Source organism: Lissotriton vulgaris, chromosome 4_1 (assembly GCF_964263255.1).
Source record: "Lissotriton vulgaris chromosome 4_1, aLisVul1.2, whole genome shotgun sequence".
NCBI classification, from domain to species: domain Eukaryota; kingdom Metazoa; phylum Chordata; class Amphibia; order Caudata; family Salamandridae; genus Lissotriton; species Lissotriton vulgaris.
Window position 1 is genome coordinate 71,070,027 of NC_141691.1, and position 144,179 is coordinate 71,214,205.

The window sequence follows — 144,179 nt, forward strand, 5'->3', positions numbered from 1 at the left end:
ACCATCTGGACTAAGGGGGGCCTCTCTGCCGGGGTGACATTGGCTGCATATCGGCATTCTTATTTTCCCCTTCAGCAACATGCGGGACCCACTGGGGGCTGTACAAGATCGAGAGTCCTGGGGCATCTATTGGGGAGACTACTTGTACCAAGATGCCTAGCGCCTACATAGGCGGGACCTTCTGATTGAATAAATATGGCGATCTGTTAAACACAGCTGTTTCTGCTGAACTTTACTCTATGCCACTGAGGAAGAGCAACTAATACGCTCGAAACGCGTCTGGCAATTCTATATGCACTTGGGGAGTGGTGAGAGGCCGTGTGTGCAGCTACCGGCTGTGGTGTGCGTTTACCCCCTTTGGTGTGACGACTCCTCCGAGGCACCCTCGATTTTCTAATGTTAAGCGGCTAGCCTGGCCGCGGAGAAATCCCGCCGCTGGAATGGGCGGATCCTGTGTGCTCGCAACCGCGGGCACCATCTGGACTAAGGGGGGCCTCTCTGTCGGGGTGACATTGGCTGCATATCAATTAAACAACAAGAGGTGGTGATGGACAGAGTTTCTGAATTAAGCAGAATACTCTCACCCAGTCAAGAGATCAGGGCTAGATCCAACACCGTTTTTTAGCTCACAGCACCATCCCAGCTCAGAACCTGGCTATATGCAAATTAGTCTGTTCCTGTCCCAGTGCATGATGGGAACAGGGCAAACCAAACTACAAAGCCAATTCTTTCACTGGGAAGGAAACAAGCTTCCGGGGACCGGTTTCTGGCATTACAGCCTTCTTCGGCCCGGCTTGCTTGAATCCTGATGGTTCAATGAGCAAGGGACTCACATCTGAGTATACCCTTCCACGCTTATGGTGGACAAAATAATTAAACAACAAGGGGTGGTGATGGACAGAGTTTCTGAATTAAGCAGAATACTCTCACCCAGTCAAGAGATCAGGGCTAGATCCAACATTGTTTTTTAGCTCACTGCACCATCCCAGCTCAGAACCTGGCTATATGCAAATTAGTCTGTTCCTGTCCCAGTGCATGATGGGAACAGGGCAAACCAAACTACAAAGCCAATTCTTTCACTGGGAAGGAAACAAGCTTCCGGGGACCGGTTTCTGGCATTACAGCCTTCTTCGGCCCGGCTTGCTTGAATCCTGATGGTGCAATGAGCAAGGGACTCACATCTGAGTATACCCTTCCACGCTTATGGTGGACAAAATATTTAAACAACAAGGGGTGGTGATGGACAGAGTTTCTGAATTAAGCAGAATACTCTCACCCAGTCAAGAGATCAGGGCTAGATCCAACACCGTTTTTTAGCTCACTGCACCATCCCATCTCAGAACCTGGCTATATGCAAATTAGTCTGTTCCTGTCCCAGTGCATGATGGGAACAGGGCAAACCAAACTACAAAGCCAATTCTTTCACTGGGAAGGAAATAAGCTTCCGGGGACCGGTTTCATCACCACCCCCTTTTCTGAATCGTTTTTGCCCACTATAAGTGTGGCAGGGTATACTCAGACATGAGTCCCTTTCTCACTGCACCATCAGGATTCAAGCAAGCCGGGCCGAAGACGGCTGAAATGCCAGAAACTGGTCCCCGGTAGCTTGTCTCCTTTCTGGTGAAGAATTGGCTTGGTAGTTTAGTCTGCCCTGTTCCCATGATGCACTGGGCCAGGGACAGACTGATTTGCATATAGCCAGGTTCTGAGCTGGGATGGTGCAGTGAGATAAATAACGGTGATGGATCAAGCCTTGATCTTTGGACTGGGTAAGAGTGGTCTGCTTAATTCAGACACTCTGTTCATCACCACCCCCTTTTCTGAATCGTTTTTGGCCACTATAGGTGTGGCAGGGTATACTCAGACATGAGTCCCTTTCTCACTGCACCATCAGGATTCAAGCAAGCCGGGCCGAAGACGGCTGAAATGCCAGAAACCGCTCCCCGGTAGCTTGTCTCCTTTCTGGTGAAGAATTGGCTTGGTAGTTTAGTCTGCCCTGTTCCCATGATGCACTGGGCCAGGGACAGACTGATTTGCATATAGCCAGGTTCTGAGCTGGGATGGTGCAGTGAGATAAATAACGGTGAAGGATCAAGCCCTGATCTTTGGACTGGGTAAGAGTGGTCTGCTTAATTCAGACACTCTGTTCATCACCACCCCTGTTGGACAGGCCACATGAAGGGCTCGCTCCCTCCCCGCACGACCAGGCCCGAGCCCGGCTCCTCAAGTGTTACACACAACCACTACCCGTTTTCCGTCCCCTCGGGGACCCCTGCCTCTGAACATCTCGACCTCATGGGCCCGATCCCCTACCGGCCCTCTCGCCCGACCTGGGCACCATCTTGGACACAGCACCACGAGGCCGCGTGGCCTCCGATCGACCCTAACCCTGGGCCTGGCCAGGCCCCGACATCCCGGCACCACCATCCACCCAGGAGGTGAGCGGACTACTTGGCAGGTCAATGGGAGAAAGAGGTGTCGATGGCTCTCCCCCGCCAAGTGCCGATCACCCCCAGCTCCCCCAGGCGCTGGCTCCACCCCCCTGCTGGGTGTCTGGACTCCCTCATCCCGGACCTCCCGACCTCCAAGTGCGAGGGTCCGGACATCAAAGGGCGCCAGACCTATAACTGGGGCAGCTCCAGAGCAGGAGGGCAGTTGTATCCTGGAGTCGAGAGACGCAGCGAAGAACTCATCCTTGACGGACTACTGGCGCTGCCGTAGCCCTGCCTTGCGAACTATCGTCCTGCCTGCTGGCGCTGCCGCAACCTTCTGAAACCTTCATCATCGTCGGGACCTGCTGGCGTGGCCGCGGACCGTTTGTAACCACCTCCTTCATCGGGACCTGCTGGCTCCGCCGCGGCCCGCTCATCCAGAACGCCGAGCTCGAGGATTGAGAGCTATTTCATCTAACCAATCGGTAACAAGACTGTCCCGCTACCCCTTTCCCAATCCAGAGACCCGAACCGAGGGGACCCCTGAGTCCAGACCTCCTTGTACCATTTTACCGTACTTAAAGAATTGCTTATAAAGTATCGTTGAACCCTATCCTTGTGTGGTGTACGTCTGTGGGGGGGGGGAGTTACTTGTCTGTACGATCGCTAGAGACGGTTCTCCCCGGAGACCTCTCCCCCTATCCTCGGCCGACCCTCCCGGTCCGTCTAACATTGGTGGCCAGCGGCGCGATCCGAATCACCGCATAATCGTACAGAGAGAAGCTCACCCCACGACGAAATCACAATGACAACCAAAGAAAGCGGATCCACCGAGAAATTCCAGATGGAGAAATTGGAAGAATACAGCCATCGTGAGTTGAAACAATTCTGCATTGAACTAGGTATCGCTACCACCGGTCTAAGTACTAAAGACGATTTCAAGCACGCCCTTGAGTCCTGGGCAGAAACCGGGGCCGTCAGACCCCCGGACCAAAATGTCGCAGCAGCAGAAAAAGACACCACGGCTCCCGAGGAGCGAAGAACGGGTCTCTCACAAGACGAGATCCAAGAACGAGAAAGAACCCGACTACATGAACTAGAAATGGCCCGGCTCAAAATGGATGGTGAACTCAAGTTAGCCGAACAGAAACTGAGCCTAGAACACTTATGGCTCCGAGAAGAACGGGAAGAGAAACAGAGACAAAGAGAGCTCGAGGAAAAGAGACTGGCGTATGAACATGAGCGCAAATTAGCTGAGATAGACTTACGCAAGCAGAACAAAGAATTAGGGGTGCCCGAGCAACCTCGCACCCCAGGGGCAACAGAGAAAAAGGTACACATCCCCAAGGATGTCGTTCGAGAATATTTCCGAGAGGACGACATCCAGCAATGGTTCAAGGCCTACGAGATCGCTATGACCTCCCACCGGATCGATCGAAGCGACTGGGGAGCCGGTCTATGGGGGAGGTTCCTCAATGAGGGCCGCGATGCCCTGCTACAGCTCCCAGACCATCTGATGACCTCCTATGACCACATGAAAGCTGCCCTCCTCACCCGCTATGGGCTCACACCCGAAATGTACCGCCAGAGGTTCCGAGACTGCACCCGAATCCCGGGTACGACTTGAATGGAATACGTGAACTATTTCAGCCGGGCCTTCGAGGGTTGGATCAAAGGAAGCAACGTCACAACTTACGAACAACTCTTCAATCTCATGGTATGGGAGCATCTATCAAACAACTGCTTCATCGAGCTCAGGCAGCACCTCCTCGACAGCAAATTGACTGATCCACGGCAGCTCGCCGCCGAGGCTGACCGGTGGGAAATTACCCGAGTGGGCCGAAATGGGTCCTATGAACAGAACCGGAACCACCACGGTCAGCACCGTCCCCGCGGAGGAGGAGGGGGCCAAGGGCGAGGAAGAGACAACGCTCCGGCCGCCCCCGCTACCAGCACCCCACCCCCGGCCAACCGGGGCAACACCCCGGCGCGGCCGGGATACCGAGCCAATGTCACGTGTCACCGATGTCAGCGAGTCGGCCACTACGCAAACGACCCAAATTGTCCACAGAGCCAGACTCCGAGACCCCGCCAGATGGCTGCCGCCGCCCTGGGGGAAGAACAAATCTCCGAGGAACATGAAGAATATGAGCAAGAACACCAAGAATGGGAGCCAGCCGCCATGGCTCTAGCATGCTTAGGGGGAAGAGACATGGTCCCGCGGGTCCCCCTACCCGCCAACACCCGGAAGTACAGCCAATGGGTGAGCATTAATGGACGCCGGGCCGAAGCCCTACGTGACACCGGGGCCAGTGTAACAGCCGTCCGCTGTCACCTGGTGACCCCAGAACAGATCCTGCCGAACATTCTCTGCCCTGTCCGTTCAGCCGACAATTCGGAGAGTCTATGTCGGATGGCTTGCGTCCCCTTCGAGTGGGGAGGAGTCTCCGGCATGTTGAAAGTGACGGTCCGAGATGACGCCCCCGTAGACTGTCTCCTGGGGAATGACCTTGAAAGCTCCCCGTGGGCCGCCGTAGAAAGGAGAGAGCACCTGGGGATGTTGGGCATCCCGGACTGGGCGTGCGTCACCACCCGGTCCATGGCCGCCCGTGCCATCCCCCGACCCGAAGAACCTAAATGGCCGGCACCTCCTCCCCCGGTCGCTCCAGTAGAAGACGCCGACCGTGCCGTCCCCCCAGAACAAACTCCCGAGGGACCCGTTCCGCCTCAGGACCTTTCCGGCCTGGATCAGTGGCGTCAAGAGGGGGGGCCCACCCAGGAACAGTTTCGCCAAGAACAGAAGACCTGTCCCTCCCTCGAGGGACTCCGTCAACAAGCCCTCGCTCAGAGCGCAGGGGATACTTCCGGAACACATTGGGTCTATTGGGACAATGACCTGTTGTACAGCGAACAGAGAATCGCAGAGTTAGGGGCCAGTCGAGTACTAGTGGTGCCCCTCCGCTTTAGAGACTTCTTGCTAAACCTGGCCCACGATGTCCCCCTGGCTGGCCACCTGGGTCAGGATAAAACCTACAGTCGCCTGGTGACCCACTTTTTCTGGCCTAAGATGAGGAACGATGTACTCCAGCACTGCCGGTCTTGCCCCACGTGCCAAGCCAGTGGGAAGAGCGGCCGCAAGCTGAAAGCCCCCCTGCAACCATTTCCAGTGGTCACCACCCCGTTCGAGAGGGTGGGGATAGACATTGTGGGGCCCCTCGACCCCCGAACAGCACAAGGACATCGGTTCATCCTGGTACTGGTGGACCACGCCACCCGCTACCCTGAGGCTGTTCCCCTGCGAACTGTGACAGCCCCGGTAGTCGGCCGGGCCCTGATGGGGATCTTCTCCCGTGTGGGCTTCCCCCGAGAAGTCGTCAGTGACCGGGGCACAAACTTCATTTCAAAATACATGAAGTCCCTCTGGCAACAGTGTGGGGTCACCTACCGATTCACGACCCCCTATCACCCTCAAGGAAACGGACTCGTTGAGCGGTTCAACCGCACGCTCAAGGGGATGATTGGGGGGTTGGAAGAGCCCCTCCGTCGCCAGTGGGATGTGCTACTACCGTGCCTTCTCTTTGCCTACCGAGAAGTCCCCCAGAAGTCCCTCGGCTTCAGCCCGTTTTAACTCTTGTATGGACACCCGGTACGAGGGCCGCTCAGCCTAGTCAAAGAAGGCTGGGAAATGCCCCCTCTAAAGAACCCTCCAGACGTTTTCAAGTACCTCCTAACCCTCCGCAACCAGACCCGACGATTCAGAGAGATGGCAAAAGCAAACTTGGAGGCCAGTCAGGAGGACATGAAAAGGTGGTACGACCAAAATGCCTCCTCCATCGAATTTGAACCCGGCCAACAAGTATGGGTAATGTCCCCCACCGAACCATGCGCCCTGCAAGACAAATGGACGGGGCCCTTCAAAGTAATCGAGCGCAAGGGCCCTGTCACCTATCTCATCGATATGGAATCTTCCCGGAACCCTCTCCGGGTTCTCCACGCTAATAGACTGAAACCCCATTTTGTGCGCTCAGAACTCAGCCTCCTGATGGCAACAGACAATGGAGCCGAGGAGGACTCCGAACCCCTCCCTGACCTCCTACGGACTCGGGAGAAGGACGGCTCCGTGGACGGAGTCCGACTCTCGGAGGCCCTCACCCTGGAACAACGCCAAGGATGCCGAGACCTACTGCTGCAGTTCGCCAGTCTGTTCTCCCTCACCCCCGGGGTCACCCCCTGGTGCGTACACGACGTGGACACTGGGGACAGTCCCCCTATCCGCCACCGGGCCTACCGCGTACCAGACCGGGTACGGGCCTGCATCCAAGAGGAGGTGGCCAGGATGCTCACGCTCGGGGTCATCGAGCCCTCCGACAGCCCCTGGGCCAGCCCAGTAGTACTGGTCCCCAAAGCAGCCGCCCCCGGCGCCACACCGGAACTCCGGTTCTGCGTCGACTACCGGGGCTTGAATGCGGTCACCAGAACAGACGCACATCCCATTCCCAGGGCGGACGAACTAATCGACCGCATGGGAGCTGCCCGCTACCTCAGTATCTTCGACCTGACGGCGGGCTACTGGCAGATCAGCCTCACACCCCGGGCCCAAGAACTCCTGATGGACACTATCACTTCAAGGTCATGCCATTCGGCATGAAGAATTCCCCGGCAACGTTTCAGCGGCTAGTTAATCAGGTCCTGGCGGGGCTTGAAGAATTCAGCGCCGCCTACCTGGACGATATCGCCGTATACAGCCACCACTGGTCCGACCACCTCCACCACCTCCGAGAGGTGCTACAGGCCCTTCAACGAGCTGGCCTCACGATCAAGGCCAGCAAATGCCAAATTGGCCAGGGGTCCGTGACCTATCTCGGACACCAGGTGGGAAGCGGTCTGGTGGCCCCTCTGCAACTCAAGATCGCTGCCATCCAGTCCTGGCAGCCCCCCATCACCCAGACCGAGGTACGCGCCTTTTTGGGACTCACAGGCTACTACCGGCGGTTCGTGAGAGACTATGGCAGTATTGTGGGGCCCCTCACGGAACTCACATCCAAAAACCAACCAAAGAAGGTCAACTGGACCCCAGACTGTCAAGCGGCCTTCGAGAAGCTGAAGGCCGCCATGTGCTCCGCCCCGGTGCTCCGGGCCCCCGACTACAGTCGGGGATTTATTGTCCAGACGGATGCCTCCGACCATGGCATTGGGGCAGTCCTTTCCCAGCTGAACACCGAAGGACTTGACCAGCCAGTGGCTTTCATCAGCAGGCGACTCCTGGCCCGAGAACAACGCTGGAGCACCATCGAGAGGGAGGCCTTCGCCGTGGTATGGGCCCTCAAAAAGCTCCGGCCCTACCTCTTCGGCACCCACTTCCGAGTACAGACCGATCATCGGCCCCTGCAGTGGCTAATGCAGATGCGGGGGGAAAACCCGAAACTACTACGTTGGTCCATCTCCCTGCAGGGGATGGACTTCACTGTGGAACATCGGCCTGGGCAAGACCACGCCAACGCGGATGGCCTGTCGCGCTTTTTCCGCCTCGACGAGGAGAGTCCCCAAGAGGATGGGTGACTCTCCCCGCCTTCAGCTGGGGGGGACGCATGTTGGACAGGCCACATGAAGGGCTCGCTCCCTCCCCGCACGACCAGGCCCGAGCCCGGCTCCTCAAGTGTTACACACAACCACTACCCGTTTTCCGTCCCCTCGGGGACCCCTGCCTCTGAACATCTCGACCTCATGGGCCCGATCCCCTACCGGCCCTCTCGCCCGACCTGGGCACCATCTTGGACACAGCACCACGAGGCCGCGTGGCCTCCGATCGACCCTAACCCTGGGCCTGGCCAGGCCCCGACATCCCGGCACCACCATCCACCCAGGAGGTGAGCGGACTACTTGGCAGGTCAATGGGAGAAAGAGGTGTCGATGGCTCTCCCCCGCCAAGTGCCGATCACCCCCAGCTCCCCCAGGCGCTGGCTCCACCCCCCTGCTGGGTGTCTGGACTCCCTCATCCCGGACCTCCCGACCTCCAAGTGCGAGGGTCCGGACATCAAAGGGCGCCAGACCTATAACTGGGGCAGCTCCAGAGCAGGAGGGCAGTTGTATCCTGGAGTCGAGAGACGCAGCGAAGAACTCATCCTTGACGGACTACTGGAGCTGCCGTAGCCCTGCCTTGCGAACTATCGTCCTGCCTGCTGGCGCTGCCGCAACCTTCTGAAACCTTCATCATCGTCGGGACCTGCTGGCGTGGCCGCGGACCGTTTGTAACCACCTCCTTCATCGGGACCTGCTGGCTCCGCCGCGGCCCGCTCATCCAGAACGCCGAGCTCGAGGATTGAGAGCTATTTCATCTAACCAATCGGTAACAAGACTGTCCCGCTACCCCTTTCCCAATCCAGAGACCCGAACCGAGGGGACCCCTGAGTCCAGACCTCCTTGTACCATTTTACCGTACTTAAAGAATTGCTTATAAAGTATCGTTGAACCCTATCCTTGTGTGGTGTACGTCTGTGGGGGGGGGGAAGTTACTTGTCTGTACGATCGCTAGAGACGGTTCTCCCCGGAGACCTCTCCCCCTATCCTCGGCCGACCCTCCCGGTCCGTCTAACAACCCCCTTTTCTGAATCGTTTTTGGCCACTATAGGTGTGGCAGGGTATACTCAGACATGAGTCCCTTTCTCACTGCACCATCAGGATTCAAGCAAGCCGGGCCGAAGACGGCTGAAATGCCAGAAACCGGTCCCCGGTAGCTTGTCTCCTTTCTGGTGAAGAATTGGCTTGGTAGTTTAGTCTGCCCTGTTCCCATGATGCACTGGGCCAGGGACAGACTGATTTGCATATAGCCAGGTTCTGAGCTCGGATGGTGCAGTGAGATCAATAACGGTGATGGATCAAGCCCTGATCTTTGGACTGGGTAAGAGTGGTCTGCTTAATTCAGACACTCTGTTCATCACCACCTCCTTTTCTGAATCGTTATTGGCTGCATATCGGCATTCTTATTTTCCCCTTTAGCAACATGCGGGACCCACTGGGTGCTGTACAAGATCAAGAGTCCTGGGGCATCTATTGGGGGGACTACTTGTACCAAGATGCCTAGCGCCTACACAGGCGGGACCTTCTGATTGAATAAATATGGCGATCTGTTAAACACCGCTGTTTCTGCTGAACTTTACTCTATGCCACTGAGGAAGAGCAACTAATACGCTCGAAACGCGTCTGGCAATTCTATAAGCACTTGGGGAGTGGTGAGAGGCCGTGTGTGCAGCTACCGGCTGTGGTGTGCGTTTACCCCCTTTGGTGTGACGACTCCTCCGAGGCACCCTCGATTTTCTAATATATATATATATATATATATATATATACACACATTTTTTAAATTTAATTAAAACATTTATTCTTTTAAATTGCATAATTTATATCTATTTATCCCTAAACGCTAAAAATACCCCTGTACCCCAAAACCCAAACCTAGCCCTGAACCCTATAAATACCCCTTAACCTCAAAACCCAAACCTATCCCTGAACACTAAAAATACCCCTGTACCCCCAAACCCAAACCTAGCCCTGAACCCTAAAAAAAACCCTGTACCCCCAAACCCAAACCTACCCCTGAACCCTAAAATAACCCTGTACCCCAAAACCCAAACCTAGCCCTGAACCCTTAAAATACCCCTGTACCCCAAAACCCAAACCTACCCCTGAACCCTAAAAATAACCCTGTACCTTAAAACCCAAACCTAGCTCTGAACCCTAAAAATACCCCTGTACCCCAAAACCCAAACCTAGCCCTGAACTCTTAAAATACCCCTGTACCCCAAAACCCAAACCTACCTCTGAACCCTAAAAATACCCCTATACCCCAAAACCCAAACCTAGCCCTGAACCCTAAAAATACCCCTGTACCCCAAAACCCATACCTATCCCTAAACCCTAAAACTACCCCTGTACCCCATAACCCAAAACTATATCTGAAACCTTAAAATACCCAAACACCCCAAAACATATACCTCAGTACCCCAAAACATATACCCCTATACCCATACTTACCTTATCCAAACATTAAAAAAAAATGCTTTTACCATTCATGCATTTACAACGAATTTCGTTGTAAATGTATGCGTGGTAAAAGCATATAAAATGTAATGCCATGCGTTATAATGGCATTGCGGAGCCATGGTACTTTCCTAATGAAAGTATGCGGAGTAATGGTATGAGTAAAGAAAGAAGTGGAATAATGGGTGTTTACCCTCCCCCGGTAAGTACATCGGTGGCACGGCGGCCACATCTCCAGCAACATACTCATATTTTTTCGCCACCCATTTAAAAAATACACAGGTCTCTCTCATTTATGGCCAGCACCGACATACACTTTAGACACACCTTTCTGCCACAAGTTCTAGAATTGCGAACTTTAAAGCTGGGGAGCTACGTTCGAATCTCGGCATCAGCTCAACATCCTGTGATTCCAGGCAAATCGCTTTGTCTCCCTGTGCCTACCACAAATGAATGTGTTCTTCTGTAATGTAAATTGTGCTCATGCCATGTTGTCGAGTTCACGCTATGTAATATTGCAAGGAAAAATGAAGTAGGGAAACTCGAGTTCACACACTACTGAACGCGCACTCTTAAGTGCATCAGTAGTGCACTGTGAATCGGAGCATATTTCAGGCCTGTCACAGATAAGAAATGCTATCAAAACGAAATCCTACAAAACAATATACTACTGGCCGGCAGCAACTCATACCCGGACAACGTCGGGACGGGCTGCTAGTGTATTATATTATGCTACATTTGTAACCATGTCCATTTCTGGTGCTCGGGTGGTGTGCATCTGGAAGGAGAGGCCTGACACAGGCAGGATACACCCACGAAGCAGAGATGGAGAACAGGCATGTACAGATGAGAGAGAGCTACAGCAAGATGGAAATGGCAAGGATCTGCTTAACGATGAGCGCAGGGGGCAGAGCAACGAGGGTCTACATAGTGAGGAGCTCACAGGGCAGAGCCGGGAGGGTCTATATAGTGAGGAGCACATAAGGCAGAGCCAGAAGGATCTATATAATGAGGAGCTCATAGAGCAGAGCCTGAAGGATCTATATAGTGAGGAGTTCACAGGGCAGAGCCTGAATGATCTATATAGTAAGGAGCTCACAGAGCAGAGCCAGGAGGATCTATATAATGAGGAGCTCATAGAGCAGAGCCTGAAGGATCTATATAGTGAGGAGCTCACAGGGCAGAGCCTGAAGGATCTATATAGTAAGGAGCTCACAGAGCAGAGCCAGGAGGATCTATATAGTAAGGAGCTCACAGAGCAGAGCCTGAAGGATCTATATAGTGAGGAGCTCACAGGGTAGAGCCAGGAGGATCTATATAGTAAGGAGCTCACAGAGCAGAGCCAGGAGGATCTATATAGTGAGGAGCTCACAGGGTAGAGCCAGGAGGACCTATATAGTGAGGAGCTCACAGAGCAGAGCCAGGAGGATCTATATAGTGAGGAGCTCACAGGGTAGAGCCAGGAGGATCTATATAGTGAGGAGCTCACAAAGCAGAGCCTGAAGGATCTATATAGTAAGGAGCTCACAGAGCAGAGCCAGGAGGATCTATATAGTGAGGAGCTCACAAAGCAGAGCCTGAAGGATCTATATAGTGAGGAGCTCACAGAGCAGAGCCTGAATGATCTATATAGTAAGGAGCTCACAGAGCAGAGCCAGGAGGATCTATATAGTAAGGAGCTCACAGAGCAGAGCCAGGAGGATCTATATATTGAGGTCCTCACAGGGCAGAGCCTAAAGGATCTATATAGTGAGGAGCTCACAGGGCAGAGCCTGAATGATCTATATAGTAAGGAGCTCACAGAGCAGAGCCAGGAGGATCTATATAGTAAGGAGCTCACAGGGCAGAGCCAGGAGGATCTATATAGTGAGGAGCTCACAGAGCAGAGCCAGGAGGATCTATATAGTGAGGAGCTCACAGGGCAGAGCCAGGAGGATCTATATAGTGAGGAGCTCACAGAGCAGAGCCAGGAGGATCTATATAGTGAGGAGCTCACAAAGCAGAGCCTGAAGGATCTATATAGTAAGGAGCTCACAGAGCAGAGCCAGGAGGATCTATATAGTAGGGAGCTCACAGAGCAGAGCCAGGAGGATCTATATAGTAAGGAGCTCACAGAGCAGAGCCAGGAGGATCTATATAGTAAGGAGCTCACAGAGCAGAGCCAGGAGGAGCTATATAGTGAGGAGCTCACAGATCAGAGACAGAAGGATCTATATAGTGAGGAGCTCATAGGGTAGAGCTGGGAGGACCTATATAGTGAGGAGCTCACAGGGCAGAGCCTGAAGGATCTATATAGTGAGGAGCTCGCAGGGCAGAGCCTGAAGGATCTATATAGTGAGGAGCTCACAGGGCAGAGACTGAAGGATCTATATAGTGAGGAGCTCACAGGGCAGAGCCAGGAGGATCTATATAGTGAGGAGCTCACAGGGCAGAGCCAGGAGGATCTATATAGTGAGGAGCTCACAGAGCAGAGCCAGGAGGATCTATATAGTGAGGAGCTCACAGGGCAGAGCCAGGAGGATCTATATAGTGAGGAGATCACCGAGCAGAGCCAGGAGGATCTATATAGTGAGGAGCTCACAAAGCAGAGCCTGAAGGATCTATATAGTAAGGAGCTCACAGAGCAGAGCCAGGAGGATCTATATAGTAAGGAGCTCACAGAGCAGAGCCAGGAGGATCTATATAGTGAGGAGCTCACAGATCAGAGACAGAAGGATCTATATAGTGAGGAGCTCATAGGGTAGAGCTGGGAGGACCTATATAGTGAGGAGCTCACAGGGCAGAGCCTGAAGGATCTATATAGTGAGGAGCTCGCAGGGCAGAGCCTGAAGGATCTATATAGTGAGGAGCTCACAGGGCAGAGCCAGGAGGATCTATATAGTGAGGAGCTCACAGGGCAGATCCAGGAGGATCTATATAGTGAGGAGCTCACAGGGCAGAGCCAGGAGGATCTATATAGTGAGGAGCTCACAGGGCAGAGCCAGGAGGATCTATATAGTGAGGAGCTCACAGGGCAGAGCCAGGAGCATCTATATAGTGAGGAGCTCACAGGGCAGAGCCTGAAGGTTCTATATAGCGAGGAGCTCACAGGGCAGAGCCTGAAGAATCTATATAGTGAGGAGTTCACACAGTAGAGGCAGTGGACAAGTGAGTACAGAATAAAAGAGAGTACATCAAAGCAGATTACATGGGGGAATGGAGGGTCACAAGAAAGAAGAACGAAATAAGCTAGGACACATTTAGTTTGTGTTTTATGCCTCCAAGCACACCCTGACTCATAGATTGCAAATATAACTTCTTAAAGCGCAACATTCCTCGTTCAGTATTAGACCGTGCCATGGTGACCAGTCTCTTTTATGAGTCTGAGTCTCAAAAGTCTTTTTCATTGTTGAGGGTCTCTGCCGTGGATCTCATTCTTAAGCACTAGCATCAGTTTTAAGTATTGGATCACACATTCAGTACTGAGTTTGAGTTGAACGGCTTGTAGAACAGTCTCTTTTATTGTGTGTGAGTATCCTGTCTTGGTGTCAAGCCTTTTGGGAGACTCAGTAACTGGGTGTGATTTTCACTTCTTTGACTACAGCGATACCCATTACCTCCACGTTCCTTGTTCTCATACCAGTCATAAACAACCAACGTAAATCCCACCTCAGAGACAGGACAAAGACAGGAATGTTGAAGGAACCCAGTCCAGCGTCCGCAGAGTGCATTATAATGATTGCATTCCCCCAGCACTTCCTGTTTTTTTCCTGTCAGGGACAAGGACAGGAGATGCTGAAGTTCAGGCAAAGCCTGAGTGTCCTTCAACACTCTCACAGTGTTCCTCCCCTTTAAGGTTTTGGGAGGGAGGATCCCAGTGCATTGATAGATTGGCAGAAGACAGAGAACATGGTGTGTCCAAGCTCAGATGAGGTGCAGTGTTACCAGGTTTGGGCACTGGATTTCAAGTATGGTGCTCTTGATCATGTTTGGACAGCTGGCAAGGAGAGCCAATGTTTGCCGAAAGGAGAATGGGCATGCAAGGAGGAAGTCAGTCTGCTGATGCGCATGGAGTCTTCAGCGCATGTGCAACCGGTTCTTTGAGGTCCGAACATCGTAACTAGCACCATATCAAGTATTTAACTTGAGGTGAATCATTCAGGGGCAATATTGTTGTGATTTTGGCAAACCTAAGCACTTTGCTTGAATCGAGTTTCAGCTTGGTGACCTTGACGGGAAGGATACTAGCTATGGGAGAAATATGTCTCCATTGTCTCCATCTTTCCTCTCCCATTCCCATCGTTCTCCTCTCCTCCCCTCAAGGGATGCAGAGACGTGGGGCAGGATTTTAATGAGTAGAGAATCAGGAGGCTAGTCCTGGATACTATTGCTGCAGTGAAGAAGGAAAAGTATTCTGATTATAAAGACTGTGGGATGCAAGGAAACGTATACTCTGAAGACTGCCATTCTGAGTATAGCAATGACTTGGCTTTCCCTATTGATCAGAAGATGAAACTTAATTCTAAAGAGATGTTGCTGCAATTGCTGTCTCATTGTACACAGAATGTCAGGTTTGCCATATAGAATGTTGCTGGAAACTAGTTTTGAAGCGATTAAAGCCAGTGCCTAATTTAGGTTTATCCCAGTTTATTATGGATAACACTTTAAATGAACAGAAAGACCTAGAGAAGATCAATCTTCCAGAATATGTATCAAGTTCTATCCTTTGGAGGACATGTCATCATAAGGCAACTGAATCTGGCAAGCTGAACTCTGCGGTGGCAAGCTGGGCGGGAAAATGTTTGATGGCAAAAGAACATATTTTGAAGGGTCCTGCTGAAAAAGGTTGTACTCTGCAGCAAGAACAACTATAGTTTTGGCAGTTGTTTATGGAGCGTAGATTGAGCCGTCTTTTATATCTGGCTTTAAATCTCTGCTGAAAGCCATTCACGAGGGTCACATAAGTTCTGATTTGTTGGAGAGTATGGAGAAGCACGGAGAAATGTTATCTCATATCAGCCTTTGTATTAGCCTGTGGTGCTTCAACTGCAGCTCGTCAAAACCTAAACCTTAAAGGGTGGTACGTAGATTCTGGCCAGAGGTCCACAGCCCTGAATATCCCATTTGAGAAGATGTGTCCTTTTGGAGCAGAGTTGGAAGACAATCTTAGTAGAATTGTCAAGGGAAGAATGCATTCATTTAATCTAGAAAATGAAATAACGAGGATGCTAGTACATCGAGACAGAGAAAATCTTTCCTCCAACCATCCAGAAGGCAGCAGGCAAGTGAGAATCCATCCAGCTTCCATGAAAAGGCTTTCTCGAGGAAGTGTCAGAGGAAGCAGAAGCCAGATCTGGGTCTGAAGGAACAATGTTTCTCACTATGCCAAAAGCTTGGAGGAAAGTGGCACAGAATTACGGGTTAGAGGAAGGATCCAACTCTTCCTGGCAGAATGGACCAACTATATTTCAGACGGATGAGTATTCACCATCTCTCTCAACCCTTTTTCGGGTAATATACATACACCTCATCCAAAGGACCCAATAAAGACGAAATGCTAGAGATGGAGATTTTAAGCAGGTGAATGGATTTGTCAAGAGAATTCTATTCAAGATAGAGACTTTTCAGAGGGTGATACAATTGGTGCCAAAACAACACTTCTTAATAACACTGTCCTTAAAAATGTTTTTAAATGGAAACGGTCAAAGATGATGAACTTGGTAGAGTTATTGATGCTATAAAAAGTAAAATATGGGACTCTAGGAAAATTGTACTGCATGGTGAGTGATGAACTGGTGGTAGACAAACGAATAACTATATTTTAGATATATTTTAGGTGTGGGCTGTTGGTTTTGTAGGGATACAGGCAGGGTCACTGGAATTATGTGATTGTGCTTCTGCAGTGATTTTCACACAATTACAGTGCGGACTTCCGGAAACTCTCTGTGATTGTTAAGTTGCCACTCGCAAGCGAAACAAATTGAGCACTATACAAGTCCTGGCAGGATTTCTCATCGAGTGTGGTTGTGGCAGGTCGCTACCAATCGTTTTGAGAATGCTGCCGCTTAAGTAGAAAATCTATGAGTGTGGCATAAAGAAGCAGTGCTCCCTGGTGCTGCGCGTGGTGAGGTTTGCTCTGATTTTAAGGCACAGAACAAGCACCCTGTGCTAAAACTCATCAGGACCTCGCAGAACTCTGCAGAATCTCATTGAGTTTTTATGTAAGTCCGCAGAATTTTGCAGAGTAAAACTCCACCCACCCCTATTCTTAATTTATTTGCTACTAGTAATTTATAGTGGATGTAGTGGGTTGTGGGTTTGTAGGGGTATAGAGCAGGAAGTTAATTAGGAAATAATCAATTAACAATTATCAACTTATCATTTATAATATAATCGATTGTTAAATATGTAAATTGCATATTAATAATTATATTTTTTGCTATATTTAGGTGTGGGCTGATGAGTTAGTAGGGGTACAGGGTGGGAAGTTAATTAAGTAATAATATATTAACAATTAATTATTAACTTATTATAAATTATTACATGTATTATTCTTTCATTAAATTATGTAATGATTATATTTTTTGTTATATTTTAGGTGCAGCCTTTTGGGTTTGGAGGAGTAGAGGGCTGGAAGTTAATTAAGTTATAATTAATTTAAAACGAATTATTTAATTGATTATTATCAGGTAAAGTAAGTAATAACTATATTTTAGATATATTTTAGGTGTGGGCTGTTGGTTTTGTAGGGATACACGCAGGGTCACTGGAATTATGTGATTGTGCTTCTGCAGTGATTTTCACACAATTACAGATTTGCCACATTTGCCACATACCCCATTATCTGCCGCACAATCCGCAGATTTTAACAAAAAAATGTTTCTAGCTCAAATGGATCAAAAGTTACTAAAAATGTGACAACATGTATTGCCACAAAGTGGAAGGCCCTTTACAAAGCTGGACTGGTCACCTTTCGGTTGCTTATAGCTATATTTGGGTGTTATACTGGTACTAATGAGGTGCAACCAATGCCAAGAGAGTGTTACCATGTTTAAAAATGACAAAACAATTAAATAAATGCAGCATTATGCCACATAATTTGACTTTTCTTGTCACATAATTTACTCAACCCTGCCCCATAATTTGGCCCTCTTCTGCCACATAATTCCAGTGGCTTTAGATATAGGGTTGGACATTAAGTAATAATTAAGAATAATTATCTATTATTAATTAATTAAATGACAATTATGTACATCATGTAATTCTTATTTATTTTAGTTATATTTTAGTTGCATTTTGATAAGTTTGTAGGATTATTGGCTGGGACGTTAATTAAGTAATAATGAATTAACAATAATAATTATTTAGTTAATTTATTATCAATTATCTAAATTGAGTCATACTTATTTATTTTAGTTAAATTTCAAGTGTAGGCTGCTAGGGTTGTTATGTTATGTTATGTTATTTGGTATTTTTATAGCGCACAGCTGCCCCAGCAAAGGGGCGTCCTGGCGCTTTGACAGATGCTATAACATAACACACAGAAAAGAAAAAGAAATTAACTAGATACCGGGAACAGGAAGGTTTTAATCGCCTGCCTGAAGGTGAGCAAATCTTCAAGAGCTCGAATGTGAACAGGGAGCGAGTTCCATAAGCTGGCCGCTAGCACCCTAAAGGAGCGGCCTCCCATTCTGCTCAGCTTGAAGCGTGGACAGCTGGCTAGATGAAGCCCCGCAGATCTCAAGGATCTCGAAGGCATATAGGGCGTAAGAAGAGGGACAAGTGCCGGCGGCGACGACAGTTTCAAAATTTTAAAGGCCAGACACAGCGCCTTGAATTTAATGCGCTGTCTGACCGGGAGCCAGTGCAGGGCCGTGATGGTACCAGACACTGAGCAATGTCTGGGAAGGCCCACAATGGCTCGTGCCGCGGCATTTTGTACTCTTTGGAGCCTAGAGGCCTCCGCTTGATTCACCCCTAATAGCAATGAGCTGCCGTAGTCCAGCCGGGAAAGTATAGAGGCCTGGACTACAAGCTGTCTAGTAGGGGGATCAAAGTACTTTAGGACCGGCCTAGTACCACGCAAAATTCCGTAGCACGTGGCAGCCGCCTTCTTGGTATGATCTCTGAAGGTCAACGCAGAGTCAACCCATACTCCTAAGTTTCTCACTCCAGCAGCTGGAATAGGAGTGACACCCAGCTCCGAAGGCCACCACTGATTTCCCCATAACTCCGCGTGCTTCCCTAGAACCAATACCTCCGTTTTGGTGGCATTCAACTGGAGGCAGTTGGTGCGAAGCCAACCGGCTACTGCCAAGAGACCCGCACGGAATCTGGGGGCCTCCACCTCAGGGTCTTCACTAAGTGTCACCGCTAGCTGTGTGTCGTCAGCGTATGAGGCCATCGTAAGACCCCACTGTTTGACGACACCAGCCAACGGTTTCACATAGAGGTTGAACATTGTTGGGCTCAACGAAGATCCCTGTGGTACCCCGAGCTCCAAAGGATAGGTGGCAGATTGGCCAGGTGGTATAGCCACTTTAAAGGAGCGATCTGCCAGGAAGGACCGAAACCACTGGAGAGCGACATCCGTGACTCCCGCCTCCTGTAAGCGCTGGATAAGTATATGGTGGGACACAGTATCGAAGGCAGCGCTTAGATCTAATAGTATAAGCGCTGCAGTATGACCTGAGTCAAGTACCTGGCGAAGATGTTCCGTGATGTAGAGTAATGCCGTCTCGGTACTGTGTCCTGACCTGAAGCCATTCTGACTGGAGTCCAGAATCTGGTTGCGAGCCAGATGTTCGGACAGAACAGAGTTGACATGGGCTTCTGTTACTTTAGCGATCCAAGGCAACAGGGAAATAGGTCGATAGTTTTCTGGCAGTCGGGGATCAGAGTTGGGTTTTTTTAATATCGGAGTAACCACTGCCTGTTTCCATGCCGCAGGTACCGTTCCACATGACAGTGACATATTGATAAGGTTCAATATGGGGTCACGGCACAGCGGGGAAAGAGTGTTGATGAAGGCTGGCTTTAACGGGTCCGCAGGAGAGCCTGACTTGACCTTGAGGCTGAACCTGTCGAAGGCCTCACTAGACAGTTCAGGTAGAATGGCCAAAGGCTCAAAATCTGCCGTGACAGAAGTAGGAGCCACTCGATCCTGATGGAGTGTGTCAAACCCATGATAGATTTTTGCCACTTTCTCCACAAAAAAGGAGGCCAATTTGTCACAGTGCAAGTCTGTGCTAATCACCTCAGAGGAGGATCTGTTTTTCATGAGGTCCTTCAATACCTTGAAAATCAGTTTTGAAGGATTGGGGCAGGTAGCAAATTCATGTGCATAAAATGCAGCTCTTGCTCTGCAGATCGCTCTATGATAGAGCTTCAACTCAGTAAAATACCGAGTTTTCAGCGCAGAGTCATAGGAACGTCTCCATTCCCTCTCTGTTTTACGGCAGGATTTCTTCAGTTCTGCGAGGGATTCATTATACCAGGGGCTAGGTGTTTTTGTCCGGCCTTTCGACCACCGCAAAGGTATAAGAGAGTCCAAGGCATCTGTAATCCACGCGCAGAACTGTTGATATCCTTGATCCACATTCGTGAAGATACTCAGCGGTTTTCGCTCTAGTATACCATAAAACTCTTCCAGCGTAAGCTTATGCCAAGGCCTTTTAAGAATAGGCCTGTCTGTGGGTATAAAAGGCTTATCGTGGACTGGACAGAAAGCTTCTATTAACAGGTGATCAGTCCACCCGATCAGCCTCGGTTCTGACAGCCTTAACCCATCTAGTGTGGAGAAGAAGGGGTCAAGAATATGGCCTCCCGAGTGGGTTGGAAGGGTAACGAGCTGATTAAGTTGGAGAGCTTCCAGATCCGCCAATAGAGAGCTCACGATAGTGGAAGACCCGTTATCAAAATGGATGTTGAGATCACCCAAAATGTTAAAATTGGCACAGCCGAGTGCTATAGGACTGACCATGTCTGCCAACGCAGACCTAAAAACCGAATCATTGCCAGGGGGACGGTATATAAGAAGGCCACTAAAGGTAAATTGATGGGAAAAGGCGACTTTAAAAATAGCGCTTTCGCATGCGGGTAGTCCTGCCGGCTTCCATTCCGCCGGAAAACAGGATTTGACTGCCATAGCAATACCACCACCTCTTGTGGTCCTGTTCGAAGTGAAGATGGTATAGTTCTGGGGGAATGCAAGATTCAATATGGCAGAGTCGGAGTCCTGGAGCCAAGTTTCTGTCATTAAAAAAACATCGGGATCCTCTTTCTCTAACAGGTCATAGATAGACAGGTGATGCTTTACAAGTGATCTAACATTAAGGCACCAAATGCGAGGATCTCGCGATGCAACACGTAATCGTGTGATTGGAGCGGCATTCTCCAAGGAGCATATTTTAGTAGGGCTCTTAAGAGACCAGTTTTTACAGGCGCAGCTATATGGGCCACTTAAAGGGTCCACAGGCTTACACGCACCTCCTTTGGCCGTTTGCCCTATGGCCAGCAGCTCTGACCGTGTGTAGGACAACATACCTGTCAGGAGCGGCTACACAGCAATATAGTGATATATACAGGGCCTGCCCCGCCTCGCGCTGCCTCGACGCGGACGAGCGCAGACGGGCAGGACTCTGGCACGACTCCGGCTAAGCGACGGCGTCCTCACCTGCGCGTCCCGCTGCGCGGGAGAGGGGAGCTTTAAGTAGGCTCTCCAATTAAAGCGCGAGCGCGAGGACGCTCCAAGATGGCGCCCAAAGCTATCTTTCTAGTCCCTACCCAAAATGGCGCCCACAATGAGCCACCCCCGGGATCCAGGCCCGCCAAAACGGCGGTGAGGGAGCCGATTATGTGCAGTAAGAGGAGGGGGCCAGGACCCTGCTAAAAACAGGGAATAAGTGCAGAAATAAAATCAAATAAGATACAAAAACGAGGAGAGTTAAAAGCGCGGCAGCAGCGCCTGCAGCAGCGCCAGCAACAGCGTGTGTCCAATCAGGTAAGCATCTGTCAAGGCCTGCCCTGAAACTGAGTTCGCCTTAAGTAGGCTCTCCAATTAAAGCGCGAGCGCGAGGACGCTCCAAGATGGCGCCCAAAGCTATCTTTCTAGTCCCTACCCAAAATGGCGCCCACAATGAGCCACCCCCGGGATCCAGGCCCGCCAAAACGGCGGTGAGGGAGCCGATTATGTGCAGTAAGAGGAGGGGGCCAGGACCCTGCTAAAAACAGGGAATAAGTGCAGAAATAAAATCAAATAAGATACAAAAACGAGGAGAGTTAAAAGCGCGGCAGCAGCGCCTGCAGCAGCGCCAGCAACAGCGTGTGTCCAATCAGGTAAGCATCTGTCAAGGCCTGCCCTGAAACTGAGTTCGCCTTAAGTAGGCTCTCCAATTAAAGCGCGAGCGCGAGGACGCTCCAAGATGGCGCCCAAAGCTATCTTTCTAGTCCCTACCCAAAATGGCGCCCACAATGAGCCACCCCCGGGATCCAGGCCCGCCAAAACGGCGGTGAGGGAGCCGATTATGTGCAGTAAGAGGAGGGGGCCAGGACCCTGCTAAAAACAGGGAATAAGTGCAGAAATAAAATCAAATAAGATACAAAAACGAGGAGAGTTAAAAGCGCGGCAGCAGCGCCTGCAGCAGCGCCAGCAACAGCGTGTGTCCAATCAGGTAAGCATCTGTCAAGGCCTGCCCTGAAACTGAGTTCGCCTTAAGTAGGCTCTCCAATTAAAGCGCGAGCGCGAGGACGCTCCAAGATGGCGCCCAAAGCTATCTTTCTAGTCCCTACCCAAAATGGCGCCCACAATGAGCCACCCCCGGGATCCAGGCCCGCCAAAACGGCGGTGAGGGAGCCGATTATGTGCAGTAAGAGGAGGGGGCCAGGACCCTGCTAAAAACAGGGAATAAGTGCAGAAATAAAATCAAATAAGATACAAAAACGAGGAGAGTTAAAAGCGCGGCAGCAGCGCCTGCAGCAGCGCCAGCAACAGCGTGTGTCCAATCAGGTAAGCATCTGTCAAGGCCTGCCCTGAAACTGAGTTCGCCTTAAGTAGGCTCTCCAATTAAAGCGCGAGCGCGAGGACGCTCCAAGATGGCGCCCAAAGCTATCTTTCTAGTCCCTACCCAAAATGGCGCCCACAATGAGCCACCCCCGGGATCCAGGCCCGCCAAAACGGCGGTGAGGGAGCCGATTATGTGCAGTAAGAGGAGGGGGCCAGGACCCTGCTAAAAACAGGGAATAAGTGCAGAAATAAAATCAAATAAGATACAAAAACGAGGAGAGTTAAAAGCGCGGCAGCAGCGCCTGCAGCAGCGCCAGCAACAGCGTGTGTCCAATCAGGTAAGCATCTGTCAAGGCCTGCCCTGAAACTGAGTTCGCCTTAAGTAGGCTCTCCAATTAAAGCGCGAGCGCGAGGACGCTCCAAGATGGCGCCCAAAGCTATCTTTCTAGTCCCTACCCAAAATGGCGCCCACAATGAGCCACCCCCGGGATCCAGGCCCGCCAAAACGGCGGTGAGGGAGCCGATTATGTGCAGTAAGAGGAGGGGGCCAGGACCCTGCTAAAAACAGGGAATAAGTGCAGAAATAAAATCAAATAAGATACAAAAACGAGGAGAGTTAAAAGCGCGGCAGCAGCGCCTGCAGCAGCGCCAGCAACAGCGTGTGTCCAATCAGGTAAGCATCTGTCAAGTGGGGATATAGTGTTGGAAGTTATTTAAGTAATAAATAATAAAATAATAAAATGTTAATAATAAAACCAATTAATAAATGGAATAATTATGTACATTGTTTCATTTGTTTATATTATATATTATATATCCCTGGTGAATACAAACTCACCAGAGAGAAAAAGGAACGAACTGAAAATACAAAAGAGAAAAGGTGTAAATAGATGGCAATAGCAAATCTGCATGAAAATAGTTTAATCAACTTGTGAAATGTGAATAACAATCATGAACGCTCACCAGAGAGCATGAATTGGACGTATATTGTATCAAATAATGGACACTAAGCATTTATAGCCAAGCAAAATAATGTATCAAAAAATGTTTTTTAACCGGGCACTTATGAAACACAAGCATTTTTCAATGTAATCACAATAATAAACTTACATGTTTGTAAGTTAAGTAAAAGTTAACTACACTAACCACAATGCATCACATTTAAAATTGGAAGTAAATGGGTGCTATTAGAAATAAAAGATATCTGTTTCAATGGTGCAGTATCCCGTGATCAACCCTTTCCGAAAGGTGAAACACGTTGGGTACGGCAACGTTTTGCAATAAAGCCGCATTGAACTTCAGAAAACACGAGTGAGTCTTTCTCAGTAATTCAAACTGTTTGGAGGCAGCAGAATTGCACTATATATATATATATATATATATATATATATATATATATATGTGTGTGTATATATATATATATATATATATATATATATATGTGTGTATATATATATATATATATATATATATATATATATATATATATATATATATATATATATATATAAATGCAAACAAATTCTTCAAACAGCACACTCCTGCCAGAAATGAAGACACGGACCACGTAGGCTGCAGTAAGGGAGATTTTAATCAAAACCTCTCAGGTTACACGTTTCGAGCAACTTGTGCTCTTGGTCACACACCAAGATATATATATACATTATATATATACATATCTTGGTTCATTAATATTATTACCAATAAGAATGTTATATTTGTTCTAAATTAACAGGGTTATTCAAATATGTATGTGTTTAAAGGGAAGTACATGCCCTACTGTTGTTTAGACTGGATTAGGAATGGGAAATGTAACCCCTCTGAAGTCCAACACTTTCCCTACGGTGTAGCATACTACCCTTGTATATTGCGTACTTTAAGCTGAGCTGCCTACAGTGATTCTGTTCAAACGTGTGGGTGAAGAAGGTACACAGCTGTCAAAATATTGGCAAGGTAAAAGTAAAAGAAAATGAATTGCTGACAGGTGAGTGGGCGTGTTGTGTTTGTGGGGGTGGTGAAGTGAAGGAGGTACGAGAAGTGCATTCAGGACAGAGAGAAAAGGGGGTGCTAAAAAGGAAAGAGATGAGGTGTGAGATATGCAGATGGACGAGATGTGGAGAGTAAAAGGTCTTATGTGGCTAGACAGAGTGAACATAACAGGAGTGCTTGAGACACTCCGAAGACCACTGCACATTCTACAGGCCCCAGCAATGTTTAAATCACAGTTTCAACAAATTTCAGAATTGAAACATCTACAATATTAATTATTTACTACAACATCATTGTGCCTTAAACTCGTGTCTAACAACCATTGACAAAGCCAATAGTCCTGGATGGTTTTAGGTGTATGTCAGTTGTTGTGTTATATATCTGGAGTTAACAGAAACCTCTGAAAAAACCAAAGTACAGATTTGGTGATAGGCTATGGAAAGTCACACCCTCAATTACATAGGTCACACACCTTTTAGAACCCTCCCCCCACTTTTTGAATTCCACTAAAATCCCTACCTTACTTCGTTCATCTCCATCATTAAAGGTTAGGTTGCAGTGGTTTTCTGGTCTCTTTTTATTTTTCTCCACATTTTCATGTGATAGTTCAATGATTCTGAAGACTTTTTTTGTTCTGGATCCTTAAAAACAAGACATTTCCATTTCTAACTTACATTTTTTCCTAAATTGTTTTTTTGTGCTGAATATTTAGCGTTCATTATGAAGTTGTCCGATTTTTAGGTTTTGCCTTCAGCACGCTTGCGACGTCAGTGAAAATGATAGCTTTTTTAAAAAAGGCTTAAAGATAGGCTTAGAGCCCTCCAATGACTTACCAATACTTACCAATGGTTGGCTTTTACATCACCCTTGCTTCCTTGCTTATTATTGGTCACGCCTCCTGCTTCCTGCTGGCTGCTCACCTCCTCCTGTATTCTTCCAGCATCTACTGTTCCTGCTGTGGAGCATGGACATAGCACAGCTTCCTGTTTGCGGCCAGTGTCCTTCCACTGGCAGTAGTTACTTTGGGTACTGTTTTTTAAACATTTTCTGCCACTGTATATAAGTGCCAAGCAATGCACTGTTTCCCCACCTCCCGCCACCCACCAGCTCCCTCGTGTTGCGTCACCGCCCCACGCCCTTCCCCTGCTCTCTGTTGTTTTCTAACACAATCTCCACCACCACTCCACACCTTGGTGATTTAGCAACTTTAACAAGAAAAAAGAACACTATGACAGCAGCATCATAGCTCTTTTTGTTGTTGTTACTCTAGCAATGTCGTACTGCAGCTCGTGCTGCTGTGCAACATGTAAAAATAACTTTGGCAAGGCCAAGAGATCTTGCATAGGTGAAACCTATTAGCTTTGCCAATGCTTGTTATTTGTGTTCAGACAAGTTGAGAAAGTGCGCAATGGAGGTTAAAGTAGAGGGTATTGGGGAATGTCTGTGAATGTCTCAATAATGTGGTTGTGGGTCTCACGAGTAGGAGAGCGGAGCATAGTGTATATCAGGGTAGACGTGCATTGGGCACCCCCTGTGACTGCGAGATAATCAGCTCTCCACATCCAATCACATTCGAGTTTACATTCAACATCTGGATCTGAGGTTACTATCTTCCATGCAAAGGAATGCGAAAACTGCAACGCAGTTACGATGAGTTACTCGTTAAGGCATAATCTGCACCTCTTGTACTTGAAATGGATGTTTTGCCTCGTGGTCAGCCTTGGGCTAAGGTGCAAAGGTGAGGCAGATGTGTCCAGGTAGGATCTGAACCACTGCTTTAAGTGGAATAAAAGAAGTGCAGGTACCCTGTAGCAAAGTACCCGCTTGCTTCAGAGAAGTGCTGGCACTCTCCAATTGAAAGTATTACACCAGTGCTGAGAAGTGCAGGTACTCACTCTTTCAAAATAAAGAAGTGCAAGTACCCTATACAGAAGTGTGGGTACCCTACCCATAGTACCTTCTTGTTTCTGAGAAGTGCCCTTAGTCTCCAATTGAAAGTATTGCACCACTGCTGAGAAGTGCAGGCACTCCCCATCTAAAAATAAACAAGTGCAGGTACTCAGCACTTAAACAGTACTGGCCCATTCGAAGCACTGATGTGAACTCAAAGTCTATGTGAATGTGTCTTACACGTAGGGTGACCAACCGTCCGTAAATTTCACGGACAGTCCGTAATTTTGGCTGTCTGTCCGTTGTCCGTGAAGGATTCTTTAACGGACGCCATTTGTCCGTAATTTTAACCGGGCACAGCTTGCCCCCACCTCCCTTCTTGACTCCGATGCTGTATGAAAGCTCAGACCCCCAGCAGCACTGTAGAGGCACAGCGGGATGGCAACCCTCACACCTCCAGCCCTTGATGAGCTGATAAGAGGTGCTTGAAGGTGACAGAGGGAGGGGCTGCAGGTTCAGGAGCAGGGGCATCCATTCACATGCAAACAGCCCTGAATGCGTCTTGTATCTACTATTTAGAGGGGGGCTCACACATTCCATTTCTACCCAGGGCCCCAAACATCCTAGACTCGGCCAGATTACACCCCTGATTACACCGAGGCAGCACCTGCTTCTCTTCACTGAGCTTAATTACTGTCACTAATTTGTAAGCAAACCTCGGTTCTTCAAACATGCATAATGTAATACAATAAAGAAATGGCACAATGGCACTCACACTGATTAACAAAGTATGGAGGACAATCAGTTCAATCAGTTCTCTTAGAGTATCTCCTGTAAGTACTGTACATCACAGTGGGGGATGGCATTTTGGACAGAGAGCCTGTCTTCTCTTTGTCTTGTGCAGGAGGGGGCGAGAAGCCCAAGATGATACTAGAATACTGCATGCCCACCCCTGTGCCCACCCTGGTGGATCACGTTCCCTCTCCTGTGATGACTCCTGCTCCTGTCCCCCCATGTGGTGGCTCCAGTCCACCCCCCCCCCGCCTGTGATGGCTCCTGTCCCCCATGTGGTGGCTCCAGTGCACCCCCTCCACCCCCCCACCCCGCCTGTGATGGCTCCTGTCCCCCATGTTGTGGCTCCAGTCCACCCCCGCCTGTGATGGCTCCTGTCCCCCATGTTGTGGCTCCAGTCCACCCCCGCCTGTGATGGCTCCTGTCCCCCATGTTGTGGCTCCAGTCCACCCCCGCCTGTGATAGCTCTTGTCCCCCCCTGTGGTGGATCCTGTCTCCGCCCTGGGTGGCTTCTGTCCCAGGCCTGGAACAGCCCCTGCAGCGAGGGTGAAGTTCTTGATGGGCCTCTTCTCAAAAGGGCTCAGCTCAAAATTAATATGGAAAGGTGGGCGAGTAAGTAAGTGAAGGGATGTGTGAATGGCTGGATGAATTAGTGAAAGGGTGAATGGATGAATGAAAGATTGAATAAATGGATAATGAGAGAGGATAGATGGATTGATGAGTGAGGGGAAGGATGGAGAGAAAATGTAAATAGCTGGATGTATGGGTGGAAGGGTAGCTGGATGATTGATAAGGGGAAAGATGGATGAGGGGAAGGATGATGTATGGATGAGGGGAAGGATGGATGGATGAGGGGAAGGATAAATGGATGAGGTGAAGGATGGATGGAGGGGAAGGATGGATGGATGAGGGGCAGGATAAATGGATGGGATGGATGGATGGGTAAGGGGAAGGATGGGTGAAAGGAAGGATGGATGAGTGGAAGGATGATGGATGGAGGGGAAGGATGGATGGATGAGGGGCAGGATACATGGATGGGTGAGGGGAAGGATGGATTAAAGGAAGGATGGATGAGTGGAAGGATGATGGATGGATGGAGGGGAAGGATGGTTGGATGAGGGGCAGGATAAATGGATGGGATGGATGGGTGAGGGGAAGGATGATGGATGAGAAGGATGGATGGATGGATGGAGGGGAAGGATGGATGGATGAGGGGCAGGATAAATGGATGGGATGGATGGATGGGTGAGGGGAAGGATGGATGAAAGGAAGGATGGATGAGGGGAAGGATGGATGGATGACGGGAAAGGATGGATGATGAGGGGAAGGATGGATGGATGATGAGGGGAAGGATGGATGGATGGGTGATGAGGGGGTGGGTGAAAGGATGGATGATGAGGGGACGAGTGGATGGATGGATGATGAGGGGGTGGGTGAAAGGATGGATGATGAGGGAATGGATGGATGATGAGGGGAAGGATGGATGGATGATGAGGGGAAGGATGGATGGATGATGAGGGGAAGGATGGATGGATGATGAGGGGAAGGATGGATGGATGGATGATGAGGGAAATGGATGGATGGATGATGAGGGAAACGGATGGATGAATAATGAGGGAAATGGATGGATGGATGATGAGGGAAAATGATGGATGGATGATGAGGGGAAGAATGGATGGATGATGAGGGGAAGGACAGATGGATGGATGATGAGGTAAAAGGATGGATGGATGATGAGGCGAAGGATGGATGGATGATTAGGGAAAAGGATGGATGGATGATGAGGGAAAAGGATGGATGGATGATGAGGGGAAGGATGGATGGATGATGAGGGGATGGATGGATGGATGGATGGATGATGAGGGGAAGGATGGATGGATGATGAGGTAAAAGGATGGATGGATGGATGATGAGGCGAAGGATGGATGGATGATTAGGGAAAAGGATGGATGGATGATGAGGGAAAAGGATGGATGGATGATGAGGGGAAGGATGGATGGATGATGAGGGGATGGATCGATGGATCGATGGATGGATGATGAGGGGAAGGATGGATGATGATGGGTGGGTGAAAGGATGGATGGATGGAGAGTGGGTGAAAGGATGGATGGATGGATAAGTGGGTGGGTGAAAGGATGGATGGATGATGAGTGGGTGGGCGAAAGGATGGATGAATGGATGGATGATGGGTGGGTGAAAGGATGGATGGATGAGTGGGTGGGTGGGTGAAAGGATGGATCAGTGGATTGGATGGTGGGTGAAAGGATGGATGAGTGGGTGGGTGGATGGTGGGTGGGTGGATGATGGGGTTAGGTGGATGGGTGAAATGATGGATGGATTGATGGATTGATAAGTGCAAGGGTGAATGAATGGACATATGAGTGAAAGGGTGGGTGTAAGGATGGATGAGTGAGTGAAAGGGAGGGTAGATGGACAAAAGGATGAATAGATGTGTGAAGGAGTGAAATGATAGATGGATGAGTGATAGGGGCAATGGATGGATTCATGAGTGGATGAGTAGATGGATGGATGGATGGATGGGTGGGTGGATGGATGGATGGATGGAAGGAAGGCTAAGTGAAAGGGTCGATGGAGAGAGAAAGGGAGGATGGATGGATGACTAAAAGAGTGGATGGGTGGAAGGATTAGTAAGTGAAAGGATGGCTGGATTGGTGAAAGGGTAAATGACTGAATGGATGAGTGAATGGATGGATGGGATGAAGAGTGGATGGATAAGTGTACAGATGGATAGGGTGAAAGGGTGGATGGATGGATGGATAATGGAGGATGAGTGAAAGGATGGATGAGGGGATGGATGAAGGGATGGATGAGTGAAATGATAGATGGAAGGATACATGATGGATAGGTTTGCAAATGGTTGAATATGTTTGGAAATGGCTGGGCTTACTTATATACTATTGCGCGACCTCTGATGTGTCTGTAAAACGTACCTATTGTCCTAAAGTTTTGTCCTGAATTTTGACCTCCTGTCCTGAATTTGTGTCCTGAATTTTGACCCTTTGTCCTGAATTTTTACACTCACCGTCCTGAATTTGCACCAATGCCAGTTGGTCACCCTACTTACACGGCGGTCAGTCGTGTAAGGCGCGTGCCTTCCCAGAAAGCCCACGTGAATAAGTACAGGTACACCAGGAGATGTCATACTTGAACCACTTCGGCGCATCAGGTCAACTTTTGGCACTAGGAAAGGTACTGCTGCAAAGATGATTGATGCTGCGGTCTACGCCGCCTGTCATCGCGAAGCACCACCATCCATGCCAACCTTCAGTTTATGGGGACCCGAAGTCTGCGGGTGTAACCAGACTTTAGGGCGTTTGCCACATAATATCTGGGCCTTTCTAGACATCCCCGCCGCCGCTGATTGAATTTATACCCACAAAGCGCACAGAACTCTTCACTCACTCACACCACACATGATTCCTGTGACTAGTCACTGCACACAGGCACATACAGACACACACCCTTACTGTTCTTGTTACGTGTTTTACGTCACTAGATGCCTCTTTCCCGGCGCATCAGATACATTAATTGAATACTAAGAGTTTAATCTGCGCATTAGACACAGACGGAGACTTCTATTTAAAGCTGCAGCTTCGCTCCGGCACTTTGTGGCCATGTTTTCCTGGAGAGCCATCAAAGGCCGAAGGAAGCCCCGCCCCCGTGACCTTGGGACGCTAGGGGTCAGCCAGACCCGCTCATTATACTTATTTTCTTTCCTGCGAACAATTACCGTCGTCTCCTGCCTTTGTGCGGGCATGTGTGTGTCCTCCCTCGACCCCCAGGGGGCGGTCAGCCGGCCCCTTTCGGCCGATACTCTCCTCCCCGCCGCCTCTCCCCTCACAGCCGGCGTTGTTGTACCTGGACAGGCTTCTAAAGAGCTGCATCTCTTCCACAGACCGCACAACCAGGCATTCATCCTCCCCCGGCCGGCGCGTCCCTGGCATCTTCTGGAATAGAACATTGATTTTGGCCTCTCTCGTGCTGGCCTCCTCGGCTGCGAGGCGAAAGGGCTACTCTCTGGTATTCGCCTGTTCGCATCATTTTCGTTTAAACAACTTCAAGAATGTTTTTTAAAAAGGCAATCCAAAAATCTATCAACTAAAACATTAAGCATTGGCAAAACCCAGTGCTTTAAATGGGTCAGCACTGCCTGGTGCTGAGTACCGGCACTTTTTTTTATTTTGAAAGGGAGAGTACTGGCACTTCTCAACAGAGACGTAATACTTTTAATTGGGTGGTCGCTCCAATTCTCAGAAACAAGCAGGTACTTTGCTACAGAGTATCTGCACTTCTCCTGAATACTTTTATTTGATTTGTTAAATTCGTGAAAGGGTGGGGCTTGTAAACATCAACATATTGAATAAAAAATAAAACATGCCCGTGTCCTGGGCGACATTGCACAGATATACATGATGAGTAAAAACAGGGAGAGCGTGTTTGAATATACAGAAAGAATAACAAGCATTTACAATGCAACGGTCCCGTCTTTGTTAAAGTTACAGCTATTGGCATTGCTCATGACATTATTTTTGTTAATGTTTTTGTTTTTAAAACATATAAATAAATGGCATTGTCATTTACAATGCCAATAGCTTAATCTCTCGCAAATGCGAGACCTATTGCATTTGCACCCACACAGAGAGCCGCACACAGAGCCCCCCCCACACACACACACACACACACACACACAGAGCCCCACACACACAGAGCCCCACACACACACACAGAGCCCCCCCCACACACACAGAGCCCCACGCCCACATACACAGAGCCACACACACACGCAGCCACACACGCACACAGCCACACACACAGCCACACACACACACTTAGAGCCACACACACACACACACACAGCCACACACACACACACACACACAGAGCTACACACACAGAGCCCCCCCACACACACACAGAGCCCCACAACCACACACAGAGCCCCACCCACACACACACAGAGCCCCCACACACACACAGAGCCCCCCCACACACACAGAGCCCCACACAAACACACACACACAGCCACACACACACACAGCCACACACACACAGCCACACACACAGCCACACACACAGAGCCACACACACACAGAGCCACACACACACAGCCACACACACACACACACACACACACAGAGCCACACTCATACACACAAAGAGCCACACACACACAGAGCCACACACAGACACACACACAGAGCCACACACACACACACACAGAGCCACACACACACAGAGCCACACACACACAGCCTTCTGAAATCTTTTTTTGTTAAGGTGTAATGTTAAAATAACATCAGAAAGGGCTATTCATCGTGCATTGCTTTTTGATTTGCAAGACATTGCCCTCCCACTGGCATGGCATTCCCTCGCTGATCAAGCATTCCCCCTCTTGCCCTCTCCACTCTCGGGGCACTTTCAACACTGTCGGAGCATTCCACAGATGACACTGCTCCCTCCACTGCCAAGGTTATCTCCCCCCTGCAGGGCACTGCTGACACTGAGGGGCATTCTCCCACTTATAGCACACTGCCCTCCCCACTTGCATGGCATTCTGCCCCCTGCTGACACTGGGGGCATTCTCCTACTTGTAGCACACTGCCCCACCACCGACATGGCATTCTCCTCCTGATGATACTACTTGTAGCACACTGCCCTCCCACTGGCATGGCATTCTCCCACTTGCAGGGCACTGCTAACACTGAGGGCATTCTCCAACTTGTAGCACACTGCTCTCCCCACTGGCATGGCATTCTCCCCCCTGCTGACACTGAGGGGTATTCTCCTACTTGTAGCTGTCTGCCCTCTCCACTGACAGGTCAGTCTCCCCCTGCAGGGCACTGATGGCCATTATCACACTTGTAGCACACTCCCTCCCACTGGCATGCCATTCCCTCACTGACCAGGCAATAAAATGAAGAAACAGACCCCCTCCTCGCCGGGCCGGGTGGTGGTACGGAAAACAAGAATTCAGCCCTCCCCCGCCCCGCACCACAGGCCGCACCAAGGCGAGGGAGCGCCGAGCGCAGCCCGGTTGCCCGCCTTCACGGACCATGCGGGCAAATCTGATCTTCTAACGGGCCACGAAACTACCAGAGAACACCTACCATGCCCCCCGTCCCCCGCCCCCCACCTCGCCCGCCGCGTACCTTGTGGATCCCCCCTCCCCGTCTAGACACGAAGGACCCAGCACCTGTGCACGGGAGCCTGGATAAAGCCTCAGCCCGCCCCCGCATGCACGCTCTAGTAAAATTGGGCCACACGACCTGATGCACCAGGCCCTGGCACCTGTGCCTGCTGCCACCAGGGAGTGTCGTGCGCATGAAAGGCCAACCCGACCCCCCCCCCGCCACCCGCATGCCTTGAAGGGAAAAAACTGTTTCACTGTGGTCCCAAAGTGCCGGACACCGGCGCCTGTGCCCGCAGCCCAAAGGGGCGCTCCGGGCGCCAGTCAAGGTCGAGCCCGCACCCCCGCTGCAGGGGTAATGGCAAAAGCGGGCCCACGGCCCCATGTGCCGGCCACCGGCGCCCGGGACCGCAGCCGCAGGCGAGCGCCGGGCGCGAGAGAGGCCTCAGCCCGCCCCCCCACCCACATGCGAGACGGGCAGAACGGGCTGCCCGGCCCGATAAACAGGGACCTGGCGCCTGGGCCCGCAGTGGCGAGAGCCCCGGGCGCAGGAGCTAGACCACGTCGCGCCCACAGTCAGCAGGCGAGGCCGAAAGCAGAGCCTCCACGGGAGGGTCGGGGAAACATAACCGGGTGTGGAACCAAGCGCGAGGCAGCAAGCTTGGCTGCCTGCGAGAACACCGCTGCCTGGGAAACAACTGCCTACCGCCTGGAGCTACACGCTATGAGTAACAAGAGCTGGCCATGACGTCCTTTTCAGACTGGGGGGCATGTTTTTCTTTCTCCCCTCTTCTCATTGGCTGGAATGTAAACAACTGGCGTGTTTTTGACTGTTGTTTTTACATTCCAGCCAATGGAGAAGAATGAGAAAGAACGTTAAAAAACATGCCCCTCAATCCGAAAAAGACGGGGCTTAAATTGAAAAACAAACCTCTTCTCCAATGGCTGGCCGCCGTTTAGGAAGCCAGCCAATGGAGAAGAGGGGCGGGTTTAAGCCTAACTACTAGAAACATATAATTGCGCCAGCGAGACTGCGCATGTGCGCAACCCACTCCAGCTGAGACCTAAAAACAGGGGTAGCACTTTTATAAGGTAATGGCCCTCGCATTAAAAGATTGGGGCCAGCATCTGCACTTCTATTTTTCCATTTCAAGCACTGGCAAAACCTAGAGCATTGCACTGCCGTGCATTACTTTCCATCGGGTAGGTGTCTATGGCTGGTGCACGGGCCTTCCTTTGCTTCCACCTATGGATTCGGATGCACACCTAAATTAACAAAGAGTTGTAAACATGCATAGGACCAAAAATGATGTGCTTGCCTGCCACTGGCGTAACGAGGAGAAATATCTTTATTTCTCCTCATTATTTTCTCTCTTTTCTACAGCACACATATAAAGAGGAAAATGCCTTCAAGGATAGTTTTTGTGCAGAAAGGTGAACAGGAGAAAAAGATTCTTGAAGTCAGTGAAGAAGAATGTAAGAGGTGGAAGAGCAGACTCAAGGTTAATCTAATTCTTCAAGGGAAAAACAGGAAAAAAAAATGCAAGATTTAAGGGAGTGGAACCTGCTGAACAATACTACGGCTGCATCCTTAAATAGTGTGCAGACAAGAAAAAGAAATGGCAAAGCAATTCAAATGACCCCGGCCATAATAAAGTGAGAAAAGAGGCATACAAAGGGGCGAGGAGTTGCCCTAATGGCCTAATGGCTAGGGCGGTCAACAACGAATCTGTGGAACTGGGTTAGAGTCTCGGCAACAATGCTGAACATCCTATGATTCTGGGCAAATCACTTAATCTCCCCGTGCCTAACAAAAAAATGAATGTGTCCTCATGTAACGCATCTAGCGTTATGTAAAGCGCTCTGATACCCGATACCTTTGGGTCAAGTTCACGCTATATAAAACTCCGTAAAATAAAAAAAATATAAAGACAGCTGATCTCCACCTTAGAGTTATACAGAAGAACATGGAAAACATGGACTAGATTTAAGTCTCTGAAAGGCTTCTACTGGTGCAGAGTCATGACCTAAGCAAGATGGACGCTTACTAACAGAGCTCAGCCGAACCTGGCTCTTTTTCAGCTGCTGAGAGCTACTTGCAGCAATCTACAACTGCCTCCCTGGTGTGGCGACTGATATCTTACTCTTGACAGCCTCGATTGTGAAGGAAAAACCCTGCAGTGGCTGTGTGCAGGGCGGATGGGCAGTGCCAAGAGTGGGGCCACATCTCTATGCGTCACCTGTGGTGGTGTTTGCCACCACCTTGTCTCTGTGCCCCGGGAGAACTGAACAGGTGCTGCTGGAGAATAGTTGCTGTGCCCGATAAGCCACCTGTTCAAATTCAGGCCAGTTTTTTTTGCCGTCCCTGGGAGAGCTGGCGAGAAGGCATTTTCTCAGGGATTGAGAGAGTGATTTTCCAGGTTGCCTCATCAGTACCTTGAGCTTGTTGATGGGCCTTTGGAGCCTCCATCTTGCTTTTCACAAGCCTGCATCATCTCCATATCACCTTTTTTTTCCCTACTTGTTGCCACTCTCCCCTTTTCTGGCATCTCTCCCTCATGTGGGATTGGCTTCTTTGGGACTGCGTCCCTCAGGCTACTGTTCTCTACTCCTCCTGGCCCTCTTCGCTCATGGCCCCAACTTGGCAGCCATCATGGATTGGGAAGCATTGCTTTTGAACATATTGATGAAGGGTGCAGCTTCCAAGTGCTGCAGCTCTGCACCCTCCTACTTTGCACTACTTCAATGACTGTTCTTCCTGTCTTCTGCTGACCCAGCTGCAGCTCTTTTACTTTGGGAACCTTGTTTCTAGATGGCGCATGGTGCTTTCAAAAGTTGCATTCCCTATCTCTAGGCGATGCAATCAAGCCTCCCCTCTACTGCAAATTGCTCTGCTTTTTCATGCATGGTACGAAGGTGCTTCACAAACCATTTTATTCAGAGACTCTTGCAGAGCACCAGCGACCATCAGACTCGATTCACAGAGCTACAATGGCATCTGGGGCTCTAGAATCGATCTTGGCGGAGCTTAAAGACATTAAACAGTCAATTGCAAATTTGGAACAGGCGATGCTTGACCCCCGCAAAGGAAATGAAAATCCTCAGATCATACGTCACTACCTTCAAAACACAACCTGAACAGGTTGATGGTTGATTAACTGATATTCATCACAAAATTCCAGACTTGAACATGGAGGTATAGAATCTCCAATGTAAGGTGGTGGAGTTGGAAGATTGCAGTTACCATAAGAATATTCATATATATGGAGTGCCAGAGAAAGAGGAAGGAACAGACTTGTAGATTTCCCTCGCACATTAATTTCTGACCCTCCTAGGCACAATCTTTGAACCCCCCACTGGAGTTTCAGAGAGTTCATTGATTAAGGGTACATCGGGCAGCCACCTCAGATCACTGTAGGCCTATTATTGTTCGTCTACTGCGTCATGGACAATCTCCCACTCTTCTCCAACTCTCCCGCAAAATGTAACCTTTCAGTATAAAGGTAACTGAATTGCTATTTCTGTGGAAATTTCTTGCTCTTCAACCTATTCTGAAGCTCGTGGACATTCACTATGGCCTATTGAATCATGCTGTGATTATCAACAGAGTGAATGGCAAAACGCACAAATTTACTAACCTCGATGCCTTTGGGTCCTTTCTGGACACTTGCATTGTAAATCCTTTGGAGACAGCACCAGCAAAACCGAATGATAAAAAAGATTTAGCAGAATCCTCTGACAAACTCACGGTGAGGAGGAAGACTTTACCACCCCACAGGTCTTCACATGCCTAGGACCAGCAGCATGTCCCCTCCTCATAACCTTCTAGGGATTGGGATAAATCCTGATAGCCCCTGAGACCCAAACGGAGAGAACAATGACCTTTATCGCCCATCCTCGCTCACTTCTGATCATTGTATGGATCCTCGGACTGGTGGACACCAGGATATCATTCATAAAGGTTGCAACTCATAAAGTAGAAGTGACTGATTCTACCCCTACTAGTCTCCCTTGAAGTATCATTGCGCTTTCTCTCCTTTTCCAACTAGTTCTCCTCAGATCACCTTTTTGACCAGACTCCATCGTTGACTATAATATGTTACAAAGTCTTCCACTGATCTGTAGATCATATCCCTGAAGGTGAATGGTCTTAACAGCTACATTAAATGGAAAAAGATATTAGCCTATTTAGTGGCCACGTCTCTAGATGTGGCCTTAAAGCAAGAGACACACTTATCAGCCGCCAAATCCTCCGAACTGCAGTGGGACTGTTTGGGCATAGTAATTTATGTGGTCAGTCCCAACCCTAAGAAAGGTGCCACTGCTGTTTTGCTTCATAAGCAGGTAATGGACTGTGTTCATTGCACCTGGAGGGATACGGTAGAGGGTGTGTGTTTGGGCATCTTAAAAAATTAAATCCACAAGGTTATAGCAGGCAGTGTTCATGCCCCATTGGGCCCCAAAGTCTCTTTCCTTTCTAAGTTACATAGGCTGGCAGTGGGCCTATGGCCAACCCATCTCATACTGGGATGAGACTGGAATTTGGCACCAGATTCTGTTTTTGACAGGACTGGCCTGCCAGCGACTGTCAGACTCGAGATAGGATGGTCCTCTTAAACTTACTGGCAGACCACACCTTGGTGGATCCTTGGAGGTTCCTGCACCTCTGCGATTGTGAATTCATGCTCTACTCCTACCCCCATGGCACTAAGTCGAGGATTGACTACTTTGTATGTATGTGTATGTATTTGTATGTATTTGAGCTTATATAGCGCACAGCTACCCACAGTGGGTTTCCCGGCGCTTGCTTAGGGAACCCGTCCTGGTATTCCCCTGTGAGATAACCCCGGCAGGGTATCCACAAGGTGAAAGCCAGGCATCCCGCCGCGAGGGGCCGTTGTGGAGATTAAGCAAGCTATTGCCAAGAGTCGCAGAGTGTGAACCCGTGAGTCGAGATGGCACCGGAGCGAGAATTATCAAGTCTGTGGAATTTTAGAGCCCAAGACCCGCCGAGGCGGGGAATTGAACCCTGGTCCAAGGCCGATCTCAGATTCCGGGTCTGCCGCCTCTAACCCCTGAGCCACACTTCTCCACTTTCTCATGGCCGGTATGCTTTCATCCAACTTGATCTCTTGCAACATTCATGAACATGGCCTCTCCGACCATTCTCTCGTCCAATCAGACTTGGACCTGGGTATTCTGAGTCTACCGCCAGGGTGGTGGCGGATACCTACTTGGAAATGTAAAGTTCCTGAGGTCAAACAGAAATTGCAACAGCCTCTCTGAACATACATTTCACTAAATGAGGGGTTGGTGGCTTCACCTCAAACCTTATGGGTGGCAAGTAAGGCCTATATGCATGGACAACTCATGAGTGAATCAGCCTTACACCGAAGACATCAGAAAGAGTCACAGCACTACTTGGAACTTCAAAATAATGACTTGGCGGCTCAATGCCACTTACAGCTGACATCAGCAAACTTTGACCTCCTTGTGATGGATCTTAATTCCTTGTTCACCTTAATAGCGGAGAAAGCATTGGGCTGTGTACAACATGGTCATTGTGAGTTTGGGGGAAAAGCCATCTGCCTTCATGCCAGCCAGCTCTGACAGGTAGAGGCCCTGTGCCCAATACCTGCACTTGATACATTTTGAGGACAGCTCATCCACCCGGGTAGGACTGCCGAGGAGTTCGCATCCTTGTATAAGGAGCTCTATTCCTCAATGGCGGAGGCAACACAAATCATGAAAGAATCTATATTTCTTGATCGACTTAATCTCCTTCGTCTTATAGATGACTCTGCTGATGGCCTGGATGGAGACTTTACTGAAGATGAAATAGGTTAGACCATAAAGAATATGTATACTGGCAAGTCTTGGGGAGAGGATGGCTTCCCTATTGAATATTACAAAATATATGACCAGGTTGTCATTCTCTTGTTGGCCAAGGTCTACAAAGATGTGGGTGGCTCTGATTCTATACGTCCAGAATTCAATAGGACAAATGTTGTCCTTCTCCCGAAACCGATCAAGGAAGTGCTTCAAACCTGTTCAAAGTGGCAGCTGCCACCCCATTTCTCTCATAAACTCTGACTTAAAAATTGTGGCGGAGGTGCTCACCACTGCCTTGAGAAGAACGTTCATCTTGTCCTTAATAAACTGGTCTGAGGTGGGTTTTGTACCAAATCGATCTTCTTGAAATCACATACGCCTCCATTTGCACATCATATGGCAGGATGCAAATGACTGGGTAAAGGAAGTTGTGATATCCCTGGATGAGGAGCAAGCATTCCATAAGGTTGATTGGCCATACCTGTTCTGAATATTGTAAAGAGCTGGACTTAAAGAACATTTTCTTTAAAAAACGGGCCTTCTTTATCATTCCCCAACAGGCAACTTGTAATGACTTTCTCTTTGAGCATTCTCGAATGCTTGACGTACCCGGCAGGGCTGTCCTCTGTCGCACCTCCTTTTCTTGATGGCACTGGAACCGCTGGCAGCAAAAATCAGAGAAACCCACAATATATCCGGTATTGCTACAGAGGGGGGTGAAACTCCTGTATACGGATGACATCCGCTTTCTGCTTGCCGACCAGAGCCCTCTGCCCCTCATCTACTTGCTACTATCACCAAATTTGACAACTTTACTGGTTATAGAATAAACTGGGATAAAAAACGACACCATGCCTCTTAACTGAACAACTATGGAGGGGGTACTGGAAAGCTTACACTGCAGATGGTCGACCCCCACCATCAGGTATCTGGGAGTCATAATTGGTAATGATTTGACACAAGCGGCCCAGGACAATATGGACACCTTGCTTACCAGAACAGGTACAGACTTTTGCTAAATGGACCATTTTGAACCTGTCCCAGTGGGGCTGCATACAGACTGTGAAAATGGTGAATGCACCCCATTTGAATTATCTCTTTGGAAAGATCCCTACTTCCATCCTAGCACATCATCTTCGAAAGCTTTGAAGTCTCATCAAAAAATGTGTATGGGGAGGGGAGGAGCTTAGCGACGAACGAAGATGGCCGCATAAGCTCTCGGCTCCGTCAACCTCCTCCTGCTGCTTGAATATCCTGCTACAAATCCTGCTTTTTCGCCTCACCCCCGTGTGGGTGACCTGTTGCTGATACTGGCGGTGTGGTCCTGGGAAACTTACGGCACAGATTGCCGGAGTTACATCGAGTGGAAGTTCTTGGCCTAACGCTGACCGAGAGCCGGGACCTGAAGTACTGACCCTGCCGGGTTACAGTGCAACAACGGCGGCCAGGGGATCCAGACACGGTCCGGTCGATAGAAGTGGAGAGCAACCTGCCCCTGGATTGGTGGAGAGCCTGCGGTTCTACCCGCATTGTGGAGGTGTAATGATCCTGTGAGTGGCTGAGAGGTCGGGGGTCCCCTTCTCGGCGTTCCCTTCCCGCCGGGGTGGGGCCCCCTTCCGAGAGGCCCTACCGTTGCTGGACTGTGTGCCTCCTGCCCTCGCTTGCCCTCATCGCACTTCGGTCCCTGGGGGAATCGGGTGACCCGAAGGGCGCATTGATGTCTGGAGTCAATCAGTTTGCGGCGGTGCGGGGTGAAGAAGAGCCATCATTGCGAACCGTGATGGCCGCCATTAAGGGTCTGTGCTCCTACATGGTTGCTCTTTCACATAAGTCGATCGTGGATGACACCGAAACTGCCCGATTGCATAAGGACTCTGATCTGTCTGGTCCCCCTAAGCGAGCCGTTTCTCCCACTTTGATCCCGGAATCTACGACTCGAGGCCCATCTAGTGTCGAAGCCTGGATAGCAATGTCTGTACCGCTGTGTGTGGCTGAACCCGCCGCCATGGTGTATCGCCGGCCCACGTTGGCGAGTCCACCTGTGGTCGTGTTCACGTGCTCGCCCCCCTATGACTTTATTGTAACTGTGACCTGACGGAAACAGCGAACATCTATCGATCGTGTGAGCTGTGCTGTGTGGTGGAGTATGGAACGGTTGGGATCTGGTCGTACCGTGGCGAGCGTCATGGTGGCTGAGGATTGTGGTGGACGGTGGATATCCGTTGGACTCGCCGCACATATTCGTGGACTGGCTGAATTTTTGATTTGTCCTGTGAATAAGCGGGTGGGGTGTGCGGAACTCATGGTGAACACTCGTAGAGGTCAAGGGTGAGACTGGTGTTCGACTCGGATGCTAGGGGTTTGTGAGGGACCCGGGATCCGCCATTTTCTTGTATCAGGGGGCGGGGCGGTGTTGGACGTCTTTCCTGGGTTCTACCGAATTTACTTTGCTTTGCTGCTGATTGTCTAATGACCAGGACTGTACGTCACAGGAGGGGGGTAGTGCGACCGGGGATGCGCGGTTCTCCTCCTCCCTTAACTTTTTTTTTTTTTTTTTCTGTGTTTCCTTCCTTTATAAATCTCTTTTCTACTATATTTCGGGTTTTTGGTCGCTGAGCGATAAGCACGCTGCTAGGGGGGTAGGCCGTAGCCATCTGCAGGGGTGCAGGGTGGGGGTTAGGGGGTGGGGTATTTTTGTTTTTCCGTTCTCTGTTTCTATGGCCTTTTTCTCTACTTTTAGTTTGTCTGGACTTCCTTTTTTCTCTCTCCCTGGGTTGGGGGTCAGTTTATCGGGTTACTGTTTGGACTTTTTGGGCGGTGCTGTGACTGTGGCCGCTCAGTCTCTCCTGTCATTGGATTCATCGGGTGGGGCATTAGTCGGGAGTTTTCAGAAATGTATGCTGGCTTATATTGTTTGCTTCAAAATGTTGTTGTTTCTGCAGTTGGACATGCTTCCCTGCCCACCCGGTGATTGTATCTATTTTAGATCCTGTAGCCGGCCCCCTCCTGTTCTCTTTTCTCTCTTTCTATCTCGTTACCATATGGAACTGTATTACGTATTTACCGTGTATATCCTGTTTTATTTTAAAAATTGACCTCTCTAATCCTGAGATGATCTCCTGGGTGTGCCGAAACAGTCTGATTTTCTATTTTTTGCTGCCATGCCTCCGGGATGTTTGGCTGAATAGCTGTGTGCACCCTTTTCTAAATAAAGGTCCTCCAAAAATAAAAAATAAAAAATGTGTATGGGAAGGTAAAAGACCAAGGGCCCGATGTAGGTACCAAATACAGGTCGGAAACGGCCGATTTCGGCCGTTTCCGACCGGTATTTGGCCTACTGAGATGTAGGGGACCTTTTTTTGTCCGATTCGGTATTTTACCGATTCGGTAAAATTACCGAATCGCAAAAATACCGAATCGGTAATTTTACTGATTTTTTAAATTTGGGATGTAGGTGGGACTACTTTCAGTCCCACAGGCCCTTCAGATTCGGTATTTTAACACCCAATCCAATTGTGTGTTAAAATACCGAATCCAGGTGTGCATGCACATGTGTGCATGCACACCTATGCCATGTGACAGACAGACATGCCCTTAGGGCATGTCTGTGTGCCACATGGCTCACATGCCTTTTTTTGGGGTGCTGGAGGGTGTCAAAGTGACACCCCCTGCACCCTTGCACAAATCGGTAATTACCGAATCGGTAATTACCGATTCGGTAAAGCCCATTGATTCCTATGGGCTTCAAGGCCCATAGGAAGCAATGGGGGATACCGAATCGGTATTTACAGAATCGGTAAATACCGAATCTTACAGATTCGGTATTTACCGAATCTGAAATACCTACATCTCCCCCCCTCTAATTTACCACTTCATAAATACCGATTCGGTATGATTCGGTATTTATGAAGTGGTAAATGTAGATTTACCTACATCGGGGCCCAAGTGTGAGAAGTTGGCCTGGTATATGGTGTTCACTGTTCTAGTGAGCACCTTGCACCAGTCCAAACGACCCTAATGGTGATTGGTTGTAAGTCAAAGTCAACCTTATAGACCAGCTATCCTAATGGTAGCGTGGACAAAGCAGCCTTAGGCTAAACTCAAGAGGGCATGTGAAGCCAGCTGTTTTACCATATGCAATCCATTTTTAATACCAAATGGGACACCACACAAGTTCTATATTACAAAATATATGTATTTATTTCTAGAATAATCCCCTTAACTCTTTATGAGCACAGGAGCACAAGCGTTAAACAAAGAACACAGTATAACATACAATAAGCTGCACAATTATGGATAGGCCGGGTGGCCACTCAAACCATATTTTCAGAAAGTGGTATACGTACCACGTCACGAACAATGAACAGGCCTAGGGCCTTGGGAATCGCTGGGCCTACACTGGACTAATGAAGGTTAGGTCGGGAGAGGCCCACAGGATACGGGTGCAGAGTCTATAGGCAACCGCGTTTACCATACAAGTCAAGGGTGTGTAAAAATCAGAAAGTTATAGGTTTCTGAGACTTCCGACTGGACTAGAACTTAGCCACTTAAAACTAGGACACTAGAGGTGTAATCCACTATAGGACCACCGAAGTTAGATTGTTACCTCACTCACAGGAAGCGGGTGCATATGTGCCAAAGTGTGTCGGTTTTCGTCGTGAAGTTCTATGGAGCCTGGAGATGAAGATGCTGCAGGCGACCAGGAGAGAAGAGTCCGGTTGGATCCAAGGGTGGATCGAAGATGTAGAGTACCTGAAAGCAGAGGGGACAATGTTCAAGTCACTAGCCAGTGACCAGCGAGGAACCAGGAGGGAACCAGGCGATGTCGGGTTGCAATCAGGTGGTGTCGAGGTGTTTGTCTCCGCTGCCACGTGGACCAGGAAGGATCGAGGATGACCAGCTGGTGAACACGAGCTGTCCCACAAAGGCTCTTGCTGTCGGCGGTGTCGGTACTCGAATCGGAGTCACCAAGCCTTGGCAAAGGCAACCCACGCAGGACTCGAAGATGTCTTCTTGATCGGACCGGGAGGGTCAGATCGGTGGCTCCTTTTCAGGGGAGCTAGGGCCAGTCTGGAGCAACCAGACCAGCAGTGTAGTTTTGATGTTTCGTCGTCACAGAGGCCACTAGCCACATGCAAGTACCGGACAATGCGTCAAGCAGGAAAAGTGCAAAAGGGCCCCACGCAGCACTCGGAGAGTGTGGAGAGGTGATCTTTGGAGCACAGGCTGCTCGGGGCTGGGGTTTTTGAACCCCAAAGCACAGCGTCGAGGGAACCTCGGGAGCTGCACAGGAAGCACTTTGTCGACTTTTCAAGATGGCCAGTCCCACGTCTCTCGTCGCATCCACGGGTCTAAGCTTTGCTAGGACTGTGGATCGGGCTGTTGGAAGTCTGGGAGTCTAGGTCATGTCGGTTTCTGTCGTTCGAGCTCCGGCGAGAGCAAGGGCAAAGAAAGTCTCGATGCGCTGATGGTGCCTGCTTGCACAGGGTGGCCACTCCTTGACAACAAGGGAGATTCTTCAGTCTTCTACGTCGAGTAGGATGTCGAAGGGTCCAGATGTATGTTTCAAAGTTTCAGTCAGGATGATCTAAATTGCATTGGCACAGCTCCTACCTTTATTCCAAATCAAGGGGCTGGATCACCTGCTAGGTCCCTCCTATGGGTGGGACCCAGGAAGGGTGTGGTTACACCCCTTTCCCTTTGTCCAGTTTTGCACCAGAGCTGGGGCTGGAGTGCCCCAGCACCGGTTTGAACTGGACTATGCATGGGGTGCCTTGTGCGCCCCAGGCAGTGTCTAGTTTCATTCAACCCTCCCTGCTACAATCCACTATCTCCTGTCTGGGGTGGTGTAACACCTCCCTGTGACAGGATACCATTTGTCCAGGCCTCCCCTGCCGGAGTTTCGGTCGGCAGCAGGAGGCCAGACATGTGTCTGTGGCAGCAGCATCCATTTTGTGATGCTGGGGCTCTGGTTAGATTTAACCGCGTTTAAGCAAAGTAACATGTCTTCTCCCTCTAGAAGGGTTGAATGCTACCCCCTTCACCAGAACTGGTGAGGGGGTAGTATTCCAAAGCGTATGACACCTTACATGACATGTTTTGATAACGCCAAACCAAAGTTAGCAAGTAACCGCGAGGATTATAATGCACTTAAGAGTATATGGTATGGCAATATCCCAGAACAGCTAAGGGAGTTGGTCCCGAAAGCTGCAGACAGGCTCAGCTCATGCTAGAGCACCATCTCACATAAAGCCAAGCACTCTGCCTCCAGGATTGATAAGGCCTGCCATAGGAGTGACTTATAGGTGCATATGTGTCCAGATATAGGTTTAGATATAGGTATACTATATCTAAGCAAGGGGTGATTACACAACCTTTCCCCAGCTGAGTGATCATCCAGTTGTGTCAGTTTGGATAGCTAGCCAGGGGTGGCAAAAGATATGCTGCAGCCCCTGGTAGGCCTTGGATGCACCTATGCCCTGGGTACCTATAGTACACTGTACAGGGGCTGATATGGTGACCCAATGTCCAATTGGTTATGTACCTAAAGTACATGGATGTGAATTTAGAGAGAGAACAGCAGGATGTGGGTCTGATTAGCAGGCCCACAGCCACATTAAGTCTAAAACCAGTGAGGCAAAAAGCAAAAATTGGGGTGACCATAGGAAAGCAGACCCTACTCTCTTACATAACCCCTCCCCCCCCAAACGCAGCGACATTAAACGTAACCTTGACTAGATAAGTTTTCATGTTCTAAGTGGAAATACCTGGAGAGACCATCTGCATTACCATGGTCAGTCCCTGGTCGGTGTTCCAATGTAAAGTCCACCCCCTGTAGGGAAATGGACTACCTGAGCAGTTTGAGATTTTCACCCTTCATCTGATTTAGCCACAAGAGGGGCTTATGGTCGGTCTGAATTCTGAAGTGAGTGCCAAACAAGTATGGCCTCAGCTTCTTCGGGGCCCAAACCACAGCAAAGACCCCCCTCTCAATGGCTGGCCAACGTTTCTCTCTAGGGGTCAGCCTTCTGCTAATGAAAGCAATGGGCTGGTCTTGACCATCTACATTAAGTTGTGAAAGCACAGCTCCCACCCCCAACTCAGAAGCATCTGTTTGGATAATGAACTCTTTGGAGTAGTCAGGACTCTTTAGGATAGGTGCGTAGCACATGGCCTTTTTCAGGTCATCAAATGCCTTTTGACAGCTAACTGTCCACTGAACCTTCTTTGGCATCTTTTTGGAAGTCAGATCATTTAATGGTGTCACAATGGGCCCATAGTTCTTTACAAATTTCCTGTAGTACCCTGTCAGGCCCAAGAAAGCTCTGACCTGTGTCTGGGTGGTTGGAGGAGCCCAGTCCTGTATGGTCTGGATCTTACTCTCCAGTGGTTGAACCTGACCCCCACCTACCCTGTGACCCAGGTACACAACCTTGCTCTGCCCTATCTGGCACTTGGTAGCCTTGATAGTCAGGCCTGCCTTTTGCAGGGCCTCCAGAACTTTCTTCAGGTGGATCAGGTGATCATCCCAGGTGGAGCTGAATACAGCAATATCATCTAGATATGCTGCACAAAAGTCATCCAACCGAGTAAGGACTTGATTCACCAACCTTTGGAAAGTGGCAGGTGAATTCTTCAAGCCAAAGGGCATTACCACAAATTGATAATGTCCACTGGGGGTTGAGAATACTGTTTTGGCATTTGACTCCTCAGCTAACCTGATTTGCCAATAGCCAGCTGTCAGATCAAATGTGCTCAGAAATTTGGCAGAAGCCAATTTATCTATGAGCTCATCTGCCCTTGGAATAGGATGAGCATCTGTCCTAGTGACAGCATTGAGACCTCTATAGTCCACACAGAACCTCATTTCTCTCTTTCCATCTTTGGTATGAGGTTATGTTATGTTATGTTATGTTATTATGAGCTTGTAGAGCGCTATATCACCCAGGGGTATCTAAGCGCTAGGTTTTGGCACAAGGACTACTGGGCTGGCCCAGGGGCTCTCTGATGGCTCTATCACTCCAGGTTCAAGCATTTTCTGCACCTCAGCCTTTATACAATCCCTGACATGCTCAGGTTGCTTGTAGATTTTACTCTTCACAGGCAGACTGTCACGATTATCCACCTCATGGGTGCACCAGTTAGTTTGGCTGGGTGTGAGCGAAAACATGTGTCTGAAAGACTGTAGAACTTGTCTGCAGTCTTGTTGCTGCTGGTCAGTGAGGTTGCCATTAAGCATGGGCGGAAAATCCGTTCCGCTCGCGGATTTTGCGGATTTTCGGTAAATTCGCAATCCGCAAACTCTCGCGAATTTACCGAAAATCCGCAAATTCGCACGCAGCGGATTTTTTTTCTTGGTGATACAATATTGCGGCGTGTGGCGTTCACTTACCATCATTGAGCGTTTGCCGAGTTGTTTTTCTCGACATTTTGCGAGTGCTGCGCCATTTTGGATCTTGCTGCGGGATCCCGCGGGACTTTGGCGACGCATCGCGAGAGTTCGCAATTACGAACATGTAGGTGCGGCGGGCAGCAACAATCTCGCACTCGCGAAATTACAAAATTTGCAATTCTGCACAAGAAATCCAGTAGCAAGCATTATAGACCTTCTGAAAATGATTATTTTTATCAGAATAACTCCTCAGGTTGACATTTGCTTGCACTTTTTTGGATTTGAGGCCTTTTGGCTTTCTTTGGATCCCTTTTGGATTAGAAATCAACTTTCACAAGTAAGTTTGTTTGGGGCATTACAGTTGCTGTTCTGCAGAAAAACGAGTTTTGTAAAACTGAAAGCACGCACCAGGTGCAAAAGTTCACTCATCATTAGTAACCATTCCCTGTAGTACTTCGTGAGGGGCCCCTCCAGAGTTCAGTTGCCTATGTTTGTTTGGGGCATTACAGTTGCTGTTCTGCAGAAAAACGAGTTTTGCAAAACTGAAAGCACTCAGCAGGTGCAAAAGTTCAAACTCATCATTAGTAATAGTAACCATTCCCTGTAGTGCTTCCTGACTGGGGCCCCTCCAGAGTTCAGTTGCTAGTTGCAACAATTCTATGACCCTGCTCTGACCCTCACAGCAGGCTCACAGACCCTCACGCTGCTCCCCGATCTGCCTGCCACCACTGGTATCGTAGCGCTATACTGCCAGACTGCTGTCTGCTGCCTCGCCTCGCTCACACATCTGCTATTGGCTAATTGAATATTGCATTTGTATCGTAGTGCTAGATTGCCTGATTATTTATTGATTTAATCATCATTTTTGTGTCGTAGCGCTGGATTGCCTAAGTGCGCTTTGGCTATATTTACAATTGTGCTGCGCTGCCTGTGAAATTGATTCGTGCCTGATTGTGCCGGTGCCACTGCCATTTGCATCGCGCTTTTTTCGCTGATTGTGCCCCAATCCTGCTTCGCTTTTGGCTTGCTGTCATTTTGTTTTTGTTGTTGTTGTTGTGCCTCCCTGCCCGGATCTCCACCCCGCTCCCTCCTCCGAGCTGCTCCTCCCTCCCACTGATACAGTAAGCCGCGCTCTCCTGTCGTAGCGCCGTGACCATCCTGTTCCCAACAGAAGCGGTCGCTCCTCACGCTGCTCCCCGATCTGCCTGCCACCACTGGTATCGTAGCGCTATACCGCCAGACTGCTGTCTGCTGCCTCGCCTCGCTCACACATCTGCTATTGCCTAATTGAATATCGCATTTGTATCGTAGCGCTAGATTGCCTGATTATTTATTGATTTAATCATCATTTTTGTGTCGTAGCGCTGGATTGCCTAAGTGCGCTTTGGCTATATTTACAATTGTGCTGCGCTGCCTGTGAAATTGATTTGTGCCTGATTGTGCCGGTGCCACTGCCATTTGCATCGCGCTTTTTCGCTGATTGTGCCCCAATCCTGCTGCGCTTTTGGCTTGCTGTCATTTTGTTTTTGTTGTTGTTGTTGTGCCTCCCTGCCCGGATCTCCACCCCGCTCCCTCCTCCGAGCTGCTCCTCCCTCCCACTGATACAGTAAGCCCCGCTCTCCTGTCGTAGCGCCGTGACCATCCTGTTCCCAACAGAAGCGGTCGCTCCTCACGCTGCTCCCCGATCTGCCTGCCACCACTGGTATCGTAGCGCTATACCGCCAGACTGCTGTCTGCTGCCTCGCCTCGCTCACACATCTGCTATTGCCTAATTGAATATCGCATTTGTATCGTAGCGCTAGATTGCCTGATTATTTATTGATTTAATCATCATTTTTGTGTCGTAGCGCTGGATTGCCTAAGTGCGCTTTGACTATAATTACAATTGTGCTGCGCTGCCTGTGAAATTGATTTGTGCCTGATTGTGCCGGTGCCACTGCCATTTGCATCGCGCTTTTTCGCTGATTGTGCCCCAATCCTGCTGCGCTTTTGGCTTGCTGCCATTTTGTTTTTGTTGTTGTTGTTGTGCCTCCCTGCCCGGATCTCCACCCCGCTCCCGCCTCCCAGCTGCTCCTCCCTCGCCCCTCCCCTTCCACTATCCACATATGACAGATGCCTCTGCGTGCAGCGTTCACGCGCAGCGATCGCGCCCCATGCGTGTCGAAGGTAAGCCAAAGGTAAGCCCGTCTACGCCCGTCCGCGCCTGGACCGCGCCCAGCGCCATACCCCCTGGCCCCTGCAATACCAATTCCACCCGCATAACATACGACGCCGCAACCCTCTCAGCCCTTAACCCCGGCCAACTCCCAAACTGCTACCAAGCCGCCCCAGGACACACCCATGGACCCTTCACCTGCCACTCCTGCAAGTTAGACTGCATCAGGACCCACACCAAATCCACAAACTCCAAACAGAGCTCCGACACCAACCACCTAAAGTGCATCCTGCTCAACACCCGCTCAGTCCACAGACACTCCATTGAACTCTGGAACATACTCGACACTACATCGCCGGACGTCGCCTTCCTTACAGAAACATGGATGAACGCCTCATCAGCCCCCGACATCGCCATAGCCATCCCAGACACCTACAAGATCATCCGAAAAGATCGCACCAACCAAACAGGAGGAGGCATCGCCATTGTCCATAAGAACACCATCCGCATCACGACCAGTTCCGATGATAACCTCGCTATCGCCAAACACCTTCACTTCCAGATCCACACCGACCCCAAAACCACACTCAGAGGTACCCTCATCTACAGACTCCCAGGACCCCGCACACAATTCAGCGAAGACATCGCTGACTTCATCAACCCACATGCCCTCCCATCCGAGAACTACATTCTACTGGGAGACCTCAACTTTCACCTGGAAAAGAAAAACGACAACAACACCACCACCCTCATGGACAACCTGGCCAATCTCGGACTCAAACAACTCGTTGACACCCCCACCCACTTAGCCGGACACACGCTTGACCCTATCTTCACCTCCAGCAAGCACATCTCCTTCGATAACATCACAGCTCTCCATTGGACGGACCACAGCTGCGTTCACTTCAACTACAAAAAAGTCCACGACTCACAACCCACCACAGCCCATTCCCCGAAGAAATTGAAACAAAATCTCCACCGACCAGCTCTTCACATCGCTTCTCCAAAACCCCCCTTCCAATTCATCGGACCCTAACCAAGCAGCCACCAACCTCACACAGTGGGTCACCCACAGTGCCGACGAACTAGGACCCTTGAAACTCCATCAAATCAAGAAAGGTAGCAAAAAAGCCCCCTTGTTCAACAATGACCTTAAAAAATCCAAGAAGCTCTGTCGCACTCTCGAGAAAACCTGGAGAAGAAACCCGTCCACTGACAACCTAGCCACCTTCAAGAACGCCACCCGCAAACACCATCAACTGATCCGATCCACCAAGAAATCAGCATTCAAGGATCGACTCGACAACAATGCCCAAAACAGCAAGGAACTATTCAACATCGTCAAAGAATTCACTAACCCCTCCGCCGGCACTAACGACATCACTCCCTCCCAAGACCTCTGCGACTCTCTAGCCTCGTTCTTCCACAACAAAATCGCCGAAATTCATAACAGCTTTGAAAACCAATCCGTGGACCAGTCCACTCCACCCACCTCCGAACCAAAACCGCACTCTAACATCCTTTGCGCCTGGAACCCGCCTGCCACCACTGGTATCGTAGCGCTATACTGCCAGACTGCTGTCTGCTGCCTCGCCTCGCTCACACATCTGCTATTGGCTAATTGAATATTGCATTTGTATCGTAGTGCTAGATTGCCTGATTATTTATTGATTTAATCATCATTTTTGTGTCGTAGCGCTGGATTGCCTAAGTGCGCTTTGACTATATTTACAATTGTGCTGCGCTGCCTGTGAAATTGATTCATGCCTGATTGTACCGGTGCCACTGCCATTTGCATCGCGCTTTTTTAGCTGATTGTGCCCCAATCCTGCTTCGCTTTTGGCTTGCTGTCATTTTGTTTTTGTTGTTGTTGTTGTGCCTCCCTGCCCGGATCTCCACCCCGCTCCCGCCTCCGAGCTGCTCCTCCCTCCCACTGATACAGTAAGCCCCGCTCTCCTGTCGTAGCGCCGTGACCATCCTGTTCCCAACAGAAGCGGTCGCTCCTCACGCTGCTCCCCGATCTGCCTGCCACCACTGGTATCGTAGCGCTATACCGCCAGACTGCTGTCTGCTGCCTCGCCTCGCTCACACATCTGCTATTGCCTAATTGAATATCGCATTTGTATCGTAGCGCTAGATTGCCTGATTATTTATTGATTTAATCATCATTTTTGTGTCGTAGCGCTGGATTGCCTAAGTGCGCTTTGACTATAATTACAATTGTGCTGCGCTGCCTGTGAAATTGATTTGTGCCTGATTGTGCCGGTGCCACTGCCATTTGCATCGCGCTTTTTCGCTGATTGTGCCCCAATCCTGCTGCGCTTTTGGCTTGCTGCCATTTTGTTTTTGTTGTTGTTGTTGTGCCTCCCTGCCCGGATCTCCACCCCGCTCCCGCCTCCCAGCTGCTCCTCCCTCGCCCCTCCCCTTCCACTATCCACATATGACAGATGCCTCTGCGCGCAGCGTTCACGCGCAGCGATCGCGCCCCATGCGCGCCGAAGGTAAGCCAAAGGTAAGCCCGTCTACGCCCGTCCGCGCCTGGACCGCGCCCAGCGCCATACCCCCTGGCCCCTGCAATACCAATTCCACCCGCATAACATGCGACGCCGCAACCCTCTCAGCCCTTAACCCCGGCCAACTCCCAAACTGCTACCAAGCCACCCCAGGACACACCCATGGACCCTTCACCTGCCACTCCTGCAAGTTAGACTGCATCAGGACCCACACCAAATCCACAAACTCCAAACAGAGCTCTGACACCAACCACCTAAAGTGCATCCTGCTCAACACCCGCTCAGTCCACAGACACTCCATTGAACTCTGGAACATACTCGACACTACATCGCCGGACGTCGCCTTCCTTACAGAAACATGGATGAACGCCTCATCAGCCCCCGACATCGCCATAGCCATCCCAGACACCTACAAGATCATCCGAAAAGATCGCACCAACCAAACAGGAGGAGGCATCGCCATTGTCCATAAGAACACCATCCGCATCACGACCAGTTCCGATGATAACCTCGCTATCGCCAAACACCTTCACTTCCAGATCCACACCGACCCCAAAACCACACTCAGAGGCACCCTCATCTACAGACCCCCAGGACCCCGCACACAATTCAGCGAAGACATCGCTGACTTCATCAACCCACATGCCCTCCCATCCGAGAACTACATTCCACTGGGAGACCTCAACTTTCACCTGGAAAAGAAAAACGACAACAACACCACCACCCTCATGGACAACCTGGCCAATCTCGGACTCAAACAACTCGTTGACACCCCCACCCACTTAGCCGGACACACGCTTGACCCTATCTTCACCTCCAGCAAGCACATCTCCTTCGATAACATCACAGCTCTCCATTGGACGGACCACAGCTGCGTTCACTTCAACTACAAAAAAGTCCACGACTCACAACCCACCACAGCCCATTCCCCGAAGAAATTGAAACAAAATCTCCACCGACCAGCTCTTCACATCGCTTCTCCAAAACCCCCCTTCCAATTCATCGGACCCTAACCAAGCAGCCACCAACCTCACACAGTGGGTCACCCACAGTGCCGACGAACTAGCACCCTTGAAACTCCATCTAATCAAGAAAGGTAGCAAAAAAGCCCCCTGGTTCAACAATGACCTTAAAAAATCCAAGAAGCTCTGTCGCACTCTCGAGAAAACCTGGAGAAGAAACCCGTCCACTGACAACCTAGCCACCTTCAAGAACGCCACCCGCAAACACCATCAACTGATCCGATCCACCAAGAAATCAGCATTCAAGGATCGACTCGACAACAATGCCCAAAACAGCAAGGAACTATTCAACATCGTCAAAGAATTCACTAACCCCTCCGCCGGCACTAACGACATCACTCCCTCCCAAGACCTCTGCGACTCTCTAGCCTCGTTCTTCCACAACAAAATCGCCGAAATTCATAACAGCTTTGAAAACCAATCCGTGGACCAGTCCACTCCACCCACCTCCGAACCAAAACCGCACTCTAACAACCTTTGCGCCTGGAACCCACTCTCCACCGAAAACACCATCCGCCTGATGAACTCCATCCACTCAGGATCACCAACCGACCCATGTCCCGACCACATTTTCAACAAAGCAGACTCCATCATTGCACTCCATCTCCGCGATGTCATTAACTGTTCCCTCAACTCCGCTACCTTCCCGGAAAACTGGAAACATGCCGAACTCAGCGCCCTTCTGAAGAAACCCACGGCAGACCCAGCCGAACTTAAGAACTACCGCCCCATCTCGCTCCTCCCATTCCCTGCCAAAGTCATTGAGAAAGCCGTCAACAGTCAGCTCGCCGCCTTCCTCGAATCCAACAAATCCCTCGACCCCTCACAGTCCGGCTTCCGAGCCAAACACAGCACCGAAACCGCCCTCATCGCCGCAACTGACGACATCCGAACACTACTGGATAACGGAGAAACAGTCACTCTCATCTTACTTGACCTCTCCGCAGCCTTTGACACAGTCTGTCATAGCACCCTCATACAACGCCTCAGCAACGTCGGAATACAAGGAAAAGCATTGGACTGGATCATCTCGTTCCTCACCGGAAGAACACAGAGAGTCCGCCTCCCCCCTTTTAGATCAGAGGCCACTGAAGTCATCTGCGGCGTACCCCAAGGATCTTCACTCAGTCCTACCCTCTTCAACGTATACATGAGTCCCCTCGCCTCCATCGCACGCCAACGCAATCTCAACATCATCTCCTACGCAGACGACACCCAGCTGATCCTCTCCCTCACCAAAGACCCAAACACCGCCAAAACCAACTTACACGAAGGAATGAAAGAAGTAGCCGAGTGGATGAAGAACAGTCGTTTAAAACTAAACTCAGACAAAACAGAAGTCCTCATCCTAGGGCCATCCTCCTCTGCCTGGGATGACTCATGGTGGCCTCCGGCACTCGGAACCGCACCCATACCTACGGACCATGCACGTAACCTGGGCTTCATCCTGGACTCCTCCCTCTCGATGACCAGGCAAGTCAACGCTGTCACATCTTCATGCTTCAACATCCTACGAATGCTCAAAAAAATCTTCAGTTGGATCCCCACCGAAACAAGAAAGACGGTCACCCACGCACTGGTCACAAGCCGACTGGATTACGGAAACACCCTCTACGCCGGAACCACAGCCAAACTACAGAAAAAACTCCAACGCATCCAAAATGCCTCAGCCAGACTCATTTTGGACATCCCTCGGCAAGCCCACATCTCCGGCCACCTAAAATGTAAATGTAAATGTGTTTCGATTTATATAGCGCACTATAACCCAGGGGTCTCTAGGCGCTTGCTTAGGGAACCCGTCCTGGTATTCCCCTGTGAGATACCTCGGCCAGGTATCCACAAGGTGAAAGCCAGGCATCCCGCCGCGAGGGGCCGTAGTGGAGATTAAGCAAGCTATTGCCCAGAGTCGCAGAGTGTGATCCCGTGAGTCGAGTAGGCACCAGAGCGAGAATTGTCGACTCCGTGGAATTTTTGAGCCCGAGACCCGCCGAGGCGGGGAATCGAACCCTGGTCCACGGATCTCAGCTTCCGGGTCTGCCGCCTCTAACCACTGAGCCACACTTCTCCACAGACCTCCATTGGCTCCCTGTCAACAAGAGAATAACGTTCCATCTCCTCACCCACGTACACAAAGCCCTCTACGACATAGGACCCGAATGCCTCAACACGCGTCTATCCTTCTACACCCCCTCTCGACAACTACGATAGTCCAATCAAGCTCTCGCCGCAATTCCGCGCATCCACAGATCCACCATGGGAGGAAGATCCTTCTCCTACTTAGCGGCCAAAACCTGTAATTCTCTCCCCACCCACCTCCGCCTTACACAGAACCACCTCTTCTTCAGAAAGCAACTAAAAACTTGGATATTCGATAAATAAATACTCCTCCCTCCCCCAAGCGCCTTGAGACCCTCTGGGTTCGTAGTGCGCTATACAAATTTTGGAACTTGAACTTGAACTACAAGTAGGCCACAAAGGTCCTGGAAAACAAAATTGCACTGCAACAGAAAGCAAATTACAGAAAAGGAAGCAGGTGCCAGACTGGAATTTTAAAACAGTGACACATTAATAAATCAACCCCAAATTAATTCATGTCAGTTGAAGCAGGGCAGGTGTGCTTGCTTTTCCCCCCATAATCTACAGTGATGATGAACCAGAGGGTGGCATTGATGTATCAGAGGGTGGGATGGGTGAAACAGAGGGTGGCAGTGGTGAAACAGAGGGTGCTGGGAACCTGTGATGATGACCCAGACGTAGAAACAACATAGTCGCGACCGTTGCGAGCCGACAAGTAAGTTATCAATTGCAAACTGGTACAAAACCCTCGCGAACTGGCAGAAACCCTTGCGAACACAAAAAAAAATCCGCAAATTCGCGAGAATTCGCGGATTTTGCGGATTGCGAGTTCACAAATACGCAAATTCGCGAACGCCAGATTCGCAAAATTCGCCCATGCTTAGTTGCCATCTAAGGCCACACCATCAACTGAACCATCATCAGGGTTATGGGATAACACGTCTGGGAGAGGATCACTCTCTTCCTCTTGCTCCCCATCTGTAGCCATGAGCAAGCCCATGTCTGCCCAGTCAACAAATGCTTTCAATCTGTTTACATGGAGCACCCTGTGGAGGCTCCTAGGGGTGCCAAGGTCCACCAAGTAGGTGACCTCTCCCTTTTTCTCAATGATGGTGTGGGGTCCAGACCATTTGTCTTGGAGAGCTGCTGGGGCCACTGGCTCCAACACCCACACCTTCTGTCCTGGCTGGTACTCAGTCAGCACAGCCTTTTGGTCATGCCAAGCTTTTTGGAGTTCTTGGCTAGCCTCAAGGTTTTTGGATGCTTTCTCCATGTATTCAGCCATCCTGGAGCAGAGACCAAGTACATAATCCACTATGTCCAGTTTAGGCTTTTTGAGAGGTAACTCCCATGCTTCCTTCACTAGACACAAGGGACCCCTTACAGGATGCCCAAACAAAAGTTCAAAAGGGCTGTAGCCAACCCGCTTTTGTGGGACCTCTCTGTAAACAAAGAGAAGGCAGGGTAAAAGGATGTCCCATCTTCGCCTAAGCTTTTCAGGTAACCCTTTTATCATCCCTTTTAGGGTCTTGTTGAATCTTTCAACAAGCCCATTGTACTGTGGATGGTAGGGTGTAGTGAATTTGTAGTTTACACCACACTCCTTCCACATTGCCTGTAGATATCCAGACATGAAGTTGGTACCGCTGTCTGAAAGAAGCTCATTTGGAAAGCCCACTCTGGAGAAAACTCCAAGTAGGGCTCTTGCCCAAACAGGAGCTGTTGTAGTCCTCAGGGGAATTGCCTCTGGATACCTGGTGGCATGATCCACTACCACCAGTATAAATCTGCGCCCAGATGCTGTTTGGGGGTCCATTGGTCCAACAATGTATATCCCCACTCTTTCAAAGGGTACCCCCACCACAGGTAGTGGTATGAGGGGGGCCTTTGTGGTGCCACCTGATTTGCCACTGGCTTGGCGGGTGACACAGGAGCGACAAAATTCCTTGGTATCTTCTGACATGTGAGGCCAGTGAAAGTGAGGGACAAGCCTGTCCCAAGTCTTGTTCTGGCCTACGTGTCCTGCTAAAGGAATATCATGTGCCAAGGTTAGAAGGAAGCCCCTAAATTGCAGAGGTATAACCAACCTCCTGGCAGTACCAGGCTTGGGGTCTCTAGCCTCTGAATAAAGGAGCCCGTCATCCCAATATACTCTATGGGTACCGTGAGCATTCCCAGCAGCCTCAGCAGCAGCCTGCTGTCTGAGGGGTTCAAGATAAGGGCAAGTTAATTGAGCCTGCCCCAGATCTGACCTTGAGGGTTCTCCTGTCCCCAGAAACTCAACCTGATCAGGTTCAAGCTCTTCAGGGACTGTCTCCTCTTTGATCACAGAATCAACCTACTGTGAGGTCTGATCCTCAACCTGGGGCAAGTTCGAAGGCACTGCCTTTACCCTCTTGCTCTTTCTCTTGGGTTGTGCTTGGTCTATTGTTCCAAGATCCAGCGCAGGTTCAGGTACGCACTTTTTGGCCTGTGACCTGGTCACAGCAAGGACATGTGCTGAAATACCTAGCATCTCTGCATGAGTCCTGTACTCCACTTCTGACCACAGTGAATCCTCTAGATCATTGCCCAAAAGACAGTCAACTGGGAGGTCTGCACTTACCACAACTCTCTTGAGGCCATTTACCCCTCTCCAGGAGAAGTTAACAACTGCCACACTATGGGGAATAGTGACATTGCTAGCATTGGTCACCAGGTAATTATCACCCAGTATAAATTGTCCAGGGTCCACAAAGTTAGGTGTCACCATTGTGACACTGACACATGTGTCCCTGTAGGCCTGAGCCACTTTACCATTAATCAAAGGCGTCTGCCTGTACTTGCCCAGTGTACTGGGACTCATAGCAAGGGATAGGTCCATGTCCCCTTCACAGATCAAGACTGCCTGAGTAGGAACTCTGACTAGGCCAGGCTTCATCTCAGTACCCATGGTTAAACCCACTATAGCTTTAGTTTGGGGACCACCACTGCTGACTGTACTAGGGGGTGCAGGTGCCTTAGTGGCTGCAGTGGCAGGGGCTCCACCTTTCTTAGTGCACTCACTAAACCAGTGAGAAACTGACTTACAGTAATTGCACCAAGGTTTCCTTGGGCCATCATTCTTCGTCTTCTTTCCATTTTGGGACCCCCCTCTTTATTACTAGTTTGGGGGCCTGAAAAAGACTTCTGGTCTTTTTGTTTCTGATCTCCACCCTTCTGGTCTGCCTTCTATTGATCACCACCTTGGTTCTGGGGTTTCTGCTTAACCCTGGTTCTGACCCATTTGTCTGCCTTCTTTCCCAATTCTTGGGGAGAGGTCAGATCTGAGTCAATCAGGTGCTGATGCAACAACTGGTTCTGGCAATTATTAAGGATCTGTTCTCTCAATATTAGATTGTACAAACCTGTATAGTCTGTAACTTTACTTCCCAGCACCAACCTACCAGAGCCTTAGTGGCACAATCAACAAAGTCAGTCCAGTCCTGAGTCTGAGTCTTTTGGGTATCCCTGAACAACAACCTGTATTGCTCAGTGGTTAGGCCAAACCCTTAAATCAGAGCACTCTTCAGGACAGAGTAGTTTTTAGCATCCTCAGGTCTAACAGTGAGGAGCTTATCTCTCCCTTTTTCTGAAAAGGAGAGCCACAAGATTGCTGCCCACTGATCCTGAGGAACCTGCTGTACCATGCGGGCTCTCTCAAGAGCAGTTATCCATTTGTGGATGTCATCCCCATCTCTGTAGGGGGCCACAATCTTACTCAGGTTTCTATGATCATAGGACCTGTCTTTATCCTTAGGGATAATGCTGCCACCAGTGGAATCTAATCCACTTAACTTTTGCTCCCTTGCTAAAGCAAGTTTAGCTTGGGCCAGGGCTACCTCTTCCTTTTCAATCTGGAGTTGGACAGCTCTCATCCTAGCCTCATGTTCTCTTCTCTGGGGGGAAGTCATTCCCCTTTGAGATCCCCTAGAGGCATTAGACTGGTTAGATTCCCTGGAAGGAGATTTAACACTTCTATTGCCAGGGTTAAGTCTACTATTGGGCCTGGAAAGGTGGCCACCTTTTCCATTCCCATGTAGGCTTAAGTTGGCCTGGTTCAACATTCTAACTTGAACCTGGTCATCCTCCCCCTGATCGTCTGACTCATTTCCATCCTCATCCTCGTCTACCTCTTCAGGATCAACTTCTGGGACATCAGTATTATCAGGTGTGTTTCCCTCTCCTATCTTACTTGAAGGACCTGAAGCAGATTCCTTCTCAAGATCAGCTTTCTCTAGGATTGCTATGAGGATAGGGATGGTAGGGTTGTGACCCTTTTTCAGCCCCCTTGAAGTGCATAGGGCACTCAAGTCCTTGTGGCTGAGTTTTTCATAACTGGATGGTGCTTTGTGAGAGTCACCCACAGGTAGAGAACTGGAAGGTTCACCTGTGCCAGGCATGACTAGTGAGGTGCAAGTGGTGCACTTGCCCACACTATTTGTTTTCCTACTGAACCTCTCTAGAGGTTGTAGTCAGGGTGTGCTAAGCCCTTTGGTCTACAACCACTAAGTTCAGTAGAACTTAAGTATGCTAAGCTTTGTTTATATGTACCTAAGGTACTTGATGTGATCTTTCAAATGATATTGCCAAAGATTACAATTGGTAAAACAACAGCAAGCTCAAATCCCAACCGATGCACACCAATGTGAGAAGTTGGCCTGGTATATGGTGTTCACTATTCTAGTGAGCACCTTGCACCAGTCCAAACGACCCTTATGGTGATTAGTTGTAAGTCAACCTTATAGACCAGCTATCCTAATGGTAGCGTGGACAAAGCAGTCTTAGGCTAAACTCAAGAGGGCAAGTGAAGCCAGCTGTTTTACCATATGCAATCCCTTTTAATACCAAATGAAAGGACACCACACAAGTTATATATTACAAAATATATGTATTTATTTCTAAAATAATCCCCTTAACTCTTTATGAGCACAGGAGCACAAGCGTTAAACAAAGAACACAGTATAACATACAATAAGCTGCACAATAATGGATAGGCCGGGTGGCCACTCAAACCATATATTAAGAAAGTGGTATAAGTACCACGTCTCGAACAATGAACAGGCCTAGGGCCTTGGGAATCATGGGGCCTACACTGGACTAATGAAGGTTAGGTCGGGAGAGGCCCACAGGATACGGGTGTAGAGTCTATAGGCAACCACGTTTACCATACAAGTCAATGGTGCGTAAAAAATCAGAAAGTTATAGGTTTCGGAGACTTCCGACTGGACTAGAACTTAGCCACTTAAAACTAAGACACTAGAGGTGTAATCCACTATAGGAGCACCAAAGTTAGATTGTTACCTCACCCACAGGAAGCGGGAGCATAGGTGCCAAAGTGTTTTGGGTTTCGTCGTGAAGTTCTATGGAGCCTGGAGATGAAGATGCTGCAGGCGACCAGGAGAGAAGAGTCCGGTTGGATCCAAGGGTGGATCGAAGATGTAGAGTACCTGAAAGCAGAGGGGACAATGTTCAAGTCACTAGCCAGTGACCAGCGAGGAACCAGGAGGGAACCAGGAGATGCTGGGTTGCAATCCGGTGATGTCGAGGTGTTTGTCTCCGCTGCCAAGTGGACCAGGAAGGATCGAGGATGACCAGCTGGTGAACACGAGCTGTCCCATGGAGGCTCTTGCTGTCGGCGGTGTCGGTACTCGAATCGGAGTCACCAAGCCTTGGCAAAGGCAACCCACGCAGGACTCGAAGATGTCTTCTTGATCGGACCGGGAGGGTCAGATCGGTGGCTCCTTTTCAGGGGAGCTAGGGCCAGTCTGGAGCAACCAGACCAGCAGTGTAGTTTTGATGTTTCGTCGTCACAGAGGCCACTAGCCAATGGGCAAGCGACCGGACAACGTGTCGAGCAGGAAAAGTGCAAAAGGGCCCCACGCAGCACTCGGAGAGTGTGGAGAGGTGATCTTTGGAGCACAGGCTGCTCGGGGCTGGGGTTTTTGAACCCCAAAGCACAGTGTCGAGGAAACCTCGGGAGCTGCACAGGAAGCACTTTGTCAACTTTTCAAGATGGCCAGTCCCACGTCTCTCGTCGCATCCATGGGGCTAAGCTTTGCTAGGACTGTGGATCAGGCTGTTGGAAGTCTGGGAGTCTAGGTCTTGTCGGTCTCTGTCGTTCGAGCTCCGGCAATTGCAACGGCAAAGAAAGTCTCGATGCGCTGATGGTGCCTGCTTGCACAGGGTGGCAACTCCTTGACCACAAGGGAGATTCTTCAGTCTTCTACGTCGAGTAGGATGTCAAAGGGTCCAGATGTATGTTTCAAAGTTTCAGTCAGGATGATCTAAATTGCATTGGCACAGCTCCTACCTTTATTCCAAATCAAGGGGCTGGATCACCTGCTAGGTCCCTCCTATGGGTGGGACCCAGGAAGGGTGTGGTTACACCCCTTTCCCTTTGTCCAGTTTCGCGCCAGAGCTGGGGCTGGAGTGCCCCAGCACCGGTTTGAACTGGACTATGCATGGGTTGCCTTGTGCGCCCCAGGCAGTGTCTAGTTTCATTCAACCCTCCCTGCTACAATCCACTATCTCCTGTCTGGGGTGGTATAACACCTCCCTGTGACAGGATACCATTTGTCCAGGCCTCCCCTGCCGGAGTTTCGGTCAGCAGCAGGAGGTCAGACTTGTGTCTGTGGCAGCAGCATCCATTTTGTGATGCTGGGGCTCTGGTTAGATTTAACCGCGTTTAAGCAAAGTAACATGTCTTCTCCCTCTATAAGGGTGGAATGCTACCCCCGTTGCCAGAACTGGCGAGGGGGTAGTATTCCAAAGTGTATGACACCTTACACAACATGTTTTGATAAAGCCAAACCAAAGTTAGCAAGTAACCGCGAGAATTATAATGCACTTAAGAGTATATGGTATGGCAATATCCCAGAACAGCTAAGGGAGGTGGTCCCGAAAGCTGCAGACAGGCTCAGCTCATGCTAGAGCACCATCTCACATAAAGCCAAGCACTCTGCCTCCAGGATTGATAAGGCCTGTCATAGGAGTGACTTATAGGAGCATATGTGTCCAGATATATGTTTAGATATAGGTATACTATATCTAAGCAAGGGTGATTACACGACCTTGCCCCAGCTGAGTGATCAGCCAGTTGTGTCAGTTTGGATAGCCAGCCAGGGGTGGCAAAAGATATGCTGCAGCCCCTGGTAGGCCTTGGATGCACCTATGCCCTGGGTACCTATAGTACACTGTACAGGGGCTGATAAGGTGACCCAATGTCCAATTGGTTATGTACCTACAGTACATGGATGTGAATTTAGAGAGAGAAAAGCAGGCTGTGGGTCTGATTAGCTGGCCCACAGCCACATTAAGTTGAAAACCAGTGAGGCAAAAAGCAAAAATTGGGGTGACCATAGGAAATCAGACCCTACTCTCCTACACCAAGACTGTCTATCTGTAAGTTGCAAGTGGCCTCAGAAGCTGGAGGCCTCCGCCTCCCAGATTTGATCCTTTACTACAAAGCTCCCCACCTGGCTCATGGGGCTTACTTTTGTTCTACGTACATAGAGCCCTCTAGCTGGGTGTCAATAGAACATTCTGTTCTTGAGGGTACTAAGAGTTGTGACACCTCTTACCACACTTCAGCGTCAAAAGTGGGTAAGGCAAGTCCTGTTCTCAGTGAAAGTGCACAGACTTGGGAAGTGACGCACCACCTGTTGAAGACGAATATCTTCATGACACATCCCCCATGGGACACTTCAAAGACATTCAAACTGCAGGCCAATCAATATTGTGGAAGGAGTGGGCTGATCGCCTTGTTCAATCGGTTGACCAGCTATGGTCTGAGGCCAGTTTCAAATCATTTTTGGATCCCGCAACAGATTTCAAGTGGACACCCTCCAACACTGGTGCAACCTCCAGCTTAAGCATTGTCTACAGAGTGCCAACCTACCCATGGATTCATCACTGCCAGACTCAGTATGTAGTTCAAGACTACCTCAGGAGATGGAGTTCATACTCAGGGGTGTTGTCTGGACTGTACTATGTATGTATGTATGTGGAGAAGTGTGGCTCACTGGTTAGAGGAGGCAGACCCTGATGCAGAGATCAGACCCGGAACCAGGGTTCAATTCCCGACGCGGCAGGGTCTTGAGCTCAAAATGTCCACGGACTTGATAATTCTCGCCTCGGTGCCTACTCGAATCATGGGTTCACACTCTGCAACTCTGGGCAATAGCTTGCTTAATCTCCACTACGGCCCTACCGCGATGGGATGCCTGGTCTTCATCTTGGGGATGCCCATTAGGGGTTATCTCGCAGGGAAAGCCAGGACGGGTTCCCAAAGCAAGCGCTAAGAGACCTGTCGGTGATTTGGCGCTATATAAATCGAAATTAACATAACATAACTATGTGCTAATTGATAACCCGCACTCGCAACCCCTTCAGAAATAACTGTGGGACAAATGGCAGAGAAGGATTGAGAAAGAATATTCCAATGCGGACTGTTCCAAACTTCTGGATACTCATGATAAAGGCCTGCATGAAGCTTGTTAAAGTTTAGTTTTTTTTAAATGATTACATAATTGGCACTGGTTCCCACACCGCCTGCAGGTGGCCAATTTGATACCTTCAGCAGTCTGAGGGAGATGTAACCACCCAGTTGGGGATACTGTGCACTTGGTTTTTTTCTTGTACCTCTTTGCAGACTTACTGGCAGCAATTCTTATCCACCATCAACTCCGTTTATGACCTAAATTTGCAACATTCAGTAGCAGTGATCTGTCTACATGACACACTGGCGGCAGTCAACATTATACACCATGCCATGGATTGATACCTCATTGTTGATGGCCACAATGGCTATCCTGCGCTGTTGGAAACAGAGAGCCCGCCCTCACACTCTAACTGTATGCTATAACATGCCGTAGCAGCCTCACATGGTCAGATTATTTATCCGCTTCAGGATCAACTCACCATATCTGAATGTATATGGTCTTACTTTGTTCCAAGGAGACCCTCAACTTTTGATTGATGTATTTTGACAGACCGGATTTCGATTCTCTTTTTCTGGACCTTCTTATTTCTCCATTTCTCTTAACTTGCCCTTCGCTCTTCTTCTTCCACATAAATGACTTTATTTGTTTGTTGATGTGTTGACAGAAAGAGGGCAGTTTGTTTACATATATGAGTGTGTCTTTGACTTTGTAAGCCCTTGCGGCTTCCTAATACATAGTAGGTTTGATGATGTCATTATAATTGTTCATGTTAGTCTTTGATGATTACCTGCGAGTATTCAGATTACAGATACCGTTTCATGATGTTCAAGCAGTATTCCACACAAATGAAAATGTCTAATAAAGAAATGTTATAAAAAAGGTTTCTACAGACCTTGAGACAAGTGATAGTCCCACTCATCCAAGAATGCCACAAGGATACTGGTGAATATCAGCCCGCCCCTCTCCATCTTCCAGAGAAGCTGAGTTCCAAGATGGTGCACACAAGGAACTTACTCAATGAAATTCCACCAGGATCCCAGAAGCACAGCAGGACCCACAGAGCTTCAGCTCTAGTTAAGTTCTGCCATGGGTGGCCTACCCGAACTGTCCAGTCTTTGGCCTCCACGGTGACGGCAGCCATTCATCAGCCACAAGCTCCCAGTCCAGCTCCTGTCCCTTCAGCAACCACCCTGCCAGTGGCACCACCTGACAAGAGTGCCTACATACCAGAGCCCTCACACACCAAGTCCTCCACACACAGCACACAACAGCAGCACTCGAAGCGTACCATACCACAGACACCATCACCACAACACAAAACGGGCACACATGAGCGCAAAACCAAAAGCCCATAATGTGACACTCAGGGGCATCAGGCCAAGAAGCAGGCATCAATGTCACATTCATCAAAATCACCACCATCCAAGGGCACTCCCATCCCCACACCTGCTCACAAAGACCCACAAACACTTGTCTTGTCTGATGTGAACCTGGTGCCTGCCACGACCAAGCCCAAACACATTTAAAAGGCCGATTCACTCAGAACATCAACTCCCACCCACACCTCTGTGAAGCAGGGACAAGAGAGAAAAGTAGGGGGTTTTCCTCGACAACAGGGGATGCAGGGGAAGAGGCAAGGCCCCCCGAAGCGTACCACCAGATCCAGAAAATCCCCACGGGGAGAGCCACCTGCACCTGATACACCTTTGGTGGAGAGTGAGGCTGTTGTGCCCACCTCATTTCCCACTCTGGCCAATAAACTAGTGGGCTATTGAATCCCCAAGCAGTTGAGACCCAGCCCTCAACATTCACCCTCAACCACTGTGCCTCCACGCAGCATGTCTCCACCTCCCTGTGCCACCACTCTACCCGGTGCAAGCAGCCCTCAGGCTCCCACAGCCATGGATGTCTCTACGTCAGCTGGTTCTCTCTCTCCCAGGTCCAGTCCTCAAACTAGCACCGACAACCAGCCCCCTCCTAGTTCAACTTAAAGCCAAATATTTAAGCCAAGTTCTTCTCCCCACACCATTTCTCCAACAGCGGTGCCTGGACTGCCCATCTGTAGTCCCTGAGCTGTGGGGATTCCCATGGCAGTGGACGGTGTTACCCATTTGATGTGTAAGTTCTCATGCACACATATGTAGACCAATCAATCAATCAATCAATCAATCAAAGCATTTATATAGCGCACTACTCACCCAGAGGGTCTCAAGGCGCTAGGGGAGGGGGGTCCTCTACTGCTCAAACAGCCAGGTCTTGATTTGTTTCCTGAAGGCGAGGTGGTCCTGGGTCCGGCGGAGGTGGGTCGGGAGGGAGTTCCATGTCTTGGCGGCGAGGTAGGAGAAGGACCGTCCCCCTGTGGTGGCTCTTCGGATGCGGGGGATGGCGGCGAGGGCGTGGCCGGTCGATCAAAGCTGGCGTCTGGGAGCGTAGAAGTTGAGGCGGCTGTTGAGGTACCCTGGGCCTTGGTTGTGTCGGCCTTTGTGTGCGTGGGTGAGGAGACAGAAGGTGATTCTCTTGTTGACCAGGAGCCAGTGCAGGTCTCTCAGGTGTCCGGAGATGTGGCTGTGACGGGGGATGTCCAGGATGAGTCGTGCTGAGGCGTTCTGGATCCGCTGGAGTCTCTTCTGGAGTTTGGCGGTGGTTCCGGCGTAGAGGGAGTTGCCGTAGTCCAGGCGGCTGGTGACGAGGGCCTGGGTGACCGTCTTCCTGGTCTCGGTGGGGATCCACCGGAAGATCTTAAATAGCATGCGCAGGATGTTGAAGCACGACGAGGAGACGGCGTTGACTTGTCTGGTCATGGAGAGGGAGGAGTCCAGGATGAATCCCAGGTTGCGTGCGTGGTCTGTTGGTTTGGGTGCGCTGCCTAGGGCGGGGGGCCACCAGGAGTCATCCCAGGCGGAGGGTGAGGATCCCAGGATGAGGACTTCCGTCTTGTCTGAGTTCAGTTTCAGGCGGCTGTTCTTCATCCATTCGGCTACCTCTTTCATCCCTTCGTGAAGGTTGGCTCTGGCGGTGGCGGGGTCGTTGGTGAGGGAGAGTATCAGCTGGGTGTCGTCGGCATAGGAGATGATGTTGAGGTTGTGCTAGCGTGCGATGGCTGCGAGGGGGCTCATGTAGGCGTTGAAGAGGGTTGGGCTGAGCGAGGAGCCTTGAGGAACGCCGCAGATGACTTCGGTGGCTTCAGATCTGAACGGGGGAGGCGGACTTTCTGTGTCCTTCCGGCGAGGAAGGAGATGATCCACTCCAGTGCCTTCTCCTGGATTCCGACGTTGCTGAGTCTCTGCACTAGTGTACGGTGGCAGACAGTGTCGAAGGCCACGGAGAGGTCTAGGAGGATGAGGGCTGCTGTTTCTCCGTTGTCAAGCAGTGCTCGGATGTCATCGGTGGCTGCGATCACGGCGGTCTCGGTGCTGTGGTTGGCCCGGAAGCCAGACTGCGAGAAGTCGAGGGATCCGTTCGTCTCGAGGAAGGCGGCCAGCTGCTTGTTGACGGTCTTCTCGATGACTTTTGCAGGGAACGGGAGCAGCGAGATGGGGCGGTAGTTCTTGAGGTCGGTGGGGTCGGCTGATGGCTTCTTGAGTAGAGCGCTGAGTTCGGCGTGCTTCCAGCTCTCCGGGAAGGTAGCGGTGTCAAAGGAGGTGTTGATGATGTCCCGCAGGTGGGGTGCGATGACAGCTTCGGCCTTGTTGAAGACGTGGTGAGGGCAGGGGTCGGTCGGAGATCCGGAATGGATGGAGTTCATCGTGCGGACGGTGTCTTCGGTGCTGATCGGGGTCCAGGCGCGGAAGGTGGTGGTGGGGGGCGGTGGTTCGGTCGTGGCGTGCGTCGGTTGAGTGCTGAAGCTGTTGTGTATGTCCGCGATCTTGTTGTGGAAGTAGGAGGCGAGGGAGTTGCAGAGGTCTTGTGAAGGGGTGATGTCATTGTTTCCGGCGTTGGGGTTGGAGAGCTCTTTAACGATGTTGAAGAGTTCCTTGCTGTTGTGTGCGTTGTTGTCCAGTCCTTCCTTGAATGCAGTTTTCTTGGTGGCGTGAATGAGTTGGTGGTGTTTTCGGGTGGCGAGCTTGAGGGCAGTCATGTTGTCCGGTGTTGGGTCTCTGCGCCAGGTTCTCTCGAGGGCTCGGCAGTTCTTCTTGGAGCTCTTGAGTTCGTCGGTGAACCATGGGGCTTTCTTGCTGCCGGGTCTGCTAGGCGGGGTCCTCAGGGGGGCGAGGTCGTCTGCGCAGTCGCTGAGCCACTTCGTGAGGTTGGTGGCTGCTTGGCTGGGGTTGGGGCTGGGCCAGGGACCAGAAATATGGACTGGCCAATGGCCAAGCAGTTTGGTACTTTTGATGCCCATTTCCTGTGCAGTTTCTCATGCACACATGTGCGGACTAGAAATATGGACCGGCCAATGGCCTTGCTGTTTGTTACTTTTGATGGCCATTTCCTGGACAGTTTCTCATGCACACACGTGAGGACTAGAAATATGGACTGGCCAATGGCCTTTCTGTTTGTTACTTTTGATGCCCATTTCCTGTGCAGTTTGTCATGCACACATGTGCATACTGGGAATTTGTACTGGCCAATGGCCTTGATGGTTTGCACTTTTGAAGCCTTTCTGGATATTATGTAATAAAGACTGTTACTCATGTTGTCTGCTTTGTCGCTGCCCTTGATAAATAAAAAAGTTTTATGTATGGGTATATGTTCATGTGGCACATGCTCTGTATGCCACTTCCACATTGGCAATTACTTGATTTACTTTTTCAGAGGTTGCCAGAGATGACAGGCACTTTTGTTCTTCTTGACTCTGAGGCTTGAGGGTGCAATGATGTTGTTTGTGATGATCTACTTTTATCCTAATCATTCTATGGTCAGGTTTGCTCAACTGTATGCATGTCATATTAGGATGGAGTACCACAGCAGAGGTAAATTATATCCACAGGATTACTTGAGGGGTGGACAGGGTCCGTCATATCTGTGGAATCTTTCTTGATGTGTGAACATCAGTGTTGATGTGTAGTCATCTTGTGTAGGCCTGTCTTCATAGTCACATGGGTACATTTGAGTGTGTGAACTTGAGTAGTCATACAGTGTGATTGGATTGTCATTTTCAGTAGTGTTGAGGTGTATATGCCCCAGCATGTGACAACTACACACATGTGATCTAGGTAATGAGTGCCTGTTTGTTTACATTGTCAGACAAGTGCTCAGATTGTGAGCACATGGAGGAGTTGTAGGTTGAGCACTGTGCAGTGTGTTGGTCCTTGCACTCCTAGGGGACACCTACTCATTGTCGCTGTCAGTTGTGAGTATGAAAGAGTGTGTCTGCAAAGTCAGTGTTGTGTTTTGTTGATCAGCCACATGTCTTGTTTAACTATGTGCTCACTGGGCTGACCTGCTCAGCCACACTGACATTATTTGTGAGTTGTCTCATGCATTGCTGTCACTTGACACATTTTTGGGACAAGTATAGGATGTGGTATGAAGAGTCATTCTATCCCCTATAGGTGCTTCTGATGCCTACACATTGTGAGTTACTCGTCTATGTGTTTTTGCACTGTACACTCCTCACTTGTCCAATACTGATGTACACACCACTACGGTCTCATATCTTCCACACCATGCCTTGCCAGTTGTGACCCTCCCCACCATTTCATAGTGTGACACTATGCTGTGGGAGGATGATCTGTATACAGGGCCAATGTGCCACTCAGGACAGTTTCACAATTAGTTATGTGTTATTTTCTTTAACTTGATTGCAGTCATGGTTGCTCATGTACAGTGCATATGTTTGAGCCGCACGGTCCTCTAGTCATGTTGTACGTTTCTGGGTTTTCCTGAGTTGTGCAGCTATGGGTGATGGCTAAGGTGTATGTCTGTTTGCTGATGTACTGCTACCCTTCCTGAGTGTGATGTGATCTGTGTGCTGTGATGATTTGTTGTGTGGAAGTTCACGGTGGTGATACTGGTTGAGTCGGTGTTCACACACTGCTTACTGTGCATGCACTGCTGTCAGCGTATGTTGCCTTGTACTTGCCTGGTGTACATCCCCTGATGTCCATCTGAGTTGACTATGTGATGAATTGGTATGTGCATATGTTATGTTTTTGTTGTTGATGGATGCTGTGTTGGCTCTTTCTACTAGCAGGTGCATGTGTGTGTAATGTTCAATTTGAATGACATTGTGTGAGAGTAGTTTGTGCATTATAATACACTCTGATGTGTGTTGGATTTGTAGTGTGCATTTCTTGTGTGATTGTCAAATGCGGCAATGTGTATTTGTGTTCATGAGCTTCTTTTGAGTGCATATTTGTGCTATATCCTCCTATAGTTGACCTGTCACTTGTCAGGATTCTGCATGTGCATGCTTGTGCTACACATTGACGCCATGCTCACTTGATAAACAGTGTGGTGTCTATGTCTGTGTTAGCTGATTTGTCCCATTGAACTCTATGTTCATGAATGGCATTTCATAATGAAATTTTTGATTGGATTGGGGTACGGTATCTCTGCATTTGTACAGAGTGAAAATGTTGTGTATTCCTGTTCTGTCTAGGGTCACATTGCCTATCCACGGTCTGTCTGCACGTGGCTGAGGTTGTTGGACTTCTTTGGATGTTGTTTGTGAGATTTGTGTTTGGCTATTGGTTTTTAATCAGCATTGGTTCAGACATCCCTGAGTGTGATTCTGACATTTATAGATACACACCAGGGTGTGTCATTGGTTGTCAGGAGACTCATAGGACCTTATTTGAACCTTTATGTGTGTTTCTCACAGGTGTTGAGTAGTGCAGGTGTGAGATGGGTAGATGAGGGGTATGTGAGAAGGTCGTACTTGGGGTTGACAGTCAGGGAGTGTGACAAGGAGCCATGTGTATTGTGCTGGTGGCATGCACATGTCAAGGTAGTTGACAGAGCTGTGGGGCTGGTCATTGTATGGCTTCTGACACTTCATATCATTCCTGTGCCTATGCATAGCTTGCATTGCTGTATCCCAGAGATTTTGCACAGATGTCACTTTAGTTTGATTTCAATCACTGTGCCACCCATGTCTGATTTGATGGCCTAATGATAGTGTGATATGTTCCTCCTCTTGCATGTCATGTACAAATGCTATGTGGCTTGCTCCATAGTTTTCCAGAACTGTGCACTACAATTTGTCCAGTCCATTTATTGTCATACATTGCTGCTGACCTGTGGTATGTGTAAGTGGCAGAGTATCAGTGTGGGATCTGTTTGAGGGGCTTGACATGCAGTGTGAACAGTTCAGTGGGTGTTAATGTGCAGAGTGACTCTTCATTTCTTAATTTACTCAGTTTGGTTCACATGAGTGGAAGGCAGGTGTGAGGAGGAGGGTTGTCCAGCCCCCTGACCATCTGTGCAGGGTGTTCACCTTCACTCCACCTTCCCAGTCAATCTACCTCTCCTGTTGATGTGTGAGATGTGAGGGATGTGAGGTTGAGCCACACCTGGCTGTTAAATAGTGCATTGAGGGGGGCACGAGAGGGGTACTCAGCATGGGCAGAAATTGATGTGGGAACTGTGCTGTGGGCTGTGACCAACTGATGTAGGCCACCATGTGGGTAGGGTGAAGGTGGGGCCCAGGGCAGCTGCCCACACTGCTTATGCCTGGCGCGGGCCTTTCCTACTACATTGTGCACAGGTTTTCCCGTGTCTTTACCGCTGCAGTGACATGACCGGCACATTGCAGTGATTTCTATGGTGATGGGTGACCCCGATGCGGAGGTGTCAATTTCTAGCAAGCAGGTAAGCATGGGCGAATTTTGCGAATCTCGCGTTCGCGAATTTTGCGGATTTGCAGATTTTTTTTTTTTGTGTTTGCGCGGGTTTCTGCCAGTTCGCGAGCGTTTTGTACAATGTCGCAAATTGCGAACTTACCTGTCGGGTCGCAAGTTTCGCGAACTTGTTGTTTCTACGTGTCCAGCCTGTTTGGGGCACTCTTCTTCATCACTGCCACTCTCTGTCACCACTGCCACTCTCTGACTACTCATGCCACCCTCTGGCCCACCCATGCCACCCTCTGTTTCATCACAGCACCCTCTGGTTGTCCAGTCAGTGTACATTATTGTGGCAACGCAAGCACACCTTCCCTGCCTCAAGTGACCTGAATTAATTTGGGGCTGATTAATGTGTCACAGAATATTTTTTTAGCTGGCACCTGCTTCCTTAGTGCTTCCTGATTAGTGATCTTTTGCACTTGCTAAGTGCTTTCATTGTTGCAAAATTAGTTACAACACCTGCCCTACCCCAACTGACAATAATGAATTAGGGGCTGATTAATGGATTTGAACTTCCAGCCTGGCTCCTGCTTGTCTCCCTTAGCTGTAATTCAGGACCTTTGTGGCATATGTGTAACTATTCTGAGGTTCAGAGCAGGGTCACATAATAGTTGCAACTGGCAACTGAACTCTGGAGGGGCCCCTCAGGAAGCACTACAGGAAATGGCTACTAATGATGAGCCTGAACTTTTGAACCTGGTAAGTAGTTTCAGTTTTGCTAAGATCGTATTTCTGCAATTTTGCACTTATTCGCGGGGCGTGAAGTTGTACTGGGAAGCCGCGAACTCACGCGAACAGTGCGAGCAAAATCCGCTGCTCGCGGATTTGCGGATTTTGCGGGAGATTCGCGAATCTCGCGGATTGCGAATTTACCGAAAATCCGCAAAATCAGCGAGCGAAACGGATTTTCCGCCCATGCTTACAAGCAGGACATGTGTGAGGACACTGGGAGATATGTTCCTGTCTCCACCAGAGTGTCTGATGTAGACAGGAACCGTATTTCAGCACAAGAGTTATGTGTTGTGGTTGTATGTGGAGATGTGTTATTTACGTACCTTTGGTGTTGACAACGGCAATGTCTTACATGCTGGTCGTGAATCAGGTACAGCAGCGGAAGGGCTTGAAGAGCTGGATCCATAGCGGTCAGGAGCGCATGAAGGTGCCCATGATTCGAGTTTCGCTCTCCGCAGTAGTGCTTCTGCCTTCTCCGAGTGGCTGGTTTCTCTGCTACATTCTGATGGGCTGTTAGAGGCATCCTGATTTGTCCGGCGGTCAAAACGTCATTCCGCACGGCGGTGTTTCTCTATTGGCTTCCCCGCCACCGTTGCTGAAGGGAATATCTGGCGGGTCCCGAAACTCCGCAGCAGATGAAAAATTGGCAATCTTTGGCCATTATAATATGGCTGATGCGAGGACTGCGGCAGGAGTGCAGGAAAGGATGGTTTCCGCCACCGCCAGCACCGCGGATGTGCCAAACACCGCCATCCTAATGAGCCCCTTAGTAATGGTAATTATTTATTATTTATTATATATCATTTTTTCTACTGGTTATATGTATATTGAAATAAGTAAATATACGTTTTTATTGGTAACATGTTTTTATGCAAACACGTATATTTTTAGTCACAATTACATTCTTTTCAGTTGGTTTTGTTATTAAATGTAATATACTATTTTAAAAAATCACACATTCTGATGTTATTCATATATTATTATGAAGTATAATATATGTATAACAATTATTTTTCATGTATAAATGGTGCATGAATCATATATTTATACATATAATTTTTGTTTTGAGTTTTGAAAAATAGTACATGTTTTGGTAGCATAGTTATGTAATAGTAAAGTAAAATATTTTTAGTTCTTTAATTATAAACGGTTTCATTTGTATTGTTTAGTTTTTGTACAAGAAAGAAAACATTGTATACATTTTTGTTTACATTTTTCTAAAACATTTTTTATAATGTTATGATTTTTGAAAAGTGGTATAATATGTATTCGAAAAGGTTATATTTACTATTTTTATTATTTAGTATATATAATATTATTTTTGATAAAATAATATTGAATATGTTAAATAATTTTCAATATTTTTAACAGAAATATTTTGTACCACATATATATTTTTATCACATTTTTATATTTGTTGTACATTTCCAGTGTATGAAATAAACATATATTTTAATATACATTGAATATTTTTGCTTTTTTGGATAATATAATAGTTAACGTATATTTTACATTTTTTTTATATATTTTGAAAGATTGGGAAAAAACATTGCAATAAATAAATTTAAACATATCATTTTATTTTTTTTCTATATTTTCCATTGTGGTCTATTGTTGACTTATTTTCATTTTAATTACGAGGCCATTTTCTTTCTTTTTTCCTCACTTTTCTGTCTATAGGTTTCATTTTTAGGTCATTTTGGAAGACGGAACCTCGTAGTTGGGAGCTGCATCTCGTCCGTTCAGGTAAGTTTAATTTTATATACTTTTAAGTTCGTTTTAGGGTAGGGGTAAGGTAGTAGTATGTAAATAGAATTGTTAGACTGTTATTTTATTGTTTTTGGTGTAGTTAGGTGTTGTTTTGGTAGTTTAGTGTTTTATGTGTTTGACATAGTGTTGGATAGAATGTGGGTTTGTATTTGTGTTGTCGGCGGGTGTTGTTTTCTCTTTTATATACAGGTTTTATCTGTGGTGAACGAATGGAGCTGCAGACGCATTTTTTTTTAAATTAAGGAAATTGTTTTTTCTTGTTTGATAACAAGTTATTTTCTCTGTTTGTTGGAGTGTTTTTCCGAAACTATTTTCAGGTTTTTGAGGGTTTTGTCATTAAGAGGGTTGCGTTGTTGGACTTTTTTTTATGTAGTTGTATCTGTGCATTTTTTTTTAGCTTTGTTATCCAATGGGTTTGGATTTAATTAGTTTGGTCTGGATTGATTGTTTTCAAGGATATTCTACTGCTACATAACTGTAAGTATTCTTTTTATTACTATGAGTGGGAAATTTATCTTTTTATTGTTTTTTTTCAATAATTATATTATGTCATATAATTTTGTGCTCTCTTGTAAATTTTATGACATATTTATATTTATTAGCTAAAAAAAGAAATCTGTTGTTTATATGTGTTATAGTTGTCAGATTTTCTAGTCTTTTGTTGCAGGTATTCATATATAGTTTTAGTTTGTTTACTTAGTTTTGGGTCAATTTTACTTGGGTTGCTCTACTCTGAGTTCTTGGTAGCTCTGTTCCTTTTTAATTGATTTAGTTTGTGAAGTATTGGTTGTCCCCTTCCTATTGTGGCTTGGAAGGCAGTATGCCATCCTACCACCGAGTTGTTTGTTTTGGCTTTTTGAGCTACAGTACTTGTGTACATGTTCCACCAAAGGATTCGAAATTTTGGTTGTCTTTGGTGCCCTGACCTAGCAACCTTTCCACCCAGGTGTCTTCGAAGTAGTCTAGGAAGGGAATTCATTTACTTTTGTTAGCTTGATAGAAATGCCTTTCTATAAGTAGGTTAGAGTAATTGGCTACTTCAGTTGTTGGGGCATAGGCCAGGCCTATTAACTTTTTTATATGATATTGCAAAGTTGCTATTTGTGGAATAATCTATGCTCAGAGTAGATTTTTGTAGATTGCTCCATATACTCTGTTTAAAGTGGTAATATCAACCTTGCATTGCAGTGTGTGGGTATTATTTTAAGATGGATTGAATCATTGCTTGCTCAAAGTCAATGATTATTATTTGGGGATAGTAGTTTTATGTGAATTGTTTTACTATTGTTAGGAGCTCTACATAAGTGTAAATGTAAATTGATACTTGTATAGCACACTACTCACCCGCAAGGGTCTCAAGGCACTTGTACGAATACCGCTGTGGAACCCATCGTGGCTTTCCCTGTGAGGCGTCCACTCCTGGGCACCCCCAAGGTGGAGGCCAGGCATCCTTAGCGTTGTGGGGGCCGTTGTGGAGATTAAGCAAGCTATTGCCCAGAGTTGCAGAGTGGGACTCCTTGATTAGAATAGGCACCGAGGCGAGAATTATCAGGTCCGTGGAATTTTTTAGCCCAAGACCCGCCGAGGCAGGGAATTGAACCCTGGTCCCGGGCTAGACCTCTGCATCAGGGTCTGCCACTCTAATCATTGAGCCACACTTCTCCATAAGTGCTGTTCTGTTTATTAGGTAGTAATGCATTTATGATGGGGATATTTGTATCCTCATATTCGCCGTGTATGATATACAGCTGGTTAAATGGCTTGGGGCAAACTTTAAATGTGCCCTCCATCATCCACGTTTTGCAGTTCTTAAGTTTTTGTAAATGTATATTTGCTGCAAAGATGATAATTCTTTTTTCATGACTTTCATTGTCATAAAGAAGGAATCTTTTCTCTTTGTGGGTGATTGTATATTCAGGTAGTATATGTATTTCTCCAAAAGTTTGGGGGATAGGTGGAGTTTGAGCTTTAGCTCTTTTAGTTCTAGCTATTAGTCTTTTTAAATTGGGGTTGGATGGTAGTTGTCCTGTGACATGTTCTGGAACTCAAGCCAAACATTTTAAAGTATTTTGGTGCTTGTTTCTTGGGAACTTGTGCTTGCTTCCCTTATGGTCTTTAGTGCATCTCTTACTTCAGCTTCAGTTACATTGGCGGGATGGTTGTGTTCTCTAAAACTTACTACATTGGTTTCTATAGTAGTGGCTCTCCCATAACAAGCATTGGAGTAATATTTGCTACATTTCCAATGCGTTTTATTTTCAATAACGTTTTCTTGGGTATAAGTGTAGCCCATGTAGAAAAATAGTAGTTTCCCCTTTTTCGATGTAATGTATTTTGCTCCTTCTGCCATTTGTTTGTATATCTGTGAAGAAATATATATCTATGTTTATTAATTATGCAATTTTGAATAATAAACATATTAGTATAATTAATAATATAGAAAATATACTTACATTAGTATTGCTTTACTTTTCATGATGTTATGTTTTGATGTTCGTTGTTTATTCACTGTTGTATTTTCTTTTGGTATAAAAGTAAAATGTTTATGTTATTAAAATGTTACATATATTTTTTATTTTATTTTATCGTTTTGTATTTAGTAGTAAAACATTTAATACTTACTAATTATAGTTGATGAATTTAATTTCGTTGCTGTTGTTTGTTGGTGCAGTTTCTATAAGCTGTGAAGAGAAAAGTATTTATTAGTTAGAATCGCTTATTGTTAATTGTTATTGTTAATTTGTTTTGTTGTATTTGTTAGTTCATTGACATACCTACTTAGTTTGATATTATTCTTTAATTTGGATTTTGAAGTTTTCTTTGTAGTTGTTTGTTGTTATGGTTTTTGGCGCAGTTGTAGTAAAGTGTAAGCTGTGAAATAAAAGATAAAAGGCTATAATTTTAGTTAATTCGATTACTTTTTAGTTTACAACCACATGTATGAAGCTAAAGAATTGTGAATTTTTTATAGATGTTTTTAAGAAACTGCTATTTAAGAGTTGCAATTATTAATGCATGTAGGAATCGCTAAATAAATTGCTATATATATGCAATCTGTAATAGGGAGTAGAATCTTTTGTCATTAATTCTTATGGGCCTAGAGGGCTATAGGAATGAATTGGAAACTATTTGCAGTTGGATAGTATCTATTTTGCTATTACATTTTGAGTTTATGTATCCTAAAAGCACTTTTACTGGTATCAAATGAGGCTATCATGAGAATCGGCTTGTTTGTGACCGGTAATAAGCTTGATTCATGTACTCATTAGTCTTTATTTAAATTAAATGTGTAATGCAAATTATATACTTACTATTTTTATGGAAGCTGTAAAAAGAAAAGTATTTGTTAGCTATGTTTTTTGTTTTTATTACATTTAAAAAATCTAAATACTTAACTTTTTTTAAGGTTAAGTTATAATACATACTTTGTTATATTTTTAATGATGTTGATTTAAATATTGTGGTCATGAAAATCTTTGTCCTGTATTTTCTAGGTGGATTTTTAATGAAGTTTAATCTGTGAGGTTTACAGAAAAACATGCAATGGTTTTAGTTAATTAAATTAAAAAGGGCAAAGTAAATATATTTTGATAAAGTTTTGTTCTCAGATGTATTGTTGGATTTTTGATATAGTGGTTTATGTAGTTCTTTTTACTTCTGTGTTTGCTCTCTTGCAAAGTGTCACTCTTTCTCCTTGTTTGATCGATATTCGGTAAAATTGATGATCATTAATTCATTGTTTTTATAACATTTATTTAATTAGTTGGCGTTTTATTTTGGTTTGTGTTTCTTTAGTTTAAATTTATTTGTGGAGATAGATTTTTAGTATTTTTTAGCAGTTACTTTTTAATTAGTTTAATATATATGTTTATTAAATGTTTGTATTTAATTTATTCATTCATGTTATTTAAATATACTTGTAAATAAATGTAATTCAAATTATTTATATTTGATATATATTCATAATACTTTATTTTTGGTTGGGTTGATATTTATTTGGTCTTACTTTTAATTTATGAATTTATTTGTGTTTGTATTATTATTGTATTTGTTTTAGTTAATTTTAGTTAATTTTTAATAATTATGTTATACTTTATTTTAAATATTTGGTACATGTAATTTAATTATGTAATTGTCAATAGTATATTTTTAAGTTTAAATGTCATTTTTAATATAGTTTATATATATTTTATCTATATTTGTGTAGTTGATATTAAGCCTGGGCATGCACACTCGCATGACGTACAATGCTAGGTTTATCAGTGAAGAAGGATGGCGAGGAGGAGGAAGGAGAGCTGCATGGCAAGGAGTAGGCAGCCACGGCAGATAAGTGCCTTTTTAATTACTTTAATCACTTTGGGAGGGTGGAGGGGTCGGCTAACTATGCTCTGCCACGTAGTCGTAGTTTTGCCAAGACTCCGCGTTCGCAACGGAACGCGTAGTAGGCAAAACTACGTAAACTACGCTGACGGAGCGTAGTTACCCACCTGTGGTTAGTCGATATTGTTAATATCAAAATTTTGGTGTGTTTAATTTTATTTCAATGTTATCGATATTTTTGTTGTTGATATTTTTGTCATTGATATTTTTTTATACAATATATTTTTAGCCATGTTTGTGTAATTTCCTTTGTAAGTATAGGGTGTTGATATTTTTGTATACAATATTTTTGCTGCCATATTTCTGTAGGTCGAGATTTTAGGAGTCGATATTGTGTCAGTGATCTGTCACCTACCTGAAAAAACCCCGCCCATGAGTGGCTGAGGGCATAACAGCATACCTTCTCCCTGGTGCACCAGGTTTGCGGAGGAATGCCCAAACACATTGACAGAAAACACTTGGGGTCTTGACTAAAGTAGATGGAACCTAAGATCTCTCGCTAGCAGGATAGCCTTTCCAATGAACCAAAGACTGTTGTTATTCTTATTTCTAAAATAGCAAGAGTCGCAGATTTCACTGATCTTGTATTCATGGTGCCCATAAACAAAAATTTGAGGAGGCTGAGACTTTCAAAGATAGGAACCAGTAAGATTAGGCTTGAGTTAGGAAATGTGAAAGATAGATGAGCGCTCCACAAATTTAGCAATTAAGGTTGGAAAGCTACAGGATTTATTTGTTTGGTGATGATACAAGGATGAAAAAAACATGGATGAAATCTGTCAGGCAGATGTCGTGTAGGAAGGAATTTAGAGGACAGCCATACATTGTTCCCTATGTGAAAAGAAGGGGTAGGTTTTCTGTGAGCATTAGACTTGGATTTCATGGAGGCCTTGGTATGGAGTAGATTCTGAGCTATGTTTTGACATTCCTTGTCCAACCTTTCTATAAATCGTTGCCTATTGGTGCAGAAGTTATTGAATAAGGGTGAAACTCCTAAAGACGGAAAAAAGGAGAAATGTTGGCAGAAAAATAGATGGTATTGTTAGAAGAAAATCTGTCCAAAGGAAAACTCCCAACCAGTTGTTTTGTGCGGCATTACAGAAACACCTCAAATACTGCCCCAGGCACTCATTGACTCTCTTCATCTAACCATGAAGCAAAGCTTTTTAGGTTTCGCCTAGGCAGCACATGAGCTGTTTCTACGAGAGATGCTGTATTCACTCTCTGGGCTCACAGCCCACACATCGCTTTTAATTTGTTAATTTAACTGTACTTTATAAGGCTTGATTCCCCATGGTTGATCTTTGTTATATGTCCCTCCTTCTCATGTCTTGCTCATTACCCTGAAGTATTGGCCTATTTCTTGTATCCTTTTACTTTAGTGTATTAAGCTTTGTGTACATGCACTATTTTTTTCTTTACAGAGTGCCCGTGTTTTCGGAAGGTTCTGTTTTTATTAAGTGTACTTTATTTGTTTAGCAAGGCTTTCCCGTGTTCACGTTGTTTTTGTAATTTTTGTGCTTTTTTTGGCTTTTTTACATAGCGCAAACTCTACCCGAAGGTATTGGAGCTCTTTACACGAGCACCAGCTGCATTAGACCCAAGGACACATTCACACACATAGAGAATTAACAGGCACAGAGAGATTAAGTGATTTACCCAGAAACCCAGGATGTTGAGACTCCTGCCGAGACTCGAACCTCTCCAGCCCTAGTGTTAAGGTTGACTGTTCTAGCCTTAATGCCACATCCTCTCCTCTCGAGATCAGCATATAAGATGGCTGGCACTCCTCTGGAACTAATAAATAAAATGTATTCCCATCAGTGGCGACCGGCATGGCTCGGGGGTGGGGGTGTGGGTGCGAAGGGACATGGGGTGCCACGCAGGGTGGCAAGAGGGAGTCACGATTGCACGAGGGAGTGTACTTACCTTGCCGCCGGGTCCTGCATCTCTGCTCCTGCTCTCCTCGTGGAACAGGAAGCATAGTCAGGCCCATCTGACCAATCACAATGCTGCAATGCAGCATTGTGATTGGTTTTGTGTCCTAGTTCGATGCTCAACCTGTGAATGGGGGCCTGGGCATGTTCTCCACGCAGGCTGTAATGCAGCCTGCATAGAGAACTAGGAAAGTAGCATGACTTGTTTAGGTGGCATGAGAGGGCGGACCAAACAATCACTGCACACTTAGGAGTGTGCAAATCACTCCTCCCCTGCCCTGCTCCCAGAGCAGAGCAACCTCGCCCACACTACCCGCCCGCAAAGCAGCCCAAAGATAAAATGATAATAACTGAAAGCTATTATAATTCTCTGTTTCTGCTTCTCACACTGCTTGAAAGCAGTGAGGCGACGCTCTTCCGTTGTAGCGGAGGAGTCGCCACTGATTCCCATTATGCGTTCCAAATCAATGCCGGCCACATTGCTTTCTACTGAGGCAGCCAAGTTAAATAGTGTGTCTATGTTTGTTCTGGGCAGAAACCAGTGTACTGCAGAAGGGGAACGGCTTGCAATGGGATAGGTAAAGAAAAGAAACAGTAACAATGCTGAAAATATTTTTGCTCTGATTTTTTGGACGAGAGAACCTAGACATTGACCTAGCACCACACTGAAATGAAATGAATAAAATTTATAACGCGCAAACAGTAACCCGAAGGCATCAAGGTGCCTAACAAAACAGATCAAAAGTAAAATCGCTACATCGCTACAGGTACACTTGCGCAAAAAGGTGAGTTTTCAAAGCCCCTTTGAATGCCTGAAAGGTGGGTAGTGATCTTATTTCCAGGGGAAGAGCAATCCACCACTTTGGGGCCAAGGTGGAGAAGGCCCTGCCTCCCCATTTCACTCTCCTGAAACGGGGGGTCGATAGCAGGAGTCTACCGGAGGACCGTAGATTCCTAGTGGGAGAATAGCGGGACAGAATAGATCCTAGACCAGTGGGGCTATTTCTGGCCAAAGCCCTGTATGTCAAGCATACGGTCTTAAAGTGGATCCGCGCCTCAACAGGGAGCCAATGTAGCAGCTTTCTAGCCGCTGTAGCTGAGGTGCGCCTAGAAAGATCCAGGACGAACCTGGCAGCGGCATTCTGGACTACCTACAAGCGCTGCAGTAGGCTCTTTTTCAAGCCCGCATACAGCGCATTGCAGTAGTCCATTCTGGAGCCGATAAGGGAAACAGCTAGCTGTTTCCTTGCCTGAAGGGAAAGGTAGTTCCTAATCCTTCTCAGGATATGGATAATGCCCCAGCAGGTAGAGATGGTTCGACTGACCTGCTTGCTCATGTCAAGGGCAGGGTCTATCATAACCCCCAGATTTTTTGCGGAGGAGGTGGGGTGGGACAGGCTCCTAGTGAGTCTGGCCACCAGCTGGAAGACTATATTTCCTCTTTCCCTCCGAACACCATCACCTCTGTCTTCTCTCCATTTAATTTGAGCGAGTTTGTGATCATCCATTTACCGACCGCCTCCATACAGGATCTAAAATTGGAGGCAGTCGGGACGCTGATCTGATAAGCCTGGCAAGTGGGGTCACGTAGATGTTGAATAGGGTCGGACTAAGGGCCGACCCCTGAGGGACCCCACATTGCACAGGGAGGGATGGAGATAGGTACTCCCCCAGCTTCACTCTCTGTTCTCGGTGGGTGAGGAAAGACGTGAGAAGATCCAGGGCTGCTCCACGCATCCCAATCTCCCTCAACCGAGTTGTTAGTACTGAGGGAGAGAGGGTATCAAATGCCGCAGTCAGATCTAAGAGGATTAGGAGGGTGGTCTGGCCCTCATCAACCCGTGTGCATATGTTATCCAACACTATAGGGGTCGATTCCGATTCGGGAAAAACCGCTCCGAATAGCCGTTCAGAGCGTTTTTCCCATACGAATCGTACCCTGCAACGTCCCCCGTACGTATGACGAAGTACGATTCGTACCAGGAGCCGTACTCCGTACGAGTCGTACAAGACACCGTACGACTCTAATCTCTGTACGATTCTCCCTCGGAACCTGCTGTACGCGACATCTGTACGGTTCGCGGCTGGTTTTTACGACCCAGCAAGTACGATACGTGTCGGGTACGCACCGTACGACCCTTTTTCTACAGGTGCTGAAAACAGCCGTAAAAGAAGAGTTCGTGCCGAAACAGGTACGAACGCCCCCCCCCGGGTACGGTGCGTACCCCCCATGATCGCAGGGGTACGCACCGTACCCCTGCGATCATGGGGTGTACGAGCCGTACCCCCATTGTACGATCAGTGTACGAGCCGTACCCCATGTACGATCGCTGTACGAGCCGTACCCCATGTACGATCGCTGTACGAGCCGTACCCCATGTACGATGGGGGTACGGCTCATACACCGATCGTACAATGGGGGTACGGCTCGTACACCGATCGTACACCGATCGTACAATGGGGGTACGGCTCGTACACCGATCGTACACCGATCGTACAATGGGGGTACGGCTCGTACACCGATCGTACAATGGGGGTACGGTTCGTACACCCCATGATCGCAGGGGTACCTGCCGTACCCCTGCAATCATGGGGGGTACGCGCTGTACGGGGTGTATGTAATCGTGCGCTTTTCCGTACGAATCACCCTTACCTGACGTGGACCGTACGAATCGCGTTCTGATTCCCCAGTCTGGATCGTACTTGTCGGGTCGTACCACGTGTGTACGAGTCGTACGGTTCACAGTCTCAGCCTTGCAATACGTATGGATCGCGAAGATTCGGACGGATTCACGGAATACGGATCGTACTACGCGACTCGGACGGACGGGTACGATTCGTACGGAAAGGGCTACGAATACGAATCGTACGGTGGATTTTTTTACCGGATCGGAATCGAGCCCTATGGTGAGGGCTGACTCAGTGCTGTGTTCCCTCCTGAAACCATGTTGGGAGAAGTCGAGACATTCCAAGCTCTCAATGAAAGCGGCAAGGTGCGTATTGAGATGCGCCTCTAGCATTTTCGCTGGGGCAGGGAGTAGGGAAATGGGCTGGAAATGTTTTAAGACCGACGGATCTAGGGAGGGCTTTTTTAGGAGAGGTTTTACAACCGCTCTTTTCCATTGAATGGGAAAGACACCATCTCTCATGGCTCTCTTCATGATGTCTACCAGAGGAGGCAAGTGATGAATCGTCACATGCAATCAAAGTTAAACAATGGTCTTTATGGACCAGAAATTACTCGAATAAACGTAGATCTGTCCACATGACAAGCACATTAAAGCTATGCAAGTAGATTAATGAGTCTAGTTATGGGCTAAAGTTCAACCTAAGCCTAGAACCGGAGGGTAACTAGACAAAATATTGAGTTAAAAATATCGACTTACATAAATATCGGCTTCAAAATATAGAATGGACATAATATCGAATGAACAGAATATAGTCAACAAAAAAATTGAATTTAAGCTAAGTAATTTATTATCGAGTTTCATAAATATAGAAAGTCAAAATATCGAAGTATATAATATAGGTATTAAATATATCAAATTTTTAATAATATCGAATAAGTGTTTTGTATGTTAGTATATGTGTGAAAAGTGTATATTTATTTTATAATGTATTTTAAGTAATGAATTTTATGTTATTTAATTTTTGCGTAATTTAATTCTGTCGCGGGTTGTGGGTTTAAAGGGGAATAGGGTGGGAAGTAATTTAATTATAATTAATTAAATATTTAAATGTATTGGCATTTATTCTGAATTAATTGTTAATTAATTTTAATTTGGTAATTAATTAAATTTTAATTGGCAATTAATTTGACTTAATTGATTAATTGATAATTATGTTCATTTGACTAATTTATTTTGCATAGCGGGTTGTGGGTTTATAGGGGAAAAGGGTGGGAAGTAATTTAATTATAATTAATTAAATACCTGAATTTATTTATTGATATTTATCTTGAATTAATTGTTATTAATTTTTAATTGTTAATTAATTAAATTTTAATTGGTGAAACATTGTTAATAATTGAGTAATTGATAATTATGTTAATTTTATAAATGTATTTCCCGTAGTGTGTTGTGGGTTTATAGGGGAATAGGGTGGGAGGTAATTAAATTGTCATTAATTAAATATTTTAATTTATTTATTGGTATTTATTTTGAATTATTTGTTAATTAATTTTTAATTGTAATTCATTAATTGGTAATTAATCTGTATTAATAGGTAATGAATTTTAATATTTCATTTTTATTTGTATGTTTAATTGATTAATTATTATATTTTATTAAATTGGTAATTTCTTTTAATTAATTTTTTCTTGGTATTAATATATATATATATATATATATATATTTTAATAATATATGAAGTATTTACTTTCCCTACTGTTGCACTCACTGGCGTGGGAATTGTAATTTTTACCCCTACGCTATCCAATGCTTTCCCTACTGTTACACTCTCTGGAGTGGGAATAGTCATTTTTACCCCTACGCTATCCAATGCTTTCCCTACTGTTGCACTCATTGGAGTGGGAATAGTAATTTGTACCCCTACGCTATCCAACGTTTTCCCCACTGATGCACTCACTGGAGTGGGAATAGTAATATTTACCCCTACGCTATCCAATGCTTTCCCTACTGTTGCACTCACTGGAGTGGGAATAGTAATTTTTACCCCTACGCTATCCAACGCTTTCCCTACTGTTGTACTCTTTGGAGTGGGAATAGTAATTTTTACCCCTACGCTATCCAACGCTTTCCCTACTTTTACACTCTTTGGAGTGGGAATAGTCATTTTTACTCCTATGATATCCAACGCTTTCCCTACTATTGCACTCTTTGGAGTGGGAATAGTAATGTTTACCCCTACGCTATCCAACGCTTTCCCTACTGTTGCACTCTTTGGAGTGGGAATAGTAATTTTTACCCCTACGCTATCCAACACTTTCCCTACTGTTGCACTCACTGGAGTGGGAATAGTAATTTTTACCCCTACGCTTTCTAATGCTTTCCCTATTGTTGCACTCACTGGAGTGGGAATAGTAATTTTTTCCCCTACGCTATCCTACAGTAAAAATATTGCATGTGTTTTATTAATATCATGTAAATATATGTATTTATGTTTTAAAAAATAAAATTGTATGTTTTTTTAGCTTAAAATAATTATTTTATAATGTTAAGGTTATTTAAATATTTTTAACTATGCTTTAGTTAATTATTTTTTATATTTAATTTATTTTAAATGACTTTTAATACATTTACAAAAATTCGATATTTTGACTAACTATATTATTTTTAAACAATATTTTTGATTCTGAATATTTGTATTAACCTATTTTTGTAGTCGATATTTTATCCTCGATTTTTTTTTATGTCTATATTTTTGTACTCAATATTATTTCAGTGACCGAACCGGAGAGTGCCTGTGACACAAACTTCACTGTAAACTAAAGACAGACCTCACCCCTGACTATTGCACTATTCTTTCACGTATCCTGATTGTATGCACGCTGCCGTAACCATAGCAACCAGTAAATGTTTGAAAACAACACTTTTAGACTGAAGTGTATCTTCCATCATTTACTTGTTTCGTTGCATCCACTAGCATTACCCCTTTAACTGGACAGCCTTGAGCGCTTTCTTAAACAATTTCTGTAGTGTAATTTTAAGATTTAGCTAACACCTCTGTGGTGAAATCCAATAAAATGTTATGTTGTTATTTTTTCACGCCCAGAAACGTTCCATACAATTTTTGTTTTCCTGCACAAAACCTCTTGAAAACACCCAGTTTATCAGTGGGGCCACAGTCATCTGGCCTCTTTTTGACCCCTCTTGCAATCCGTGTGCTATCTCGGAAGACCTTTATTAATTGTCCATGTGCTGGTCACACAAATCTCCCTGCGGCTGTGCCTTCCAGCTGCCTGCAAGGCCCTCTAAGTTCAGTGGGCCTCATTTATGAGGCCTTGCCTCAGTTTTGCGCTTCCGATGCGTCACTTTTTGTGACGCATCGGCAGCGTAAAAAATGCCTCCTGTTGTGCACTATTTACAAAGTGACGCATCTAAGCAGATGCGTCACTTTGTAAACCCCTGCCCTACATTACACCTGCATACTGTTGTGGAAGATGCACAGTTTAGTTTTATAGCAAGATAATCTTAGGAGTTTACAAAAGTTATTTGCTTTTTTGTGGTGCTCAACCTGGAGACGTCGAGGGTCCAACGACGCCGGTTGAAATAGTTAAGAATGTGTGGCTAGAGGAACTCTAGTTGCATCCCATGGTTGGCACTCATCATTGTTTGTCTTTCCCTATTGGAAGGAAACGACTTTCATACATTGTTGTGAAGTTGATTTCTTTATTTTGTTTCTTAATTCAAAGTTCGTAAGTGTGGAAATTCAATTCAATAAATCATGGTAAAGTTCATTTACAGATCATGGTAGTCATTTTTAAAGTTCAGGCACTGTCATTTTTGTGGGTCCAATGCATTTCGGGCATTGATGACAAGCCCTTCGTCAGGGAATTGACACTAAAAATGATAATAATAACACAAATTAATCTGGGACCTAAAGGTGAATGTATACATATGCAGTACAAAATGCACAAAATGTCATCGTGACTTGGTGATTACAAAAGTGGCTCTTGGTGAGTGACATAAGTAGAGAGGAATGTATTCTCTAAAAAACATATCAAAATAATAATGGTATTCTCTAAAAAAGTGTTGTTATACCAGTATTATTTTGTGTTATTATTATCATTTTTAGTGTCAATTCCCTGACGAAGGGCTTGTCATCAATGCCCGAAATGCATTGGACCCACAAAAATGACAGTGCCTGAACTTTAAAAATGACTACCATGATCTGTAAATGAACTTTACCATGATTTATTGAATTGAATTTCCACACTTACGAACTTTGAATTAAGAAACAAAATAAAGAAATCAACTTCACAACAATGTATGAAAGTCGTTTCCTTCCAATAGGGAAAGACAAACAATGATGAGTGCCAACCATGGGATGCAACTAGAGTTCCTCTAGCCACACATTCTTAACTACATTACACCTGCGTCAGGTATAATGTATGCAGTGGGGGGTTCCCCAGCAAAAAGGCTCGTATATTGTGACGCAGTGAAATCTATGAGATTTCATTGAATCACTTCCAGGACGCCATTGCATCAATATCTTACGCCTGCCTCACAGCAGGCTTAAGACTGATGCAGGCCCTTTCACATGGGGCTTGCCCTATGTGAAAGGACTCATTGCTGGAGTTGCTTCACTTTTGTGACACACCGCAACAAGGCGTCACTTTTGTGCTTACAGATACGTCAGAAATACTGACGTATCTGTAACTCCTTGCGACATGACGCGTCATACATTAAATATGACGTATCAGGTATGTCGCAAGGTGTGCGCACTGAGAAGTGACCCATCGCTGCTTTCACGCAGCGATGCGTCATTTCTCATAAATGAAGCCCAGTGTGTTTTGTGAATAGAGTGTTTAACTTGGTGAAACATTTAAAAAAGTGTAACTGTCCTGATGTAGAATTATGCCTAGCTACATTTTCCTTTCATGGTATTTAGCATCAGGGTTGGATAGCCAAGCTGGCCAGTTAATTAAAGCGTAACTAGTTCTTTTTGATGGTGTATTATTGTGAGTGCGTAGAGATCATGGTGCCTTTGAGATCAGTAACATTAAAACAGATTTTATTAACACAAACATCCTACACTTACTATCCACACAACTACCATAGAAGAGAGAAAACAAAAAAGAACCTCTTGCAACCGTGAGACCTATTGGCTTTGCCAAACTTGTTTACCATTGTTTTGACTGGAAGACTTGTTTCACTCCACTGCTTATTTTCAAGGAAATACTTTTTTCTTTTACAATTTACTCATTGAAGTGCATGTTTTCTTGCTCACTCCCTCCTTCCCCACTCAAACCACTGCCACCGTGCTCTATGCTGCAGCCCCTTGAGCTACTCTGTTGCTATCCCTCCCCCATCCCACTTGTTTTTTTTGTTTTTTTTTATTTAATCATGCCCACGCAGCTCCTCCGATGGACCCCCACTGCTCCAGCCACAGGTCTGTGTTTAATTCAACTCAAACCACCCTCCCTCCGAATCTAATGTTGCTCTCCTACTTTTGCGTTCTTTTTTAGCTTTAGGTTTTTAGTTTACTTGGAAGGCCCGGAAGATGCACTTTAGTGCTAAAGATGGGTGCTCACTATTTTGCAACAATAAATAAAAATAAAAACAAAATAGCCCTTGCGTCATGATGTAGATGCACGTATGGTTCTTGATGCATGGCCGCCTATGCGGCATTATGCTAGGGCTGATGTGGCGTGAGGATGCATGCATTCGTTGGGACTCATTTGTGCGCATGTGTCCCAACGAATGCATGCATCCTCATAATCAACCTTTTGCTGATGTTTGGCATTGACAGTAGCCACTTTTTAGGTCTCGCTTGAGACAGCACAAGCTGTCTCTTCGAGACATTTAGTAAGTGGCTTTTAAAAGTGCCACCAGAGGCTTTTGCTGGCCTGACTGGCCTGAAGATTGAGTGCACGCGAGCGTGCACGTGCGCCGCCATCTGTCTGTCTTTGATTGCGATCGCGCCACCATCTGTCTTTGTCTTTGATCGCAATCACTTTCACGGCGGGCGGGCACGCAGCCCGTAACTTTTGCTTGTTTCTTATGGCTCTCAGTGCTTTACCTAGGGGTCTTTATGCCTTTGCGCTACTCTCTGTACCTCCTTGAGGCTTTGTGGCTCTCTGATTTTCCTCATGGCTCACTGTACCTCCTTGAGGGTCTGTGTCTTGTTGTGGCTCTCTGTACCCCCTTCTAAATCTGTGTGCCCTCTTAAAGATTTCTAGACCTCTTTGGGTAGTGTGCCTCCTTCCGGTTCTACATGCTTTTGTACACCGCCTTGTACATCTTTGTGTCTTTTTGTTCCACCCTGTATCTCTCTCTGCCTCACACGAACGGCCACCAGAGCCTCCTTTCAATTTGTGCCTATTTTAGCCTCACTGTGGGATGGTTCTGCCTCATTATGTCACATTTTGCTAAATGTGTAATCCTTCTACCACATTAATGATGTTCCTCGTTGTGGATTCCGCCGTAATTATGAGTCTTTCCCTAGAATGGCTTCTAAATCGGTATAGACATTTTTTTAATGCTTTCGCCCCTCCTTGTTCTAAAGATTGGACCCTGTTTCTTGACTCTTTCTCACTCGGCTGTTCCGAATGTCTTTTTCGCTGTCCTAACAGTTTTATTCTATTCTCTCTTATTCTTATCTCAGTTCTTTCCCCTAAATCTTGCCTCTTTCCTGCTCCCTCCTGAGCCCACCAGACTGTCTCATTAGTTCGCCTCACTGTTCTCTCCTTATGGCCCTCTTTAAATTACCCCTCATTATCATATCATACCTCCCAGGTGCCTTTCCCACCTCCACCTTTCAGCGTACATCCCTTTTTTTCGCACTACTTATTGGGATTAGGCACATGCGCTCAATGAGTAGGGCATCAAAGTGCTTTCTTCTCTTTGGCACCCTTTTGCCACGCTGCCCTTTTCTTCTCATTCAGCATTTCTGTTCAACCACACACACAACCACACACAACACCACACACACAACACCACACACACAACACCACACACAACCACACACACAACCACATACACAACCACACACAACCACACACACACAACCACACACACACACACAACCACACACACACAACCACACACACAACCACAACCACACACACAACCACACACACAACCACAACCACACATACAACCACACACACAACCACACACACACAACCACACACACAACCACAACCACACACACAACCACACACACAACCACACACACAACCACACCGTCGGTGCACACTTTCACCAGGCACAGACACCATCAGTCGTCAGTGCACGCTTTCACCGGGCACAAACACCACCAGCCGTTAGTGCGCGCTTTTACCGGGCACATACAATACCAGTTGTCAGTGCACGCTTCCACCAGGCACACACCACCAGATGTCAGTGCACGCTTTCACCAGGCACCCACACACCACCAGCCGTCAGTGCACGCTTTCACCAGGCACACACACACCACCAGCCGCCAGTGCATGCTTTCACCAGGCACACACCACCAACTGTCAGTGCACGCTTTCACCAGGCACAGACACCATCAGTTATCAGTGCACGCTTTCAACAGGCACAAACACCACTAGCCATCAGTGCACGCTTTCACCAGGCACAGACACCATCAGTTGTCAGTGCACGCTTTCAACGGGCACAAACACCACCAGCCATCAGTGCACGCTTTCACCAGGCACACACAACCACACTGTCAGTGCACACTTTCACCAGGCACAGACACCATCAGTCGTCAGTGCATGCTTTCACCGGGCACAAACACTACCAGCCGGCAGTACACGCTTTCACCGGGCACAAACAACACCAGCCGTCAGTGCACGCTTTCACCAGTCACACACAACCACACCGTCATTGCACACTTTCACCAGGAACAGACACCATCAGTCGTCAGTGCACGCTTTCACCGGGCACAAACACCACCAACCGTGAGTGCACGCTTTCACCAGGCACAAACACCACCAGCCGTCAGTGCACGCTTCCACCAGGCACACACCACCAAACGTCAGTGCACGCTTTCACCAGGCACACACACACCACCAGCCATCAGGGCACGCTTTCACCAGGCACACACACCACCAGCCATCATTGCATGCTCTCACCAGGCACAGACACCATCAGTTGTCAGTGCACGCTTTCAACGGGCACAAACACCACCAGCCATCAGTGCATGCTTTCACCAGGCACACACAACCACACCATCAGTGCACACTTTCACCAGGCACAGACAACATCAGTCGTCAGTGCACGCTTTCACTGGCACAAACACTACCAGCCAGCAGTACACGCTTTCACCGGGAACAAACAACACCAGCCGTCAGTGCACGCTTCCACCAGGCACACACCACCAGCCGTCAGTGCACGCTTTCACCAGGCACAAACACACCACCAGCCGTCAGTGCACGCTTTCACCAGGCACACACCAACAGCCGTCAGTGTACTCTTTCACCAGGACCAGACACCATCAGTCATCAGTGTACGTTTTCACTGGGCACAAACACCACCAGCCGTCAGTGCACGCTTTCACCAGCCACACACAACCACACCGTCATTTATTTATTTATTTATTTGCGGGTTTGTAACGCGCTAGGATCACCTCCCGAATGAGTATCTTCGCGCCTTTGGCATCCTTCCTACACATATACAGTGAGTACAAGTCCTATCTAATAATTTTGAAATAGAAAGGTTTTTAATTGTTTCCTAAACGGAAGAAATTCCTTACAGAGTCTTAAAGAAACTGGGAGGCTGTTCCACAGCATTGGACCCGCAATTGAGAGGGCCTGCCACCCTGTCTGGTCTTTTTTGCTCTTGGGACCTGCAACAGAGCTTGTTCACTGGATCTTAAAGGACGTAAAGGTTTATAGGGGAGAAATGTATTCATCAAATACCCAGGGCCTTTCTTCTGAAGACACTTGTGTATTATACAGCAAGTCTTATACTTCACCCTTTGCTTGACAGGAAGCCAATGCAGGGTATTCAAGAGGGGTCCTCTTCAAAGGATCTACGACTGATCAAAGCCCCCACCCCATGAGATCCGATCAGCCGCACACATTCCGGGAACCGGCAGAATGTCCAGCTGTGTGACAGTCATCACCTACTGGGATCGGGGTGGGGACTTCTACTGTAAATGTGTGTGGGAACGGGCTTGAAACGGGGATTCCGAGGATGTCTTTCCATACATCAAAGTGTTGACAAAGATGTGTTTCATGCAATAAAGCCATAAACTTGTGTATAAGAGGCCAGGCCTCAGAGATGCGGAGAGAGCACCTCAAGAAGATACCCTGTTGTCTGATTTGATGTGTTCTGTTCCGTCGGAATAAACTTCTGTTTCCTACCTTCCAGTCTCCAGCGCCTGCCTCTTTGTTTGATAATTTCGAGTGGTATGAGAGGCGACTAACGCCGGGCAATACTTAAAGGTTATCGGTTCAAATCTGCCTACCTTTTACTATTGGCGTCCCAAACGTGGGGCCCATCAGCAACACGTGGATCCAGTGGGAGAGGCCTTGACGACATAGTGAACGACTGCAACGATCGGGAGTGCACCTGCCCGATAGACCCTCGTCTGGCAGCCGATCATCCGAACTTCACCGGTTCCGAGCAGACCTCTCTCGAGTGATCTACGGTCCTGACTGGGAACCATCAGGAGTGCCACGGCAATTACGGAGAATAGAGGATGATCGGGCGCTGGAAGCGGAAGACAAGAAACTGTCCATGCGGTCCGGGTAAGGTCGTGTAACACGGCAAATTGCGAAACAATTGTTTGATTGTTTGAAAAATACTAGTATTGCTCATTGATTGTTTTTGAGATATTCTCTGCCTGCAAAAGGGGAAGAATAGAAATATTCTCTCTTCCTTTGCAGATAGTGAAGGGTAAGTAACGCAGACTTTTGTCCCCCTTTGTAATCTGTCGTGCCTATTTTTCTCCCCACTGATTGATTGATTGTCCGAACATTGATTGTTCGAAGTTGGTTCTTTTGAGATATTCTCTGTTTGCAAATAACGTAGAATAGAAATATTCTGTCTAGTCTTTGCAAGTAGTGAAGGATAGGTAGTGCGGACTTTTGTCCCCCTTTTGTAATCTGTCATGCCTATCTTCTCCCCACTGATTGGTAGTTGGTTCAGCCCGGACCCCTTATTAGAGATGAACCATCCAGCTCCACTGGAAGGCACCCCTAATAAGGATATGTTCACTAAATATGGATTAGTCGCCGTAGCCTATATCAAACTATGGCACAAATATACAAGAAAGGATCAGGAAAGTCAGTGGCCACTGATAGGATCCTTTGATGACGATAAAATAAACGTGCTGGAAACAGCCCTTCGTAACAATAAGACAACGCCCACTAAGCTTGATAGTTTCGGCATGTGGCGCAAAGAAGCAGAACAACGGAAAAAGAGAAACGAAGTTAGATTAGAGAAAGAGCTACGAAAAGCAGCTCACCTAGCTGCCAGAAAGTTAGAGGAAGAGATAAAGGAGAGAGAGGAAGCCAAACAGAAGCAAGAGTCCGAAACATCGGGCCAGTGTCCCGTTAGAACACCCTCTATGCTCTATCCTGAGTTACCCTCGAAACAACGAGCGAACAATGATTTATTACTGGGTCCCCCAATCATCTACATGCCCCCTCCATATGCCCCTTCCCAACCCCTAGTGCAGCACCCGCAGCCCCCAAGTACAGGTGAGAATAGTGCCAGAACCTCAGTCCTCACGGCCTCCGCGCCGGCCGAGCCCCTTGTACTCAGCGCAGCGCAAGCAGTAACATTAGATGACCCTGAAGCTAGAAAGAAAGACTCCACTAGAATGAACCGACTAAGCAAAGACGAACGAGCAGGGATCGATAAGGTAGTGAAGACACTGGTGGAACGAAAAGAGAGTGAGGATTACATAACAGATATGTACAATTTGTATGCCGATAGCCACAGACGACACTTTGTTGGGCGATTTTGTTATCACACCCTCAATGCCTATGAGGATCGATACCAAGTCAAAGGTCCTGAGAGCCTAACGACTCTGTATAGGAAAGTTGACATTGGGGATGAAGGCGAGTGTGATGTGACGGACCTCTTCACATGTACGCTTGAAGTTTTCCGCCACCTCACTGAACAGAGACTAGAAATTAACACTACAACTCCTGTAGCGACCGAACCCCGAACAGAGAAAACTGACACGATGATGCCTATAAAGGAGGCCGCTCCCTACTGGGTCCCCCCACGAGGACAGGGAACACATGATGACATTAACCACCAAGATGCAAGAGGGAGGGTAGTTTATAACTGGGTCTACCAACCATGGGATCGGCAAGACATCCTGACTTTCCGAAAGTCCTTGCCCGATTTACGAAAGAACCCCACTGCCTTTTATACTGAACTAGGCACAGCCTTGGGTTCGACGATTATGACTCTAGCGGACACCAATTTGTTTTTCGGGCTATGTCTGCCAGCTGATGTGTGGAAACAAATCCGGAAAGTCGACCACCTTGAGCTGTTCAGACATACCTGGTCACAACTCAATGGCATAGACAGACAACAAGAGCCTGGACAGAAACCTTTAAAATCCATTCTAGACCTCCCAGACAAGATCGTGCAGAAATTGAAAACCCTGATCCCAGAGAAAAAGGTGGACTGGTCGATAGTAACGGCCTGCTGCCAGAAACCCCAGGAGGACGTATCAGAATACTTCTCCCTGTTTGAGACAGTGTTTTCCGATTACAGTGGCCAGGACACGACCACTGCAACCGGACATCATCTGTTTGTCCAGAATTATGTTAAAGGTCTGTCGCAGGAAGTCTCACAGAAACTACAGACTAGCGAGAGTAGTTGGGCGGCCTCCAAAACTGCGGCTATCCTTCAGATGGTCCAATACTATGAGCATCAAAAGAACGAGAACGATAGGGCGACTGAGAAAAGGAAAAAGGACCTGAAAGAAAGAGTAATGATCGCACAGTTGCAAGGGGTGACTATAGGAAGAGAGCAGTACAAAGGAAATTACCAGTCAAATGCTCCTAGAAATCCACCCCCTAAAGACCGTACATCCGCACCATACGCTGGACTTAAAGACATCGACGAGAACCAGTGTGCATTTTGCAAAGGATTTGGTCATTGGAAGTCCCAGAGTCCGGTCCTGTTAGAAATGAACAAAAATAGGGACACAAGAGATGTAGCGGGTGGGCCAAGAAATAGAGGACAGGGACGAGGGTACACGAACGACACCAACAACGGCAGGCCAGGCAGACCGAACACGTTTGACCATCCCCGACAGAACCAGTATCAACAGTCTGACTGCGATGACACCCACGACTTCGCATACCCTGACAAGAACTCCGCAGGCACACGCCGGGAGCTTTGATTCACCTGAATCCTTTTTAAAATTGTTGATTACTCTGCTTTTAAAATCTGAAAACCCACCTAAACAGTCGAGTGCGTTCCTGAGAACACGCCGGCTGCAACGATTCCCGACGCCACTCCTGGCGAGAATTCCGGCCACGCCCCCTACAGGCCACGCCCCCCGGGCTGACTATATAAGCGCCAATACCGAGCGCTGTCAGTAAACCCTGACAAGAACTCCGCAGGCACACGCCGGGAGCTTTGATTCACCTGAAACCTTTTTAAAATTGTTGATTACTCTGCTTTTAAAATCTGAAAACCCACCTAAACAGTCGAGTGCGTTCCTGAGAACACGCCGGCTGCAACGATTCCCGACGCCACTCCTGGTGAGAATTCCGGCCACGCCCCCTACAGGCCACGCCCCCTACAGGCCACGCCCCCCGGGCTGACTATATAAGCGCCAATACCGAGCGCTGTCAGTAAACCCTGACAAGAACTCCGCAGGCACACGCCGGGAGCTTTGATTCACCTGAAACCTTTTTAAAATTGTTGATTACTCTGCTTTTAAAATCTGAAAACCCACCTAAACAGTCGAGTGCGTTCCTGAGAACACGCCGGCTGCAACGATTCCCGACGCCACTCCTGGCGAGAATTCCGGCCACGCCCCCTACAGGCCACGCCCCCTACAGGCCACGCCCCCCGGGCTGACTATATAAGCGCCAATACCGAGCGCTGTCAGTAAACCCTGACAAGAACTCCGCAGGCACACGCCGGGAGCTTTGATTCACCTGAAACCTTTTTAAAATTGTTGATTACTCTGCTTTTAAAATCTGAAAACCCACCTAAACAGTCGAGTGCGTTCCTGAGAACACGCCGGCTGCAACGATTCCCGACGCCACTCCTGGCGAGAATTCCGGCCACGCCCCCTACAGGCCACACCCCCCGGGCTGACTATATTATGTGCAGCCAGAGGAAGCGCAGCGGACGAGCGCAGCGGGAGCGCCGTTTGCGCGCCGAAGGCGCGCCTAAGGCAAGCCCGTCTGCGCCCGTCCGCGACCTACCGGGACCAGGGGCCCGAACCCCTACACCTCCCACACGCCACAGACAGTGCTATTCAAGCAGTAGATTGAGAGACCTTTGTCCCATCATATCTACCCTCTGTCATAATACAATGGAGCCACAGGACCTAGGTCCATGCCCTCACTGCTCATTTAGAGGAAGCAGCTTAGCGCCAGCTGCCATTAACCCGGAAGCGACTCTTGTCAAGGGAGGTCTTTTAAACTGCAGGTCCATTAGCAAACATACTCTTCAGCTATGGGATCTCATACTGGAGGAGGACCTGCACATACTGTTCTTGACGGAGACCTGGTTGGGAGAACATTCAGATCCAGATATAGTAGACACCATCCCACCAGGCTATACCCTCCACAGACTTGACAGGATAAAAGGTAGGGGAGGCGGTATCGCCATCATCGTTAAACACCCATTTGAGTGTGTTTTAAAGCCAGCAAAAATTGATGACAGCGAAGCAGGCGAATTCAGCATAAAAATGACTCAACATGAGAACATCTCGGGCATCCTAATTTATAGACCCCCTGGGTCCTTGGGCAACTTCCGCAGTAGCTTACTAGAGGGGGTTGCTCAGACCGTGATTAAACACAAAAAAGTTTTGGTGCTGGGCGACTTAAACCTACACCTAGAGGATCAAGGACACAAGGAGGCAGAAGACGTGCGTCTGGTCCTACAAGAACTACAATTTAAACTTCTAAGTATCGCAGCCACTCACCAAAGAGGGCACTGTTTGGACCCCATTTTTGCAAGCTGGGATATGATAAAAATTCTCACTCCGTGTCAGCTTCCGTGGACTGACCACTTCCTGGTCCCATTTCAATGCTTCTACCATACTGCTAAGACCATTGATCATGGGAAAGGAAACATTAAGAAACGCAAATGGAGATTATACTCCAAAGAGAACTTTATAAACGCAATCCAGAAAGCACAACCTCCCCAGCCCACGGACAGTGAACAGGCGAACAAGGATTTTAATCTACTTGTTACCACCACCTTAGACGAGATAGCCCCCATGTGCAAGGGTAAAACCAAAGAGGGCAGACAACGCACTGCCCCTTGGTTCACCACAGAACTACAGCAACTAAAATCGAACTGTAAAAAGCTAGAAAGGACCTGGAGAAGGAACCCGGGTGTACAAGACAAAACCAGCTATAGCTCAGCCCACCGAAGCTATCAGTACGCGGTGCGTAGAGCAAAAGCTAAATACTTTCAGACGCGGATCGAGGATGCTGAATGCTCCTCACGAGAACTGTTCAGGATTTATAAAGAAATCTCTCTAGTTTCTAGCTCTAATACCCCTACGAATACCTCCACGGAGGGCTGCAACAAAATCGCAGACTTCTTCTCTAATAAAGTCAAAAACATCTACGCCTCCTTCTCTAAACAACCAGAAAAGGGTTCAGACTCCATAGCAGACAGTCCATCGACAGCCCCAGAGTCCTCATTACGAGATTTCAATGTCCCCGCAGCTGACAAACTAACAAAGATATGTCGAAGTGTGAAGTCAGGGTCCCCTAATGATCCGGCCCCGGCCTGGGTATTCTCAGAAGGCCTAACAGCCCTGGAACCTCACATTAGACATGTCCTACAAACCTCCTTTTCCACTCAACGGGTACCGATGGAGTGGAAGAAGGCCATAGTACTGCCTATTAGGAAAAAACCAACAATAAGCCTGGAGGTTCTGGAAAACCTCAGACCCATTTCCCTATTGCCGTACGTGGCAAAGGTGGCTGAGAAGGTGGTCAACGCTCAGCTCACAGAACACCTGGAAAAATGGAATGTACTCCATCCTTCACAATCAGGTTTCAGGGCGGGCTACTCCACGGAGACAGCCCTCCTTAGAGCTACTGAGACCTTAAGAGCAGGGGCAGATGCAGGTCATACTATGGCCTTGATTATGCTTGACCTTAGCGCGGCTTTTGACACCGTAGCACATTCCATCTTGCTACGGTGTCTGCAAGAAGCCGGGGTCGGTGGGCCTGCGCTGGGCTGGCTGCAATCGTTTCTGACGGAAAGATGCTTCCAAGTACAGCAAGGGACTTGCCGATCAGTGGAGATGTCACTAGACCAGGGAGTGCCTCAGGGCTCAGCTCTAAGCCCTACTCTTTTTAACCTATATATGGCCTCACTAGCGAAAGTTGTACATTCCTATGGGGTGGAACTGGTGTCGTACGCTGACGACACTCAGCTGCTCATCTCCCTATCACAGAACACCTCCAACACCCCTCACAACTTCAAAGCCTGTATGCAAGCCCTAGCAGAATGGATGGACGCCCACTGTTTAAAACTTAATGGCTCTAAAACAGAGGTGCTGGTGGTAGGGGGAAAAAGGGAAGACTGGTCGGATGAATGGTGGCCTTCATGTCTGGGTCCTACCCCCATACCATGTCAGGAGGCAAAGAATTTAGGGATCTGGATGAACCCTGCCCTCTCTTACGATGGCCACATCAGGCGTCTTGTAGGCAAATGTTTCGGAGTTCTGAAGACTCTAAATAAAACTTTAGACCTCCTCCCTTTATCGGCCAGAAGAACACTAACGCAGGCACTAGTGACCTCGCGATTAGACTATGGCAACATCCTATTCCTAGGGGCTACCGAAGGCAGCATAGGTCGCCTACAAGTCATACAGAACTCCGCCGCCAGACTGGTGCTAAGAAGACCCAGGAGAGCCAACTCGAAAAAGGCGCTGGATGCGCTTCATTGGCTACCTGTAAAGAAGCGTGTGCGATATAAGTGCCTCCTCTTCTGTCACCGTATCGTCTGGGACAGATCACCGACTTACCTCAAGGACTTAATCAGCAGATACGAACCAACTAGGTCCCTACGATCAGAGGGCGCCGGACTGCTGATAGTCCCTAGAATTAAGAAAGCTAGAATGGGTGGACGCTCATTTGCACTCCAAGCAGCCCAACAGTGGAACAAACTCCCCTGTGCACTGAGACTGGAGAGCAACAAAACGCGGTTTAGGGCCCTGCTCAAAACTCATCTATACTCCTCATAAATCCGGGTAGTCTGTATGCTGATTTCTTGGACAGTGTCAGCGTGGGGACACGCCGTGATGGCGTTACTGAGCGCTCTACAAACTTGATATTATTATAGGACTGCCATGGGCAAGGGAGGGATCCAGTCAAGCTCTATGTTGACCAGCAAGGTTCTTATGTCACCGCTAAGGTCCTGGGTACGAAGTCTCCATTTCTGGTAGACACTGGCGCAACACGTAGTACGTTATCTAAATGACTGATTCCAAGGGCACCCTTGTCTGGCTCACATGTAACATCAATAGATTTTGATGGAACGCCCACCACTAATCCCTTGTCCACACCAATTTCCTTTGATTTGGAAAATAAAACAACTGACACAACGTTCTTGCTCTCATCCAACACCCCCGATGCCATTATGGGACTTGGCTTATTGAAGCATTTCCGAGCTACTATCAGGTGTTCGCAAGACGGAGTTTGAGTCTTTTTGTACGACAACCCGACTCTGCTCAGACTTTGTCCCACCCGACGCATGTTTTCCATCACTGATGCCGACTTGTCCCTGCTCGACACTCTACCTCTATATCTGTGGGACAAAACTGACTTGGACGTAGGCCGCATGATGATCGACCCAGTGCACATAACTGTTCGACAGGACGCAATACTCCCAAAACTTCCACAATATCGGATATCGCCCAAAGGCGAGAAGGCATTGGTAAAGATTATCCAGTCCCTGATAGATGCAGGAGTGGTAGAGGAAGTAGTTAACAATGTTTGCAACAGCCCTATCCTACCCATTGTAAAAAAGCAGGGTGAGGGAGATGAGAAAGCGTACCGCTTCATCATCGACGTGCGAGAGGTCAACAAGGTAGTTGTACCTCAGTACCCCGTAGTCTCAGACATCACCACCATTCTGACTGATTCCTTCCACTGCCACCACCTTCACTGTAATCGACCTCAAGAAAGCTTTCTTCTCTATCACCCTCCACCCAGACAGCCGATACCTCTTCGGCTTCACCTTAAAAGCCCGCTCATATAGATTCTGTAGAGCACCCCAAGGCTACACTGAAAGTCCCAGCATCTATAGCCAGGCCCTCAAGAGACAACTTGACGCAGTCCAGTTACCAGATGGAGTGGGGTTGATACAGTACGTCGATGATATCCTTTTGGCGGCCGACACCACTCCACTTGCATTCACAGCCACCATCCAACTCCTGCACTTCCTCGCGGAAAATGGCCACAAGGTCTCCAAGAAGAAGTTGCAATTCTGCCAACCCCAGGTCACTTACCTAGGCCACCTCTTGTCCAAAGACGGGAGAAAGCTTACACCCGATCGAATTCAGGCCATTCTAGAAACCCAAGTCCCTAAAACCCAGAAACAAGTCGGCTCCCTGGTAGGCCTCACCTCCTTCTGTCGACAGTGGTTGCCAAATTTCAGCCTCATTGTAAAACCACTACTTTCCCTGCTGGCTAAAGATGTCCCCTTCCCGCTCCCTTGGACCCCTGAATGCCAATCCTCCTTCAAAGAACTACAAGATGCCCTTTGTTCAGCCCCTGTCCTAGGAACCCCCGACTACACAAAGCCCTTCTCCCTCTACACTCACGAAAGGGAGGGGTGTGCTTTGTCTGTCCCGACTCAGTCCATTGGCCCCAAGCAACGCCCATGTGCCTACTTCTCTGCCACTCTTGACCCCGTAGCCAGAGCTTTGCCTGCCTGCCTTCGAGCAGTAGCTGCTGCTGCTGTCTCTATCCGATAAAGTGAGGGGATCGTGCTCTCGAACTCCCTCACGGTGTTAGTGCCCCATGCGGTTGACACCCTCCTGAACCAGACTAAGACGCAACATCTGACTAGCGCACAACTGACTGGGTACGAACTGACTCTACTTGCACCCCACATCACACTGAAAAGATGCACTACACTGAATCCAGCCACTCTGTTGCCCCTACCTGAGAACGACCCCAATGCGTCCCCTATACATGACTATGTGACCCTCACGGACGAACAGACTAGGAGTAGGGTTGACCTCCGAGACACTGCCTTCCCAGACCCTGACGGAGAGCTGTGGGTAGAAGGCTCTTGCATCAAACTCCCTGAAGGCACCACCTCCGTTGCTTATGCAGTTACCACAGCCCGAACTGTAGTAGAGACAGCCCGCATCACACAACGATCTGCACAGGCAGCAGAACTGATTGCCCTCCCACGAGCATGTATCCTAGCAGCAGGAACAACAGCAAATATTTACACCGACAGCCAGTATGCCTTCGGGGTGGTTCATCATTTTGGGCTCCTGTGGAAGGAGAGGGGATTCCTGACCTCACACGGCACACCCATCCTGCACGGAGACCTATGGCCCGATGTAGGTAAATTCATTTTACCACTTCTTAAATACCGAATCATACCCATTCGGTATTTAAGAAGTGGTAAAATGGAGGGGGGGGATGTAGGTATTTCAGATTCGGTAAATACCGAATCGTTAAGATTCAGTATTCACGGATTCTGTAAATACCGAATCGGTAAAGCCCATTGATTCCTATGGGCATTGAAGCCCATAGGAATCAATGGCCATTACCGAATGGGTATTTACCGATTTGGTAAATACCGATTTTTGCAAGGGTGCAGGGGGTAGCAATGCCAGCTCTCCCGCTGGCATTGCTATCAATGCGTTCCACCCCCACCAAACACCATTTGACCCCTTACGAGGTCATTTTCGGCCGGCCTATGAGCATCTAGTCTGCACCAAAACCGACATCCATTCACGACGTCCCGGACGTCCTAATGTTTGACTATTTGTACAATCTGACTAAAACGCTGTCTGTTATCCATCAACAGGTGCTGCAGGCCATCCCTGATACTTCCAGGGGCCCCGGACATGACATCCCACCCGGAGACTATGTATTATTCTGAAACTTCCAGCGTGCAAAGAGTCTTGAACCCTGGTGGACGGGCCCCTGGCAAGTTTTGATCACCACCCGAACAGCTCTTCGAGTGGAAGGGAAGCGAAATTGGCTGCATGCACACCACTGCAAGAAGATCCCCTCAACCCTGACGACGACGGAAGACGTGGCCACCCAAGAAGAGCTCCTGAACAAAGACCGACCATCCCTGAGCTGTTAGCCTGATACAGAGACACTTGAACTGGCAGAATTCCCTGATCCCACTGTGCCATCCAGAGAAGGGTATAACCTGCGACGAAAGGAGGGAGCTTCGGCTAAGCAGACCACTGACTAAGTTACAATTCTCAGAGCGGTGGCCTAACACTACTAAGGCTGCCAGGAGAGAAGCCGAACGAAGTTTGTGGTTCTGCTCGCTACCGAGCCCCTTGAAGATGATGGAAGCACCCGACACGAAGATGATGGAAGCAACCGGACATCCGAAGACCCACTACAGAAACTCAAAGACTGACAAAATACACAGCTCAAAGACTATTGCCCTCTTTATCACCCTTCTCTTTTGCCTCCTCCTCATGACCATCTTCTGGATCGTGGAAGAGAGCGCACCAGCTCATAAGACATTTCTAACTACTGCGCAGCCTACCACCATGAAAGAACACTACCTGGTCTCTCTTTCACCTCAACTCCGAGAAAGACGTAAGGAGTTTTGGAACAACTCTTTCGTGCAGTTGCTGCACCAACACAACCTTGCCGCCAATGCCACAAATTGCTGGATCTGTGGGTTGTTACCCCATGCCACTGGACATTCCATCCCCTTCATCCCTTCACCTTTCTCCGTTCATGGTTCCTGCCTTGCTTGGCTGATCCTCTTGCAAGAAAGTTACAGGGATAATGCCACTTCCAGCAGAACTGTGGCACACTTTTATCATGGGGTCTGGCAGAACAAAACAGGAAGAACTGCTGCTCCCTTTTGCCCTCTGACATCCAACGCCTCTATTCACATGGACACCCTGCCAAGAAACGGATTGAAATGCAGGTGTTCAACAACCCAGCCAGATCCACCTTCTCCTACCTCCGGAAACGAACAGCTGCCACCCTGACTGTGGCCCTATCTGTCGTCAATGTCTCGGGCCTTGTGTGCATCGAAGGCCTTGGGACACAGTTGGTGGGCCACAGCGCTTGCCGCATCACCAGAACTTGGGACTCAACTGATCCACCCTCTTTTGTCACCTCTCCGAACATGTACTTTGTTTGTGGTACAAAAGCCTACACCTGGCTCCCCAAGGGCTGGGGAGGTACCTGTTACATTGCTTTCATCCTTCCTCCGACCTATGTGGCTCCAGCAAACCATCACCGACAAAAGCGAGCAAGAGACATTGAGCAAGCCGACTCCACCGGAGCACAGTTCCTGGACGCAATGAAGGGACTTGTTCCACTCTGGGGAACGATGGCGAACAGCCGTGCCATCCGACATTTGACCCAGGCAGTTGAAACGACAATGAACATTACAGCTGGCATCCTCACAAACAATACAGCCGAGCTTCAGGCGGTCCGCCTGGTGGCTCTTCAGAACCGCCTTGTTCTAGATGTGGTTCTAGCGGATCGTGGAGGAGCATGCCATATCATTGGGTCCAGCTGCTGCACCTACATACTGGACAATTCGCCCTCAGTCTACAAAGCCATTGAACCCCTCCACAGACTTTCCTCAGAAGTTCATCAGGAACAAGAAGAATGGTCGCTTGGGAGTTGGTTCTGGAGTGCTGTAAAGGGCTGGGGGTGGAGGTTGTTTATGATCATACTGATACCGATTGTCGTAATATGTGGATTCTGCCTGGGTATTCAATGCTTGCCACCCCTGTGCTCACTTTTTGCTAACTGTATCTGCCCTAAGACTCTGGACTTTGAAGCTGAACGCATGAAAGCTTTGTATGAAGTAGAAATCCGAAATATAATGGGGATAGACATAGATTGACAAGCTGGCTAGATATGTTGAAAAGGGAGGACTGTTAAAATCTAGATTGCGACGTAAAGGCTCATATGTGCGCGTAAGTAGCAGCCATTTTGAATGCCATGGCCTCTCTGCCCACTGCCGATAGCCAGCGCGTCTCTCTCTCTCTCCCTCTGACATCGCAATCATTCCCCCCCTGCGCCCTGGCGGCCCCCGCTCTCACATGCTTGGGCCATAAACCACCTTTTCAGCGCGGCACTGCCTCGGAGCCACATCCCTAACACCCCCCTCATCCCTTTCATGATCACGCATCCTTTGATGAACCCCCTTCCTCTGTGCCCGATTGTCCGGCCCGATCCCAGGCCATCACCTGGCCCTGCAGATGCAGTTTATTTCCCCCTACAGTAGGAAGCTGTCCTCTTCAAAGGATCTACGACTGATCAAATCCCCCACCCCATGAGATCCGATCAGCCGCACACATTCCGGGAACCGGTGGAATGTCCATCTGCGCGACAATCATCACCTACTGGGATCGGGGTGGGGACTTCTACTGTAAATGTGTGTGGGAACGGGCTTGAAACGGGGATTCCGAGGATGTCTTTCCGTACATCAAAGTGTTGACAAAGATGTGTTTCATGCAATAAAGCCATAAACTTGTGTATAAGAGGCCAGGCCTCAGAGATGCGGAGAGAGCACCTCAAGAAGATACCCTGTTGTCTGATTTGATGTGTTCTGCTCCGTCGGAATAAACTTCTGTTTCCTGCCTTCCAGTCTCGGGCGCCTGCCTCTTTGTTTGATCATTTCGAGTGGTATGAGAGGCGACTATCGCCTGGCAATACTTAAAGGGTATCGGTTCAAATCTGCCTACCTTTTACATCCACAATTAACTATTGTAGCAATCACAGTATGGCGCACTTTATTTTTAAACATATTCATCTAAAGCGCCCGCATGCCACCATTGCTACAAAAATAAATACACTTTTTTTGGCCTACAATTTATAGACTTTTGTTGCAATTGTTGTTGCAATATTTAACAATGCCAATAGCTCAAATGTAATTAATGCGAGACCTATTGCATTGCGAAGGCTTGTTTCTTTTTCTGAGGCTCACTAGCATTGTCAAAAATTATTGGCAAAGCTAGTTGGGCTGACTTGCCACAGGGAAAAGTTGAGACCTATTGTCTTTGCCAATGCTTGTTTTTAATTGTATGTATCCCATCAATGGGGAGGTCATGAGCTTTGAGCGCTCTTTTTCTGATCTTGTTTTTCTATCTGTCTGTCTCTCTCTCTCTCTCTCTCTCTCTCTTTGTCTCTCCATCTCTTTGTTTCTCTCTGTCTCTGTCTCTGTCTCTCTCTCTCTTTGTCTCTCTCTCTCACCCTCGTTCTCTCTCTCTCTCTCTCTCTCTCTTCCTCTCTCTCTGATTCTCTTTCTTTGTCTCTCTTTCTCTCTCTCTCTCTCTTTCTCTCTCCATCACAGTCTCTCTCTCTCCATCACACTCTCTCTCTTTCTCTCTGTCTCGCTCTTTCTCTTACTCTGTCTCTCTCTTTCTCATTCTACATTTCTCTCTCTTTTCTCTTCTCTCTCTCTCTGTCTCTCTCTTTCGCCATCTCTCCTCCTCTTTCTCTCACTCTTTTTTCATTCTCCATCTCTATCTCTTTCTCTCTCTCTCTAGCTCTGCTTCTCTATCTCCATCACTCTCTCTCTCTCTCTCTTTTATCTCTCTCTATCTCTTACTGTCTCCATCTCTCTCGCTCTCTCTCTTTCTCTCTTTCTCTCTTTCTTTCTCTCTCTGTCTCTGTCTCTCCCTGTCCTTCTCCCCGGAGTATTCTGTGTCTCTGGAGGACCGGGGGCTTGATCAGATGGATTGAGGAGTGTGTAGCACATAAAAAGTCAGTGTGAGGAGCGTGGCTCACGTGGACACTGACTGAGGGTCTTCAGGGACGCAGAATGGAGCGCGTGGGGAAGTGAATCCTGCGTGGGGGCACAAAGGCAGCGTTAATAGGTCGAGGCACATGGACAGACAGGGCGTGGAGGTCGCCATAACACTGAGTCGGGCACCCCAAAGCCCTCCAAATGCCAGCTCCTTTCATGAACACTGACGTCTGAGCGCCTAGGGGTGGTTCTTCTCACAGTATGCGCTACATAAAGTTACACTATGTTACCCCCTGTTCTTCTGCCCTTTCACCCTCTATAATGAGGCGCCCCACCAGCTGGTGATAAAGACAGAAATGCTGCGCCTCTGACATTCATTGCTCCTTCAAACAGAGCCGACCTGTGCAGTGCCCAGAAGACTCTTTGATATGGCGCCGGCGCTTTACAAATTGATCGTATCTTTTTGAGAATGTGAAAGTGCTTCCTCAGATGGGTTGTGGCTTTTCCCTCCTTCTCTGGTGGAACACCTTCTTTTTGCATTTCATTTCCATATCTGATGGAGTTTGATTTCTTTTCTGCTTGTTTCGCTAAAATAAACCGGGTCCCGTGAGCTGAGCTGCTGCATGAATTAAGCACCTTGATTTAGGGGTGTCCGTGGCAGGGGGTGGGGAGCCCGGGATCAGACGGGGAGGCTGACTCCGGCCCATTGATGCCAGTGATTAATGAGAAGTTGAAAAGTCTCGAGACTCAGTGGCCACTCTAAACATGAATTAAAGTGTGGCCGCGTCGGACTGGCCTTTGGGCACCCTGCCATGTGGGGTACACATTACAACTGGCTCGCCCTTTAGCTCACTCATGGCCTTGGCATCAGGGCCTGGGGGCAGGAATTTTTTTAAGTTCATATTTGAAAACTATCACTTTTACTAAATACCTTTAAATGCGGGGATGTTTACTTAATGTACTGAGGCAAAATGCTTTAGAATTTTACATCGATACACTTTTCTGAGTTTTGAAGACACATATTTTAATTTGGTTTGATGCACGATTTAGATGTCAAATATTTTCAAGGCTCGGGTCATTGAGCCACGCTAGACCCTTGGCTCGGCTCGACTCCCCCTGTTAATTTGTTGGACTCGCCCACCTCTACCTAAGGATTCCTATAAATCTTCCCAACCCCCAAAGCATCGCCTCTGCCCACCAAGAATATGTTTTTCAGCCCCCTCCCCCCCCCCCCCCCCCCCACCTCCTGGAATTCATTATAAGACAATCCGAAGTGCCAGGCAATAAATACAATAATCGCTAATGTCATGCACCCAATAATCAATTAATTACGATGCACCATAGTGTCTATCAGGCTAGGAGCCGGCCCCTTACATGCATGACAACATGTTCATAGGAGGGGATGGGTCCATAGTTGGAATACGTGGCTAGGTCATGGAAGTTTCTTAAGTAGGGGCATGATGGTGGCATGTTTCCAAGTGCCCGGGCACGTGGCCGAGTCGATGGCGGTATTAAAGCTGGGTGTTAGTTCTGCTATGATTGATAGGGTCCTTTGCTGAAGGCGTGGTGGAGGTAAGAGTCAGAAGGGACCCCTGAGTGGATGGTCTTCGTGGTAGCAGCAATTTTGAGGGTGGTGATGGCAGTCCACGAGGCCAGGGTGCGGTTATCAGCCATGAAAGGAAGTTGAATTGTGACAGTGACGCGGTTAGGTTAAGTGTTGAAGTTGCTGTGTTTAGAGGTGATTTTGTTACAGAAGCATTCTTAGAGCTTGTTGCAAAGGTCTTGTGAGGAGGTGAGTTTGCTGGCGTCAGCTGGAGCTGCTGTGAAATCTTTGATGATGGTGAAGATTCCCTTGCTGCTGTTAGTCCTGGGGTTGATGAGATTTGTAAGAGCTGCGTACCTGGTGTTCAGTATCTGCCGGTGATAGTGTCTTAGGACGGATTTGAAGATGTCTTATCTGCGGGATCTTGACTTGTTTTCCATTTTCAATCCAGTTGCTTGTAGTGGCGTTTCATCAGCCTGAGCTCCTCTGTAGAGCAGCTGGCCTGTGGCCGGGCTCTTGCCTTGAGTGGCACTTGAGGGGACACAGAGTGTCCATGTAAGTGCTAATCCAGCTGTTTAAGTTCTTGATGGCTTTTGGCAAGTTGCTGGTGTGTTCGTGTCAGTGCTCAGAGAAGGTGGAAGCCCATTCCTCTTCTGAAATGCTTTTCCAGCTGTAGCGGGTGGCAGGTCTTGAGTGATGAGAGATGGGTAGGATGAAACTGCTGTGGGTGTGGTCTGTCCAGGTCGTAGTTGCCAGCTTATCGACTGTAATGTTGCTGATTGAGGTGAAAATTGGTTCTAATAGGTGTCCAGCAGTGTTGGTGCGTTCGGAAACGTGCTGGATGAGGTCAGGTTTTCAGAGGTCTTCTAGATGGCCCGTGGAGTTTGGGTCGGTGCAGTCTTCTAGGTGGAAGATAAGTTCTCTGAGGAGGATGAAGGTGTGGCATTGATGATGAGGGTGGGACAAAGTCTGTGATGTTGCTGGTGAAACTGGTGAAAGGTCCTGGTGAACTGTATATGAGGGTTCCGCCCAGGGTGAAGGTGGCTGTGATGTGCATCTTGAACGAGCGATGTTCCATGTAGCTGGTAGGAGTGTCTGTGAGTTTGTGCAGCTGATGGCATCTTTAAATATAATGGTGACTCCACCTCTAAGCTTGTGCTGGCAGTCTCGCCTGGCGATCTTGTAGCCGGCAGGAATGACTGTAGCAATGTCCAATGCGAAGGTGGGGTATAGCCATGTTTTCGTGAGAAAGAGCAGGGCAGTAGATCTCATATCTCCATGGCACGTTTGGAGAGCGAGTGGGTGTTGGGGTGCACGCATGCAAGAAGCGTGTTGTTTGGATGGTGTTTGCTCAATGTGACTGACTGTGAGTGGGTGGCTGGTTTGTGCGAGTGTGAGCGAGTGTTGGGTGCTGTTGGTGCTGGAGTGGAGGGTGTGGGAGAGAGCATGGGAACGAGCAGGAGGCGCATGTGAATGCTCCTTCCATGTTCTGTGGTGCGGCATGGCAGAAGTGCTGTGAGCGTGGCAAGGGTTATGAGGATGTAGGAACGCAACAAGGTGGCGGTGGGTAGGAGAAGAACCAGCGTTTCATATGCTCAGTGTGGTCCAGGCATAGAGGGAAAGCAGCCAGCTTCTCTTTGGTGCACCTTCAGCACACTAGTGGTGCACCCACTGTGTGCACCTTCAGCGCACCTGTGCTGCACCCACTGCGTGCACCCGCTGTGCTTGTCTGCGCTGCATCCTCCATTAAACAGGTCCTGGGTGGAGGGAGGAGCAGAAGGTACCATGGGAGGGAAACCACTGATATCACTTCCTGTGCAGATGGACGATGGGCAATCCAGTGATGTCAATTCTTATGCAGATGGATGATAGGAAATTTTGTGATGTCACTTTCTTTGCAGGTGGGAAATAGGAAATGAAGTCCTCCTGCTTGGCTTCTTCTTTTGAAGATAGTTTCGGCAGGAAACCAGTGGTGTCACTTCCTGTGCAGATGGATGGATGATGGGAAATCCCCATGTGCTTATGAGCATGCTGTGGTCACAGTGCACTGTGGGAAGGAAGGTAGACAATTCTGATGCAGGTGAAAGCATTTTGGTGTGGATTTTAAATGTAAGTGCTCATGAAACCTGTGTGGTGGGCCCACCACCCTCACTGAGGTCACACATCTCAAACTAAGTAAATACTACAGAAGATTGATTTCTGTCAGCTATCCCTGCGAGCTCTTTGGGTGCGACGGCGCCTAAGTTCATTCTCAGGAGCAAGTTAAGCCAGCTGCTGCCAAAACCTACTTATGCAGCCAAAAAAACCACAAGGATAAAGAAAACTGGCCTACAGACCGGCTCTGTTGGGTGGCCTATCTAGCAGTGTCAAATGCATGGCAGGTCTGTCCAACACCACCTACTTTCTATCCCTGCTACAGTGTTCCTATCTCTCTCTTCCTCATTCTTCATCTCTTTTCTGCCTGTCTCTCTCTTGCTCTGAATCAGTGCCGCACGTGGAAAACAAGTCCTCATCCTCAAAACAGGTGCCAATAAACCATCTTTAATGCCCTGCATAAAGTAAGCCCTGACCTCTGATTTTAAAATTGCTAATTAAATTATCATTCGGTACCAGAAGCATCAATGACCCTCCTGTTTTTTTCTCTGTGGCTCGGGGGCCTTTTGGCACATTTAGCCAGCACCTCCCCCTTGTCACAGGGCTTCAACACTTTCCTTGTCCATGGACATTCTGTCATTGCTGCTTCTCAGCACGCCTCTTACTGTCAGATGTTTCCTCCTTTGGGATTTGAGGTTATCCTAAAGTTGTGGCTAATTGCCACACGCCATCTCTTCTTTGCATACTAGCCATGGAGACTTTTCACTCCAGGCATATTACCCGTCCTTCATTTAACATTTTTGGAGTGAAACTTCTAAAATTCCATGCCCAAAAAATTGGAAGTCATTTCCATTACCTGTGTCTTAATAGTTAAGTACCTTAAGGATTTGAGAGTAAATTATCTCTAGGATAAAAATTTGAGGGCAGATTTACTAATATTTCATGTAACACAATGCAGCAAGTCGATTTGCTGCATTGGGTAAGATGAAAGGGAGAGAGCAGAAATGCACCAAATCTAGTAACGTGGAGCACTTCAACTATCTCCTAGCGCGGGCGCACTGCGTGCGGCCTTGCGCCAATGCAGGCACCCTCGTGCCATGCAGCAAGGATGCCTGGGTTATAAGCAGGAATGTTTGTAGTGCAGAATGGGCGGCCTTCCTGCAGAAAGCAGAACTGAGAGGTATATTTCTTACCATGGAAATATGAAGAAATGAGAAGAAATAAAATATTTTTCCTTGTTATTACACCTATTTAGGTAGGCGCACCATTTTGGTGCAAGCCGAGGTTTACAAGCGCTTGTAAATCTGGGTTTGCATCAAAATACGTAGGTAGATGTTATGTTATGTTATGTTATGTTACAATAGTTTATATAGCGCTCAGCTGCCCCAGCAAAGGGGCGTCCTGGCGCTTCAAGGAGAGAAATAGAGCCTAGAACAGACAGGCTTAGTTTCGGGGAAAGAGGTGGGTTTTAACAGCCCTTCTGAAATCCAAAAGGTTTTCCCGTTCACGTATGTGTGCCGGCAGGGAGTTCCACAATTTAGCTGCTAAATAGCGGAAGGAACGTCCTTCCGCTCGGCAGCGCTTGATCCTGGGTATCTTGACCAGATGTTGGCCAGCAGAGCACAGTACGCGGGTCGGAACATACGGGGTCAGAAGATGCATGGGAAGACCCATTTAATGCCTACCCAATGCAAAGTAATGCATGTAAGCACAACAAGCTGTGTTACATTACTCTGTATTTACTAAACCATGCAAAGCCAAGCAAATTGACATAGCGTAGCTCTGTAAATGCTAAAATGGGTTTTTGTCAGGACTGCACCACAAAAGTGAAGCAACCCGATCAAAATCATAGCAAAATCATCTGTGCCTCAGTATTTCGATGAGATTTCCAGCAGAAATCTCCAGATTTATACTTTTCTATTTTTAGAGAAAAGTGGAAGAGAGAACATCTAGCGTGATTTTTAGGAGCGCCACATGAGCACAGGAGTGGAGAGACGCTGTGGGATCCAGCGTTCCTGGCACACTCACCAGGTGCTGGACAGCTCCACGTTTCATCATTCTAGTCTACCAATATGCTTTCTTGTGCGGAGGAGCAGTATCACAAGTCCTGAAGGATGCTCCACCATACCTGCCAACTTACAGGGTGCCACCGTGTGACACACAATATCGGCTCTCATCACACGGTCTCCCGGGGAAGAGCCGATATCACACTGTGGCAGGGAAAATGAGTTGAAAACCACAGTAAACAGTGGATTCCCAACTCATTTTTTGAGGCTTTGAACTACCGACATCCATTAAGGGGCGTGAAAGCACCCCAGGACATCCGCACCAGCCTCTACAAACTTTTTCTCTGGTTTGGAAGGAGCGTGATCGGGCGGGGACAAAAGTGCACCTCAGGTGCTTCAGCGGCCTCTCCAAGGCCCCGCCCCTCCTCACACTGAAATTTCTGTCTTGGTTGGCATGTATGCGCTACATTTTTTAAAGTTAGTCTCAAACGGACTTCTAGACAGTTATATGGTAGGGGTCTACTTAAAGTGGTACTCCTTTCATCTTGTTTCACTCCTGTTGTAATGACCAGGTCATGTTATAACTAAGATTGGGTGGAAGTTGATCTCTATTCTATTCTATTCTATTCCATTCCATTCTATTCTATTCTATTCTATTCCATTCTATTCTATTCTATTCCATTCCATTCTATTCTATTCTATTCTATTCCATTCTATTCTATTCTATTCCATTCCATTCTATTCTATTCCATTCCATTCTATTCTATTCTATTCTATTCTATTCCATTCTATTCTATTCTATTCCATTCCATTCTATTCTATTCTATTCTATTCTATTCTATTCCATTCCATTCTATTCTATTCTATTCCATTCCATTCTATTCTATTCTATTCTATTCCATTCTATTCTATTCCATTCCATTCTATTCTATTCTATTCTATTCCATTCTATTCTATTCTATTCCATTCCATTCTATTCTATTCTATTCTATTCCATTCTATTCTATTCTATTCCATTCCATTCTATTCTATTCTATTCTATTCTATTCCATTCTATTCTATTCTATTCCATTCCATTCTATTCTATTCTATTCTATTCTATTCTATTCCATTCCATTCTATTCTATTCTATTCCATTCCATTCTATTCTATTCTATTCTATTCCATTCTATTCTATTCCATTCCATTCTATTCTATTCCATTCCATTCTATTCTATTCTATTCTATTCTATTCTATTCCATTCTATTCTATTCTATTCCATTCCATTCTATTCTATTCTATTCTATTCCATTCTATTCTATTCCATTCCAGTCTATTCTATTCTATTCTATTCTATTCCATTCCATTCTATTCTATTCCATTCCATTCTATTCTATTCTATTCTATTCTATTCTATTCCATTCCATTCTATTCTATTCTATTCCATTCCATTCTATTCTATTCTATTCTATTCCATTCTATTCTATTCCATTCCATTCTATTCTATTCTATTCTATTCTATTCCATTCTATTCTATTCTATTCCATTCCATTCTATTCTATTCTATTCTATTCCATTCTATTCTATTCTATTCCATTCCATTCCATTCTATTCTATTCTATTCTATTCCATTCCATTCCATTCCATTCTATTCTATTCTATTCTATTCTATTCTATTCTATTCTATTCTATTCTATTCCATTCCATTCTATTCTATTCCATTCCATTCTATTCTATTCTATTCTATTCTATTCCATTCTATTCTATTCTATCCCATTCCATTCTATTCTATTCCATTCCATTCTATTCTATTCTATTCTATTCTATTCCATTCTATTCTATTCTATTCCATTCCATTCTATTCTATTCTATTCTATTCCATTCCATTCTATTCTATTCTATTCTATTCTATTCCATACCATTCTATTCTATTCTATTCTATTCCATTCCATTCTATTCTATTCTATTCCATTCTATTCTATTCTGTTCTATTCTATTCTATTCTATTCTACTCTATTCCATTCCATTCTATTCTATTCTATTCTATTCTATTCTATTCTATTCTATTCTATTGATTTCTATTCTATTATTGGTGCAGCCAATTTTACCTGCATCTGAACGTAGGCAGACTGCTGACTGGTAGCTCCAATTAAAATCTAGGTAATCTTTCATATGTACCACTTTAACCTCAAGTGCAGTCGGTAATGTTCAACACTTGGGGGGTGGGAGGGTACTACGGTCTGGGGCTCTCCCTGTGTGCATGTAGAGTCAAAGGTTTCGTGGTATTCAGGATTACACTGTCTCCTATTTCCTCCAAGTTTCTTTGTGCTGTCCTCTCACCCCTCCCCGCCCACTGACAGTACCCACCATAAGTCAAGTGTAAGCATCTAGTTTGGAATGATATCTTCGTCAATGGAGCAGGAAGGTTTATTTGTGCCAATCATCTCTGGATCAAGTCACTTCCATTTGGTCAGCACATGGCCTGGGAGATGCGACACCTGAGCAAAGAGCTGTAGCCAAGAACTTAGCCACTGCAACACACCTTCATGATGGAAATGGGCTGCCAGTTCATCGTCTGCGCCCTTCGAATCAGAAGCAAAACAATCAGAGCTCAGCCCGTTATTGTCTGGGGGTATTTTGGACCTGATTCATAATGCATGGTCATTGTGGGATGCCTCCATCACCAAGCAAACCAGTGTGATGGTGCACCTTTGGGGAGGTTGGTTTGATGAAGCTGTTGGTAAAATCCAAGAGGCTGATTCACAGAACTAACTTAAGACAAAATCCTAAACTTACTACTTTTGGTATTCACAGAAACCATTTAGTAGTAGTAAAGTTAGGATTTTGTCTTAAGTTTGACTTAAGACAAACTTAAGACAGACTTAAGACAGACTTAAGACAAACTTAAGACAAAATCCTAACTCGCCTAAATCGCCGCCATTCGTCTCCAAGCCCACAGGCCACGCCCACGGCCGTGAGGCCACGCCCCCCCCTACACTACATAAACAATGTGCCTCCCCAGGACGCGAAGCGGACGCGTGCAACGGGCGCGTGCAACGGGCGCACCACCAGCGCGCCAAAGGCGCGCCAAAGGCAAGCCGGTCTGCGCCCGTCCGCGCCAGGCCGGGCCCAAATGCCGATTATTCCATCTCATACTCGGCCAATTCCCTCAGAGAACTGCAATTCCCATACCCTCCACCCTCTCCTGCCTCCATCAAACGAATCACTACAGCTGGCCTCGCGCGCCCAGACTTACACCCCCCCAGTCGGAGCACACCCCCCGCTAAACCGGCCAGGAATGATACTTCCATCCGGGTGCTGTACCTGAACACCTGTTCCCTGGTAAAACACCAAGCCGATATCTATATCCTTTTGTCTAATGAGAAACCTAATGTACTTCTGCTCACAGAAACCTGGCTGACTACAGACTCTCTCCCTGACATCCTGGCGGCCCTCCCCCCAGACTACTACATCCTCCTTGCTGACCGCACTGGAAACCATCCAGGGGGTGGGGTGGCAGCCATTACATCAAAACATCTTAACTTCATCTCCACATCTTCCCTTACCCTCCCGGAAGTAGACAACCTAATCATCAGTCTGAAAACCGACGCAGGAGCCGTAACACTCCTCCTCTTATACCGGCCCCCAAACGTTATGCCATCTTTTGCTACCACCTTGATCGAACAGCTGTCCGACATACTGACACTGCACTCCAGACTAGCTCTCTTTGGCGACCTTAATTACTGGTTCAATGACGTCAACGCCGGCCCCCACGCCACAGAACTTTTTGAAGCCCTCAATAGCCTTAATCTGACCCAACAAATTTCCTCGCCCACCCGCATCAAGGGCCACATACTGGACCAGATATGGACCCACAATTTAGCACTCTCCCAGCCATCTGTTTCCCCATGCGTTTGGTCAGACCACCACCTAGTCGACACCACCCTCACTGTCACTGGCAGGACCTCCGCCCCTTTGATGGCTGGAGGCCTCTCACGCAAATGGAACTCCCACGACTCCCAGGGCTTCCTCGCGACCTTAGCCGACACCTGCCCAGCTATTAACACACCAGCCAATATCGACACGCTGGAAAGTGATATTGGCACCTGGCTAAAATCGGCCAGTGACCAATTTGCCCCCCTAACCAAGTTCCCCCGCACAAAACACCACAACTCCCACAGATGGTTCTCTGGCGACCTTAAGAAACACAAACTGAAGGTGCGCCAACTGGAACGGACGTGGAGACGCAATTACTCCGAGCCAGACAGACTACAATACACTACAGCTTGCAGAGAATATAAAAACGCAATCTCCTTAGCCAAATCGGAACACTTCTCAAACAGAATTTCATCCGCGGACAATAAATCAAAGGAGGTCTTCAAAATCATGAATGAACTCACCTCAGACGACAGAACTCTCCCGGGTCAGACCCCCACCCAGGAGACCTGCGATGCTCTCAATCTTTTCTTTATCGAGAAAATCAATAAAATCAAGGACTCCATCCCCCCCCTCCCTCAGACACTCCCCCTAGATACCCTTCCGAACAACTCACCGACCATCACCCACTTCCCCACCCTCAACCCCAACTCACTAGCTGAACTTGCGACTCGGGTAAAATCAGGCTCCCCGAATGACTGCTGCCCTCCTTCGGTCCTACGGGACGTCTGTCTCAAACTACCCGATTGCATTCTACCCCTGCTGAACAGCTCTCTCAGCACCGGCACTGTCCCCAACACCTTCAAGGAGGCTATTTTAGTGCCTCTCCTGAAGAAACCTGGTGCGGACCCGGCGGAACTCTCTAACTTCCGTCCCATATCGCTCTTGCCCTACTTTTCCAAACTAATGGAGGCCCACGTCACCAGGTGTCTCTCCAACTTCATCGGGACCTCCTGCCACCTGGAACCCAACCAGGCCGGCTTCAGGTCAGCCCATTCCACCGAGGCCGTCATCCTCGCAGTCCTGGACACGCTGAGGAGGAACGCTGACACAGGGACCCCCCAGGCCCTCGTACTCCTGGATCTGTCGGCCGCGTTCGACACGGTTGACCACAATATCCTCCTCCACCGTGTTGAGCGGGCAGGCATCCAGGGTCCTGCACTCAAATGGACTCAGTCCTTTCTGACCGGCAGACATAAGCCGTCCGCTTGGGCCCCTACACAGCGCCCAAAACCCCCACGACCTGTGGAGTCCCTCAGGGCTCTTCCCTGTCACCCCTATTATTCAACCTCTACCTCCGGCCCCTGATTCACTCGCTCCAGAGCTGGGACATCACAGTGTACAACTACGCTGACGACCTGCAGATCATCTTCCCACTCAACTCCTCGGATGCCGTGAACAACTTCCAATCCGCCATGACACACATCCAGGAGTGGATGGACTATAACCAACTAAAATTAAATCCTGGAAAAACTGAGCTTCTCCTCCCAGGCTCCAGCCCCTCCCACTGGGGTCCGCAGTTCTGGCCCAACAAACTAGACCCCCATCCGGTCCCTGTGAAATCAGTAAAAAGTCTTGGTGTGACCATCGATGCCGAACTCTCCCTCAGATCTCAAGTGGGCGCTGTGATCTCCTCATGTACGTTCCAGCTTCGTAAAATCCGCAAAGTCAGTCACCTACTACCACCAGCTGCTTTGGTCCAGGTCATCATCTCCATGGTACTATCCCGCCTGGACTTTTGCAACTTCCTGTTCTACGGACTACCAAAATCACTGCTGAATCGCCTTCAGGTCGTGCAGAACCAAGCAGCCCGTCTCATCCACAAAACTCCCGAATGGCAGTCGGCCAAACCTCTGCTACAGAAACTGCACTGGCTCCCCATAGAACAAAGGCCGGCCTTCAAGCTGGGCTGCCTCACGTTCAAATCCCTTCACTGTCCCAGCCTCGCCTTCCTGACAACACTCATCAACCCACACCGTCCAACGCGCAATCTTCGTTCAGCTCACCTCTACCTGCTTACTGTTCCCAAAACCAAAACCAACAAATTCGGTGGCCGTCGGTTTGCCCACTTTGCCCCCAAATTCTGGAATCCCCTTCCCCTGTCCATTAAATCCAGTAGCTCCCTCCTTCATTTCAGAAAACTGCTCAAAACCTTCCTTTTTCCCGTACCCGGCTAAACTCCGCCTCCTCTGATCCCAGTCTCACCTCTGTCTTACAGCGCCAGGAAACCCACGGTGTCAGTGTGCTCTACAAATCCCACTTAACATAACATAACATAACATAACTTTACAACTACTAAATGCCTTCTGTGAATACCAAAAGTAGTAAGTTTAGGATTTTGTCTTAAGTTAGTTCTGTGAATCAGGCCCCAAATTGTGATGAATAATTCCTTCCAAAGGATTGGGAACTGCTTTCAATTTGAATGGGCATTTGGCCTGGGGCAAACTACTGCTTCGTTGGTAATAGGCTGGTCGAATCCATCAGGTATTTGAATTCACCTTTCTACCTTATGGAGCACTGCAGAGCAGGGACATGTAGTTTGAGGGATTTTTTAAACAACAGAGCACAGCACCCAAAAAAACAGTTCCAATTGACCATGTTGTCAATAAAGATTTAATACAAAAAATTGCATCTATGAAACAGACAGTATGACACAGTCTATATCATAGGTTGATCAATTATTGATGTGTTGATACGTAGATTGAAACGTATATTTCTACAGCCGACACGTGTTTCATCGTAAGATGACTTTTTCAAGCCTCAATTTTTGTAAGGAAAATATCCATGTAAAAGACTGTTAACAATTCGGACGCCCTATTCTTAGAGTCCATGGGAGTTTAAGGATGTCACTCCATTTCATATATGTCCATGAAATATATATTAATGTTTAAAGTCTTTTTATTGTTTTTAATGTAACATACATTGAGTTTTTATATGCACTGTAACATTTTATCCTTGTTCTTTTTATGGTTACGCTACATGCAACCGAATAAAAGTTTATGAACTGAACTGAAATATATATTTTGCTCCAAAGTATAGAAAACACTCCTACAGGTAAGAGAGCTGAGAAACTCGTTGAAGTAGACGAGAAGAGGCAGTATATGGAGTCTCTAAAATGACAGACATCGTCCGTAGCAGTTTGTGGGAGAGCCCATATGTGCACTGGTCCCTGCTGTATTAAGTCTGGAGTTCTTGTAGTTTGAGGGAGCAGGGCTCATGACATAGGACTGAGGAGAAAAAGCCAGCCACCTGCTTATGCTGAAAGAATTATCTGGCTAAACTACTGTGAAACGCTGTCGTGAGACTGCTGCCAGAGCTGAAGAGGAACCACTGAGAACGCCACGCCACTGCCCAGCACGACCCTCAAAAGTCACATCAAAACAACAGAGCAACTGCTGATCTTTCTGCAATATTCTTGCTGTGTTGAAAAGACCCCAACGACAATTGATTTTGAATATTATAAGAGCAAAATTCATCCCAGTAGTTGTTTATGGTGCCTTGGCATTTGGAGAGAAGATGGGCCCTACACTGGACACAATTGTAGGGGAAAAATCTAAAAATTCTCCCCCTCAATTGTATCACAGATAAGAATGGAGCTGGGATTGCGCAAATTGGAATTAATTTTAGACTTTTACTATATACATAATTGCCTCAGGGTATGGGAAGCTCCACAAGGCTCAATAAAATCCATTTAATGGAAGGAATTAAACAAACAAAATAATCAACCAACACATTGGGAGGACTATGGGGCATATTATCTACAAAAGGCGATAATGATCGCCAGCGCAAGGTATCAGCATTTTTTTCATCTCTTCTTTTCCTGGACACTTTTCGCATTCTTATAGACGTATTATGAACACATCGGTAAGATGCGATGGTGTCCGGGAAAGGAAGCGATAACTCCCGCTAACACGCGATAGGCATTCATGCGATAGCATGGGATCAGCGCGTTAGCGGTGCGTTAGCGTCAATATTATTTCAGCTAACAGTGAATGTTAACATGTATGTAATGCTGTGAAAGGCCAGATCAGGACAACATAGTGAGGGCCTGTGATGTGATGCACCTTCTAGACATGAGTAGAAGCAATGGCTGTAGCTGACTAAAATGTACCTTTACAAGCTAAGGGGCTAATAATGAAGCATGACCTGTACCTCTTTGATGTTTGTGGCTCCTCAGAAGGAGATCAGGGCTAGTCTCCCTTATGTACCTCCATGTAGCACCATTTTTTGTTAGGTTTTTATCAGGCATTAAATGTATGCATTACTCAGGGTTTAGCGCGACTTTGTTATCGCGGGACATCTTTGGTAATAGGGCGAAGTGTTGATAGCGACTTTTACTGTGTAATTTTTGTAAGAAACACCTACCTTGCATGCCATTAGCGATAATTATCGCTGGCATGCAAGGCGATAGAAAAACCGGCAGCTAAAGCCGGAAAGCTGGCGCTAACGCATGTTAGTGCAGGCTTGCTAATAGGGCGATAATAATATCGCCGCTTTATCGGAAAAAAGCGGTGCTAAAGCGGCGATAAGGCCCTAGCTAACATGCCCCTATTACAGCAAAATCCTTGGAAAGATAGAGCTAAAAACCATATGGAAGGAGCATGTGTCAGAGGGGCGAATAAGAATATTATTAGGGAATAATAAGAGAACTCGCATTTGTAGAGGACTTGACTAACTTTATCTTTATGAAATTAAAGAGAACTCTTAAAATAGAGGTAACTTATACCCAAATGGTTCCTCAAACGCATCTTATCATCCCTCTAAAACTATACTATGATAAATGTTTATGTGATTTCATTTGAGTCTATTTCGCAATGTGGACACAGGGGAAGGTTGGTTTAAGGAGATAGCAACAGCATTGTTGAACTATCGCCTATGCAGAGCAAATAAGGAATTATCATCACATTTCTTGTGCGTCAGCCCAACTGTGTTGACAGAACAAAACGCTATCTTGAAATATATGTTTTGTTCATTAAAGGTATAGACAATAAAACATGCAATGTTTCATTGACAAACAAAGTTTGTAGATCAATTAATGTTACACCTACATAAAGAAAGTACTTTTTTGACACATACTTTATTGCATTTTAAGTCACATACATTGCCATCATTTAGTACATGTCAATAAACTATGGAAGTTTACATTAACAGATCAGGTAAAGTTTGAGTGTACCGGTTAAAAATGTACAGGATTACATGGCTTAAGAGCAGTGGACAAAAACAGCTGAAAAAGTCATGGTCAACTACCAAAAGAAAAAGGTAATGCAACCTATTATTCTATCTAAACATACTAACCCAACCCTCTTAAATTAAACATAGTCACTTTTAAAATCCTACATAAAACTAATACATTAAAGAGGCAGAGTTCGTTATCATCCAAGTAGCATAAAAATCACAAAATCACACAAATTTCAGTAGCGTAATTTAAATTTCTGCCATGCCTACAGCCTACAATATCTTAAGAATTTGGCAAGGAGATGAATAGAAACCCACGTTTCACATGCAATTTGGCAACTATGAATATAAAATAAGGCCCTTTTGGCTATGCAGTGTGCCTTCTCCTTTTCAGTGTTTCAATAATTAATTTTTCCAAGATCTTATTGTGGGCTATTTGGTTGTTAATATGGATAATGTATGGATTTTTTGCACAACCTGCTGAAACATCATTATTGTATCTGCCAAGTTTTGTCTCGACTACAAAGAAATACATTATACGCTCAATTGGAGAAATATCTGTTTATCAACAAAACACTGTTCATCTGTAGTACACTATTTGAAAAACAAATGCACAGCAATGTCTCTCCTCAGAGGTCTTAGCTATAATCCAATGGTCTTATCCTCGGAATGCAACGGAACTCTAATATATTTTTGGATCACTTTCTGCAGAAAATACATGACTAACTTTTCCTCCAAGATAATTCTATTAACATAACTAACTCAAAAAGGCAGACCCTTTGCTTGGTCAAATGGAATCAATTCAGCTTTTGACAACATCAGGTGGCATTCACCACAGGAACCATCTTAGAAAATGTGTGACAGAGCAAACCTTTTATTCTGAAAAGTGATGCCTCTAAGAGTGCTCCGGGAGCCACCCTTTTACAACATTACAAACCTTCTCAAGAACCTTTTTCAGTGGACTACTGCTCTCAGATCCAACCGTAAAGGATTTATGCCATTATGGAAATTGAGTTATTAGCTATTCAAGCAGCAGCCATATAGTGGAGGAATTTGTTGGTAGGTTCACCCCACGTTGTTATGATAATCACTGATAACATAAATGGAGAATATCTGAAGATTCTTTCTGTGAATTAATCAAAGAGTAGCAAGATGATCTTTATTCTCTGCACAATTAAATTTAAAGATTACTCATGTTCTGAGCAAAGGGAAAATGATGTTCAACGTCAAGAACCTCGACTATTCTTCTCGGGAAAACAAATAGTTCCTGTTCTTCAATCTTCGCAAGAAACATTTTAAAAAACTAATTAAAGAAGGATGCTTAGATCCAGAACATGCTCAATACGAAACCCTATTTGTTGTAAATAAATCAAGACTATTTAATTTTGAAAGGAAAATTAGAAATCCCAAAGGTTGATTGAAGAAAGATTATTTAAACCCAGTGTCATGACAATGTGGGGATGGACACTTTGACAACAAGAGACCCACAGTCAAATGAAACAACATTTTGGATGGCCAAATTTAAAAGAAGACATCTGCTACTGTGTCATCAACACATGCTCAAAGTGTGCTAATATCAAGAATCACCCCCAAAAATGTGGTTTTATAAAAAACAATATCTATTCCTGAAAGACCCTATATGCATATTTCTATTGATTTATAGTTCATCACAGATCTCAGATTCTTCAGGAGAATGACAGTGAATCAGGTGGTTGCCGACAACTTAACTAAGATATCACATTTTATTATTTGCAAACAAATTCATGTAGCTAAATAATTGTCCTCAATCTTTCTTTTTTAAATTTACTATTTGCAAGGTTTGCCTAGTAATATCATTTCCAACTGAAGAATCCAGTTCATCACAACATTTTGAAAAGATCATTGTCAAAAAAAACAACCAGATATCTCTCCAGCACACCCCTCCCAAAGTGATGGGCAAACTGAAATGTAAATCAGACATTATAAAAGTATCTTAGTTGTTTTACACGTGGTCAACAATACATATGGGACAACTTTTTGCTACTGCCGGTTGTAGCAAATGTGCAATGGAACATCAGTATCCAGTATGAAATCTAGTCCAGCTACTCTCAGGTGTTGGTTTATCGAGAGACAAAGTAAATTTGCTCCCACATATATATGGCACATCCAGAGAACTTTTTAAATCAATTTAGTTGTTATCGATTTGAATTCACCACGTCGTTTGAAGATTCATAATGCGTTTCATGTTTCACTCATGAAATCAACATATCCAGAAACTCAGACCTCATCTCAAAAATCACCTCCTGTTTCAACAGATTCCAGTGAATGCAAAATGTATCACATTTGTGGCTCTCAACTCATCAAAGGGAACCTCTACTATCTTGTGAATGCTCAGGCAGGGTCTTGAGTCATTTCCTGTCAGCATGGTGGGGGAGGGGAGCTGCTTGACGTAGATGGTTGTGGATGAAAGGGGGAGTAAAGTACCTCAGGTTTTGAAGACTGGTTGTAAAATCATGCAGGGCTGGATGGCTATGAGAAAGTCAGATACATGTGACAGAAGCTTGGATAAAAACATAGGAAATAAGGAAAAGATTTGAGTGTCATCAGTGTAAAGATCCTATAGAAATCCAAATGAGGTGATTATATTACAGTTTCACTGTAACAAGTGTAATAATCTCCAAACTGTAACTTCCAATAGTTTACTTGAATGCGTTTTGTAAAAAAAAAGGCAACATTCAATAAGCAAGTTGCCAATGTAGAGTTGGTTTTGTCAGTGCTTAATACTAAAGCTCCACTTACTGTCAACCAATGGAAGTACCATGAAGTCTGATGAACCTACTTATTCTGGGTCAGACAACCCAGCAAGCTGTAGAAAACAAAAGACCTGAGCAGGTGAGTAAAGAAAGTGTTAAGATTGTTTGCAAAGTTGGGCGAAGTAGTCAAACACCCCTCTCTGGTAGAGCAAGGAGGACAGCATTGCAGTTTTGCCCAACTTTGAGGAGGAGAAGTTTGCCATTTCTGTCACCAGTGTCCTGCAGCCAGATTTCTGCTCAAGAAGGGTGGGATCTGAGGCTGCATAGACATGGCTTCCCATTGTTCGAGGCTGCCCTTGGCCTTGAGGGGATGCGGAAACCCTGCAGTGCCAGCCAGGGCACCATCCTCTACTCTCCTGGTGCAAGCCTCACTCAAGGGAGCAGGATCTCTTTATTTATTATTTAGTATTTTTTTTATATTTAATGCGATTTTTTACAGCTTGAACATTACCCGAAGGTGTCAGAGCGCTTTACAAAAGAACCAGTTGCGATACATAAGGATTTAGGATTACATGAGTTACATAAAAGATACAAACAGGAAAAAAAATTGCAAATGTACAAGTTGTAAAGTTACACAGGGAAGAGATACAAATAGAAAAAAATGCAAATGTACAAGTTGTAAAGTCACTCAAGGAAGAGATACAAATGGATAAACTCTAAGAATCACATAGGAATGGTAGTGAGTACAAAGGTCTACTACATAAACTAGTGGTTAGAGTTATCTCTATATTCACTTAAAAAACCATAGGTTTCAGGCCTTATATAGTTAGGAATTAGCATTTAAAAAACCATTGAAATTGCTCCTATATAGTTAGTTGTACTAACTATATTTCGCGCACCCGTAATCCACTGCTGATGATGTCACATATTACATCATTCATGACATGGTCAGTGACATCACTGATGACATCACTGATGACATCTCAAATGACATCACTGATGACATCTCATTTGACATCACTGATGACATCACTGATGACATCATCCAGTGACTGTGTGTTTCTGTAAAGTTTAAATATGTTTTACATATTGAAGAATGAGTGGATATATAAGTGTCTGGATGAAGGATTTAGTAGGTGCGTGACGGACTGTATGAGTGAGTGATTAAATGTGTATTACTAAATGCATGGGTTAGTGACTAAACTGTCTGAATGTGTGCATCAGTATGTCTGTTGTTGTGTAAGCTGCTGCATGTGTTGATCAGTAGCTATATGAGTGGCTATATGGGTTATTGATTGGTTGCCCAAGTATTTGAATGGGAGACTGAGTGTGTGTGTGGGTGGCTGGGAGGTGTGTGACTCTGTGCATAGATGTGTGAGCAGTTGATTCACTAGGTGTATGAGTTCAAGAGTGCATGTTGAAACAGCTATATGGGCGGTTGACTGTGTGCATGGGTGTGTTGGTGAGTGAATGGATATCTCAGTGCTACATGTCCAAGTAAGTACATATGTAAAACACAGTGCATGTGAGAGTTGGCATATATAAATGACTATACATGAGAGCCAGTGAATGTGCGAGTGGTGAAGAACCGGGTTTTAGAACCCAGCGGCGCCAGGGGAAACGCCCGATGTCTTCGGGTTCACCTGTCTTAGAATACAGAGACACGGGATACTTCTCGGTGACGTCAAAGACCAAGTTTATTGGCTGCAACCAGGAACAGAGGTCTACGAAGCACAACACGGGTGGTTCGCTAGAGACTGCACAAATTCATAGAGCGGAGCATCGTCTTTTATGCTAAAAATCACATTCCTGGCTAGCATCGATTACATACAAACTGACCAATCAGATGATGACATTTCAAACATATCGCATGACGACAAACCCACTTTCCGTTGTCCAGCCCACCAGAAATGACTAGGCAAAATCCAACATTCCTGCTCAGACAGGCCGGACGGACCCATAATAAAAGGCCTCAACCCAAATCAGTAATTAAGCCATAAAGGAAGGAACAGAAGCAGATGAGAAGCAAGATAGAAGGGTGTGTGCATGTACCATAAACTCAGCAATGTCCTGCTCTTTGATCTCTATCTGACCAGCTGCTTAACAAGGAACTGGCTCAACGAGGTCAGCCTCGGGCAAGGGAGTCAGTTCGTTCAGGTCACACAAAAGTCAGCTAAAGGTGTGCGTGTCCCAAGGACTCGTTCGGCCGTAGTCATCGGCCTATGTGAGGGCAACCACAAAAGGGCTGCCGTACACAAAATGGAATCCGAAGGTTCTAACGAAATCCATGAATACGTAGTGTTCCCATTGATCGATTATGACGGAAACACTCGTACATACCGCACTCGTCATTTACGGTCCGCTGATACCAAAATCGTCTAGATACGACGACCTTTATTGAACGGGTTCAGAATGACGGAACCTCAGACCCTCCTTTTGCCCTTACATAGGCAACAAACCCAAACCTATGTCAGTTTGAATCCAGGTCTATGTTCATCAGATCATCAAGATGTTGCTGTAGCATCATCCTAGTACTTAGCAACTCTCTCTGGACAGGTCTCCTCGCACACGAAGTAGCACAAAGGCCACAAATAGCAGGAGCACACTGTACGCAAAGACAGAACAGGAAAAGGATAGCTAAGATCATCCCAATGACCATCAGAATCTTCCATCCCCACGTGGATAACAATCCCCAAAACCATCCCATCAATGACCAATCTCCTTCGTCTATATGTACAGACTCGGAGATCTTATGTAGCCTGGAAATGGCTTGGAAAACTGTCGGAGCGTTGTCTGGAATGAAAACGCAGCAGCTCGATTGAATCAATTTACACACCCCTCCTCTATCTGCAAGTATGACATCTAATGCAACTCTGTTATGAAGAGTCATAAGGCGATCCGACTGGAGCTCAGCAGTCAAGTACTAAGGGCACCGGCAGTTTCGACTATGGTGGACTCAACCACTCTCGTCAACTGTCGAATGTTCCTGCTATTAGCCATAGGTCCCCAGAACGGCAGAAAACCCTTAAAGAAATCTCCTAATTCTTGTCCTGCAGTATCTTCCTTACTGAAGACACCTCTAGCAACTCTCGTCTTGTGGTAATCTGCCGCAGCTGTAAATGTAGGAGGCAACAGGAACGAGACAAAACATGTGCCCGAAAAGTCAGGGGGCAACCATGTATATGTTTTATCGTAACAGATGAAATAGGTACCCTTAGCTGCTTGGAACGCTGGGGAAGTCTGAGATGCAAAAACATAAGTCTCAGGGAAAACACTCTTCCCTAACTGAGCTCTCGGATTCTTGCCATTACCTTGCAGACAATACTGACCCTGATGGGGCACTATCCAAATCGGAGGGGATCTTTTCGCTCGCTGGTTAACACTCAGACTAACTCCATATCCAGTAACGTTCCATCCGATGTATGCTTGTGTCTCATCTCTCGGGATAGTCTCATAGGAACTAATTCCCCTAATCATGTCGACTATACCTTTGACCAGAGCACTAGTCTTCGGACTATCTTTCACAGAACATTGGGGATAGACTCCATGAGCATAAATGAACATCGTTCTGTATGCCCAGATAGAACCATTATAGCTAAAAGGCAAAACCAGGTAAGGAATACCTTTATTGGTAGTATGGGGCATGAGGCCACACACCCAACAATTAGTCGTGTTCATTACTAACTGGTGTTGGTGCAGAAGCTGAACAAAGGAATTGTTAGCAAATTCCAATCTTCTAACAGTTTCATGTTCGGGCAGAGGGTGAAAAGAATGTGAAGAAACAGTAGGAGGAGGCATAGGTTGCATAGTGGGCACCAACGTCACTTGAAAAGAAAATGTCACATATCCAATTAAAAACATCATTAAGCTAAACAACATAAACAAACACAATATTAAAGAACGTTTTCTGCTCATAACTGTACATTTTTTTGCTCTTGAAGCTTATTCTTTCAACAGGTCTTTCCATCTCGAAAAACTCCATCCTCTAATCGTGCTGCTCGCGGCGGTAGGGTGTTCCGTGCTAAGGAATGCGTCTGTCAGTCCAGGGAAACGCCCTCAGACCAACCAGAACCGTCGACCTAACGTCTTCGGCTTGCACTCCAAAGACTTGACACCACGACCCTACAGCTGAACCCGGATGGTGGTTCGAAAAACAAAAATCAAAAATAGCTCCTCGGAGGAGAGCTTAACCTTAAAAATCAGAAAAGAAAGAATTTATTTTATTAGTCCAGCGACTCTCGGTCGCAAATTATAACGCTCTTTGCCAGGCAATGTCTTTTCACGGAACAGGAGCTCAGGTTCAGAAGTGTCCAACCGATTCGACGGAGGCACAGCTTCTTGCAGAAGATCGTCACTTTCTTGCTCAGTGTTCGTTCCAATCAAACGGGCATCGCTAAAAGGCAGAAAACGAGGCACGGTCTCAGTCTCAGAATCAGGAAGTCCGTTCTGGACCCACTGGTCGTACGGCAGAGGCAAAGGGGCCCTCTTACAATGTACGCCGTGGATCCAGTTCTTTTTATCGTGCACTCGTACTGCGGAACGGGTAGCCAAAATAACTAAGTAGGGGCCGATCCAGCGGGGCTGCTCGTTCTTGGTCCGCTGGAAGTTTTTGACTAGGACCCAGGTGCCAGGTTCGATGGCGTGTCCTGGATCTTCAGAAGCTTGTGGCAGTGTATCATGAACCTGTTGGTGCAAAACACGCAATTTAGCCGTCAATTCATACAAGTAATCAAGCAATACAGGATGTTCTATCTCGCTAAATTTTGTCGGCCGCGGCACTCCCCAAATATTTGCCGGGGACCAAACACTATTTCGTACGGACTAAGTCCCATTCGCGAATGCACAGTCATTCTTGTGGACAGAAGGGCTAATAGCAAGGTATCTGGCCATTGTAAACCAGAGCTCGCCTGAATCTTGGCTAGTTTTAGCTTAAGGGTGCCATTATAGCATTCAACTAGTCCAGCTGATTGGGGATGATTTGCAGCGTGGAATTTTTGCCTTATTCCTAACCCAGCACACACTCTCTTCATCACTTGACCCACAAATTCACTCCCATTGTCACTCCATATCATTCTCGGCAAACCAAACCTAGGGAAAAATTCCTTAATAAGGGCTTTCGCGGTGGACAAGGCAGTGTTATCTTTCAAAGGGTAGGCTTCCACCCATCTCGAAAAAGAGCAAACAACCACTAACACATATTTCAGGTTGTTGCACCTCTCCATGTGGATGAAATCTAGCTGCAAAGCCTCGAACGGATACGTTGGAGGAGCAAAATGACCAGCTGGAGTTGGAGTTCCCTTACCAGGATTGTACATCAAACACACCATACAATTCTTAACCAGATTCTCTGCACATTTAGGAATACCAACATTCTGCCATACTGGAGCTACCAATTTGCAAATCCCTTTCACACTGATATGAGCCATTCCATGAGCCATCGTAACCACTGGAAGTACATACGCATCGGGTAACAACCATCTCTGATGCTCTGACAATTCAATCCAACAACCATTCGAATCCAATTTACCCTTGCTTTCTCTCCATTCATTCAACTCTTTCTCTGTAGCTTCGGCTTGGATGGATTTCACACTCTCAATCGTATCTTCACACATACTTCTATCCGGCAACCCATCTCGCCGGACCCGCAACATACATTCGACTCATCACATCTCTCACAGTTTCTTTCGTAACTTCATCTGCAAACGCATTACCACGACCAACATCATCAGTAACTTTCTTATGCGCACTGCATTTCACAATCGCAACTTGCAATGGCAAAGTAAGAGATTCAAGAAGTTCATTCACCAACTGACCATGCTGAATCTTAGTTCCATGCGAAGTCAGGAACCCACGCTCTTTCCACAAACATCCAAAACTATGAGCCACACCAAACGCGTACTGGCTATCGGTATACACAGTCACTCGTTTTCCTTTCGACAACACACACGCTCTTGTCAATGCAATCAACTCTGCTGCTTGTGCTGAATTATGTGGGATACGTGCAGCTTCAACAATCGTATGCAAAGTCGTAACAGCATATGCTGCAGTCGTATCACCATTCGGAAGCTTAAAGCACGAACCATCAACCCATACGGTACCATCACATTCTGGAAGAGGAGTGTCTCTAAGGTCTATCCTCCCTTTCGTTTCTTCCTCTGTCCTAAGGAAGCAATCATGCTGTTCAACAACATCTGTCTCAACTGAAATCGGCAACAACGTGGCTGGATATAACGTGTTGCATCTCTTTATATGCACATGACTCGCTAACAGTGTCAATTTGTAACCTGACAACCGAGCACTAGTTAAGTGCTGTGTCTTGGTGCGATTCAACAAGGTATCCACTGCATGTGGAACCATCACAATCAATGTATTGTCCATCACTAATCCAGCAGACTGTCGAATCGAAACAGCCGCTGCTGCTGTAGCTCTCAGACAACTCGGCAAAGCTCTTGCTACCGGATCCAAAGTCGACGAAAAATACGCACATGGACGCTGCTTATCGCCAAACTGTTGAGTCAAAACTGACAATGCACATCCCTCTCTCTCGTGGACACACAATGTAAACGGCTTACTGTAGTCGGGAGTACCCAACACAGGAGCCGATTACAAATCATCACGTAGTTCTGAAAAGCTCTTCTGACATTCGACAGTCCAAGGAATAGGATTTGGAGTATCCTTAACAGTAAGAGCTATCAAAGGCTTTGCAAGCAATGAAAAATTAGGGATCCACTGTCTACAGTACGATGTAATACCCAGAAAAGCACGTACTTCTCTCTGTGTCGTACGCACACTCATTTTCGCAATAGCTTGAATTCTTTCTGGGGTCAGTTTCCTTCCCTCCTTCGATAAGAGGTGACCTAAGTAGGTAACTTATTGTCGACAATATTGCAACTTCGAAAGAGAAACCTTATGATGGAAATCAGACAAATGACGTAACAACGACAAAGTAGCCTCTCTACAGATCTCTCTTCATTGTCGGCAGCAACTAATAGATCGTCAACATACTGAATAAGAGCAGCACCATCAGGTAAAACAATCAAATCAAGTTGTGTTTTCAAAGCCTGACTATAGATCGATGGACTCTCACAGTAGCCTTGAGGAGCGCGCTTAAACCGGAAACTTCGGCCTCCTAAAGAGAAGCCAAAAATATCCCTACTCTCCACGGCAATCGGGATGCTGAAGAAAGCATTCTTCAAGTCCATCACCGAAAACCATGTGGCTGAAGCTGGAATCAAAGTCAGTAAAGCGGTGATATCAGGCACAACAGGAAATTGCGGAACTACAATCTTATTCACCTTGCGAAGATCGACTACAAACCTATATACAGGAGGCTGTGAAGAATCAGTTCTTTTCAGAACAGGCAAAACCGGACTATTGCACACATTACCTCTCGTTTCTTCAATCACACCTTTCTCAATCAAATCATAGATGATTGCCAGAAGTGCTCTTTCGCCATCAGCGGAAATTCGATATTGTGGAATACGTGGCAATCTAGCATTCGCTTTCAACGTCACAACATATGGCGGAATCTCCAAGAGACCCACATCATTAGGACCAGTAGCCCAAAGAGAATCAGGAAGAGAAGACAATTCAGCTGGAAGTTTATCTTTAGATAAATACATCGGAGAGATCACTCTCTTACCCAATGTAAGCTGTACTTCCGAAGGAGAACAATGTAGTGTTGCATACAATCTTTTCAACAAGTCCAATCCCAACAAGTTCTCACCACAACCTGTCGTCAGAATAAGGGGTGCTTCGAATTCACAAGGTCCAACAGAAATAGACAACGGACTAGAAATCGGATTTGTAACCGGGGTGCCAGAAAAACCTACTGAAACATTCGTTAAGCCAGACAAAGGTGCGCCAGGGAGTTTAGAGTGCATAATAGAACTCTTCGCAGCACCAGTATCCAACAGAAAAGGCTCTGACACACCTGATGCAATCACTTCAACATAAGGTCCACTCTGATCTACTGGAACTGAAACAACTCCCTCTCTTTGTCTATGACTGTCCTAGCAATCATTACCATCCACATCCTCACCTTCGACATAGTAATCGTCCGCATAGTACTGAGCCGTCCTACCAGACGCACCATTCTGCTGATCAAAGCTATTCATAGAATTCTGTGGAGGCAAAGGACGCGCATTTTGACCACGACCTCTACCTCTAGGAGCTTGCTGAACACCTCGACCTCTCACACCAGAAGCACCATTCGTGCGCTGTAACAGGACCGGACAACTGCTCTTGAAGTGACCCTCTTCTTTGCAATACGCACACTGATTAGGGCCGACAGGGAAACACTGTTGAGAAGACTCAAACCTTTGCGAGTTTCTCTGATATTGCTGAGGTTGCTGATAATCGCGCTGATTATTACGAGGCGGTTACGCTTGCTGCAAAAGAACCTTAGTCTTAAGCTCTTTAGTCTTCTTGTCAGCTCTATCTTTCTCGTCCTTATCTCTATTTTCGTAGTACTGTGCAGTAGCCAAAATCTGCGCTGACGAAGAAACAGCCCAAGCACTCTCAGAATCCTTCAACTTATTGCACAAATCTGGAAGCAAATTATGCACAAACTTGTCAACGAACAACCGTTGACCACCTTCCGTACTCATATCCTGACCAGTATAGTCGATAAACGTCTCTTCGAACCTAGTGAAAAAGTCAGACACATTTTCGTCTTTCTTCTGCTTACACGCAGACAACTTGTCCCAATTGACACGCATAGCAGGCATCAAAGTCTTCATATAATTAATAATCCTACCAGGGAGGTCAGCAACTACATCCTCTGGTTTAGCACCACCAACTTGTTTAGCATCTGCGGCCCTAATATTATTCATGTATCACCCAATTCCTGAGCATGATCCGTATGACGAATCAATCCCCATAAAGGCTGTGGAACTACATTTCCAAACAACATGTCTATATCAGCCAAATTCATAGTGCATGAATCTGCAGTCTGAGATAATTCCTTATAGTACCCTGCAGGACTTTTACGTGGATCAGGCAAAGTCTGCTTAAGGGACAAAACTTCAGCACGCTTCCATGGAACATGTACCCAAACACGCTGAAAATAAGGTGGAACAACTGGATTAGCATTTGGATCTCCCGCTCTCCAAACTGGGGGAACCTCTCGCATCGGGTATTGTCGCGCCTTTCTCCTAACTGAAGAATCAGGCTCAAACAGTCGCTGAGAAGGAGATTCACTCCTAAATGACAACAACGTCGCAACTGCTTTCTCAACCTCAATACTCACTAGAGTTCCCTTCGCAAACTCAGACTGTATACCTAACAACTCAGGCGGAGCTTGTCCTAACTCACCATCTTCCCATTCTTCACGAAGGAAAGAACACATCATCTCAAAAACATATCTGTGTGTCGGTGCTCCCCATTGACGGAAAACATCCATAACACACTCGAGACTATAGTGCAAAGGGTAAGTAATCCATTTACGCGCTAAGTGATCCAACACTGTCCGCTCATCGGGACCAGGCAATTGGCTACGCAATTGCTTACGCTCTGCAACAGGAGACATACCCAATGACCCAAAAAGAGGAGAATAGAGACCAGCAACAGTATCGGTCATTCTCTGTTGAACAGAAGGAAAAGGTGACAAAAGAACAGGAGACAAAGCAGAATGAGAGGAAACCAAAGTCGGAACAGTAACAGAAGGAGCAGGCAAAACAGGCGTAGGAGTAGCAGACGAAGGAGGTAGAAAAGGCGGCGGCCCTTGAGGAGGCTGCGCCAAAGAAACAGGAGCCAACGGAAAAGGAGCTGGCTGTTGAGGAATCACAGGTGGCAAAACAACCGGAGGTTGTACAACTATAGGTTGCGGAGGTGCGGTAGCACTCTGCACATAAGGGGGTGGCGAACTCAATAGGTGCGACATTAAAGGATCTTTCACAAGATCTTTCTTTTCTTCTTGCTGTTGAGGTGGTAGAGCTGGATAGCACTTATCTATCGCCATTTTACGTTGCCTACACAACTGTTCGCTTTCTTGTTCTTCTTCATTATCCCTAAACTGTATAGCAGCTTGCACCATTGACATACCTCGTTCTCGTTTATTGCGCTTCGCGAACTTAATTTCTTTCTGTTTGGCTTCCTTTCGCCATAAGCGGAAAGAGTCAAACATCGCCGGCCGGACCTTCTTCTTGAACAATTTAACTTCGAGATTGTCTAAAATCTCAGTTTCAAAGCTACCATATCGGGGCCACTGTAGGACACCGTCTTTCCTGGTATACTTAATCCATACTTCATTATACGTGATGGGGCCCACGCCATGTTTTACGTAGAGCTCATAGGTCGGAGTTCCAATCGGAGGAACCGGACACGAGTCCTCCAATCGGGAATCCCTATTACAACCACAACAAAATATCTTTCCAAGTCTGCTAAGACCAGGCATCTTCGCTCACTAGTCTAGCTTCAAACTTCAAGGGAATATCAAAAACGATAGTCTCGCGAATACACGAGTCCCTCGGCTTTGGGGCCTGCAGGTACCAAATCAAAGAATCCCAAGGGGATACCAAAACAAAACTTAGGACTGGGAGACGCTCCACTCATACTTAACTGAAATGTTGATGGCGTCGCCAGAAGACCCGTCTATCGTCTCGCTTTACAAATCGTCTAATGGCTCCAAGACAGGGCGACAGTCAGGGCAGCAGTCCTTCGTAGCCGTCAGAAAGCGGGGAACCTCGCAGCAAAGACTTTCGGACCACGACGATATACAGGGGTCGATGAAGTGGCAGGCCTTCCTCCAGAATTTTCACACGAAGCTCCTCACGATCTTCAGGCTTGGACCGGTACCGCTGAAGTCGCCCCACATTGGGTGCCAACTGAAGAACCGGGTTTTAGAACCCAGCGGCACCAGGGAAAACGCCCAAAGTCTTCGAGTTCTCCTGTCTTGGCAAACAGAGACACAGGACACTTCTAGGTGACGTCAAAGACCAAGTTTATTGGCTGCAACCAGGAACAGAGGTCTACGAAGCACAACACAGGTGGTTCGCTAGAGACTGCACAAATTCATAGAGCGGAGCATCGTCTTTTATGCTAAAAATCACATTCCTGGCTAGCATCGATTACATACAAACTGACCAATCAGATGGTGACATTTCAAACATATGGCATGACGACAAACCCACTTTCCGTTGTCCAGCCCACCAGAAATGAGTAGGGAAAATCCAACATTCCTGCTCGGACAGGCCGGACGGACCCATAATAAAAGACCTCAACCCAAATCAGTAATTAAGCCATAAAGGAAGGAACAGAAGCAGATGAGAAGCAAGATAGAAGGGTGTGTGCATGTACCATAAACTCAGCAATGTCCTGCTCTTTGATCTCTATCTGACCAGCTGCTTAACAAGGAACTGGCTCAACGAGGTCAGCCTCGGGCAAGGGAGTCAGTTCGTTCAGGTCACACAAAAGTCAGCTAAAGGTGTACGTGTCCCAAGGACTCGTTCGGCCGTAGTCATCGGCCTATGTGAGGGCAACCACAAAATGGCTGCCGTACACAAAATGGAACACGAAGGTTCGAACGAAATCCATGAATACGTAGTGTTCCCATTGATCGATTATGACGGAAACACTCGTACATACCGCACTCGTCATTTGCGGTCCGCTGATACCAAAATTGTCTAGATACGACGACCTTTATTGAACGGGTTCAGAATCACGGAACATCAGTGGCTGTATGGATCATTGTGTACTTGTATCAGTGATTGTATAATTGAGTAAGTATGTGTTAGTATATGTTTGAATAAGTAAGGTGTTGTGTGTATAACTGTATAGTTGAGGAAATGGAAGTGTGATTGATTCTTTGCATGACTGACTAGGTGTGTGAGTAACTCCATGGATGAGTGGCAGTGTGTGAGAGTCTGTATAGGTGTATGAGTGCATATGATAGTGTTGTATTGATGAGTGACTGTATGTATGAGTGATTCTATGGGTGAATGAGTGAATGTGTGTAGACCTAGGAATCAGTGAGTGCGTATGTAGTAACTGGTATTGGTGTGTCAATGGTTTCAAGAATGGTAGTCTGTATTTAACAGTGGCTGTATCAAAGGTTATATTAGAGTGTGAGGAGGTGCATCGTATTATCACATGAATGATATCATCAGTGATGTGATCAGTGATGTCAAATGAGATGTCATCAGTGATGTCATCAGTGATATCATTAGAGATGTCATCAGTGATGTCATCAGTGATGTCACTGACCATGTCATGAATGATGTAATATGTGACATCATCAGCAGTGGATTGCGAGTGTGCGAAATATAGTTATTACAACTAACTATATAGGAGCAATTTCAATGGTTTTTTAAATGCTAATTCCTAACTATATAAGGCCTGAAACCTATGGTTTTTTAAGTGAATTTGCAAGGTTTTTTAAATGCTAATTCCTAACTATATCAGGCGTGAAACCTATATTTTTTTTCAATAAATTTCAAAGGTTTTGTAAATGCTAATTCTATTAGCGGATAACGTTTATATATGTTATTATCCTTCTGGGACCACCTGAGCAGCCATCTTGTTTCTCAGGAGAAGTGAGGCACAAGAGAGCACAAAACAAGAGTGGAAAACGCGAAAAGGGGGCAGGGTTGAGACCCCCTGAACCCCTAGCCCTTCTCAGGGGGTCCCAGAAGGACCACCAAGTGCAAAAAATTATTATTATTTTTTTAAATCGCGGGGTACGCGCACGGTACGCGTACCGTACGCGTACGGTGCACGTACCCCGTGATTTTTTCGAATTTTGTTGGGTTTTTTTTGTCCTTGGGGGTCCTTTTGGGACCCCCTGAGAAGGGCTAGAGGGTTGGGGGGTCTCTACCCTGCCCCCTTTTCGTGTTTTCCACTCTTGCTTTGGGCTCAGTTCTCCTGAAAAACAAGATGGTGGCCAACACTTCCTGGTTTGGACAGTTTGGAATGTTGATAGTCGACTGCCAGCCAATCAGAAACTCGCTCGCGTACGTAAGGGTACGCGCACGTACGCGTACGGTGAGCGCATATAGATATATAATTTGCTCAAAATCAATTTCTCAACAACTACTGGAGGGATTTTCACCAAACATACAAAAGGCACTGCTGCATACCAGTCCCTACCATTTTGCCAAATCTGGTGTAATTCCGTTCAGCCGTTCGAGCTGTTGCCTTGTCAGAATGTCCCTATGGAAATTAACATGGGGAAAACACGTTTTGGGACCCCCCTTTTTTCTCGGCCCCCGCTTGATGAATCCCCCCGAAACTTTCAGGGAAGGAGCGGAGCAGAGGTGGCCAAAATTCTGGAAAATTACACACAGATTCCTCAATCGGCGCCAAAGTTATTCCCAATAGAATGTTGAGCGCATATAGATATATAATTTGCTCAAATTCAATTTCTCAACAACTACTGGAGGGATTTTCACCAAATATAGAAAAGGCACTACTGCATACCTGTCCCTACCATTTTGCCAAGTTTGGTGTAATTCCGTTCAGCCGTTCGGGCTGTAGCCGTGTCTAAAGGTCCCATAGAAAATGGCATTTGAAAAATTTCAAATTCAATTTTCTCAAGAACTACTGGAGGGATTTTCACCAAACATACAAAAGGCACTGCTGCATACCAGTCCCTACCATTTTGTCAAATCTGGTGTAATTCCGTTCAGCCGTTTGAGCTGTAGCCTTGTCAGAATGTCCCTATGGAAATTAACATGGGGAAAACACGTTTTGGGACCCCCCTTTTTTCTCGGCCCCTGCTTGACGAATCCCCCCAAAACTTTCAGGGAAGGAGAGTTGCGCAGTGAGGCAAATTTAAGGAAAATTACTGGCAGATCCCTCAATCGGCGCCAAAGTTATTCCCAATAGAATGTTCGGAATTTCCTATGGCAACTAGGTCCTAACTATATATACCTACTGGCTATCACCAGTAGGTAATACATATATATACAAATAGTAGATTTTCTCAGGATTCCATTTTACCAGCGATTCGGCTTGGACAAGTATATATCACATATTTACAGAGTGATAAGAGAAATAAAAATAAAATAAAATAAAAATAAAAAGGGGTAGAGAGCGGTATGTGGGGGAGAAGAGTTGGAGGCTGAGACTGGTGAGAGGAGAGAGGGAGACCTGAGGGGCAGAAAGAGATAAGGCAGTCCAGCATAAGTGAAATGTCTGAAGGTCAGCAGGATGGAATCCAAGGGACCAAAGGAAAGGACAAGAATCAACAAAATGGCGGACCCGGGTCGTGGGCATCGATGGAAACCATCTCAACATGGCAAGATGCACCCAGGGCAAGAGCGACAACAGGAGAGGGTCCCAAAATGGCGGGGCGCACACGAGTTCCAGTCTAAAAGTTACAAGGGCCAACTCCATAGAAAACCAGGGAGCCGACCCAACGGAGGAAACACAAGAGGGGAAAAGAAAACAGACAGTCAAAAGGAGGCGCATCTTCAGTATTTGCACCTCCTTTCACCACTGCTGCACACGCATGATCCCTGGTCTAAATACTCCCATGCTCCTGTACTGGGCACCACAGTCCACCCGTGTCATTAGCTGGAGGGGTGTTAAAACAAATCCCCAGGTCTCCACCCAGCTTTCATGCTCGACAAAAAGCTGATGTCTATCTTGGCTCTCCCAGGGGGGCGTTAGAGGCTTCGTCATGTGTAGGGGGTGAGCGCTGTAATTAAAATCTTCTTCCGGTCGTGTACCTGTCTCGCCCGTCTGCTGTGGCCACAGGTCCCCATCCACACACTGCGGTCGGGCCACACAGGCGGATGGAGGCTGCAGATGCGGCGATCACGGGCTGCACCAGCTGCGGGCGCCCGCCGGGGAAGATGAAAGGGCAGCAGGGGGACCGCTCCTGATGACGCGGCCCCTGCATTGTTACCTCATAACGTGGGTCCGTTTCACCGGGGCACCTCCATTTCTACCTCAGTTTCACCTCGGGCGCCATCTTGAGGTGTTATCGCCAGGGGTGGATATTGCCAATTTCACGGCAGAGCAGCCGCTGGAAGTTTTGGCGACCCCAGCGGCAGACGCTCCAGATCGTCCAATTCTGGCATTTGGCCCTTACAGATAATTCAGTGGGGCTTGGAGGGCCGCGTTAGGATGTTGTGCGAGGGGTTTCGCTGGGGGTCGCGTATCTCTTGTGTGTTGGGGGGTGTAGTGCACCGGGGAATTAAAAGTGTAAGGATCTGTGGGACTGTGAGGAGATAGCTTACAGCCATGAGTGCGAGTGTGTACATCTCCCCACTGCCACAAGCTCCATGGGCCTCATTTATGAGGCTGTGTGTCACTTTTACGCCGTCGGTGCGTCACTTTTTGTGACGCACCAGTGGCATAAAAAATGTGCCTTGTTGCGCCATATTCACAAAGTGACGCATCAAGGTAGATGCGTCACTTTGTAAACCCCTGCGCCACATTATACCTGCGCCAGGTATAATGTATGCAAGGGGGCGTATTGACTCAAGGAAGGGTCGTAGAAGTGACGCAGTGAAATCTATGAGATTTCACTGCGTCACTTTTAGCACGCCGTTGCGTCAATATCTTGCGCCTGCCTCACAGCAGGCGTAAGACTGACGCAGGCCCTTTCACATGGGGCTTGCCCCATGTGAAAGGCCACATTGCTGGAGTTGCGTCACTTTTGTGACACACTCCAGCAATGCGTCACTTTTGCGCTTACAGATACGTCAGAAATACTGACGTATCTGTAACTCCTTGCGACATGATACTGTAAATATGACGCATCAGGAATGTCGCAAGGAGTGCGCACTGAGAAGTGACGCATCGCTGCTTTCACGCAGCGATGCGTCATTTCTCATAAATGAGGTCCCATGTATTTACCTCTTTTACAAAAAATAACTTTTTATTAAACTTTTTCACCAGCTTCCTATTTCGTAAAGTTGTGAAAGTTTTAAAAGTGTCATCAGTACACAGCCCATGCTTCCAAAGATGACAATGAAGAAACCGGCCCTCGTCGCTTCCCTCAAACTGCACGAGGCAGGATGAGTGCGCGACGCTGTCGGCTGATTAATAAAGCCGGTCATTAATGCTTAATTAGTCTGCTGAGATTTTCAAAGAGGCCTCCCGGTGCCAAGCAGCGGCTGGGCGCACAGTAGGAAAACATTCAGCGAGCGGCACGGAGTCAATAGAAGCGCAGCAGCTCCCGGGGCTTTGTTTACCCACCTCTCATGTTCTCTGAAGAGTATTTCCTGCAGCGTTGAGTCTTGTACTCCCCCCCCCAGACAGGGTCACCTGGTCGCCTCTTTCACACACCGCCGGGCCGTGTGAACATCAGTGGCCGCGGCTTGTGTGTCTGCGTCCCGGGCCACCAACAATGGCGCGTTATCTCTGAGACGCTATCAGTGTGTTCAGAGGCATCAAAGAACCGGGGCTCCTTTGTACCTGGACAGGTGCCTGCATCCTTGGGGACAGGGAGGGATGGCGCGCTCCACGGCCAGTGCCCAGGGGTCAAGGTAACCGGGGGACTGGGAGAACCCGCAGGACATATATTGCATGAAATGCAGAAGCCTGCCGTCTCAGCTGACGCAGGGGAGGCCAGACTAGGCAAAATAATTCAATAAACACATAAAGTATTTATTTTTTGTGAAGCGCATGTAGCGCTATGTAGCGACCCTTTATAGCGCTCTACTGCCTTTTGGCTCGGTTCGAGGTACAGAAATACCGCATACATACACATATGCACTGCCTACAGTTAACACCAGAGAGGTAAGAAACCAGTAGTTAGTACACATGGTTTGAGTGAGAGCCGCAAAATGGTTGGCACAGATCGCTAGAGGACTCGAGCTCTGAACAGTTTGGACAAGCTGGTGCCAGGCGAGGCCAGGTGCGTGGCTGACGAAGCACTTCTTAAACCCTGTGTGGTGCTTTCTCAGGGGGAACTTGAGCATTGAGACCTTGAGACACTAAAGACTGAGGGCCCGATTCACAGAACTAACTTAAGACAAAATCCTAAACTTACTACCATTGTGGTATTCACAGAAGGCACTTACTCATTTTGGCATTCACAGAAGGCACTTACTCATGTTGGTATTCGCAGAAGTTAGGACTCCTAACTTTAGGACTTCTAAACTGAGAAAAATCCTAACTTTAAAACTTTTGGTATTCGCAGAAGGCATTTAGGAGTCTTAAAGTTAGGACTCCTAACTTCTGTAAATACCGAAATGAGTAAGTGCCTTTTGTGAATACCGAAATGGTAGTACGTTTAGGATTTTGACTTAAGTTAGTTCTGTGAATCGGGCCCTGAGAGTCAGAGTTATATGTTGAGTAACCCGGCTATCCAACTGGAGTGGAACAATACCAAAGGCCTAGAGAAAGGGGCTGAAACCCAAGCCTCAAGGTCACCTTTCTTGGGGTTGACCTTGGGTGTATGGCCGACCCCTTCAAGGTAGTGTGAGTCAAGGCCATGCAGAGCTCTATCTAAAAGACAGCACATTTGCTATGACTAGTGCAATACAGCTCAGTAGGTAAAGTTGCTGCGCTGGATTGCACTAGGGACAGACAGCATTGCAGAGACGTGTCTACTAACACATATTATGCCTCAGCCGCGGTCCGTGCAGGTAACAGCAGTGGTGCGGTGGGTGCGGGTGGGGCAGGATTTCGGGGGACGGTGCCAAGGGATAATTAAATAAATAAATATTTTTCCCTCCGCATTGTTCCTCGAAATCCCCCCCACCACCCAGCCCTATCGCTGTTACATGCACGAACCCCAGCTGTTATGCCTGCTCTCCTCATCACTACTAGCACACAATTAGACTATATAGTGCAACTCACACACATTTACACCTCAGTGCAAAGTTGTGGTAATGAAATCTAGCATAGGTATAGCATTGGTAAGGCACCCTCCCAGTACAAAAGTCTATGCCTAGACAAAATTGTAAACTTTTCACACATTAGGATGTGTGCTGTACAGTGCAGCATACAAAAAAACAAACTATCCCTTGATTCACTCAATCAACAAGAACCCCCTCTCAATAGTTGAATTCTTAATTCATAAAAACCACATAGATAAACTTAAAAAAGATCTCACTCAGAGTCCCTGAAACACTAAAACAATGATACTACTATAACATGCAGTGCAAACAAGTCTATTTATTTCTTTAGTACATGTGAATATTATTAAAACACAAATATTTTAAAAACTCCTATAAAAAAACACAATGCATCATTTCAGCATAATTAAAAACAATGCAATTCATCAGATCAGGACATAACCTAACATCTTATGACACTTTTACCACAGAGAACCCTAAAAAATAGGGAGGACATCAGCGTAAAGAGCAGATCCTGGCTGCTGGAGCACGAGCAGATCTTCACTCGACGTCACTGGCAGCATCCAAGAACCATGGGGAAGCCACAGTCCAGACTCACCATTCAGAATGAGGTTGAGCTGAAGATGACCGGGGGGTTTTGCAGTCACTGATTTTCAGAATCGTTGGGATGCCTGATCTAGGTATGTCATTCACAATGGTGTTTTCAATAGGATCGTTGTGAAGACGTGTATCAGATCGATGAACTGGTATGGAAGCCGCGTGGCCAGCCGGATGAATCGGGCACTGCATGTGTTGGAAGCTGAAGCTGAGGGGCTTTGAGGGATCCGAGGAGGGCTCTGTGTCATTGAGGTGGCTTTGGATTTAGACCGTTTTGAGGACTCGATGATCTCAGAGCTCTGATCGTGAATGCGGCAGGACAGGTATCCTGTACATTAAACGCCCTGCTCCTACGTCTTAGCTGGTGAGGGTCCTCAGTGAACCATTTCTAGGAAGGTTTGGACTTGCTTCCTTTAAGGGAGTGGTAAATTGCTAGGTGCGGCAGTTTGGTTGTTGTTATTCAATCCTGAATGTCCATAGGCGCTAAAAAATAGTGGTGTCATCATGGATGTCAAATCACTGTAATGCCAAGAGTAGTGGAATTATCTTTGACCCTAATGACACCACTATTTGCTTCTTAAAGGTCTCCCATTGCAGCTGAGGGGCTACTGAAAGGGCAAGGAGTTGAAACTACAGGTAGTAAACAGGATTCTTAGAGCCTGATTTATTGTCCTTTTTCCCAGTGGCGTCAAGGCCACTGAGCCCAGAGGGATAGGACACGGAGTAACAAAGACAAGCCCGAGATAATAGTTGCTCCTTCTGGCTACTCCAAATTGTCTTCTATGGGTACAATGTTACTCAAGGTCTGGAAAGAACTGGTGTTCATGGACATGTTCAGGTTTCTCTACCATTCGCACCAGTCAGACTTTTGTCCCGAGCTCTGCTGCTTTGAAGAAATGGACAGTAATAGGGGATGATGGAGATACACTATTTGTAATGCGAAGAGTTGCGCAGCGTGTCTCTTACCTCTGTGGGAGTCAAACTGTCCATCATTAAATGAAGTCCATGGAGACTATGTCCCCCATCAACCCTGCGGCCTAAGAGCAGGAATGATTCTACTATATAAATGCCACTGCAATTACATCAAGGCAGGATTAGGCAGTCACCGAAAAAGCCATCAGGAATAGGGCATCAGATTGTTACTTCAACAAACATCAAATGTGGCTCTGTTGCCAGGGGAGATGGTCAAAAATGTAGTAAAATTGTTCCTTAACTCAGAATGACTCAAACGTTCACTGGTTTTGCATGTGAATTGTTTGGTCATCGACCCAGATGTGGAAGAAGCCACGGATGATTGCCCCTTCACTGTGGTGGAAGATGCAGTGCAATGTTGTGGACCACAACACCCTCACATGAAAGAGTCTAATCAATTTTTGGTAAATTGTGGTGAAAGGAATGAAAAGGCTAGGATGGCAAGGAACTTTATTATACCAAGGGCCACTGATTTATTGCATGCAAGGGAGTTGTTGAAATTCATTATGAGCCCTTTCCCAGGATGTGTGTTCTTCGTGATGACGATATCTCCCTACGTCAGAACACCATGGATAGCTGGTGTTGCATATTCAGCGAAGCACATTTTGATATTGACCAATACTTGATGAACCATTGACTAACCAGGTTGCTTATAGTCAGATTCAGCATTGAGAAAGAGAATCAACCGTTTTTTACTCCTTCTTACTTGCACATACTTTTTACATCCTGATAAACAATGTGTGAATATTTTAGAAACTTCTTCATTTCTAAGATCATGGAGATTGAAAATTAAATTGGCAACAGGGATTATAGAAATGGTCCATTATATAAATGATCTAACAACAAGTTCTATTGCAGCAAAGGGTTTGAGATGTAATTAAGGGGACGATTAATGATTTACATTTGAGCTTACCACTTTAGATATAATTTTACCTCTTCTAAAATATATTTGCCACCACCTCCTCTCACCTTTTGTACCCGCTTTTGATGATGGATGCTCTTCCAGCCCTGGTAACAAAAGATTTGCAGGCAATTTGACTCTATTGGTGAAACATTATCTTAATATGTCTCTAATATCAGGACATGTAAACCACAATTTGAAGAACTCTATGTTGACCCCTCCTCCCAACTCACTAGACTTGGCAATTCTAACAGAGTTTGGCCTTTGTAAGGCTGACCTGACTACTGAAGTTCATGAAAAAGTATCTGAGGCTCATTTCAACACATCAAGGAATATATGGATACATTGGACATTCGTTAATCTGCATTTTCGCCTTGCTTCGGACAGAAATATACCTTCTCTCAGACTATGTTGACAGCCTCGGCCAGGCTGACGATAGC